The sequence below is a fragment of the Ciconia boyciana genome, chromosome 3 (genome assembly GCF_034638445.1).
Source record: "Ciconia boyciana chromosome 3, ASM3463844v1, whole genome shotgun sequence".
NCBI lineage: Eukaryota > Metazoa > Chordata > Aves > Ciconiiformes > Ciconiidae > Ciconia > Ciconia boyciana.
In genome coordinates, this window is record NC_132936.1 from 35,908,130 (window position 1) to 36,041,040 (window position 132,911).

Consider the following 132,911-nt stretch of genomic DNA (forward strand, 5'->3'; position numbering starts at 1 on the left):
TCATTGCTGCAACAGCACATTGCTGGCTGATGTTCAACTTGACGTCCACCAGGACCCCCCCGTTCTTTTCTGCAAAGCTTTTTTCCAGTTGGGTGGCCCCCAGCGTGTACTGGTGCATGAGTTTGTTCCTCCCCAGGTACAGGACTTTACGCTTCTCCTTGTTGAACTTCATGAGGTTCCTGTCAGCCCATTTCTCCAGCCTATTGAGGTCCCTTTGGATGGCAGCACAACCCTCTGGTGTATCAGCTGCTCCTCCTAGTTTTGTGTCAGCAGCAAACTTGCAGAGAGTACACTCTGCCCCATCATCAAGATCATGACTGAAGGTGTTGAACAGGATTGACCCAGTATTGACCCCTGGGGTACACCACTAGTTATTGGCCTCCAACTAGACTTTGTATCACTGATCACAATTCTTTGGACTCAGCCATTCAGTCAGTTTTCAGTCCACCTCACTGTCTCCTCATCCAGCCTGTACTTCATCAGCTTCTCTATGAGGACCCCATGGGACATAGTATCAAAAGCATTCCTGAAGTCCAGGTAGACAACATCCATTGCTCTCTCTCAATCTACCAAGGCAGTTGTTTCATCATAGAAGGTTGTCAGGCTGGTCAAGCATGACAACTATTTTTTTAATCCAGACTGGCTACTCCCAATCACCTTTGTGTCCTTCATTTGCCTGGAAATGGCTTCCAAGATTAGTTGTTCCATCACCTTCCCAGGGATATAGGTGAGGCTAACTGGCCTGTAGTTCCCTGGGTCCTCCTTCTGGTGCTTCTTGAAGATAGGAGTGACATTGCTTTCCTCCAGTCCTCAGGCACTTCTCCCAATCACCATGATCATTCAAAGATAATCAAGAGTGGTCTCGTAATGACATCAGCCAGCTCTCACAGCACTCATGATCCCATCAAGGCTCATGGACTTATGTATGTTCAGTTTGCTTAAGTATTCCCTGATCTTATCATCTTCCACCAAGGGTGTGTCTTCCTTGCTCCAGACTTTCTCTCTTGTCTCTGGGACCTGGGTTTCCTGAAGTCCAATCTTCCTAGTAAAGACTGAAGCAAAGGTGGTTTTCGGGACCTCATTCTTTTCCATGTCCTGTGTCACCAGGGCCCCTGTGCCATTCAGCAGCAGGCCCACATTTTCCCTGCTCTTTTGCTGCTTATAGAAGTCCTTCTTGCTTTCTTTGATATCCCTAGCCAGATTCAACTCTACGTGGGCTTTGGCTCTCCTCACTGCATCTTTGCATGCTCAGACAGTGTTTCTATATTCCTCCCAGGTTACCTGTCCCTGTTTCTGCCTTCTGTATATTCTCTTTTTATGTCTGAGTTTTGCCAAGAGCTCCTTGTTCATCCATGCAAGCCTCTTGGCATCTTTTCTTGACATCCTGCTCATTGGGATGGATTGTTCCTAAGCTTGGAGGAGGTGATCCTTGAATATCAACCAGCTTTCTTAGGCCCCTCTTCCCCCTACCATCTTATCCCATGGAATTCTTTCAAGCAGATCTCTTGAATAGGTCAAAGTCTGCTTTCCTGAAGTCCAGGGTTGTGAGCTTGCTTTGTACCATCCTCCCTCCTCTCAGGATCCTGAACTCCGCCATCTCACGGTCACTTCAGCCAAGGCTGCCTTCACATGCCAAATGAGCCCTTCCTTGTTTGTAAGTATGAGATCCAGCAAAACATGTCTCCTTGTTGGCTCCTCTATCATTTGGATCAGCAAGTTATCAATATAATCCAGGAACCTCTTGGATTGCTTACACCCTGCTGTGTTGTCCCTCTAGAAGTTACCTCAGTGGTTAAAGTCCCCATGAGGACCAGGGCCTGCAAACATGAGGCTACTTCTAGCTGTCTATAGAAGGCCTCATCCATGTGTTCTTCCCAGTCAGGCAACCTATATCAGACACCTGCTACAATGTCATCCATACTGGCCTACTCCAGCAAAATGTGGAGGTGAGGAGTGGGTGAAACATGATCAATCTGTAATAAGCTGACTGACAGCACCACTAAGATTTGCCTCATTTTTCAGCACCCATGAAGTCATGATTGGATAGGAAGAAACCTATGAAAATTTAAATGTTTTTAAAGTGCAAGAGAAAGCAGACAGAGATATATTGTTGTTGTTTTTCTTTAATTTGTCCTTGTCCAACTACCTATGTTTAATTTAAATATATATGACAGGGACACTTACAGGAATTACAAAACTAATTTCATTTTTATTCATCATTTGTTAAAACAATTAGGTTTTCGTATAACCTAGCTTATATGCTTCTGTTCAGTGGCAGGTATTTTTAGCAGCTGTGCCTTATGTGTGTCCTACCTGCTAGGAGAGATGGATGGATATTTTTAATATGGAAGAGACAATTCTTTTCTCTACTTTCTTTCTCCTTGGAACATTTTCTAGTTTCTACCCTAAAAATAGCCCACAAGATAATTATTCTGCATTTTACTTTTATACAATATTAGTAGCATACTTAGCTGAGAGATTCAAATTCACCCACCCAAAGATGATATTTTCCCAGTCTCATACTTGGTGAAGTTCCACATGGAACGAGGTCCCGTAACCCAAAACAAAAAAGATTACTAGGCACGGGACCCCCACTGTGGAATACTCGCCATGAAGTCTTCTCCTGAAGGGCCTGGTTGGCTAATCAGGGAAGAAAAGTTTTTAGCAAAAGACTTCATACTTTTACGCTTGATTGTCTGCCTTTCTGTAGGCACCTACTGCTTCCCCATGGAAAGCAGTGGGTCACTTATCAGTACGAGTTCATGATCTAAAGTGAACAAGCTTACTGTATCTATGAATGGCAAACTGCAGACCTTCATTGGCTGATCCTATAGGGAACCCATAGGGATTCCCAGGGTGCATTTCAGCTGAGCAGTAGCTGGGTACAACTCTGGTTTTCCTTCTGTTTCCTTCTTCTTCCCCCTGCTCCTGGTAATGCCATCCCACTGTCTCCCTCGAGCTACCACCCTGAACCAATTCCACCATCTCATCTGGTCTTTAGTCTATGCACTTTGGGTGCCAAGGACACTTGCTAACATTTTTTTCTCTGATTTTTCTCTGACACTGTCTTCTATATTCATGTTCACTGAAGCCAGACAACAAATTCTTACATACTAGACATTCTTGAAAACGTGACCATTTCATTTAGATTAAGGCTGCGTAGTCGCTTCAAGGCAGGCACATATAAACCCTACCTGCATTTGAAGATGGGTTGTTACAAGCCACCTCCAACTCAGGAGCTATGTAGATATGCTAGTTTGGCATTGAACTTCAGCAAAAAGTGCATCCTCTCAGCAGATCTTGCTAGCTAGGGCTCAGCACCATTACAGCATGGTTAACCAGCCTCCTTTAAAAAGCTGTTCATATCTGAACCCAGAGTGTAACTAGACTCAGTGCCTAAACAGAAGCTGAACTTTCTGGAAGAAAAACTAGGCTTAACTCAGGTTACTGAGACTTATTGAAAATCTGGTCATAACTCATGAAATTCTATACTGATCGTTTCCAAAGAGTTTATTAAAGGCAAAACCCAATTAGTTTGGAAGGAACTAGTTCTTCCTCCAGTGGAATTTCCACCACACTGCAATGTGGCTTTTCCCACAGTACAATGCACAATGCTACTAATGTTACAGGATAACCATAGTCCAATGTGATGTGCCAAAACACTACATACTAAGAAAGTGAGAAATGTTGGTTGTGAATATTGACTGCAAAAGTTGAATTGATTCAGACTGAATCAATTTCTAAACTGAGCTATAGAAATATGTATAATTCTGCAGCATTTTGTGTAGGTGATGATCCTGGGGAAGGAATAGCAAGAATAAAATCAGATGTAGCAGATAAAGCTGGGTGAACTTTAAACTGGAACAAAATGTCATACACTATTGGTATTACAGTAAGAACTTCCCAGGTGTTATAGCTGGAGCCATTCTTAAAACTGTAAAAGCAAAATAGATAAAATAATTAAATATGTATCACATCAAAACATGACAGTGAATATACATCTTATGAATCACAAAACGCATTTTATCATCATTTCATCAATAACCTCATTCTATTCACTCTGTTTACACAGAATGCAAAACAAGAAAAAAAGTCTTTCTACATGGGAAATAAAAGCTATTTTGATCTTTTGGGGTTCTGAAAGCCCAGTTGACTGGACTTTCTTAATTGACCATATAGTATAGTATCTAAGCATCCCAGGAGCATTCTTTCATACTGAAAAATATTTTAATGAAACTTTTGGTGTTGTAAGTTACCATAAAACCAATGTGCTGTGTTCTGACTTACATACATTTGTGAAGAGTTACAATACATGCAGAAAGTCTGATAAAGACTGTTAACAGGTAATAAAAATAAGGGAGGTGTGCCTTTTCTGAGCACTTCCGCATAAGATCTACACCTTGATCTGAAATGAAACTATCTTTGCATATGCCCATCCAGATACTTTTTCCTCTCTAGCATCTCTAACTTCATATTGAACCCTACCACATTTTATGAGGTCATCTTAGAAGTACTTCTAAGAAGGGATAGATAATATGTTTTTCTCTGAGACATCATGAACTCTTCATTTACTCTAATATGCAAGATGGATCTATCAAAAATGCATAACATTACTATGCAGAAAATGGGAAAAGCTGTTCTTGTGTTACCTAGACATATATGGCTGTAATATTGCTCATTCAGCTTTGAATAAGAGACATAGAATGATTCAGAAATGGAAAGGAGATTTTTTTCATTTAAGGCAGGAATTTAAATTATAAGTTGCAAGTCTGAGTAATGCAGTTAGACTGAAGTTGAGACATATTGCAAATGAACTGAGTCAGTCACACAACTGAATGAATTCTCTCTCATGCAGGACTGTTGAAGAAAACCTTTATTTCAGGAAATCTGTAATATTGCCCCTGAAGCAGCCAGTGCTTGGCTGAAAGATTATTGTCTATGTCTCCATTTAATGTCTTTCCATCTACAGCTAAATTCCAATGAGAATTGCCTAAAATATCTATAAATAACTGGCTGTAGCTCTTATTCATTGTACATTTCTAGTTACTATTTCTATATACCGGTGCATAACGCAGGATATAGCAATCGTTATTCACATTTCTGAACATACTCCCTTTTGAAAAAAAAATCAATCACCTCCTTCTTCAAATGACTGCATTTTTAGAATATGCAGAAATTGTATCTGTATATCTTCTGCCAGAAAGGGATGATGAGTACATTTATTTAAAAGTGTAGGCCTCTTACTTTCTGTTTTTATATTCCTGTAGATCATCAGCTATAATCTTCATCATTTTTTTCCCCAGTAGATCTCAATGAATCACAGTGAATAACATTGCCTTAAATGCGAGCATGAGCCATTTGTGAGCAAAACTGTGGGTTTTCTTAAATTTTACATCTGTTCCATTGTCTACAGTCGAAGTATATGCCTAATACCTTGGTTCTTAATTTATTCCACTTCTCTGTTTTCAGCAGAGGCCTCACTGTCATCTTCATTTAGTGACAACACTAACTCTCTTCAGCAAGACTGTGCTGCACTGACAGTCCTCTTCCAGTGTCAACAGCCATTGTCTCTCACAGCACACCTCCAGCCTTAGGAGGAACAGCCCACATAGTCCTCGAAAGGGACACATTTTGCACAATTGTACCATCCAGCCTGGTGAATGAGTAGCCCCAATGATGACCATTTAAGGATTTCCCAGACTAAATATTGTAAAATACTGTATGAGCAGAAAATAGTATTTTCAGAGACCTGAGGGCAGTGCTAGGCCTGACTGTCCCCGCCAAACCTCCACTGGGGCTTTCCCACCCTGCCTACGTCCCAGGATGCCATTTCAGCCCAGCCTGGGGCCATAAGCCCCTGCCCCAGTGATGCTGCAGCAGGGCCAGTCTCCAGCTGTAAAGACGGTTACCTATGCAGTGATGTCTTGCTGGACAACACAGAGCTCTTGCCCTCTTCCTTGTGCTGGGCAACATGAGACAAGCTTGGTTACTCTAATATGCTGACCTTCCAAGCCAGGAGGTCACTCTTGCATATGCAGATTCCTAAGTTTAGTTTCTTGTATTGCACCAACTGGATAAACTTCTAGAGGCTTCCTAAGGAAAGTGTGCCTTCCCATGACTTTACAGGAAACTGATACTTAGAATGTGTCACTAAAAACCTAAAATTTTAGTTCACAGGCTAAAAGATGAAGTGCTTGATAAAATGGATTAGGTCCCACTGAGGTTTTTTTTCCATTAGCATACCAATTAATGGGGTGAGCTCCCCATTAGTTTACCAGCACAGGTAGCATAACTTGTGCTCTGCATGTGAGGCAAAAGAAGGAGCAGTCAGAAAACAGCCTCTCATAAAACATTTTTTTGCTCAAGAGCAACAATGGTTCTTATGAAAATTAGCAAATTACCTTGATTTCTGGGGTGACTACAAGTAGATGGAGTTTGAATGAGGACACCTACAATGAAGGAGCTCCTTACATCATTCTCTATTGTTGTGGTTTAAGCCCAGCCACCAACTAAGCCCCACACAGCCGCTCGCTCACTCCCGCTACAGTGGGATGGGGGAGAGAATCAGAAGGGTAAAAGTGAGAAAACTCGTGGGTTGAGATAAAGACAGTTTAATAGGGAAAGCAAAAGCCACGCACGCAAGCAAAGCAAAACAAAGAATTCATTCACTGCTTCCCATGGGCAGGCAGGTGTTCAGCCATCTCCAGGAAAGCAGGGCTCCATCACGCGTAATGGTTACTTGGGAAGACAAACGCCATCACTCCAAACGTCACCCACCTTCCTTCTTCTTCCCCCGGTTTTCTATGCTGAGCATGACATCATATGGTATGGAATAGCCCTTTGGTCAGCTGGGGTCAGCTGTCCCAGCTGTGTCCCCTCCCAGCTTCTTGTGCACCCCCAGCCTACTCGCTGGTGGGGTGGGGTGAGAAGCAGAAAAGGCCTTGACTGTGTGTAAGCACTGCTCAGCAGTAACGAAAACATCCCTGTGTTATCAACACTGTTTTCAGCACAAGTCCAAAACATAGCCCCATACTAGCTACTATGGAGAAAATTAACTCTGTCCCAGCCAAAACCAGCACATCTATCAAAGGAAGAACAGCAAGTCATATTTCTCCCTTCTCATTTCCTCCTCATTAAAGAGTAAGCTTTCTTCCACTCTTGAAGGCTAACCTTTCCTCCTAGCCTTCTCTAGGAAAAAATGCAGCCACCAAACTACACTAGATGATGACTGCAATTGGATGTTTCCCTGTGCATTTTCCCATTTGCTCCTTCACATTTAATCCTTGGTTTAGTTCCTTATTCTGAACCTTTCCGGTTCACAGATATATGCCAGTCCAGTAACCCACACCGAGGGAGTGGTTAGAAATTTTTTGGACCAGGGCACTGGGAGTCACAGCTTGTGAATTCTTTCTCCTCTCCGTGATTTCATCTACCTGAGCAAGAAAAAGTTAGGAACTTTCTCCCATTCCAGCTGGAGAAAGAGGTTGTGTTTTAAAGGAATTAAATAGAGACAAAGTTCAGGTAAGATGGATATGGCCTTTAGGAAGTCTCTTTTTCTTGAAATTCCTTATTGTCATGGCTCTCTGATAATGTACTCAGTGCACTGATGATTGATAGCTCAGTGTTTGGGCCCATGCTAATTAACCTCTTGCCTTGAGGAAACTGTTGGGAATCCCGTTAGTGCTTCTTTCCCCTTCATGCATTTTTAATCGCCTCTAATACCTCAGATTCAGGAAGAAATGAGAACAACCTGTGACCCTGTGGTAGTACATAGTACTTGTGCAAGATGGTCTCTCTACCTGGTTTTCTTGTCCTGTGGGTGGGAACTTATATTGGGCCAGCCCTGTTCTGAATCATGGAAACACTTTAATTTTATGCTGCTGTCTAAAGTAAAGCTTTTAGTCTTTGCTATACATTTAAAACTTTTTGTCTTCAAATTTCTGAAAGCTTCACCTATTTCACTAGCAAATTTCTCTGCTTGTTTTTGGGGAAGCAAGTGCTGTAGAGGGAAAAACACATCTTTTAGACATGTCTTTGAGAAATGGGACAGATATATGAAATGTTTGGTGCTGTTTTGACTTCTGTTGCTACTGAAAAGAGATCAGCTAGGGAGACTGAGAAACGTAACCTCAGGATACTACCTTGGAGGATGCACCAGCTGGGATTTTACAGTCTACAGACGTTTTCTGACAGATATACTGTACACAAGGGCATTGCCAAATAGCAACAGAGAGTATTCATGGTATTCTGAGGAACTGCCAAAGAAAACAAGTCTGCAGATTACCCTTTATTTGATGTTATGCTGACATTTCTCACATCAACAGAGTTTCTAGAACTGAAAACTTCAGGATAAACATCTAAGGATGGATACTGGGCCAGGATTCCTTTTTGGCTTTTTAGGGAAAAATCCTAAATACATTTAAATCAGCCAAAATTCAGTAATTATAGAAAAAACCTTGAACTATGAATAAAAAAACCCCTTCCCTTATCTGTAAGTGGGTGTGTATGCACATGACATATTTATATAATTTTTAAGATTGTTTTTCTTTCTATTGCAAACCTTGGTTATGGTTTTGTATCTTTGGTTATTTACCCATAAGGTAAATTAAAATTAAAATTAAAAGCCATTGTAGTTAAAAAAGTATTTTTTTTCACTGTCTTTAAGTGCACAAAAATGTACTTGCTTTGTTTCTTGTAATTACATAGAAGAAATAGATTTGTGTTAAAAACATGTCTTGAACCATCTCACTTGGTAATTGACACCTGTAGGTATATACAAGAAGAAAATAATAAAATCTACCTAGAAGACTTCCTGCTTGTTAATCTATTACAATAGTAATATAAAAGCAGGAAGAGGACTAACAGTTCAAAAAGATACAGGGAGACTTGAAAAGGCCAATAATTATGCAAGTGTCAACAATAAGGAACCCTCAAACTGTTCCTAAAAACCTACTTTACAGTTTTGAATGCAAGACAGGCAATAGCAAAATGCAAGTCACATAGAGTGCATGATCCAGGAATCCTGGGAACTTTGTTAATCATTCTTTCATATAATGCCATCAAAATAAAAAAAAAAAAGTTTTTGGAATATCAGGAAGGCAAAGGGAGTTGAAGACAGCAGAGGGATCCCTCCTTGTAAGACTTCTTTGCCAGGCTAAACAAGCCCAACTCTTGCAATCACCGGGCACTCCAGCCCCCAGGCCACCTTGGTGTTCCTCAGTTGGACTTGCTCCAACATGTCCTGGTCCTTCTTGTCCCCAGGGAGCCCGGAGCTGCACAGGCAGGAGGGCTGAATAGAGGGGAATACCACATAAGCTTCAGGAAGGAAAGGGGGCATGGAAGAAAGGAAGGAAGACACTGCAGGGCATGACATGTTGTCATAACTGATAAAGAGAAAACCTTTACTGTACAGTGTACAGTAATTTTAATTAATTTGCTCTGTTCATTTTCATGAACAGAGCCCAAAGCTGCAAACATTAAATAACGTGTTGCAATTTTCCAGTGGTGGTTGCTATGAGACATAAACAGCAGGCCATTATAACTGATAAACGTCTCATTTGCTTCAGTTTAGCAGCTGTAAAAAGAGTATTACTCAAGGTATTTATCAGGTTTATATACTTCTGCTTATCCTAGACAGGACCACTTTTTTCATTATCAGTACTGGAGTTCTGGTAAATTATAAATGTCTTTATTTTGCTCAGAGACCAATAATTCCGGTGAAGTGTATGGCAGAAGTCTCTGGATAGGTGCCCTCTCTAATGGAAAAAGATACAGCTTTTGTTTTCCCTTTTCTGGTATTTCCTGAGCATCTGAAGCTTTTCTACTTTCATTACAGCTGAAGGAAGAAAATCCGTCTCCTTCAGTATTTTCAACTTAAGAACTTTGCAGGGATAACATGGTATGAAAATGAGAGACAGAAACTATCTTATTTCTTCTCTGTCCTATTTTTATAGTTTTGTTCAATATTTAATATCATACAAATAAACTTGGTAGTAACTCGGAAGATAACTTGAGGCTGGTTAAAGAGGTCAGGTTATTAGAGGCATATTGCGTTCTGAAACTAAGAGATCAACGAGTATCTCAAAATGAGCACCATGTTCCCAAATCTTTAGCAAGTCTTGAAAATCCAGTGAGTAGATTCCATCACTCCAGGGAGGAATAAGTATAGGTTGCACAACAAAAAGGTACAGTGGTCATGAACTAAACCTTCAAGACATCCTGGACTGTCTATACAGGAATGAAAGACAGTGGAAGTCAAACTGGGCACTACACTATTCTGTAGGAACAGTTCAGAATCAAACAGCAGGTTTCAAGGATGAAGAAACTCAGAACAAAGCTGACCCAGAAATGAAACTAAAAGCAGCATCTGGGTGACAGCTCCAAATTGTCTTGCTGTGTTTCCTCATAAAAAAAACCCCAATAATTTATTGCTAAGGGCTTTCTACATCTCCAAGCTTACAGAACAGATTTGTTGAATGAAGGCAAGACTATAATTCAGCCTCGCTAAATTCAGTGGCAAAACGTAGCTGATCTTACAGGAGGCAGGATTTCACTTTGCATTTCAGAATCACTCGCTGAGGTGCAGTTTGTCACAATTAGCTCAACGATCTCATGCATGACACGAAAGAACAAAAACAATGAGATGGAAACATATTAAACAAACAGCACAGGAAAATAACTCAATGAAAATGCAACTGAGCATTTCTTTTCAGAGGCCAATAGTGTATCACCAAAATGCCTGAGTCTATTCTTTTTAACTGAATGTCAGCTAAGAAATGTTCAGATGTGGAGAAGCCTTCAAGAGAATTTCATTTCATTCCCATCTCTTTTTCTAGAGCATGAAAGTGATAGCTGTGCATCTTTTAACTAGCTGTCCAAGGCAAAAGTTCGAGGTCTTCTGCAGAACACAGAAGGAAGAAAAGCCCTTATTCGAAGCTGTGTTCTCTTGATGGCTAGAAGCTGGTCTGATCTTTTTGACTTTGAAGATGAGAAATACAACTACCTTCATATCAGTATGTTCAATGGGGCATCTAAAGTAAAATGACACAAAAGGTATTCATTCTTATATTAAAAAGCTGGCACAAAAATAATTAGTGTTTTCACAGTACAACATCTTCCCAAAATGTTTTCCCATTTGTAACTTTGGTCTGAGTTGCAGTCAAAAAATATCAATACATTATTTCACTTCATAAAGGTAGTGGACAACCTCAAGGATTATGTGAGTCCTTTAAAGTGTTTTCGACAGTGAATTTTCTTTTGGAAACTTGCAAACAAAAATTGTTGCAGTTAAGATCTATATAGCTCTATCAAGGTATCACTAATATATTATTTTTTTATACCAAGAGAGGCCGCCATGGAAACAAAGATCAACTCTTTATGCTGTTGGTTGAAACTCTTCATGTCCAGCAAAATCAGTCACTGACCCTTTATCTTCTTCTTTTATAAGCATCTCCGTGCAGTCAGTGCTAGGGCATTCAAAAAACTATCACAAAACCACAACAGAAGGAAAAATGAAGGGAGGCACTCTTTCAAATAAGGCACTTTACATGCTTTCCTTCACTCCATTTTTGCCTATTATTGTACAGAGATCTCAGCAGTGTTGCATTACCATAACATTTAGCCTTCATAAAACAGTAATGCTGTCCAGGTATTTGTGCAGTTTCTTATCCATGCTATCAGGAATGCAAAGAACTTGCTCTCTGAGCAAATGTTTGCAAGACGGAGAAAGGCTGTCTTCATTAAGGTCCTCTCTGCAATGCTCAGTCCTAAATTCAAACAAGCCCCTTCCCACCTGCTTGTTCGTATCCACAGTTTTTGCCAAAATGAGAGAAAATGCATATACAATTAAAACTGAGCTTTTAAAAAATTTCCCTCTTTAAAACTGCCAGACTATGTAAACTGCTCAGTTGTGCATGAGATATTCAGGAACTTAAACTTGTTTGTATTTGCTTTGCATCGGTATCTCTCCAGGATTTGCTTGGCTCAGCTTTGCAACAGCTTTCCCGGAAGTGTCATCAGTACCCCCCCCAAGAGTCATTCCCCTGAGAATTCCTGGAAATTAGTTGTTCTTCCTTGTTGACCTCCATCAGTAAACACTCGTTTATATGCTGTCCAAACATTTCAAGTATTTTCTCCATATTTTGGATGAGCCAGTGAAAGTCCTTTTTACTTCAAAATGCACTGTCAGAAGTTTGACGCTGTCAAACATTGTGGCACAGGTGAAAGAAGTGTTAACCAGGTTTGGGGATTATAGGGATTTTTTTAGGAAATACAAATGCTTATCAGCACTTATCTCAAGTTCAGAGGTGGTCATGACATACTTTGTAATTCTGTTCCTGTAGGAAGTATACATCCTAGAGCTCGTATCCATCCTGCAGATCTGTGAGCAGAATTTTGTCATTAAAATGTACTGACTACCAATAAGCTTAGGTTTTATTGAATGTTTAAATATTTCAGGCCACCAGATAATCAAATAGCAGCATTTCTATTAACATTGATATTAATAAAGAACACAAAGAATACAAGGCATGGTTGGCAGGCATTGGGTGTATTTGTGAAGAAATAGAAAAATAATTTAAAATATATGCTTTAAATAAGGTAAAACTTTCTGTTTGGAGGACAGAAGGGAATTTTTTTATGAAGATATGGGAATCTGGTTAAACTTGTCCTAGGGACACACTTAATGCCACAAAAAGACAGATGGGAGATCAATGCAAGATGTCATTATTTTTAAATACAATTCAGAGAAACATTTTAATCACTTCAAATTTCTACCAGCGTCTTTTTTTCTGCCAGACACATGCATTTCTTTATTGCACATCAAGCTGCAGGACATGTTTTTGATACTTAACTGTCTGCAATTAGAAGAAAACACAAAGGATCAACGGCTTTGATTCTCCTTTAAATGTTCCTCAGTTCAGCCCGGAATTATTCTCTTACAATCTAAAAGGCATATGGTTTTAATCTGGATTACTCTTTGAAATGCCATTTGTTTGGATTTCATTTCACTGATAACCAGTCAGGCAGTCTATGGAGTTGTTGCTTAATTTCCATTCGTGGACACTAAAATTTGTCATATAGCTTCCAGTGAGGAGTAAAATTCAGTGATCAGGAAGTCAGCCTGCACGTCTAGCTTCACTTCTGTGACAGATGTCTTGCATGATCTTAAGAACTGGCATTCTAGCTTTCCCATTGAAGTCAAAAGGCTTTGCTCCAGGTCCTATGGTGGAAGCCATACTTCTAAGCCATAATTCTAAGCCATATTTCTAAGCCAGACCTTGGTTAAGATACCATGGATAGGAAGGATCACCACCAGTCCACTCTCTCCTCCTCAGTTAGCAAGTGATTCTTCTGGTCCCGTTCAGTTTTGTTGTTCTTTTCCAAATCACCCTGTCACCCTCTCTAGGTAAAGCTACATCACAGCCATCACTGTGATCAAAGCTTGTGCAGGTACAGATGACCTCCTGAGCAGATAGTAGCCAGCTCATGTACGGTCCCAGCAGGATGGAGCTCAGCAAACACCAGACACTCACTTCCTCAAGCAAGCTATTTGCTAATACTGAACTCCTTGCTGCCATGGCGACAATGCTCACAGCCCCTGAAAAATTAAAAGTTTGTGTGGCTTTAGGTACTCACTGCAGTCCAAGTAGTTCCTCACATGGAAAGAGCCTCTCTCTCTCTGCAACAGCCATCCATTGGAAACCCCAAAAAAGACAGCGATTGAAGCTCAGAGCCTCTCTTTTCTTTTCTTCACCAAAAGCCTTGCAGACTGAATTTGTTAAAAGTCTTATTCATACCTCAGACAGAGGAAGCCTCTCCGGCTTTCATCCACCCATCTCTCAAGACCACAGCCCAAATATGTATTTTAAGACTATTCCCATTCTAGCTGATTTTTGGTACCTGGAATTTCCACATGATTGAGTAAATAACACTAATAGAATACACACACCTCAGTCTCACTGTGCCTTTCAAAAAATGAATAGACACATATAAATTTTCAGTAGTTTTATTGAAAAATGCCTCTTTCATTTCAGAAATAAATAATATAAGGCAGTGAAATTCACAATTTGCAGTTAAAATATAAAAGCAGCAATTCTATATCCATAGTCTTGCACACAATTTCCAACTGCTTTTGATAACTAAGAAACATTGTATTCTGAAAAAAAAAATCCATACTAAATATACAACATAAACATGCAATTCCATCTCTGCAGGATTGACTGCAATTTGGCATAAATGTTACTGTGTCTACAAACAAGGAGATTTCAGGCATTCTTAACTGTATCCAGTTGATACAATGATTTCGGATACTTAATGTTTGTGGTGTTTAAAGGAGATGTATAAGAGCGGTATATGCTCTGCAAAGTGTAACTAAGAATAGAAGAAAATGACAATGATATTGGAAGGAGAGGGAAATTTTTGTTTCTTTTTTAACTAGATAATGCAGACCTGTGATCTGACTGAACTGCAAACATGCATTTGAAAAAGAAGAAAAATGTAGAGCTAAAGCAGACAGTCCTTAGAAAATTTGCAGCAGCTCTGTGGTTATTTTTGTTTTGGTTTTTTGGTTTTCTTTTTTTTTATTTATTTGGTTTTACTTTATTTTAATGAAAAGGCAGCACTGGGATAACTGAATGCACATATTAACCTGTACGCAGCCACTATAAGCAAAATTATTTTACAAGCATTTCCAGAGCAATATGAAGTCTCTAGGTACACACATTACTATCCCCACATAAGCAAGATACAAAACAGGGGTGCGTCTGACATGAAAAGACCAGAAAGCTATATTGCAAAAGAAATGATGCACTCTCCCTGTGTGTATCTGCAAATGCAAGTATAGCAAAAACAAGAACCACCAACCAAAAAAACCAAAACAAGACACAGATCTTTTATGGTTTTGTTTTTGCTTTTCTTGACAGCGATCTTTTCCAGCGCATGTGCTCAGGGTATTCTGGTGACTGCATTTCAACTCCATAGTCCTCATACTCGTCCTCTCTCCTTTCTGACTCCATAGGTACTATAAAGGGTTCACCTTCAGGTTGATAGGGTCCACTTTCAGGCACGTATGGTTCTGGTTGAAAATAGTTGTCCGATTGAACATAATAGTTATCGCATGGCTTTGAATCCACAAATACAATGAAAGTTAGTTTGTCTACATAATGTTAGTCCAATCTTATTTCCATATAATAAATATATAAATTAATAGTTCACTGGGGCTATTTCTCAGTTTTGTTCATTAATACTTTTTGGCAGTAAAATAATAAAAAGTTTAAAATTCATTTTGAAAGGCTTTGTATTTATAATACACAAAACATGGCAGAAAGAGTCTTAAATTATGCAAGGGACCAATTATTGTAAAAGAAAAAAAAAGGCAAATCAAATAAAAATATTATTTTACAGCTACTTCAGTAAATCCAAGCACTGGACTTTATTTTAGACTGCATAATTAGTAGAAGACATGGAGCAGGTAAAACGAACAGGGGGGTTTGGCATATACTAATTTACTCTGAGAATGGGAAAGTAAGTGTACACATAACTATCACCAGCGGCAATATACAGTACATGTCATTTTCTCGTGCTGTTCCTCGTAACAAACCGAGTTACAGCTGGTGCTTCAGGAACACCAAAAACTACAGCAAAACAGAAGAAAAATAATTATAAAACTTTGGTATTTATAACTGCAGTTACAGAATCCAACAAGATTACATATAAAAGGCACATGCCCCGATTCAGACATGTTGATAACAAGCAACAGACAGGTAGGTTTCATAAGTTGTCAAAGATGTTATTCTGGCAAATAGCAAGCAGCAGCAGGCTTTTATGCAAAAGCATCACGTAGAGTTGTTAACAGATTTTAGTGGATACGGTCCCATACAAATCATTTACAAGCCACAATTAGTTTACTATTTACATAAGTCATTTCTCATTTACCAGGTTAAATCTGTCTCTTCTAATGGCATTACCTTTGCTGGTTAGTAGTTTTATAAGCCTCTTTCACTGCTGAGGCTTTTGATGGCCTGGGTCTTTTTTCAAAAAAAGAAAGACTGTTTATTTTATTATTAAAATGCAACAGGCTTAATGAATTGACATCACTGTCCTTTATCTCATTCACGAGTTGTGTTAGTAAAAAGAATCTCCCCATTCTATGAGGCCAACATGGTTCAAAAACCATATCCGTGGTGAAATATCCATACAGACTCATTTTCTAATAAGCACGTGCGCAAACATCTCAGAAACAGGATTTTCATGTATTCAAACTGTAAGCAGCACTGGCGACTTAGAAAATGTGTTAGCCGAAACCTGAAACAGGTCAAAGATGATGTTAGTCTTTTAAAAAGTCCATCTGATGTGCAAAAACATACTTTCATCCAACTAAATACATAACAGTTAAGTCATAGGCATATATTTATATATGTATACATAGCTGCTTACTAGAAAGAACACTGCTGAATCACAGGTACAATTTGCTTTCTTTTTCACTTAAATAAGAATTTTGTGTTAGATCTGCACAACCACTTGGCTCTTTAACCAGCAGCACTGAGTCTGCAAGTGTGTACATATATATATATATATCTTTTTTTTTTCTTTTCATGGGTACATGCACAATACACTAACAGCAAACCATATCCAATAGTAGTATCACATACACTAATTTTGAGATGTTGCAATGCATACATATTAATTTGTTAACAATACTGTGGTCCTGCAGGATCCCCATGTTAAAATATACTAGAATCTTTCCAGTCAGAAATTGGTGGCCGCTGTGACCCTTTCTTTTGATTCCAGAAGCAGCCTACTGTTTTGAGCTACATCACAGAGTGGAAGGCTGATATGACCCAGGGCTAATCAGAGACTCCATGGTGTTTAACTTGGTAGAAATTGTAGGACAGTGGTGTTTTTCAGTTGTCTGCACTGTATCACTGAATGGATTTCCTTTGTGGAAAATTTTTATTTCAATTTTGTATCAATTTTGTATAAATAATCCTGACATTGCTCAAAAAGAGACACACGGAAATTGCCAACCACAGCATTCTTTTTATTTTTCAAGAGGAACATGGAGAATTCAACCTTGTTCTGAAGACGATTGGAAGGGGTGGGGATGGAGGGGAAAAAAGAAGAAGAAGAAAATGGTCACTTAAATCCTATGAGCAACATTATTAACTACTAACCATCTATGTTTGAAAAAAAAAGACTAAAATATTTAGTTACTACTTCCTATTTAAAGCGAATCACATATGACATCAAGTAAATCTGCATCAAAGTCCAAATGACTGCTCATATACCTGCACATTACAATGAGGCAGGCCTGCTCATTGCAACCATTTCCTCCTGATTCAGTATGTGCAGGCTAGCTGGACTGTCTCATGTAAAGCAGCTCAATATGAACAGCCACATCTGTGAAGGCTATTTAAGGCAAACTAAGTTGTTCATAACCTACCTGGGAATCCTTGGCCATTGTAAGGGATGCTAGCACACTGGGATGAATCACAATATCCTGGTGGCCCTGGGGGACCTCGAATACCCGCATTTCCAGGACGACCTGGTGGCCCTGGTGGTCCTCGTGATCCCGTAGAGCCTGGTGGACCAGTTCTAGATTCTCCTTGTGGACCTAATTTTAGAATTGAAAGGTTGGGGAGTTGTTTTCTTTAAGAGCCAGCTTGATAAAACAGCTAACATTACTGCTGTCTAGACTACACAGTCTAGGCTATGTCTTTGGTGAGAAAACACTTGCACTTTGTTGCTATATGGAGGTCAACAGAAAGAAAAACAAAAGAAAACTAGAAATGTGACTCATCATTAGTTGCTTCCCTGTGTGTGGCTTACTTAAGGATTTATTTACAGAAACTGATTTAGTAAGGTTTGAGCCAAGTAAGAAACATCAATGAATTCTCTGGTTTATTTCTCCTCTGTGTAAGATATGAAGATCTCAAGGGAAACTACTAGAGTAGACAAGCACACTGGATTTCAATTAAAATATAGGAGTACATTAATTCTGTTACCCTGTAGCCCCAGGATAGATGAGGTAATGTTTTTTTTGGAACTGCTCTTATTATGGTTAGCAGAAAAGTAAAGCTTCAAGTAACTGGGGCTACAATTTGCTGCAAGTATCTTATGGGTCCTGTAATGAAAAACCATGTTTAGCCTCGTAAACTACAAGCAGAAACAAATGATGCAGCTGATTTCTGCCAAGGCATCAGTGAACAAAACTGCCTGATACAAAGAGCAAAACCAATGGTCAAATCATCTGTCTATCACCTGGTAACTCTGCACGTGGGACTATTTTGCAGTCTAGAGACAATTTGTAGTTCTGTAATCACAAGTAAAAAATGGAACTAGATACTGCAAAAGTATCATCTGATAACACTTATGAAAATATCTGCCAAATATTTGGACAATGTATTTTCATGAAATACATTTTCACACAAGCAATAATTCCAGATGAGTAAATTACAAGATAAAGATAAATACCTATTAGCCACATCCAAAAATCTTTCTAAATTGCCCTTTTTTGCAGGGGTTTCCAGTAAACTCTAATACACGTCAAAAACGTGAAGTGGACAGAGTAAAGCATATTCATTCACGATATGTAGCCTGGTTCCCTATGAAGAAATGTTGCCTTTTTCTCCTACTTTTCTGTAATCTGATAAAACAAGAAATATTTACCAGGTGGTCCTGGCAAACCTCGTGGTCCTTGAGATCCAGTCCCTCTTTCGCCTTTCTCTCCAGGCATTCCTACACAATAATAATAAAAAAAAAAGCAGTAAAAACCAAAGTAAAAACCACATCAACAAATATTTCTTCATGCTCTCTGATTGATATTCATATTTAGTTCCCATTATTTAATGTAACAAGGCTGGTCAAACCTTATTTTGTACAGACGTCCAAATGTGCATTTGGGAAAATAATTTGGATATAAATATACTAACCAAAAAATAAAGTAGGATGCAGAAGTAATTTAGTGTGAATAAACTTTCTCAAACATAGATAAGTCTTTGAGATACTTAAAACACCACAGAACCTTATTATTTTAAACTACAAACAGGAAGATATTTTCAAGCTTGCATACTTCTGCTGTAAAGGATGGTTTACACTTTCTCAGAAACAGTTATGATGAAATAAGTTTAAGAAAGAGCAGAATTCAGAACTTCGTTCTTCCTTGATTTTTTTCTAGTGTTTTTTAAAGATTATACTAAAATATATACTAGAAAACATAGCACAGAGTCTATGCTACAGTAGAGTAGCTGGAATAAGCAAAGGCCACAACATAGTACAGTACAGACACTCCATGTCATTGCAGTGATCCAAGGTAGCCACAAAATAGGTTTATCCATACGCTCAAACTCAGTTCAGAGTTGCTTCCCTCTCTGAGAGTACTGCAAAAAGTCAAGGATGTAGACCTAGTTCTTTCAACTCCTACTTTTTATTCTTGGTAATGACTCATTTTCTCTCTTAATCAGGGCTCTGTTTTGCAAAGAGTTGTGTTACTCCAAACAGCCTTTCAAGATGTAGCTGTTTAGTGCCAGAACAGTCCTGAGAACATTTACTTTCCTGGGATATCCTGTGGAAGCTTGAGACAGCAGCCAAAATGTTATACCAACTTGTGTTTCATGAAACATGAGCAAGGGAGAGATGGAGGAAAGCACTGATGTAATTAACCCTGTCCTCCAGAACATCAATGTCCCTCAGGCAATCCAGCTGACCTAACAGGCTACTGCTAGGTGTGGGCTTCCTAGTCCAACATGGTAAAGGGATCAGACTGCTCCTCTGGCAGCCTCTGCACTATGTCCACTGTGAAATATACAGCTGCCTTGGAATTTACTCACCTCTTTCACCGGGTGGTCCTTGGACCCCAGGAGGTCCTGGGAATCCTGGTCTTCCTCCAGGTCCAGGCTCTCCTCTTGTCCCAGCAGCTCCTGGGGGACCGGGTGGTCCTGGTGGCCCTGGCTGGTTACGGTTTGAATAATAATCATTCGGGATTTGATTCAGCATTTGATTGAACCGGCTCATTTGACCTTCAAAATGAAAGAAAAATGGTTCAATAAACCATGTGAAATGAGCTGCACTGTGTGGCAGTAGAGGACTAAAATATAATTTGGAGTCCTTATCCAAATAAATATAATTTTTACTTGCATAGCACAGCGGATTCTGTGCACAGTATTTACCCAACACTCATATGTCTTTTCCTGCTAGCAAAGTACGTGCAGTGAGAATCCCTTTTCTCACCAATTCCTTCCTCCTGTATCTTCAGGAGGAAGGATGTTTAATGTTTATACATGTTTAATAATACATGTTTAATGAGAAAATGCATATTGATTTTTATGACAAACTGTGCTGCTTTTGGTTGGAATAGAGTTAATTTTCTTCATAGTGGCTAGTGTGGGGCTATGTTTTGGATTTGTGCTGAAAACAGTGTTGATAACACAGGGATGTTTTCGTTATTGCTGAGCAGTGCTTACACACAGTCAAGGCCTTTTCTGCTTCTAACCCCACCCCACCAGCGAGTAGGTTGGGGGTGCACAAGAAGTTGGGAGGGGACACAGCTGGGACAGCTGACCCCAACTGACCAAAGGGATATTCCATACCATATGATGTCATGTTCAGCATAGAAAGCTGGGGGAAGAGGAAGGAAGGGGGGACGTTTGGAGTGATGGTGTTTGTCTTCCCAACTAACCGTTAGGCGTGATGGAGCCCTGCTTTCCTGGAGATGGCTGAACACCTGCCTGCCAATGGGAAGCAGTGAATGAATTCCTTGTTTTGCTTTGCTTGCGTGCACGGGTTTTGCTTTACCCACTAAACTGTCTTTATCTCAACCCACAGGTTTTCTCACTTTTACCCTTCTGATTCTCTCCCCCATCCCACTGTAGCGGGAGTGAGCGAGCGGCTGTGTCGAGCTTAGTTGCTGGCTGGGGTTAAACCATGACACAAAGATAAATTTTGGACCAGACTGACAAAAGGAAAGTCACCTTCCTTGTACAGAGTGTTAGACTTGCATGTGTATTTCCAAAGGTCACAGATTAGTTTATGAGCAAACTAGCCATTTGGATCTGGCAAAAATTTAGTGCTACATTTTTTTCCACCAAACCATTGGCATTGGACAGCTATGAGATCACTCAAGCTTTTGGTATGCTCTGTGGCCAATATCCCTCATCGTAAATTTAAAACATTGTTTTCTGTTTTAACAAACAAAGTAGTAAATTACTAGTATGGGAAACAAAGCAAGCAACACTGTTTACCATTTATCAGTTGTTCGCAAACTTGTCTTGCAACTGCTCGCATCATGTTCTGAGAAGCAATGTCACCCTAAATAATAAAAACCAAAACAAGTGTTTTATTAGCAAGTGTCTGTGCTTTTAAAGACATAGTATTTAATTAAAAATCTGAGAAAAACTGACTTTAAAGCAGACTTACTCTGTCACCTTTTTCTCCCTTCATTCCAGGTGTTCCCTAAAATAAATACAGTAAAAATAAAACAGCTGAAGGATTATGCTATTCCACCCTACATAGAGGTTTGAGACATGCAATTTTAGAAAACATTTTGATTCCTTCAAGAACAGGACCAGGTCTGACCTGGTCCTCCTTGAACTTTACATTTCAGAGATGCCAAAGCAGGTGCCAGAAAAGACTGGACAAGCTGTGATCTTTTGTGTATAATCAAACACACTGACAGATGCAGAAGAAAAAGATCTGAAGGAAAAATTCAAACTAGGGCCAAAGAAACTGATGTATTCTGACACTGGGACCACACTGGCAATTTGAAAGTTGAATTTCTAGCATCACATTTCTGTAAATGGTGAATAGTCTTGGGTGAGTAATATATATTACTCTTTAATTTTAAGTTTTAAGCCAACTCATCATTAAAGAAGGTAAGCCAAGAAGAATAACACAAGTCTAGGAAGGGTAGCTGTCTCCTTGAACCCACAAGAAACAGATGCTGTGTTAAGTGAAGAAGCGCTATGCAGAGATTACACATAAGATGGAGACAGATGCCATTAAGTGCTTATTCTATTTATAACAGCTTCCCTGCTAATTCTCAACCATTTCTAGTCTTACAATAGTCTCATAGAAGTCTTAGCTTGAGCTGCTTTATAATTATTGACATTTGCCAACAGCTAACTTTTGTCTAACAGCAATTTCCATTTGCCTTTGAATACTCTAGTGGTTGTTGTGGGGTATTTTTGTTTTCAAGAATGCTATGTAAGAAGCCCACCAGAAGGACTGATTCCAATTTTTATATATGTATGTGTCTATAGCTGGAAAAACATCAGGTATGCTCTAAAGATGTTTTTAAATGCTGAACTGGAGATATGCACGCACAATCTACTCTGCAAACAAAATTTTGTGTGTGCACCTCTCACACAACATTTTGAGATTTTAGCCTTACGTTTGCGTTCCAGTGCTAGCAAAGAAAAGCAACAAGAGAGAGCAAACCATACTTTCCAAAGAAATTGTAATTACAATGCTTGGTGGGATGGATTTTTAAAGATTTTCAAAAATCTTTAGAGATTCTCAGAGATTCTCAAAAGAGATTCTCAAAATACACAAAATAAACATCAGAAGGATGTTTTTAACTTGCTTTGGTCTATTTGACATTATTTTGGCCACAGTAGAAATTGCAGATGCCCATTTAAAATAAGTAGAAAATTAGATTCACATTCATTTGTTTTAGCCACTAGGTCTCCCTTTGAAAAACCTAAAAATCTGCAATGTGTTTTAAAACTATTTGTTTAATTTTGACATCAAAATACAAAAGAAAAAAAGAAAATAAAACTGCATTTACTGCAAGACCTGCTTAGGAAGCCATCATGAATAGCCCTTCCAATGTTCTTGAATACTCACTGTGACAAATGTCACATGTGTACCAAATTCCAGGGCAGTACAAACAAAACTTTGCCCTAAACTATGGCTCCTGAAGTGGCCAGTGTAAGTTTTACAGGTGACTTCAGTGGATGCAGAGCTAGGCCAGAGCTGAGTCCTTCTAAAAATCTATTGGAAATTCACCTGCCAGAATGTGTCCAAAGAGCATATGAGCTTTGTTAGTTAAGCAAAAAGAGGCTAGCATCAGTTCAAATAGATTTTCACTTGTAGCCTAAATTACTGTTTGAACATAAGGCATATTTCAAAGGTGAAAGACCAGTTTGGTCATCTGCTGCTCTGCATGGCTCTCCACACAGTTACACATACGTCCTAAGTATTACTGCTTTTTACATCATAGTATTTCTTTAAGGAGCCTGTTTATCACCACTAACAAAGCAAAGGCTAAGTGTGGGCCGCAGCTGTTTTTTGTAACATTCCCACAGTACAAGCAATTAATTTCAACAACACAAGACAACAAATCATTCCACTGAGGTCACAGTGGATACAATTTGAATGTGGTGGCACATAGACTTCCATCAAGGTTTTGGGCAAACAAATTCCCATGGGGTATGTTGGGGTGTGAACTTAGTATGTTATCCGAGCTTCTCTGCAGCAGTGTTGCATACACCTACCCCATGACATGCCACAGGAAATATGAGGCAGCTCATCCATCAGTGAGTTGAGTAGTTGGCACACGGTACATTTGCATTATGCATAATAGATTGTACATGCAAAATTAATTGTACAGACTCAAATGAAAGATTTAGAATGGCAACACCATAAATGAGCCACTAGAATAAGTTATGCCACCAATGAGACAGTTACTAAAATGTACACAATATACCCATCAAAGTGATGAATATTCTTTCCCTTCTGTCCTGCACTTTCATCTATATCTTTTCTTACTCTGTGAAGTCCACAGGGAAAAGGTCTGTCTTTCAGTTTTAGCTCAGCACAGTCACATGCTGAAACAGATCATGGACTTGTAAATGCCATAACATAAATAAACTGTAACAATTAAAACCATCAGGAAAATAGGACATTTCTATCTGTCATTCTCTAATAATTAACATTGTGGTAAATGCTGATGTACTAAAGCTCTAAAAGAGATGTAATTTGACTCTGAGTTCAACAGACATTAACATCTCAGTTATAAACTATCACATTTATTTGAAATATCCATTGATTAGAATTGCAGGTTTTTCACTTGCACTAGTCTATAACATGAAAATCTGGGGGACAAATATATTAAGAAATTATTTGGTGCTTCTCTTTCTGTTTGAAACTTGGCAATTTTTGCTATTTTCTGAAAGCATATTCATTTGAAATTATCTGCTGAGTACATATTTATGATACCTGCTCATTGTATTCTCATTCTTTCTAAGGCTTTCATAGTACAACATCGTGTTGTTTTGACTGGAAGCAAATCATGCAGTATGTCTTCTTGTTTATTCACTAGGTAAGTGCAAGCATTAGAAATCAGATTTCTGGTCTACTATTCCGGCAATATTCTAATAATTACTTAAAGTGTTCCAATGAATTCACTTGCTAGAGCATTCACACAGCAGAACTATACACAGAAGAGAAAAAAATGAAGCAAACTTAAAATGTTCAAATCCTACATAATGTTTCTGGAAATATTTTTGCTGACAGGTCAAGCAAAGTTCTTCAGGCTGCCTTCAGCCACAGGCCATGTTGGTAAGACAGGAAGGTCCTCTGATAACAAAAGCGCAACATTGCTCAAAAGTATTGCCAACAAAGGTCCCCCAGCTAGAAAAATGCTAGGGCCATTCCTTAATTATAAGTGATACACAGTCAATTTTACAATTCATTGAAATCAAATGAGCCTCATTCTTCAATTTGTGACTTTGCAAAGATACACTGACTCAGCCTTATGATTGGAAATCTATAGGCTATTCCGAACTAACTCTAAAATTTGAAGATTAGAGGCTGACTGGCTATGTTAAGAACAAAGTTCATTTTCCACCTGGATATTTTAGAAATATGATATCCAAAATATAATTACAACTACAATTACTGAGTTGCTATTTGCATCTTCCTCCCACTTGGTTATATTCTTCTTAAATTTCAGTCTATTTTCTTTTAATAGACAAAAATGTGCAATTTTGCCAACTGCTTGCCAGCATTTTGAGAACCAGCAGCTGCTGCTGACATTCTGTTTTGTGGATATCCTGCAATGAGGGAGTCACTTGGGGTCAGTGTGAGGAAAAGCTAGTTTATGCTGCATGTGGGATTTTTCTGAGCTGTGGGATGAAGGCTGGGCTGCAGCAAAGTTCTATGGCTGAAGGAGGACAAAACAAAGGAAGTTTTGCTATTTTTACTTTAAAAGATAATGCACTCAATTGTTTTCCCCAAAAGAATGTTTGCTCCCCACAAGAACCACCAGTTCTCTGTTCCCAAAGCAGCATCTTTTTGAGAATTCATCTAGGATGTCTGCATAGATGGATGCAAGGTCAGTAAACACATGGTAGCAGAGAATGGAAAATGCTCTAAAACTGCATTTAACTCACAACAAATATCTCCCTTATGTGCTCGGGATTAACCTCTAAAGGTTTTCACAGTCTCTTTGGTCCTGGAGGCATCAGTCTAATAGCACCTTGTATATAAAACATGAATGCCTTGCACTATTTCCTGGGGACCTTCTAGACCAACAAAGTCAGACCCTGTTGTCACAGAGTCTCTTTTATAAACAAGACAGCTCTATTTTAAGACGACTTAGTCTGCCTACCCATCCATTACCATTTTCACACACCTGTAAAACAACAGTGCTGGAACTTTTCTTCTCTGATAGTCCAAGATCTTATATTTCCCATTACATTTATTCACAGAAAACATATCAATTTCTTCTTGAGCTAATATCCTCTTTTAGCTTAATGACTCTTTCTTACCCTTGCTGGTTGTTACCCTATGATATATGTATGGACTACTACCAAATTCTCACTCTCTGTTTGACCAGACTGACAGAGGACAGATATTTTAGTCTCCTCTAGGATAGCCAGTGTTCAGTTCTCAATAGATTACTGACTCAGTTGTGTTCTTACTGTCCCTTTTTTGGTCATTTTGTTACTACACTGAAAAAACACCTAAGTTTCTCTTGGAAATACTTATAAACAGATAATAAAGTCAAATTTCCTATTTCCATGAAAATTCAGTTAACACTTCAAGTATCAACTTGTTCTAGTATAAGTACACATTGAGGTAGAGAAATGCTTACAGCCACATTCATGGTGTGGTCTGCCCCAGCTTAGCACATTAGTGGTATTTAACACATCAGGAAAGAGCTCCAATTGACCGCATTCACTGGGAATGTCTTTGCAACACCAAGGCTCCTATAATTTGCATGTAACTGTATATCTTTTGCCTGGGGGGTAATGTTCCTTCTTTTGTAGGGGTCTTTTACCTGACTTGCACTGCATAGTACCAGCAATACAGATTGTTCAGGTAGAAGAAAAAATGGCAGGACCTCGTCGAAAATTATTTACTCTTTGTATTTACCAGAGGCAATGTGAAGCCTCATTATTTTTCTCCGGGACAGGAAGTTACAAATTCAGGCAGGCTTGAACTATGATTCATGACACCACAAGTTGCATTTGGCCATTAGGCTGCACCTTTGGCAATTCTAATGCCGGACACAAAGGAAAGCGTTGAAATTCTATCCACCAGGAGTCTGATAAAACATCTGTGCAAGGTGCAAGCCAGAATTCCTGCTGGGATCTGTTCTAGAAACATAAGAAATGGTAAATATAATGCACAGTGTCCCATTACAAGAAAGTGCAATAACTGGTAAAAAATGTATTTCTAACTGAAAGGAACTCTTAAGATTAGAGTGTAGGAGAACTTACACGTGGTGCTTGGACAGGAGTTGACTGCCTTGTTTTGCAAAAGCACTGAAACTGGGTTTGTAGACAAATTTCCTTCTGTGCACATTATTTACCTGCAGAATATCTTTGCTGCTGAACTGGGTCAGCTATCCAGTGTCTCAGGTGAAGGAAAACTTGGATACACCTGGTAGTTTGAAGCTCACTTGTGAACAAACCACAGCACCTTGTGCCCCAGCTATGTCTATCAAGCATCTGACCTAGCAGGAATATCATGTTAGCAATGTATGTCTAAAGGCAGGAAAGCTTCAACACTTTCCTAAGACACTAAATGTCCTCTACTGCAAGGAGAAATGGGATTTATAGGCTGGCAAATGCAGACTGAATTCAACATGTTTATGAGAAAATGACCCAGCTTCCAGGTGCTTCTGGGAACTTCCACTTCATAAACATCAAGCTGCCCAGCCTACTATATATTCTTCCAAATTATCCAGCTGTCATATACACAATGACATTGAAGCAGGATGGAAAATTCTGGCTGATTGCCAGATGTTAAGGTACAAGTAATGAATGACTTCCCATTTCAATTGCTGTCTCCACTCCTGACTCAAACATAATTTCTCAGAGATCCTATAAATGAATCAGTTCAAATTTCTCCTGAAACTGTTGGTGGGAGGCAGCACCTCCTGCTCTTTCTCCCTATTCAGGATGCACTTTAAAGGTTTGAATAGAACCCACAGAAAACACTCCCAAATAATTTTGAAAGCACATTGTAAAAAACACAAAACATTTGCAAAACAGAAGTGATTATGTAATATTATCAAAGATTGTTCATCTTCAGCAGTGTACCACTTTATTACTACACACACACACATAGACAAATATAAGACTTCCCAGTCGTTTTGCTGACCCAGTTCTTCATGCTTATGCAGTGTAGGAATATATGCCTTGGCACATAATAGCCTATGATCTTTTTAGTGGAAACCAGAGACCACAATTTCCAGCCCCAACTATTAAACTCAGCAAAATGACATACTGTAAAAATAAAATTGTTTGAAAAAAAGGCTTGTGGTCTTACGTCAGCTCCACTGTATTAACCACTGCCATAAGTGCAAGACAAGTATTTAAAGCAAGGAGAAGTCTCATATTCATCAACAGACTGTAATTTTAAATTTGATACTATAAGTGTATCATTATCTTACTGGTGTCCCACGATCTCCTGGCTTCCCTGGTTTTCCACTTGGGCCAGCAACTCCTGGAACTCCCGGAGCACCCTACAGCAGAAAACATGTAAAGTGAATTGTGGAAATCCACAACGGCCTAAGTACTAGTAAGAAATGGGTTATTGTATTGAGTGCAAAGCAATAATGAAAATGGCTTCTATCAGGTTTTTTTTTCCTGTTAGGTACATATCAGGCTTGAAAACTTTCCTCTGGAAAAAATGGTTTGTTTCTTCATGGAAATATGTCCTTTTACATAACACCACCGTTTAACAAGCATTTCTGAATCTAGAGATGCAGAGAGTGTCTATATGTTTTTAGTACCGCTCTTAATGACAGATTCCTAAAGGAATACAAGACCATTTGGCCTTCTAACTTCATATAGGAGGTCTGTTATCCATGTAAAAGTCCACAAAAAGAAGTCCATAAAAGTCATTCTAGTGATACGAGATAAATATGAACAAATAAAAGACCAGTGTTAGGTTAGGTGATAAAAGCTCATCTGCACACCCACAAAGGAGCACAAGAAAGACAATTGTGGGAGAGCGGGGGCAGCCCAAATAATACCCTGCCTAGTGACTCCTGGATATATAAATATACATGGTGTAAATGCTCTGTGCTCTGTGAACGTGTGCCTACTGGAAATACATCTTCTGCCTTGCTACTGGTTGGACCTGGTAACACGGAGCTTCAGCAACTTGCCTATCTAGGGCTGTCTGATCCAGCATGGTATGTTTTTTTCTAACAACCAGTACCTTTTCTAACATGGTCTCACAAAACACAATGAAGTAGCTTTTTAAGCAAAAACTAATCCTCAAATACTCTTGTCAAGAGAAACTTGTATTAACAACGTTTGTTTTCACCAGACTACAAGTAATAAACTGGTTTCAGTAGAACTAGCTATGCATTTAAAGATCATGCCTGAAGAACCAGGTAAACTGGTTCTTCCCCTATTTACACTGGCAGAAATCAGTTTCAAAACTACTCTTGTGAATGTTTGTGAATACATGCTTTACGCAGCTGTCTGCTCACCTTTTACTGAGAGTTTCCCAGATCCACTTAGGATATTAAACAGAGGATACATTTCATATTTGACAGAAACTGAAAATGTCAATGTGGCTCTCTCGGCTCAGGTCTCTTATTTCAGAGTATATCAAAGACAAAATTATATTTACCGCTGGTCCTGGTGGGCCTCTGGGACCTGTGGGACCATCTTTTCCTGTGAAACCCTATTCAAAAACAAAAGCTTGATTAGAGATTAACCTAAGATTGTAGCCTGATTAAAATGGCCTTTAAGATTACATAATTGCAGTACTCCTGATTACTACTAGCATGTATTTTAAAACCCATCCACAATGTAAGTTATAAAAATAGCTATCACGACTAATGCTGGAGAACGCTATGGAACAATGAGCTTCAGCCAATTTAGAAGATGTTCAGCTGCTGTTGATTAGCTGAAGATGGAATGAGTCTCTCTCAACATTTTTAAGAAAAGGAATCATTGTTCTATCCCAGAGGAGCAAGATCTCCCTTTTGCCATTCTCTCACTCACAGATTAGCTAGAAAATCTGAGGTTTCTACTTAAATGAAGAACAATCTGCTTCTCAGATGCTTCCCCTGCAAGAAGAGATGCTGAGAAATCCCATTTCAACAATCTAATATAACATTTACAAATTAACGTTGATGGCCCACTAATGACCCACCAATCCCGTGGTATGTTCTTTGGCAACTGGCTATCACATGGTGGTCTGTTTTCATTTCCGGCTATCAACTCCCACTAAAGGATAACTATAAATGCATATATCAGCTATCAGTTTTGACTGTAAAGGTAAGTAAGTCATTGCGTCAGTCATCTCAAAGGTGATATGCCACTATGAAGATAAAAGAGGTTTGCTTAGTTGACCTGTCCTGGTTTCAGCTGGGACAGTTAATTTCTTCCTAGTAGCTAATACAGTGCTCTGTTTTGGATTTAGTATGAGAATCATGTTGATAACACACTGATGTTTTAGTTGTTGCTAAGCAGTGTTTACACTAGTCAAGGACTTTTCAGCTTCCCATGCTCTGCCAGGTGCACAAGAAGCTGGGAGGGGGCACAGCCAGGACAGCTGACCCCAACTGGCCAAAGGGCTATTCCATACCATATGACATCATGCTCAGTATATAAATTGGGGGGAGTTGGCCAGGGGGTAGCGATCACTACTCGGGGACTGGCTGGGCGTCGGTTAGCAGGTGGTGAGCAGTTGCATCACTTGTTTGTATTTCCCTGGGTTTTGCTCCTCTCTCTCTCTTTTGTTGTTTTCCTTTTCATTACTATTATTATTATTATTATTATAATTGAAAGCTAAACTGAAGCTAAACCACGACATGACCCCAAATTAAAAGAAAGGGATTGCAACAACTCCACAGTGAAATACCTGTGCCCATGCCCTTCATTATGAAGACATTTCAGAATCCCCCATCCAAAGAAAAGTTCTTAGCTCCAGATGGTCAAAGGTTAAGGAGCAAACTTGACCTCCACAGTAAGAATGGCACAGACAGATTCTTTACAGATATGACATCTCCCAGACATTGAGACAAGCAGAGTTTCAAAGGGATCCCCTGCAGCAGCAACAGCGTGTGGAAGAAAGCAGGGCTGAGTACCTCAGCAGAGCCCTGCTCAGTGGACATACTGCTCTATGGGTGCAGGCATCTGAAAACCTAGTCAGGAGGTGAGCAGTGCCATTTTTACAGAAACTATCTGGCTACCCTATGGCTATCTGGGAAAGTTTTCACCCCCAGGTTTTTCCAGTCCTTCCACTTTTACCTCTCTAGGTTGGATACTGATAAAAGGACTCCTTTTGAAAAAGCATTTGAAAACAAAAAGGTATGATAAAGAAGGGTGGGGGGAAACATTACTCAGTCTTTTCAGAAGATAAACTGAGGAAACCTTACCCTTTCGCCTGGAGGTCCCATTGGGCCAGGTGGACCAGGTAAACCTGGGGTTCCCTAGAGGGAAAAGGAATGATAAACTGTATGCATGACAGAACAAACATCACTGCTATGATAATAATCTAATCATGCACACATTTAATATCTAACTGTCTTCAATGTTGTTTTTTGTCATTTACAAAAATAAAACAAACCTTTAGGAGAAACCATTTATTTCATATACACGATACAAGAGTCTTCACCATCACCCTGCTTTTTACTTCCATTACCTCACCAGCCCATAATTCAACTTCAAAAATAGTTTTCAGTACTGTTCCCATAAAACAGATATACCTGGTTTATTGCTTTTACAAGCATGACTTACAGATGTCAGCTAATCCTTTAACGCTCTGTAGTATCAGTACCACTGTTGTAGGAATTGGATATTGAACAGCCTTGTATCATGTTGTCATGTTCTTCCCCCTTTTCTGGCTAATCTCACTGTACACTAAAATATAGCATTGCTTTCTACTGCTCCCTAAATGTTACTCAGGGATATAAGGACTAATAAAACAGGTAAAGGATACAAGGCCCTTGGTTCATGACTGACCTTATCTGATACATGAAACTAAATCTACCAGCATCTCCCATACAGTCTTCATATCCCCAGTAAAATCAAGAACAATATAGTAACCAAGGAATATTAGTTATATCACCACGTGTGCAGCTCAATGACCTTAGATTATTCAAATCTGGCTGATTATCCAAGAAAACCCTTATTTTTTCTCCTCAAAACCTAATCCTAGTTTACAATAGAGAAACCTGCAAGTAAGTGAAATTTAATATTGCTTTCTTCTTTCAGAAAACATACAATTAATGTCCCAAGACCATTTGACTTCCAAAAGTAGAAAGCAATTAGACAACATTGCTGAAGAAAGGTTCAGCAAAGATTCTGCAACCTCTATTTTAGGAAGACATTTAACTGCAGGTGGTCAGAAGTTGAGACACCTTCCTAGGGAGTTATCAGTGTACTTTTCCTAATCCAATGGTCTGTCCCCATGCATTCACAGCTATCCAGATGGACATTTGGCTTGACTCACTACAGCTGTTCTTTCACTCTTGCTGCTTTGAATGGTTTACTATTTCCTACATTTCAAATTCCTAAGTGTAAGATAATTATGTTTCCAAAACTATTGCTTAGGAAGGTATGAGAAGAGCCCATGATTCCTAGTGATGTCAAAGACAGCTGTTCAGCAGCCAACCTGCATCAGGAATAGTGTAAAATGACATTATCTTGTGTAAGTATCAACTTACAGATCGCCCTGGTAGTCCAGGCTGGCCAGCATCACCTTTCATTCCTTGACGACCCTATAATTTTCATAAATTATTGTTAGAGATTCTGAATTACAGAATAGGTCAGGAAAATAACTAATTTGTGTAAACGGACTTGAAATAATTCCTGCAAGATACCTAAATTGAGGAATCCATAAGCTATTTATGTATTATCATTTATGGTTGGACTCAAAGATCTAAAGGTCTTTTCCAACCTAAATGATTCTATGATTCTATGATTATGGAATAAACCAAGATACATATACCTCTTAACTGAAGCAATTCTGATCATCTTACAAACATTTGCAAATGCAGGATGACCAGTTGACATTATATTAAAAACATAGGCAAGCAGACATTTGAAAGGGGCACATATTTTCATAAGGAAGTAACACAGACTTTTCAGTCAGAGGGACAGATCAATATCTTCACAAGCAGGAAAGCAGGGAAGGGTTACATGTTTTCTCTCAACCTCCCTTATCTTTCTCAACTGGTGAATGGAGCTGCCTACATTCAAGAAAGGCAAAAGCTCAGTCTTTTTAAAGTATCACTGTTTTCTTCTAACCCATGGTCTAAAAGGCATTACACACTTCCAGGGCACAAGGTGTAGGAGCATATAAAGAAGCAATGTATTGCCTTTCACAACTTGCTTGCATTCCACATATACTATAGCACTGTAGTATAAATGCACAGTCTAAATTTGATAATGCACTGTAGTATAAATGCACAGTCTAAATTTAGCTAAACATGAGCTAAATTTGACAATACAATATTTATTTTCCACAGTGGCTTGTGTGGTAATCCAGCATTAATAACTGTTGATGACACACAAATAATCAATTTGTAAACATAGCCTGCCAATGTGAATTGCAATTGATATGAAAAATGAAATTATGTATGTGACTCAAAAGTGGCCCTCTAACATTGTTAACTTATGAGAAGTTCCAAGAATTACATTGATTTTATTGGTGCTTTCATTCTTCAAAGGTTTTCAAACAGAATGTGACAAATAAAAGTATTTATTGTATTCCACGTGTAAAAGGAATGTGTTTCGCCTTTCTTGCTGTTTGGCACCTCTAGGCCATCTTGATGAAGTTTTTCCTCCCAGTATATAACAAAAAACTGAAAAGCATCTACACTGGTTAACAAAATCTTTTGACTTTGTCCTTACAAAACAGAAGGTGTACCTAATCTTAAAGCACATTTTGTTTTCCATTTCCCAAACTACATTACAGACTGAGAAGGTAAGCTGGTTTCAAATGCAAAATGAGACTGTGCAATCAGACACCAATTCTATTATTTGTTTTCATAAACCTTGTATTTTAATCAAAGACTTTATACAAAAAGTACCTGATTATATAAAAAATTCAAGCTATTCCTAAACAGGAAACATCAAAATTATATTCGTGCTTTTGGGATGATTACTTATTAAAATATGGCAAAAGGAGTCTTAATACATTCAGAATGTAGACAAAGGGTTACCTATGCTATCTGCTCTAAAAACCCAAATCTGGTGAAATTTCATCAGTGTTAACAGAGTTACTCTGGCTTTGAAGGCATGTACATGAAATCAGAAGTAGCCTCTCACTAAAATATGCATTCTGTTGCCAGGAAAGCCTCCAAAGAACGCAGGGCTATTTTGTATGCCTAGATCTAGGCACCCATTGCCTCTCTGAACTTTCAGCTACTGATTTAAGCTCAGAAAATAGAAGTTGGACATGTAAATCTGTGAGAAAGGCTTCAGAGTAATATTGCATTCTTAGTTTTCCTGTATCACAATTTGATTGTTTTGCGTCCTCGAACTTGAAGGCCTAGCAACTCTACAGAAAAGCTGTAAGAGAAAAAATGGAGTAGCACAATGTACATTACAACGCTTAGACTCTGTCCCTTCACAGACGTCCCATAAGCACACGTAACATTCAGGATAGAAAATGCTATGGTATTGGAAGAGACTCATTTCAGAAAGAGATTTGTTTCATAATACTGCTGCATTGCAGGGAAAAACGAATGTTAGGGCAAAGCTGCCACCCTCTTCCCAAGACCACCACCCCCATGGACAGCTCTGACTCCACACGTAGTGCCACCCACACTCAGAACAGCCACTCACCGGTTCTCCTGGGATTGACAGCCCATTGGGACCCTGCGGACCTGGGGGACCTTGAGGGCCAGGAGGACCTGTTTCGCCACGAGGGCCAGGTGGTCCCTTAAAGCAGAAAATTAAAAGAAGATTGTAAATTACAACCCCTTCTTAGATCTGTAACTGCAAAATCCTTTGTGTTAGACACTTAGCATAAGTCAGAAGCCTGGATATTATTAATCCATTCAATACTTAAGAACAACTGTGGAAAGTTATCCAAATGGCTTATGCTTTCATAAGCCATTCTCTGATTCATGTTGGCGGTCTCAGGCCAATACATGCCTTCTTGCAGTGTTAATTAGAAGTATAGCTGTCTCCCCTGTACAGAAGAAAGGACAACAATGCTGCAGAGTGTGTATTACCACCCTGATGCATGTACTCTAGTTTCCTGATGTGCAGTCAATGCCTTTGAGGCTACATAGGTACATAGGCTGTGTACACATAGTCTCAAATAGGTAGGCTGCACATAAATAACATATAGGCATATTTCCGATTAATTTTTTAATCTCCATTCTTAGCTCAGCATAGAACTAAGCATAAATATTTTAATTCAGGTAAGCATGTGACAACATTATAGACACATTCCACAAAGATACTTACAGATGATCCAGTCAAACCCCTTTCACCTCTGGGACCTTTAGCGCCTGGGCCACCCTAAAATGAATATTTGGAAATAAAATGTATTTCATACAGGGAAAACAAGGGTACATCATACTGGTATGCGCTATGAATCCTCTTTATCAAACTCCTCTGTGAAAGCCCAAAGTTTTGAAGTGTATAGATCACACTGCTAAAAAGAGTACTAGAATAAAACATGCATCAGAAACTCAGGTAAACCACGTCAGCTTCAGCCTTGCCAATTCAGCCTATGAAAAATTATTGTCATTTTTGTCTCTGCCAATATAAACTTCTTTGATTTACATTCATCAAAATCTCTGTGGATAACTCTCTAGTAGACTGCCAGACAACTTAACTGGGCTTCAGATTCCTCATGCAGCATTTTTGAGACCTTCAAAGTAGAAGGACTACTGGGCTGAGTATAACTCCCTTATATTCAAAGCAATTGGTAGGAGCATATCCATTCCATGGATTACTATCTCTCCACATAAAAAAAGAGAGTAACTAATTTATTTCCCCGACAGAGTAAAGAATCCTTCCTTGGGTGAAATCCTGACTCTGTATTTAGGAAAAATATTTGCAAGGTCCATTAAAAATATCTTGTACCTGAAGTACAAGACTGCTGAGATTGGGCCAGATTCTTTCAACCTATCAAACAATGAGGAGCTATTCACAGTGAGCACATTGGAAATATGGGAAAAGGATTATTAAACAAGTAGAGGTGGTAGGAGCTGCCCAACTGTGTTTTAAACTAAGATGAAAGGGGAACAGATTACCATGATGTTATGGACGTGTTGATAGAAACTTTCTCTCTGACTGACCTTTGTTTCACAAAACCACAGATCAATACAAAACTACTTCCATAAATTTAAAAATCAGAAAATCTGTCTATTGCAAATAGTTTCTTACAGCTGGTCCAGGGGGTCCTGGAGGTCCCACGCTGTCTTGAGTACAGGTACAAGCATTTGGAAGAGCTGGGCATTTTGCTTCATCTCTCTGAAAATTCAATCAATCACAACTATTACTGTCCTTTTAAAGAAAAGTACTTGGTGGCAGTATACTTTTCTACAACAATAACAGCAAGATTCTCTATTATCCTGTTTTCAAGTACAAGTGAAACTTACAGCTAAACAGTGGTTTCCAAATGTTTCTACAGGACCTTTCATATTTTGAGCAAATTTTCTCTGCGAGCTATACAAGACACTAACAACAGACACACAGGCAAAATCAAATTCATATGCAATTTCTGTTGTTCTAATGTTTTTATCTATTAGACAATCAGCTTGCACTGACAAAGAATAAACTAGTTAGTTTTTGAATGCCAATCTAAGAATAGATTAAATAACAAAATAATATAGCTATTCCATTCGTAATACCTAGGATCTTAAATATCACTGAAATACAAAATATAACTGACATTTTTTCCACCTTTCCTAAGGGATTCAATTCTAGCACATTACAGTCTTTCCCCTTCAGACACAAAACTTTGAAATGCAGTGTTGTTCACTGGCTGCTCTGACAACTGTGATTTAGTGTTGCCAGTACGAGGTATAATACCAGGCTAATATTGATATTGTTAGATTTGCTATTAATAACAATTTTCTGAATAGCTTCTGGTTCATTTATACTTACCATAGAAGGAAGATCACAGCATCTGTCTCTGCTAGTCCAAACGGGACTGCATACAATGTCAAAATTCTGGATTTCTAACTGTAAAAGACAGGAGGACTCTTGAAAAATACTAGAGATGTTATTTATGAAATCTAGTGGCATTATCATTAAAAATTACTCTCAAACAATTTATTTCTAATGTAGTTAACATCATTCAGACTTTCACTTCTTTTTTTGACACTGACAGAAAAATGATTTAAAAATAATAAAAAATTTAAAACCGAGCCTACATAAGGCTACAAGAATTCAGGCACTGATGCTTGCTCTTGTTCTGGGGCAAAACAAAGTGACTTAAGAAATATTTTGCAATACTTAATTAATAATACCGATGAACTTCTACATTGGCTGAGTGCCTGTGCGCTTCAACATGAAATTTGGCTGAAAAACTTTTGGACCAGCTCTAAAGACTGCAGTCCTTGGATCATATATTAATTCAGATTTATGTATGGACCTTTCCACTGACATTAGTGGGGAAAAGTTCTGCAGAAAAGCTGAAGTGGGGACCTTAGGTAGACTGTACGGTAAGAGCAGTTTCCTCTCTTTTTTTCACCCCAAGAGCTATGATCCTGTAGTTTGATACATACAACCAAAAATTTGGTGGTAAGCACCAAGAACTTTCTTCAGGTGTTTAGGGTTTGCACATATGGGTCAGATTGCAGACCTAAATCTTCTAATATGAAGCCCAGGTAATAGCATTGATTACACTTTAAGTATAGTTAATCTATCAAGATAATTGGTGTGCCCTTCATAGCAGCAGCCACTTTTTCATTATAGCCAGTGGGGATTACTCTGATCACCCAGTACAAGACAGACCATAGGACTTGCCAGAATTAAAACCTGTTCGTTAGAGTATGTCTTTTAGAAAAACAAAACAATCTTCATTTAAAGATTCCCAATGATAGAGAATCCACAGTAAATTATTCCAATGACTAACTACTCTCCCTATTAAAAGAAAAACATTGCTGTTCTTGTTTGAATTTACCTGACTGCAACTTTCAGCTATTAGATTTTTATTCTCGCAATTCTGCTAGAATGAGAAGCTATCAAGACCAAACTTCTCAGTTAAGTATATTGGGTCTTGCAGTACAGACACTTCAAAGCTTAGTGTGCAATACTGGTTTCTTAGCAATCCTTAATCTCTATGTTCCTCAGAAAATTTCAAAGGCTTGCATTAGTGAATAGATTAATGTTTATTGCTTACTGTTGCTGATCTCCGGTCGCCTTTCAGAAGTTTCCCAAGAATTTCATAGCCATCAGTTGTGATGTTTCCAGCCTCCTTAATTGGTTTTTCCAGTATTTCACTGCAGTCAATGTAAATCTTAACATTTGATGAAGTTACAACAATATGGACCTGAAAAAAAGTTTAACATAATACTTAGAAAAGGCACATAGGCATATTTACTTTAATACTTTAACAGTATTTCACTGTTTAGGTAATACTGTTTTAAATTTTCTTCCTAGTAATCCTGCTTTACTTTCAACTGGTGGAAAAATTCAAACTCAAGGAAAGTCTATGACATTAGTAACCTCTTTAAAATGTATTGAAGGTGAATAAGATGAATACACAAGCACAGCTAAGAAGTACTATTTAATATAATAGTTGTACTACAATGATCTATTTTTAAAAGCTTGCCTGAAAATTGCTTTAAGATGGCTTAAAAGTAAAAAATAGAAATAATTTTTGAGAGGAAGTGAATATAAGCTCTTCTTGTCCTCTTCTGATGGCTGGGACCACACAACAGGTTTAGGAGTCTGTGACTGCCCCACTGGCTAATAGTATGTCTGTAGTTCAGAGAGTAGATTGTTTCAGATCCAAAGAGCCAGGGTTCAGTTTCCATAGATGACTCAACCAGAGGTATTAGTTGCATTGAGATACAGGAAGTAAGCAGAGAAGCGTGCCCAGAAAAAGACAAAATAATGGAAGATGCAAGAGAGAAATTTCCATTAGAGAAATTTCCATGAGAGAAATTTTACAAAAATATATGCCAAAATAAGGGGAAACAGGGAAGAGGAAGAGATTAATTACTGGAAATAAGGGAAACTTAGGAGAGAGAAAAGAATGACTGTAACAAAGGGAGAGTAAGTTTACCAGGAGAAGAGAATGAAGGGTTTGGGGAAAACACTGTAAACCTTAAACAGAAGAACAAACAAAACTTAAGCAAAGGGTACGACTCCAAAAATTTATAGTACATATGGTGAATGTGAATTTGTCCTACAGTGAATTTCCTACATATCTATGAAATAAGAAGACATTCAGGAGCCTCCAAGAAAGAAACAAGGGTCTGACATTTTAATAAATCTAATGTGCACTTGATGGAAGAACATCTTAAGGCAACAGAAAGGTGTCAGTGGCTTTATATACCTTACATACTGCATATATTTTATATACAACATTATAACATCTATGTAATTGTTAAAATATCAACACAGTAAGACCAGCAGTAAAGAATCCTTGAAGTATGTATTTATATTTTAAAGCTTTTGTTATCACAGTACATAACCCTTCAGAAACATACTGCTATTTGATGACTGCTTAAAAAAATTGGCATAAAATTGAAACAGAGATTCCCTTAAATATCCTGAGTCAACAAGCGCCAGAACAATCTCCTGAGAATTTGTTCTTTTTTTCCATATTAAATATTTTCCCATGTGGAGTTGTCTACAAGGCATCACCATAGCTTATCTAAAACTCTTTAAACATTATGTGCTTATGCTTTATATAAATGGAATTAAGACTTTTGAAACTGCCCTCATTTTTTGTCATCTGAAATTCAGTTGGCATCACAGTTTAATTCTCAGTGCAGTGTATACAAGTGGTTTTTTAATGAATATTCCCAACATTGTTCATTGACCAAATAAAAACATAGTGGAAAGATAGCTGAGTGTCTCCAAAGTATATTCTGGTATTACATACCAGACTTTCCACAAAATAAAATAAGCACCATGCCAAATCTTTAAATTCATTATCATTTATACATCACATACTCAGTCATTTGATTATATGACTAAATTTTACAGGTTAACTAATGCATCGAACAGTTTAAACTCATCACAGATGTAATTTACTAATTCTGAAAGGTACCTAACGTGCAAGTCCTTCTACTGGAATGTTAAGCATTTGTCACAAATTAAATAAAGCAAATGACATCTGCGTAGCAAATGCATATTACTGCATTTTCATTTGCACACAAAACTTAGGAGAGGTGAATCTACATCAGAATGCTGAATGGGACCATCAATTTGAAAATGTTCAAACAGCAATGACTTCTGAGCATCATCTATCTATCTAAAGAAGTGACCCTAGCAGTCAAAAATAAGCAAGGGTCCCGCAAGTCATTGACTCCACTCACTGCTGATCTAATGCCAGCTCTGAATTCCAGTCTGAATCTCATGGACCAAGCATAAATCTAATTAAAGTATGCATCTAGTGTTTACAGTACATAAAACATCTCTGTATTCAATCCTGCTGCATTTTGTTTTCAACAAAATTTTTGTTTTCAACAAAATGTTAATAAAACATTCTCTTCAATTTCTAACACACCAGCATAAAGCATCAATTCTGACCATTTCCAGTGCCAGAAGGCACTGAGGTTTTAAGAAAGAAAACATACTTTAATCTTTCCCTCTGGACCCCCTCTAAGATAAAGTTGGATGGTGTTCTGATCTACTGCTAAATGAACCACATCAATAAGCTAAGCAAACTATTATCCCATATGTACATCAGCAGAAAGACATATACTCATTATCAAATTTCCTGTGGCTAACTACTGCAAAACTGCAATCTAAAAGGAAGTCTAGCATGGTAAGAATAAGAAAGTAGAAGTCGTCCATCTCTCTAGAACATTCAGTTATAAATTAATGACTGTCTCAGGCAGTCAGGATTTTTCCTATGGGACTTGCCAGATTCAACAGCTTTCACCACAGCTACGCTACGCAAAGTGTTCAAGTATGCCAAAGTAAATGTCCCTGCACAGTTAGGTGTAGTTAACTGTGCTTCCCTGAATGAGCCAGTAAGTCATCGAATGAAAACCACAAAAATGTTTGATATTTTGGAAAACATCTTCTTGCATTCTAAAGATTTGTCATTTCTTTGAAACTGGATGGTAGGAGAAATTGCAAAATTACCTTCTGAAATATGTTAATCTTACTTTCCTTCCTTCATCCAGCTGAAACTACTGCTATCCTTTATTAGGAGCTAATCAACATAGGTGATACATAAGGCTTTCCCAGCACATGAGCATCCCATGATGCTATCATTAACCTGACTCATACAGCAATCTCAGTAATCATCCTGGAGAGAATCCAGAGGAATCAGCTCAGTTACATGGTGAAAAATCCCCAATACAGCTCTTTAAATCAAGGCTACTCCAGTTACTTTAAACACTATCAAAATCGGAACTTTTGATTCCTTTCTGGGAAAAAAAAAAGGGGGAATGACACACTGCACTAAATAACTGATACATTTTTGCATAAGAAATAGTCTCATAAGCAAGAATTCATAGTTCCAGACTTATAAGATAATTTGCAAGTGGCTGTTACTCCTGTACATCGTTTGGCATCTTAGGATTGGTTTCTGTTCATATGTGTGAGTGTATTTAACTATTAAAATAATACAAAATTCTGGATTTTTATTTTCCCTGTAATTGTTTTTCACCAGCAAGTGTAATAAACAGTTATGCATAACTGCTAGTATTGCTGGGGTTGCAGGTTGTTCCCCATTTGCTCTGATAAATGAGCAGAGCTTCACTGTAAGTGCTGTCAGATAATTCTGCTCAGCTCTATCATGTTTAGAGGAACTACAAGGAAAAATATGACTCTGAACGTCAATGAAATTAGCAGCAGACACTGAAAACAGACTGCTGGCAGTACAGTGTGAAGAGAGCTTCACACCACTGACCTAAAGAAGGGAAGTCTCAACTCTGACACTGATATCTAAAATGAGTGTCCTGGTTTCAGCTGGGATAGAGTTGATTTCCTTCCTAGTGGCTGGTGTAGTGCTGTGTTTTGGGTTTTAGTCTGAGAATAATATTGATAACACGCTGATGTTTTGGCTGTTGCTAAGCGGTATTTACACTGGTCAAGGACTTTTTTCAACTCTCCATGCTCTGCCAGGTGCCCAAAAAGCTGGGAGGGGACACAGCCAGGATAGTTGATCCAAACTGACCAAAGAGCTATTCCATACCACATGACATCATGCTCAGTATATAAAGCTGGGGAAGCAGAAGGAAGGGGGAGACATTCGGAGTGATGGCGTTTGTCTTCCCAAGTAACCATTACGCGTGAGGGAGCCCTGCTTTCCTGGAGATGGCTGAACACCTGCCTGCCCATGGGAAGGAGTGAATGAATTCCTTGTTTTGCTTTGCTTGCGTGCGCGGCTTTTGCTTTCCCTATTAAACTGTCTTTATCTCAACCCACGAGTGTTCTCACTTTTACTCTTCTGATTCTCTTCCCCATCCCACCGCGGGGGGCGTGGGGGGGGGAGGGCGGGAGCAAGCAGCTGCGTGGTGCTTAGTTGCCGGCTGGGGCTAAACCACGACAATGAGGCATGCTACGTGCTGTTCTATGTCTTAACAGTACTTCTTGGTGATAAAATGACTCCACTTTTACACCAAAACAGTATCTATCCTAGCCTTTACTGACAGTTTTTCTCACTCCAGTAGATTAATACATTTCCTTAAAATTCAGTTGTCCTACTAAGCTATCAAAAGAAAGGCAGGCAAAAAGCCAAATGCCAAGGACAAAATAGAGGCTGCCTAATGCAGATGTGATCCAAGCCTACTCATAAGTATCAGTTACAAAGTCAATGACATAAACATTTCTTCATATATGCAAAAATAATTAGCCATTACATAAATTATAAAAGAATAATTGGATATAACATAGAAGCAGTTTGGGAAATTATCCTCTGTCAAATTCTGAGGCAACCAATAGCTTTTATAGTACTGTGTAATTTTCATAGTCATCCATGTTTTAAATAGATGAAGTCACAAAATATTACAATGCTGGCACCAGCTATCTTTCCCTGCTTTCAGCCTAGCAGAACTAGGTTGGCAATGTGGCCTCCAGTATCAGCAAGTTGACAGAGGCAACCTCTTTATCAGTATCCTCAGAGGAATGCTAGTAGTGACTAGTCATGCAGGAGAGCGTATCATAAAGAAAACAAATGTTATACTCCAGCCATATTTAGCCATCAGAAGAAATCTAAACTAAACAGAAGGGAGACAAATGAAAACATGAGAATGTGCATTTCAGCTGACCAAAAATGTTGCAATTGCAACTCACGTTCTTGCCCTAAACATTTATACTTTACACAGCAAGAAAACATTTTTTAAATTGTGTTTTAGATATATAAGTAGCCTGAGTCAAAATCTTCCTGATGATTAGATGTAAGGAAGCCCAGCAGGATCAATTTTCATAATTTGGTGCACAAAATTAGAAAAGCAAGCACAAAACTGTCACAGTTGAAGGCAGATGCAGTAACGTGTAAAGATTTCACTAGCCATTTTGACAATTCAAAAAACGTGAGTTTCATTCTAAATCGCAGATAGATGATATGATCTTTTATGGGCTCTCTCTCATTATTGTTACATCCTCAGCTAACGTTACTTTGGAATATTTTAGGCCCAGTGAATTTAAGCCAAAGATGTACCAATACACATTCATATATACAAAATATACACATATACACGTATTATGTTTATTAAACATATGATTCTTATTCAATATGCTATTAACCTTCCAAAACTGGTTCCCTGCCTTTATCTATAAGTCAATAGCTACTTACTTTCCATGGCTATATCCTCCTCTTCTCTGAATGATTTCAAATCATTACACTCCCCCCCCGCAATCTTTTCTCTCCACAACTTCCTTTCCTTTTTTTCTCAGTTTATCTTTTATTCTTCCTCTTTCATGTGCCAGGAATCAGGCTATGATACCTTGTTCAGATATATCCCTCCACTTCCACAATCTTGACAAATTCTTGACAAATCTCTTACATTGGTTCAAAGATGAGCTATAACTTCAGAGATCTTGTTTTACATGATCTGTAAGTCCCTATGTCAACTTACACTACTATACAAAGAGCAGATATAACTGACAGTGACTTCTGCTTGCTTGTCTTTTGTTTCAAAGAACAGCACTCCAGAAAGCAACATTCATAATTTCAATCCTTTACCTTATGGAAGCTTCCATAAAAGATTTTCTTTACTTCGTCACTATCAAAAGTTACAGTTTGAACCTCTCCCCTTGTATCCTTGTTAAAGAATGACAGCACTTTGCTGGCAGCTGCAATAAATGAAAATAATACATTTCATTTCATATGTACTACTGAAACCACCATCCTAAGATACACTTATAGATAAAATGTAGTATACCACTCAATTGGGTAAACAGATTACAGATGGTCTTACTGACCCATAAGTACATAGATGTATTTTCCTTTCGTTTTAGAAGTAATACCAAAGTTGAAACGTAGCTTAGTTGAACTATTCTTAATTGAAAAAAATAATTTATGTACAAAGTAAAAAAAAAAACTCTTAAAACTAAAAATGTATAATCCATTTACCATGTAGGAATGCTTTGAGTTTGGAAATATTTGGGAATAATGCATGCAAAGTAATGTAACATCTAAATTCTCTATGCAATAAGCATAATCATCCTTACGATCAAGCACAACTCCAACTTGTGGTTTGTAATCTCTGTCTGCAATCTGCCAAATTGCAAAAGGCTCACTGGGGGATTCAGGCAGAAGACGGAATAACAGAATGATAGTGTACGCCTGTGGCAATCCCTCTGGATGAATCTCCCTGTTAAGACAATATGAAGGTATTTTTTTCACATGGAAACACATGAGGAAAATAAGATCTTCGTAATTTGCTTTTTTCCAAAGAGAAGACATGAGAGTAACAGGGAAACCACAGTGTTTAATGGAACTGAGTGTTTTAACTGCTCTCTCAAATAGAAAAGAACTTTGTGATAAAAAACACTATGTGATTTGTTAAGATGAACTCACAGCCTGTCTTCAACTGATCCAGGCACCATGGTTAGGGAGGAAGCCAGAATATGACCAAGAACTCTTGGAGATGTATTCTTGTAGCAAGATTCTGTAAAAACTACATGTATTTTAAATTCCTTGATGATAAGTACAGAAAAAAAGAACTGCAGCTTTATTCTTTTTTCATCTGCCCCATTTTAGACGGGCAACAGAAAACAGCACTTAATTATTGCTGCCCTTCAGGCACAGATACAATGAAGGAGATATTTAATGTATTCTCTGCCATTGGTGATGTATTTGGGCTCCACCTCATTCATCAGTGGCTGAGGTTTAGGTTTGTGATGTTCAGACTGTTACATATTAAAAAAGCAGAAAGCCAAAAGTAAATAAAATCATGCATTAAATGGTCTCCAGCATTTTCTGAAGGGGAAGGGAGGGAATGCAGGAAGGGAACTCTAAGAAAGGAGGTAGCTTCTGTTTCTCCTTAACCATTATAATGGAACTGAGAAGGGGATTTGACCTCATGAACATAAACATAGAAACCTTAAATTGAAGAGAGGAGCTGCTCTGTATTTTAGGCAAAGCTTATGTACCCATACAATTATGGACACTCTGCAATAATAGCCATATCACTAAGTCAACAACACCACACAGCACAGTGCAAGAATGAAAATATTAAAGTAGATATAGCAACACTATTTATAACTCAGATACCAAGTTATCTCAGATATGGAAACAACCATGCCACCAGGACCAGGATACTTTTATTGCTTTGCTGACTCAGTCTAAAGTAAGTTTTATTTTCTGGCTTCTCATGAAAAATAAGTGCCCAGAATACTCTGGCAAGTCTATTCCACCTCTTACAGCAGACAACAGAATATGTATCACAACATTCTAAAAAAAATGAAATAAGTATGAATTCTGTCTTTTTATCGTCTTTTTATCATCTTATCCTGCTAAATGCAAGGTTTATCTTAATGTAAGAGAGTTGCAAAACTGGGATTATCTGTACTTCCCTAGATCGTAAAAATCCAGGCTGTCAGAGACCTATTACCCCCATAGATATAATGGCATGTCAATGATCTCAAAAAGTCCTCAAGTCCTCCACTTTTAAAGTTGTGAACTGAAAAGGCTGGCAAAAAAATTTTTTGGTGAAAAAATATTAGAAAGAATGACCATATATTACCCCTCCATAACCAAGCTCTGAGACCACAGGCCCTTGAAAACTCCATGCCGTTTGCCAAATACAGCAACTCGAGGAGAAACTACCCTAAGTCAATGGCGTCAATGTGCTGCCTACTGCAGTATGAATGACACCCCTGCAAAAAGTGGTGCTTATCCCTCCATATTGAAGCCATTTCCCTCTGGCAACACGGAGCTTGTTGTATTAAGGAGGCTGATGTTCAACTGCCTAAGGACAAACTGGGGATTATATGCAGCTCGAATGGTTAAGAAGCATAATCTCAAAAAAAGAACAATAAACAACTGGATTAATAGTGAACAGACCACAATGGAAGAAACAGACTAGTATTTAATGAGAACAATGATAGATGTTCTTTGGAGTATATTTCTTGGAGTTCAGTAAAAAGAACATCAAATAAATGCATCTTCCATAAGACACTAATGCTGTCATCTATAAACTCTATTAATCCTTCCTCACCTGCTTGCCCTAAATACGAGTCTTTCAGGTTTACTTACCTTATTGGCTGGCTGACAAAGGCATTTTTGTGGAGTCTATATGCTACATAGCTTGGGAAAGAGCCTGATTCCAGTGATACGCCTTGTACAGAAGCAAAATGCTTCTCTGTTAGATTATATGATTCCAGCATCTTGAAACCTTTAAATCCAGAGAGAAAATAAAAAATAAAAACATTGTAGAGCTGTAAAAGACAGAAATGAACCTATGCCAAAATATTAGACAGTTACTTACCAGGTGAAGTGTATCCCTCCAAGTAAATAAGAGGACAAGCTAAAAGACATGAAACAACACATAATTCAAAACTATAAAACCTAACAGGATATGAACATGTATGTACTTCAGAAAGTTTTATTACCAAAAAGTCTGTGCTATTATTAATTATCAGCCAATTTTTGTTACATTTGTCATACTGTGTTCTGCTCTGTGGTAGATGTACTGTTAAAATTTTTACTCGTTACTTTTAGTAGGATATTTCTACCGTGGTAAATTGTATGGAATAACAAATGAACCCCCCAAATATTTTAAGACTCTAATTCATAAGAAGAAAGGAGCACAATGACAAAGTCTTTCCATGAATATTTAAGGCATGAGTCAGGCTGCATAACAGCTGTCAGATTCACAAGGAAAAACTGCAGATTTATATGGTTCCTCAGGAGCCAGTGGATGAGGCACTTAGGGAGTACACAGTTGCACATGACAGGCCTGAGAATTTATCATTTTTGCCATAGAAGGATTTCACTTGAGTAAACATCTGAACTTTATTTAAATAATTTTAAAACGGCATCACACACTATAGCTGAACCTCTTTAGCACCCCTAGACTAGTGGTAAATAAGAGACCTGTTGTGTCCCCCAGTTCATATTAGGCATCATTCTACTTCCTCTTAAAGAGCAGTAGTTCTCACTGGCTGTTACTCTCTTTTTGTTATACCAGTACTTTTGAAATGTGAGACAAGATTACATAAAATGTAATACCATACCTACTTCAGAATTTTAAAAAAGTAACTTTCTCCTTTAAACTATGTCCAGTTATTATGAAACCTAACTTTTATGAACTCTTCTTTTGATGTAACTTAAATGGGATGGCAACTGTAGCAGTATATAAGCAAATGTGTTAACTTGGGAAAAGGGAAAATGATGTCTTCTACTCACTTGAGGTAGCTGTCTCACACACAAAGGTGACGAGGTTATCTTGAATCTTTTCAAAGGCGTCAAAGTCATCAACAATAAATACATGACGCTCACTGGGCTTGCTGGCAATCTTGGCCAGCTCATTGTAATCTACATCAGCCACACCAACCACAAAGACACTGAAGCCTGTAAAAATAACGCTTGTTACTTGAAAAGTAATAAACATACGTTACCATTTTTCAGGTCAATATTTCACAAACCATCTCTATCATTTATTTCTCAGGTTGTACCTAGTCTTTTATCTGGCCTTCATTATGAGCATACATTCTGGACGTCCCTTCACCCTATCAAAGCTCAGGAGGGATTAAACTGATTTTTGCATCTTTCTTTCAAAACTTTCTCCTCCTTCCTTTATTGATTTTTGTTGGGCATTATCCAACTTCACACAGCCTTGGCTACATATTCCTTTCACTCTTTCATACAAAATGTACAATCCGTTCAACTCTACAGTATCTTAAATCTGTTCTGTTTCCAAAATCTCTGTGCACACTATTAGTTATCCAGTTCTCTATCTGTTGCCATCTCCTGCATTTCATGCTTCTCAGTTTCCCTTTCACTTTCTTAGGGTGTTATTCATCTCATCAGTTTTTACTTTCCAAGTTAGCAACAAGTCTAAACTAGTTGTCTAGTCTGCCTCTATAACCAACGGACAGACATGGGCAGATTCAGAATGCAATTCATCTAAAACGTTAAGTTCAAGATAGAAGAAGCTATGGTCGGTAGGTGCCTATCTGTTGCTCTCTTCACTAGCCATAAAAGGACCCTACATGACAACCTTAGAGTAGACATTTAGTTGTTAGATGGCTTAAGTCAAATGAGAAGGACCCAGACCTTAGAATTTAATCATATCACTAGGTGTAAAGGCAAAATCTCCTTCTTTGTCAGGGTGATTTTCCTCTTCAAATCCTTAAATTAGCATCTCCTTGCCTTTTATGTCAAGTTTTTGTTTCCTGCTATCTTCTAGCCTTTACAGAATTCTGTCTCTGACTCATTTCTTCCTTTCCCTTCTTCCACCTAAGCCTCCATGTGATAATTTGACCTCTCTTTGCCACACCAGAAAACAAGGAAGAAGAAAAAGTCACTGTACAGTTCAGCACTATATAGAAAAAAAATCTCCCACAAAATTTCATTGACAAGAAACTGCACAGACATTGGAAAAGCTGGTTGGAGGCTGAAAGCAGAATTCACATTTATTGCAAATGATAAAGTTATCCTTATTTAAATTTTTAATTTTTCAAAAAGAAATGGGGGGATGATTATTCCTCTGTAGCCAATTCTGGTGAAGCTTTGGCTGAAATACTCTGTCCAGCTTTGACACGACATTTAAGATGCAAAGAATCCAAAGAAGTACAGAGGAGAGCAAAAGTGATAAGAGGTTTGGAAAACATGATCAACAGGAGGTTGAAGGAAATGCGTTTGTTTAGTCTAGAAAAGAGAAGACAGAAAGAGGAAATGACAACAGGCTTCAAATATGAAGGCCTGTTACAGTGGACAGTGATCAATTGCTTTCCTGGTTAACTAGGGAAATGAAAAGAAGACAATAGTATCATTAGCCTGAAGAAACACTTAGGTGAAATGTGAGGCAAAGCTTTCCAACTATGAGGGTAGTTAAGCACTGAAGCAGATTATCCAGGGAGACTGTAGAGATTTTTATTAATAGGTTAGCCAAAGATCTTTAGAAACCATCTAGACAGAGCTGATTCCTTCAGACCACAGAGGCAGAGAAGATGATCACTTGCGGTTTACATGCCAGTGATTTCTGTAAGGAAGTACAACATCTCCTTACTCAGGAAACAGGACTCCAGGTGGTTCATGCACTGAAATGCAAAACTGCTGAGTTCAGGGACAGAAATAGACTCTTAGACTCACAGAAGCCCCATTCAGCAAATCTGAAGAGGAAGTGCAATGCTTCTCAGCTCAAAAGGCAATGAAGGAGTCAGTTCAGACCCAGCTCCAGCATGAGCAGTTACTTTAACTGGAGATCCACTGGTTTATACTGGATGAAACATAAAGCTCAAAAAGTCAGGTCCATTACATCAAAAGCACTAGAATGGAATACACTTTACAATGATCCCTGGGGTCCACACAGCAAGGAGAGAAAGAAGTAACCAAAAGTCACGTCTATGAAATGATATACATGAGGAATTACTTGAAAGTCTTGGGAAGCCACATCCTTCCCTAGAGAGAAGGCTAGAGAAAGAAAAAGGAAGTCTGGCCCAGAGAGTCTAAATTCTTTAAATAGTTTTGAGTTTTTCCCAAACACTCAGAATAAGTTTCTGAGTCCATAAATTATAAGTAAAGGATTCCTAGATAATTGAAGCACCATTTATAATTGCATTGCTGAACACATAAGGAAATGAAACAGCTAGGTACTGTGAATCGCTTACCAGAGTGCTGTATGACCGTTGCTGCTTTCCTCACCTCATCCTGAGACCGACCATCTGTGACAACAACAAGTACCTTGGGAACACCTCGCCTCATGCCACTCTCCCAAGTCAAAACCTTTTCTTTGATAAATGTTAGAGCTTTGCCTGTGAAGGGCACAATGAACAAGGAGTCAGCCATATCATCCACAGAAGAAATCCCTTACTTTACTTTGAAAGGGCAACAGCCACACAACTAAAACAAAAGAACATAGATACCTAATTCTTCAGCCATGCATATTAGGATAATGAGGCAGTTTCTGAAAACATTTGATCTTAAAGAAATAAAATTATTGCTCAGAATTACCTGTCCTTGTGTTTCCTCCTCTGTACTGAATATTTTGAAGAGCTCCCAGGGCCTGGGCCTTGTCATCAAACGTATTCAGTTTAAATTCAGATTTTGCCTCATCACTATACTGCACAAATGAAACCTGAAATGGAATATATCACAGTGTTCAGTCTCATACCTCCACGTTCAGACCAACTCTCTCCACTGAAATATGTATTGTGGTATATTATTAAGCATTAAATAATTGAAAAATCTTTTTCATGTATGTATGATTATGCACATACATACATATTTACAAACACAGATATCATCACAGCAATGTACACACAACACTTTTTCTTTCTTTCTCTTTCATGTATGAAATGTGATGTGACCTTAAATACATATGACCTTAAATACTATTACTATGATGCAGTATACATAGTACCTATTCTCTTCTGAGCAGATGTACAGTATCTAAAAACCCTCTTCCAGGTTTTCTAGGAAATACAAAAAGAGCTTGGCAATAGAATGTCAATAAAGTTGGATATATACAAAATTGTGTACTCTTTTGCCTTAAATACTGGAATACAATCACTGAATGTTTATTCAGAAATCATCTTTAAATTTAAATATTGTATATGTATATATTTAATTTTGCTCCCTTTACATACTCTGTAAAATTGCAATATTATATACTAATTTGATATACTCATTTGATGCTGAATAGACATGTCTCTGTATGTACATATTCACATTTTTTGAAGTAAATTCCCCTTTTTAAATTATTAATATCCAATTCAAAACCTGAGCTTGTTGCAACTATCTCAACAGGTATGTGGCTTAAATATTTTATTAAACATTAGCAGTTATATGTCTCTGTCACCTATATCAGGCCTTCTCTGTCTCTAGACCAGGGACTCATAGTAATTCACAGGAAAAAAATATTAACAAACAAACAAACAAACAAATGGAAAGGAAAACTACCCAGTATAGATTAGAGCTAGGAAGTATAAAGAATGTCTGAGACAAAGTATGAGGGGTACCTTTTCCTTTAAAATATATCTAAAGAGTTAAAGATAGGGAATCAAAGACCTAAAAATATGCCTAGAAGATGAAAGGCAGTTCATGAGCAATGTAAGTAGTTTTTATAGTTACTGGGGAAAATCACTCTTCCACAAAAAAACCACCTTCAGCTTTCTAACTGAGGAAGATGCATTGCACCTGCAGGTCATTGCAATGCTCCAGAAATACCTTGTTTGAAACTCTCTCATGTCTCATGTTATTCACTTCATCTAGTGAAAGAGAAATGGTTATGGGAACCTAGGCAGTGACCTCATCCAGCTTCCCATAAGCAGAAGAAAACCAGTAATGGTGCAAGACTTAGAGTAAGCCTAACAGGAAATGTCTCTGACATAACCATGATCAGCCCAGAAATCCTGAAAGTCTATTCCTCATTAGCTATTACTGTTCAGTCCTTAAAGATGCATTAATTCATTAAGAGGACTAGCTTTTTACCTTTTCATTCTTTCACTACGCCCACTGTGGAGTGGACCCATGTTATCTATCTTTAGGATGGGATGAAGAGACCTCCAGAAGTGCCTGTCTCGAAGGGATTCTGCCTACTTGCTTACTGCAGTGGGATTCTAGGCAGCTCAACCAGACAAGGGAAGCCAGCTGGACTCTTTACATGCACAAGACTCCTTTCTTGCACTGAGAAATTAAAACATAACCCTCACTCGACAGTCAGACTGTCCCCAAAACAGGTTTCTGATATGACACAGAAAAAACCTAGTGTGTAACAACTAGGCAGTGTGCCAGCTGTTGATGCTCTATACAAAGAAACAAAAATATAAAATTAACCATACATTGACCATATGTCACCCCAGCTTCTCTGCCTGGAGGATTCCCACACACTGCAACTTTTGTCTTTCAGAATAGTAACCTCTCAGGATAGACTGGATTCCCTTTGTATTTACAAAATGCCCAATATATTTCATAAATAATTATTAATGTACACATGTACACTTGCATTGTACAACAATCTAATACAACAAAATGACAGCATTCTGAAAGAAAGGAAAAATCAGATGTAACTTTAGTAATTCAGCTTCATCGTCAGTTTGCCTCCAAAATGTACCCAACGGAAATAACAAACCTACCTGGATTCCAGCAGGATTAATCAAGTCAAAGGCTCCTACTGTATTAAAAACAAATTTCACTACTTTGTTGAAGTTATCGTCACCAATACTCCAGGAAGCATCGGTCAAGAATACTATGTCTGCTTTGGCACCTCTGCATACTGAAAGACCAAGAAAAGGAACACTTAAAACACATCCTTCATATCACTGTTAAATAAAGAGCATTACTTCAAAATTTGAAAATTCAAGATGACAAATATTCAGCAAACTTCTATTACCACGCAGTCAACCTGGCAGATGGCTTATGCTCAATACAAAAGCACTTATTAAAAATTTTCAAAGAAAAGTGCAAGAAATTAGGAAGAGTTCAGTAATCAAATGCAAATGTTTTAAATGACATTTCTTTTCTGAACAGCTACCATAAAACATAAGTTGTCTGCTGAGGGCCAGGCTCACAGACTTGCTGCAGAGCTATAGAATATTATCATTTTTTCAGCAAATGTATGCACCTTGCTGTCCTAAACCAGGAAATTTTGGAGTCCAGTAAAGCTCAACAGCAAATGGATGGCATTAGGAAACTGGTCTCAAACTTCATTTCCCTAAAACACTGTGCTAGTTTTAAATCTATTTAAACTTATGAAAAATAGAATTAAACCCTGAAGCAGTGCAATGACTATACTGAATATTGACTATCAAATATTCAATATAATCAAATGACTATACTGATTTATTCAAAAATACTGAATAAATCTACAAATAAACATACCATCCCGAGCTGGAGGAATTGTGGGAGGTGGCGGAGGTGTAGGTGGTGGAGTTGGTGCTTCTGTAGGTTTGAGAACTGAAATAAAATAATATATTTTTTTCTCTATATAAATTATTTCATTCAAGGAAAAACTCTAGATTATATATTATATACACTGAAAGATTAAAATCTTTTCTCACTAACGTAAACAATGTATAATCGGCAAGGAAAAATTTATTGTGTTACAAGAGTAATGAGATTATAGCTGCTGTTAAATCAAAGGTACATGATTTCATTATAACAGAAATGTTTTTACAAAAGTAACACTGCACTCTGATATGGCATCCAAATTTTTCATCCAAGTGCTAGGAAACACTTGGTTTGAAGAGCATATTAATTTTTCTTTTCCTCATAAAATCCAGTTGACATTACACTGAGAGGAAGAAGAAAAAAGATCACTTAAAAGATATATTGAAAGCCATCTAGGAGCAAGACAAATTCTATAGCTGAAACAAGACAAGTTCTATAGCTAAAACTTAAGGTTCACAGTATCTATTACCTACCTGTACGCTCCCTCATAGAGACTGGAGGTCCCTCAAGGTTAGGGGTCTGAACAAAGACAGTAGCATTGTATTCTGTGTCTGGTGAGAGACCAGTAAAACAATGGCTTGTTTCTGATCCACGTACTGTGATTTCCTGCCCTCTGGAACCTGTCAAAACAAAGCCCAATGGAAAGAAAGTTAGAACCCACTATTTCCCTTTTATTAGGTTTGCAAATAAGTGTAGAAATTAGAGTCCTCTTGTGAGGAGGTTGGAGTGGATGGGACAGCAGTCTTATTCTTGTCCCATGAAAGCTTTTCTAGACCAAGATTATGTGGTGATTATGCACCCTGGAGCATACTGAAGAGTAACTAACTACATTCCAGTGTCCATGTGAAATCCAGGTAACTAGCAGATTCCCACTAAAGAATGTTAACCTGACAATAAGCAGCACTCCCTCTTTGCAGCTTTTTCACCACTCTAAAACACCAGGTTATGTTCAGAGCTTTAAAGCTCAACCAGATGCATCATGGCTTCTGGTGGGGAGGCTTGCCACCATCCCAAATAAGTGGTGCTGTCACTGATTAAGACAATTATGTTTCCAGAAAAGGCAAAAAATAAAATGCACTTACCATCAGCTGGGTTTAGCTTCAGTCTGTAGGAAGTTGCTGACCGATGAGCTGACCATCGGATACAGAAAGTATCCCAACCCACTTTGTAACTTGTTAGGTCAGTGACATTCAAGTATACTATAAACAGAGAAAGAGATAAATTGCTCTCTGGAAAACAGTATGTAATGGATGTTAAATGAAGCACATCAAAATTAAAATTATATTAGTAGTGCTGGTCCAGAACTTGATTTTTTTAAAATACTCACAGAAGGAAAGAGCAGTTCTAGTCAAATCTTTTCATTTTCTGTTATGCCCTAGAGATCCCAGCCTAGCTATTTACAAAGGCCCAAAGTCTGATACCCTTCCCGTATTGGGTAATAGCCTGTTTTATGAGTTTTCACATGAAGTAGGTTGAGTTCTTTATAAAATAAGAAACTTCCAAAAATCAGAATCTGACTCACATATATGGCAGTATGAAAAGAATGTGCTGAGTCAACAAAACTCAGGCTGCTTGATTTATCTTAACTGAAGAAATTTTTGGAAGTTTCTTAGCTGAGGCCATCAACAAAAACATCTCCTTCCAAAAAGCTGAAGTTTCAATCACTGGACGTTCCTGTGAGATAAAGGCAGAGTAGCAAAAAGCCTAGAGCTGCTTAGCATGGTTAGATTCTGTACTACCCTGGAGACAGTTAAAGATTGACTCCAACTAAAACTGAATAAAATTTTAGGAAGCAGACTAGAAAATTTTATATAATCAAATAATTACTTAAAACTGTATTTCCATTACTGTTCCCAAGCTTAGTGTTTTTAAGATTTACATCACGGGCAGATGATAAGTATTCTCCATGAGAGGACATTCAGACTTTCTAACAACCAGCCTTAAAAATCGTCTCTTAATCAATATTATCTCAGATCAGCATATGTATCTAGCATAACTACAACAAAATTATTTTCACTTACATGTAGTGCCTTGATCTGTCAAAGGTATGCTCATTCCAGAATCATACTGGGCATAAACATTCACATCATAAGTAGTACTGGGAGACAGATTATGCAAGGTGTAGGAAGTCACTTCTCCCACAAAAACCTCCATGGGCTCATTTGAACCTTGAATAGAAAGGAAGCATTAAGAAAGTAGAGAGAGAGAAAGATTCATGATTAGGTGAGCTACAAAACTACCCACTGTCTTTTACGTGTCATCAGTTGTTAATCTTGTTTCTTCGAAAACAAAACATACTAATTTCTTAAATTTTAGCATATTGGGCTGTTGCAAACAGAACATACACATAGCTTTACAAGCTATTGTGCAATGTTTGTGTTTAATTCAACTTATAGAAAGGTATGTAGGTTCTGAAGGTCATTAGTACCTAAATACCTGTCCAATACTCATCTCACATACACCAGTTCATATCCTCAGAAGGACAAAGAGGTATTAAAGAGAGGAAAACCAAGGCTGGTCCAGGACTTTATCTAGTCACTGTATTAAATTTTAACTGTACAATTCAGTCTCTGTAATTGAATGTATGAAACACTGTATTTGATAGTTTGTGCTTCTTATAAAATACTGATAATAAGACTTAACTTCCATCAAAATCAGTAAAAAAAAGGAAATAAATAAATCCTTTAACACAAACATATCACAATATATATGATTTCTATTCTGATCTCCCATTAGCCACTCACTGTTCTGAAAGTTGTATACTCAGAATGAACAGGTTTTCTTACCCACAGGTTTGTACACAATTTTATAGCCAAGAACAGGGGATGGTGAAGGATCCCAGGAAACTCTGAATCGTGTATACCATTCATCAGTTATATACATATTTTGAGGAGGAAGCAGGCCAACTAAAAAGAAAGAAAAACATTCTAATTAGACTAGTGACTGGTTTTCAACATCTAGAAACTTACATTGTAACTCTGTCAGGTAATAATCATATCAAAGACATAATTAACATAATGAAACCTTAACAGTGTTGGAGTGCTCAAGGAATATGTGCCTTAAATTTAAAAAAGAATATACAATATTAAAACTCATTACCAGTTCTGCCATTTCCAGTCAGCTGTCCACCATCTCCATCTTCGTACACAGCCACAACAGTAATTTTATATGGCGTATCTGATTGCAGTGGTTGTAGTATCACATTATTTCTTATCCCAGGAACTGTTGTCTAGAACACAAAAGAAACAGAGGTAAACAAACTGACAGTCCTGTAATTGATCAATAATGACAGTAACTAGAACTAAAAATTTGTTTTGACATTTGGCGCACTTCTTTTATGTCCACTGTAGATAAAGTCATTCAGGATATCTTAAGGGTTATAGCCTATAAACAATTATTAATATTTGTTATTTTAAATTATAAAACACTGTGGGCAGCACAAAAAGATAAATCAAATTGACTCTTCAGTCCCTACCCTCACATCAGACTGAGATGTTGCAGTTCCTTACCAAGATTTCAGTACTGTTCCCTCACAGAAAGGAAAAAGTCATGATGATGTGTTTGGAGACAGAATAAGAGAGGAAAAAGCTCCTAAAACAGGGATGGAAGTCAAAGTCATTCATATTACTTATTAGTTTCATTTCTACCTTTTCATAATCCTCATTTTAGGATATTGTTTTCTTGGCAGAAACAACAGTTAGTCTGAGAAGGAAGCTCTAAATATTTTGATATGTAAAAACGTGCCTGTTTATGCATCCCTTAATCTCCTCAACTTCCTGGTGCAGCCATGCACTATTGGTCCCTTCTAATGAAAAGGTAGGTATAATCCAAAAAGTGACACTGCTCCATAAAATGGCCATTAAGCACTGAAACTACAGAAAGTAACTTGAGGTATCTATTTCAAAAGCACGTGCCAGTCAACATTTTCTATTATTACTTGATAAAAATTTTCAGTTGTTTGAGACTTGCTATTTTTATGAAATGTCCAATATTTCCTGCAAAGAAGATATGTGTGTCGAAAAATATGTGTGTCGAAAAATATGTGTGTTGAAAAATATGTGTGTCCTGATTAACAGGTGCAGTAGGGAATTTTCAACCACTGAATTTTCAGCATGCCCTATACAATAATATATAAGTAGTAATAGCATTTAAATAGCAGTCTATACATGTTACATCTTGGCTGGTGGCAGGCAGCAGGAATTCTGCCATTGACCTCTATAGGATCTGAGTTTGGCTTTCCTATAAACACTCAGAGAATTTTATAAGCATCAGATTAACTTGTGCTATCATTAAACTGCAGGAAATTAAACACAAACACTTACAATTCATACTGAACCTTACAAAAGCAAGTTAGATGCTGAATCAAAGTTACCATTGCTTTCTTATTAAACTCTGCCAACTCTCTTCAATTTATAAAATGCAGACTTATGTTTATTCTGTATCTTAGCACACTGACTTCATAATGAATAGAGTATGAAGTAATAGCTGGCTATTCACTGTAGCACAATGTTTGAACTAAATGTCAGGAAGCAGGTTCTGCTCAGAACCTTCAAATGTGTTACTCACATATTTAACATTATTTTACAAGTTGGTTCATTAAACTGTATATGTTCTGTGACTTTGTGGAAATAAAAAAAAAAAATAATAAAAAAAAACCCCACTATTTCATACAAACCATGGCTTCTCAGCATTGACAACAATGACCAAAGAACCCATAGAGCATGCAAAGTGTACTACATGTAAAACAGGTGTCTTTGTTTTTCTGTAACCTAAAGAGTCAACTGAGAACATCTCAGTGCTTACTAAGAAATTACAGAACTTACATATTCATCGATAGGATCTCCCACAGTGGGTGAATAAATGATTCTGTACTGCTGGACTGGCCCATCAGCATGGTCCCATTGTACAGAAAGGCTGTTTGTGGTCTCATCGAACACTCTCACATTCCTTGGACCACTGCGAGGCACTAAAGAAAGAAAATACAGAAGGCTATAAGGAGCATGATTCTTCCAGTTCAGTGTCGCTCTCACTGATTCAAATGCTGCCCTGAAGCCAAAGCTAAGGGCCCTCCCTGAAACCTTGAATAAACGTATGGAGGTAGATTTAGTCAATGATAATACAGCAGTGCCTGAAGGTCTTAAATAGGAATAGGGCCTTAACTGGGGGAACTGGAACAGTATAGAAGGGAAAGAATATCAGAGGGATGTGCAAAGTGAGCATCTACATACATTCTGCTTCTCAGACTCTTGCAGACAAGTATAACTATAGCCTGTCACATCTGCAAGTTTTAGATTAATATGGGGATTTAACAGAGAAAGCATAGAAGCAGCAAAAGAGAGGTGACCTATTATTGCCATAGACAGTTTCTTTACACATTATTTCTAGAATGAATTTTAAAGAAGCCAAGTGTAAGCCAACCAAGATTCCACAAGCTAAGTTATAACAAGGAGGTTTTGGTCTTTAGGCATCTCCAGCAAAAACCAAACATCTGGGGAGGCTGACATACACAATTATCATGTAGAACACAGAACATGAAGCACATTTTTTTTCTGTTGACAGCAAATTCTATCCATCTTAATGTGTTGGGTTTTTTTCCAAAAGACAAATTGCTATTTATCTGTAATCATATTCTAAAGAACAGCTTTTAAACTCTTAAACATTCAAATTAGGCTTATTTCACAAGTGAAAATTACTTTGGTGATTATGCATGTACCACAACTGCCAGACAACACAGCAAAAGCTGCCTTCCATGTAGGCCTATAATTGCTTCAGCCATAACTCACATGCATTGATCTCAGAGTTGCACCAAATGGCCTACACTATTTGTTATTGTAAGCAATTTTATAAATTCTTCACACACCAATTTTGACATATATTTCACGAAGCAAGTACTGACTGCATCTTACATGTTCTTCCCTGTGCTTGGCTTGGATTTCCTTCTCCATCTGCATACAGAGCTATAACATTTATTGAGTAAGCAGTGTCAGGAGTCAAGCGCTCCAGCATCACATCACGAGTGTTGCCTGGTACCACAATCTAAAACAGAAACAAAAGGCACCTATATAAAAAAAGCTTCAGTTTATACCAGGTCTTGTTAGAATGAACAATTTTAATGAAATATAGAAAAATTGGGAACATGATCATGCTGCACATTTTCCAAGAAAAATAATACAAGTTTAAAATAACCATATAATATTGATAAAATTTCAAGAGCATGTGCAAAAAAAAAGGCAAATACATAAGGAGCTCTCATTCTGCAAATGGAATTGTTATTTTTTACATTTTACATAAAAATAGTTCAGAAAAAAAGAAGAAACATTCGGGAACAGAAACCAAAAATATAAATTCTGTCACGGCTTACTGACATATAAAGGACATTTTCTAACAGGTACTAATAGACAGGTTCCCACTCATGTGTGAAGTAATATGTAGTTTTACTTTACAGATGCAAATGAGTCATTAAAAATTCTTACACTTCCTTACATAAAAACATATTAATCTGTACATGTACAATATGGGTGTACATTTTGTGTGAGCACCTTCACAGGCTTAGCTGTAAAACTGCACCTATTTCTACACAAATCCAAGAACTCTTATTTCACATCTGGAGGGCAAATTTTTACCCCTATCCAGACTTCACTGCTCACCAAGACCTACTTAAACACTAATGATTTGGGGTAAGCAGATGGTTTAGTGGTAAAATCACATAAACTTGGCATCTGGTTTCATAATTAAACATTTCCTAATAAATATTTGTTGTTTCCTTCTCTCTTTTTCAAAAAAAAAAAAAAAAAAAGGGGCAGGGGTGGTATTTTAACTCATCTTTACCTGCAATATGATAAAGGATACTCAATCCTCAATATTCAGTTTTAAATGGGAGAGTCTTATTTCTTATTTCTTTTATTTCACCAAATTAAGCATTTATTTACAATGGACTAAGTTCCTGTAGATACAGTGTTTGCATCAGAGACACTCCTGGGCAGAAGTTGGCCTGATTTTATTATTATTGTTCCACACTCATTGAAGGAAGCAATATCCTCCACACACTTTTAAGGAATAGTATTAAAACTAAATTACTTACAGATTCTGATGGCCTCGGGCCAGACAGTGGAGAGTAATTAATTCTATATTGCTGTACTGGACCTGGAGCAGGTTCCCATCGGACATTCATGCTGTTTGGTGTGGGATTGTAAACTTGAATGTTTCTTGGTGTTCCTCTCTCCACTAGATCAAGGATAATTTAAATTTTTACAAACTTGCTTACGTAAGTTCTACTTGAATTTACAACGGTGCTCAAAGGAAGCTGAAAAGTGCATCAGCCCAAGATAAACACATTAGTTACCCCAAAATCTACAAATCTAAGAATCTCAGTGATTAGCCTTTACAAACATCCCTGCCAGGGGGCAAAGTACATATGTTTATGCTGCAAATTGAAGGTATGATCATAACACTTTGTTACCCTACTGTTGATCAGACAGGTATGAAAAGTAGCCACAAACTACACATTTTAGCTCATGTGGACATTAGGAGCTCAAACTCCCTGGAAAATTTGAAGTACATGGTATGGACGTTAGCATGGATTAACACCAATATTTGCCATTTGTTCACCAATATTGCTACTGGCACTACAATTAAAATTTTACTATTGTGTGAAAGTAAACAGTGAGTTCGCTGCACAATATTAGAGCTGAGCTTGCCTGAGATAAGTGGACTAAAAGCCTCCACCCAAATAAGCAAAGAAAACAGAATAAGTTACAGAGCTGCAACCATAACCGAGCAGGTAAACAGAAGTTCTTACACTTATGTTTTAGCTTTGGGGAAAATAAACTTCCACATTTGGTGTAAAATCAATTTCTAATGATCTGAGCCACTCACACAAAAAATCCTAGCATTTTCTTGAAAAGGACTGTTTTACTTACAAGTTCTTCCGGTGTCAGAGACACGTCCACCATCCCCCTCTGGGAAAACTGGAACCACAGTTACGGTGTAAGGTGTGTTGGGTTCAAGAGTCCTCAGGATGACATAGTTTGTGTTTCCTGGTACTGTGGTCTACAAATTTAAAAAGAAAGGTAGGGGCATGACATTTACATAAATATGCAAAAAGTTTAAGCTTTTTTTGTATCGCACTTACTCCTCCACCACATCTTATTTCTAGACTGGGTGTGATAAAAACTTTATAAAAGGTGAAGCTTGAAGTAACAGGGTTCATGGTATCTTCTGGAATTGCCTTTCAAGAAGATTCTGTCTTGGACTTAACAAAAATGTTTAAGTCCTATGCTCTCCTATACAATCCCTTACAGCTATCTTCACTTTTGGGTCCAGAACCTGGTCTACTTAGTAACAGGAGCAGAATCTGCAGTGGTCTCTTTAGTAACTAGTATTTAGCAGCTTAGAGGCATTGAAAGGTCACTTTCTGAATTAAAAAAAAAAAACATTACATAACACTACAATATGCTAATGACAAGAAGTAATGAGCAGCTCATGTTACAAAGTCAAACCCCACAGCATTTAAGAATATTTATCATCAGTAGAACTCTAGATGCTATTGAAACAGTGGCAATTCATGTAGTCCTCATTTCACAGGCACATCAAATTGCACAGTTGTGGAAAAAGAAACACAAGTGGGAAAGAATAATATTTTCCCAGCCTGCAACAAGGGTTCCCATTTTCAAGATTGTTTTAGCTCTTTAGCAATTAAGTAATTTTAGGCAATTAGAATAAGACACCTATGTGGATTTTTCTGCTTTCACAAATAGCATCCCAGCTGACTGCCTACAGTCACATGACTTCTTAGCAGTAAAAACATCTAGAAATGAGGTCTGCTGACTTTATAGCCTTTTGTACACCCTGAAGTCAGCTTTATATTCACACATACTGCCTTAAGAATAAACAAACAAAGAATTGTGTGTGGTATTAAATCCCTGTGCTAAGAACTAATCATTGAAGATCTACTATATAAAATCAAACATCTGTAATACATATGGGAGTAACTGACTTTCATGGAGGTGCTCTGCATTTTCTCAAAGGTTACTATGAACAGAAAAAAAGCTAGTGCATAGGCAAACAAGACCCACTTCACTCAACAGTATTTCTCTCACTAGCACCATGAGCTGCAATTTATCTGAGACAGTTAGTGAGATCCACACAAAGTATTTACCATTTCTTCTGCACCTCCAGCTGTAGGTCCATAAAACACTTTATACTGGCGAGGACTTCCTTCTGCATGATCCCATCGAACGTTCAGAGTACTGGTGGTTGGGTCATAAACTAGCAAGTTCTTCACAGTAGTGAGAGGTTCTGAAACAGATCAATGAGCTGTCAGAAATGTGGAGCCACATTCTCTCACCCGTGCTGTCAGATCATGCCTATCTAATGTATCATTAGGAAATTTAAAAAAACAACAGCTGTAATAGTTCATGTTAACTGTTATTTGTCTTCATTAATCAGAACACAACAGCCCTACCCAACAGCATAAGGAATGCTAAATATAGTAAGACAAATTTCCTTCTGGACACTATTTTAGAGTTATACGGTGAGTTCATTAGGATTGTTTTCCTCATTCATCACCAAACACATTGCTATGTCTGACTTTCCATTGCAGGCTCAAAAGTAAACTAAGTACAAATGAATTAATAAATTTATAGTTAAATAATTAATTAATTTTTAAAAGTGAATTGGTTTTTATGCCTCAAATGTCTGTGGTAGCAAATCACTCAGTGCTTTCAATAGCAGGATCTAAACAATGCTATCAGCATAAAATGGTAGAGTCTAAAAATGTACACTGTAAAGGTCAGCCTCTGAACTGAAAGTGCTGACAGGAAAATAGTACGCTTATACTTATGAGTGTATTTACTTAACAGCACACATATAAGAGTCACATGCCTTCAGATGCTTTAAGCTGTTTACTAAATTGTGGCATAAGACAATTAAACAGATTAAAATGAGGAAGAAGTTCCGTAGTAGCATTAGGGTTTCTCTCAGCCTTAAAAGCTGTGCATCCAGTCTAAGGTAGTGGTCCAGGGTTTCTCTACAGCCAGTAGGCTGACAGGCCTTCTTACTTTAGATACTTGAAACCCATCAAAGGACAAATGACAAATACAGATGGGATGGATTTCACCACAGGAAATTTTTCTCAGCTAATTCAAAAAGCAATATTGTTTCACACCTAAGAAGATGAACTCAAGAAGTTACTTACTGGTTCTGCCTCGTCCTGTCATTCGTCCCCCTTCACCATCTGCATACATTGATGACACAGTAATAGTATATGGTGTGTCAGGCTGCAGCTTCTGTATCACCACACTGTTCTGCCGCCCTCCAACCATAGTCTGCAGTAAAACAAAAGAAAAAGGATTAAAATCCCTTTTATAGTCCCCCTTTTATGCTTACTGTTATAGTGAAGAATGTAAACATCTGATGCAGAGTAGAAAACGCTATGATATATCATATGCTGCAATGCTCTTGTGACTGACACTGACAGTAGACATTGAAAAATAATAATATTTAGTACATATTCATCTTATCAAGTTTAGACAGAGTCCAATGACACAACACCAGTATTCTTTAAGACCTCCAAACTTGCATATAACCACAATTATATATCAACTGCGAGTTCTGTGCCAGCACAGAGCTGCTTCTCCACGTTGCCTCTGACTATATCATATTGAAATCAATGAGAGTCTTTTATTCATTTTGAGAGACTTTGAATTGGGCTCTTTATGCTCCACTCTCAGGTAGAATGCAAGCATGGAATAAATGACAACACTCTGTAGAACTCTAATGTAGATTTGATACAATATCAACATTATCTCTCCTTGATTTCAAAAACTTTACAGCATGATACTTCAGCTTCTAAAACATCTTTGTTAAGAGTCTAAAATCATGATATAACTTTCATTTCAATTTTTCTTTTACATGTAATCCTGTGATCATAATCTCCACCAAGGAAAAGATTTACAGTGCACTGAGAATAATACTTAGATCTTCAGCATTTGTGAATCATGAGCTTTTTTGTTTTTAATTGTGTGAAATTACACTTGCTCAAGGGCATCCTTTGTACTTTTAAGACTATCTGCACATTTTCAAAGACTATTCAGCTAATGCATTTGTCATAACGCTTAAAAGCTTCTAATGATGAAGAACTGATAATGAGAAATCATTTATACATCTCCATATTTCATAGAAGTAAATTATTTTAATTTACAAGGAAACTTTTTATTTGTACTCAAGTGTACAAAGCTCAGTGCAAAGCATAAATGCTTTTAGCATCCCATCATGGCTTCCTCCATATTTTAGTATCTATTTGCTTGACCCTAAATGACCATGATTGTCTCTGGAGTTTGGTGTGCAGTTTTTGCAGAGTTGTCTTCAAACCACCTGTGCTCTTTCTTGGTGCTGAGGCCATTAAATGTCAGACAGAGCAATAAAAAACTTCTAGAAATTCTATTTTAAATATTTCAGTGGGGACACTGCTATTGTCTACCCAGCAACTGCAGTTTAATCAAATAGCACAGTAACAAAAAAAGCAGACAAGGAATTACTGTCACATGACTGAGAATTATTTGCAGAAGAACATTAAAATGCCATGAACAGAGCATGAGTGTTCTGTGTGCTCTCCTCAAAAAGAGGTGTCTTCTCCGACTGCTGCTGCTGGACTCTATCTAGTTGTGAATAATTAAGTCTATTCTTTGCACAAATTTCAACAGAATGCCCTTTTTTTTTTTTAATTCCAGTACCAGCAATTAATTACAGATATCGATTAGCCTTACTGCTGTTCCTTATTCTTCTAGTGATTTCTCACTAAACTTGCATTCAACTAGTCAATTCATACAACAGTTAATTACCTCAACTCAAATGCATCTTGTTCAGAAGAGAGTAAAAATGGGTGAGTAAGTATCCAACTGATTCTAAAGTAAACATTCCTAGATACGCTTCTGAACATGTGTGATCTCCAGTTACAGGAACAAGCTAAATGAGTGTGGTTTTCATCTGAGACTGTTCCTCTGAGTCATTTGGCAGTAATCACAACAGCCTCCCACTGCAGAATAGGGCATATTTAAGTAGCACACATTTCTGATAAACAGGCTGACTGAATTACTATTCCCAGGCTGTGTTGCATAGGCCACCAGTAGTCAACACAGCTCTTGCTGACAGCACAGGGAAAGTTGGCTAATCATAAGGTACCGGCTCTCTCTATCATTACAGCTGCTCAAACATATTAAGAGACACTAAAATACCTTAAACACTTCCCTAGCATAGGTTTCACATGGATTCTTTTTTGCAGTTGCCGCTTCAGGGTGGTTATTCTGTCCCTAGTGTAGTAAGAGACAGTCTCAGCTGTCCATAGTATGTTCCACAGCAAAGTCCCTGTGATAGTACATGTACCACACTATGAAAACAATGGAAGTAGTCATGGCAGTTCATATTATTGATTGTTGTGATAACTATATATCTGTGACTTGTAGTGTCATGTGCTGATTGACTTGTTCCTCAACAGATTTTAACTTTATTCTAGTTATATATAGAGATTATGTGATTTTCAAGAAAACAGGTTGTATCCAAAATTATTTTTGCTCCATAAAAAGCATTCTATCTTGGATTTCAAAGGGGAGAAAGAAAAAGGTGGGAATATATACTTATTCACTATAAATATAAATCTTCATCTAAAAGGTGATTAATATGTACACTGTTGTGCTTTGAAAATAAATTATTCTAATGGATTACTTTGCACAACCATAATTTAAGGTTGAATAACTATAGCACTTCAAAATTAGTTACCGACTGTTCAGGGCCATCCCCACTGATAGGCTGGTAAATGATCTTGTATCTCTGCACTCGACCACTGGCAGGATCCCACTTCACAGTCAAACTGTGTGAAGTTGCATTGTACACCTGAAGGTTTCGTGGGCCACTCTTTGGGGCTGAGAAAATGTAATAAAGAAAAGAATAAATATGTAATTCAAGCAAAAAGCAGGGACAAACACTTCATTCATACTTTTACGGTTGCATGAATGCCTGACCAAGAGCAGAACGTATTAAGTAAAAGACAACATAAACTGTAATGTTTGTAAAATAATAAACATGTGGTAATCTAGTGTTTAGTATTCTTCAAAATACACAATAATATTTATTAAATGATCTCAGCTTTTTAATGTCAACATTTCTCACAGTTTAGAAAAAGATAGCTATGAGTTTTCTTTAACAATACCATACCTGGAAATTCAGATTCTTACCTTGTGTGGTGATAGGTACCAAGGGTACTAGAAAAAAGTAGAAAGAGTTTTCAGAATTTTTGTATGTGTATGCCTTCTGATTTAATAACTATAAATAACAATATGCAGAAACCCTTTATTTACTTACGTGTTTGTTCACTGCCAATGAGGTCATCACTTTCTGATTCATCAGGATAGATGGCAGTAACTGAGACATCATATAATGTATCTGGATTCAAATTTTCAAAGACCACACTATTCTCATCCCCATTTAAGATAGTCTTGTGGAGAAATTAAAAAAAAGTAAAAAGAAAAAATAAATAAAAACAAAACAAACAAACCAAAACAAACCGAGAGTGGGATATAACTGAGTCACTTTTTACACAGTAACATCACTGCAAGTGGCTGTAACTGTGTTCTACACCTTCTCACTGAATTTCCATTGAGCACAACAAGAGGGTTTGCAAGTTATAGGCCATTTATTAATTACATTTCTGATTTTTAAAATATACCCTCTGAGAGACTGCCCACAAAATCTTATGGTGACTATCTGTTCTTACCTCCTGTTTTTCCGATCTTCCATAAGGTCCCCAGGTTATTCTATATAGAGAGACATCTGGAGCTCCATGATCCCAAGTTCCTCTGAAACTATTCGTGGTTACATCTGTGATTCTGAGATTAACTGGTGCTGGCACAGGCTCTATTATGAGAAAATGAAAAGTATTCCACAAAATGTAACTACAAAATAAATACAGTTAAACCAAGGAATTACTCAGACAAAGAATTTAGAAGATTATGTAGAAGATTCATCTCTCAGTTACCATGCTTCTAATGACTACAATAAAATGCTGTAGTATAACCCAGCCTAACTACACTAAGCAAATCGTCCTTCATAAGGTCACATCACCAGGTCATCACCAGATAGAACAGACGTACCTCTACTGACCTCAGTAGAGGTCAAAATTCACATGCCTACTCACAACAACTAAAGTCCTAGCTCTTACATTTTGGAGTTAGAAGGAGTGATTATGAACTCCCACACGCAAGAGGTCAAGCTCTTGCATGAGTTTCTCCCAGATCTTAAAATTCTTTATATAAGCCAAATAAGTCATGACTGAATTACACCACTGATTTAGAAAGAATTCACAGAGGTTAACTGTTCGTTAAGGAGGCAAAATATTGTAGCCACTGGAAAGAAATGAGTAGGTAGGTAAAACCAGAGAATTAAACTAAAAATAATTTCTTTGGTAGAGCTTTCCTCTTTTTCCTTACACACACATTCACACAAAACCACAGCTATAGAAGAAAGGCTAGCACAAAAGCAAGCAAAAAAATCTCACAAACATTTTTAAATATGCCAGGCTACAAAATGAAAAATTCAGAAGAAAAAAAAGAGAGAGAGCACATGCATGCTTTTTCTCTTTTTTTTCACATCAGAATGAGGGGCAGTGATAAGGTAACATTGTTCATTTCTATTCTAGCTCTTCTGGTTAGCTGTCTTCTTAAATCATGAGCCTAGATCACGATGAGGGCTTCCCTGATACCAGCTTTCTCCTTTCAGTCTGTCACCTCTCTTGTATGGAGATCAGCTCTTACCATTTGTGCAACACTATTTCCTTGCCTCTATTTGTTGAGATTACTCAAACGTTGCCTTTATGATTCTCTAAAAGTACAGGCTGGTTTAGCATTCCATGATACAAAAACTCTCCTGGATCAGAAGCAAGATCATGTCTCTCTAATCCTCTAGCATATGCCCCAGTTTCCTATTCACTTTCCTAGATTCCTGCATAGACTTGCTAAACCTTTCCTCTGCCCTCATATTTTCTTACTAATTCTACCCCTACACTCCTCCTTGAGCCTCTAAACACAAATAATTTTTCTTCAGTTGCTGGTATGTCGCCTCTCTGCAGACTGCAGGCTCAGTGTTTACTGCAGTTAAAATACTGAACTAATTTGAGATTCCCAGGGATTATTATATTGCAAAAATGCTACAAATGCAAGTAAAATATTTCTCAGATAGCTTAAATTACAGTTCCACCTAAACTCAGTAATATATTGCAACACACACAACTTAAATAGAACATAAGGCAAAAATATCCACAAGAAGGGTTATTAGGAAAACTTACGAGTGACAGCTTCTCCATTTATCGGTAGGGATTCCCCTTCATCATATACAGCAACAACTTTTACATTATACGTTGTTTGGGAGGAAAGGTCAGAGAGAGTAGTGCTGGTTTTGAGTCTGTCCATTTCCACCTAAGAATAAAAATAGTGACTCAAGAATTGTAAATTGCTCTATTTCTGACTCTGCATTTGATTAAATGGCAGAAATTCCTGTACTGAAAAACAGAAAAGTATTCCGCACTGAATTTTGCCCTTTACTCCTAAATTTACACCTGAATATTGAGTCTACTAACTCTCTTGCAAAGGATATTGTCTCAGACACTAGTACAACTTGTGGATCTTTCACTGCTTCATTCTTTTGGAAACGCAGATGCAGACTGCATCTCCAGGAAATTCTCATTCCCTTACAAAAACACATTTAATCCTCTAAGAGCTGATTCATGCCTAGCAGTGCAATTATGGAAAGCTTGCACATAACTCAAAGACATCTCTAACAATGTTCACACATGTTCTGACAGTGGGCAAAGGGGCTAACATACCTTTATTCCACAATCCTCTCCTCCTAATTGTCAACTGTTCTTAGAGCTTGGCAAGATACCACTTAGGCAGAAAATAGAAATGGCTATTTATCAAAGCACAGGAAAATTCCCCAGTCAGTTTGAGGATTTTCCCTCTCTGGAGGAGGAGGAAGAGGGGAATACACAAAGAAATCTATCTTGTGCTTATTCATTTTCCAAGAAATCAGTACCCTTTCCTGACTGCAATCACCATGAACTGATATTCTTTATTGTCAATGGTGGCTTATAATAGTGCTTTTACTATTACTTTAGTAACCTAGCCCCCCAAAATAAAACTGTCTTCTAGTACTTTCAAAAATGTTCCTGTCACTTACCTCCTTTACATCAGCTTCATCAGCTATTTTGTATCTTAGGATGTATTTTCGAACTTTCCCTGGGGCAGGATCCCAAAGGACATTCATGCTGCTGTGAGTAACATCCTGAATTGTTAAGCTTCTGGGTCCAGGCAAAGGTACTGTAAAAATAGTGACAGTAGTAAGTGAAAAAGCTATTCGCAGCAGAGGAAGGAATTCCTTCTGTCTCTCACAGAAGGAATTAAATTCTTTTAATGCATTTCACTGAAATGGAGGCAATAACTTTCTGGGAAGTTCATCGTTCTGGCCATTAGACGAGACAGCTTAGGAGCATATTGTCCCAGCAATGAGCAAAATAGCTATAAACTACGGTAGCTTCACCTTTGTAAATTATGAGCACAATACTTTTAGAAGTATCAGTGCTTAAGATCACAACAGCCACTTTTCATGTACAGTTAAGGGTTTAACATTTTTTAAGAACATACGAATAACCATACTGCATGCATCTAGCCCAGAAACATGCCTCTGCCAGTAGGAAATGTGTATGGAAAGATGTTTAAGGAAAGGTATAAAAAAGGAAGCCATGTTTAGATCAATTTTTTTCTTGATATGGCATGTTTCCTTAGCATTTTCTACACTCAAGAGAATGTCTGAATTGGGGAACAAGGTTCCTAAGTTAATGCAAGCAAAATTGAGACCTTTTGAAAACACTAAAACCTCAAGATTGTCAAGCCAGCTTCCTTCATTATTCAAGGAAAAACCTTTTTTGTTCCTTTTTTAATAGTTGGTCCCTTTTCATTGAAATTGCCTTGAAGATCTTTTGGAAATGTATGAGTGTTAGAAAATGCATAAAACATGGAAAAGTTGGTCTTCTAAACAAAACAGAATATATAAAAACTGTTGCATTAAATAAAATTAAAATTAAATATTGGTGAAGCAATAACAAAGCAAAAATCAATATGTCCATACATGTCACTTCCTGGGTGGTGAGTGGGTCACTGGTGATATCACCAAACGATACATAAGCTGTTAAAGTGTACTCAGTATTGGGGATGAGATCTACCAGCTGCACCTCATTCACTGATGGTCCAACACGCATCTGCACATGAAAAATAACACACCATGTTTAAAAACTGAAGAAAGCAATGGCAGAAAAGCAAGCAATGATTTAACTTCAAGGGAATTTTGTTTGTGAGATTCATAGTATATTTACAGCTTCCTGACTGATGTCATTGTATACAATATCCCCGTAAGTTCACTGCACTTCAAGAAGTACATGCCAGTCTCTTTTGACTATTATGATAGATCAAGAAAATCTACTAGCTTTTCTTAATTTATTTTTGGTAGACAATAGGAAATGAAGACAAATTCTCTCACCTCTTTCTCTGTGGTTGGGACTGTGGCATTCACAGGTTCATATGTTAACAAATAACCAGTAGCTCCATTGAGAGGCTCCCATCTCACTCGCATGGAAGTTGATCCAATGTCATAAACATTCAAGTTTCTCACTGAAGAGATTGGCACTGTCAAATAAAAAAATATATATTAATTTATTTCCTTCACCTTCTTCACCTTTCATATTCACATCACAGGTAGTACCACTGAGAATATTGCACATGGGTATTAGGGTACATTATGGGTAGTAGAAAGGTGATCTGCAAGTAGTGGTATTTTAAGTGGTGCTTAGTTTAAGAATGAGGTAATGGTCATCACATTTTGAATGTGCTACGGATTTGTTATACACACAGCTAAAACTATCTTACAAGTCTGCACTGGAACACTTGAATATTCTGAAAAGCAACATTAACTCACATGAATGCTCTAATATGAAACAGCATGACTGGTTTGGGATCCGTACTTGTAAAAGGATTTTTTGTACTTTCTTCTTGTTTTTTATATTTCTCAAATTATTAAATAAACATCAAAAATTACCACAAACTTCATAAAAAATCATGTACATACTTTAAGGGTTCATGACAAGCCTAATACAAAACAATCAAAGAAGTGAAATGAACACCTAACATTCAATATTCTTAAAGAGGCAGGAAAGTCACCCTATGTTGCATTCAGCATAAATATACCTAAAATCATGGAGACAGCTAATAGTAGAAACATGGCTAAGTTATGTCTCATAGAAGTGACGTAATTATGTTGAACTGCCTTTTTGTTAATCTTATAAAATTAGAATGAATTTCTATAGTATTCTGGCTGCTAGTAGCAGGAATTAATTATCTAGCATAAAAATGAAGGAGTACACATTTGTACATGATCAGATTTCAGGAATTTATAAACTCTGTCTTGCAATTCATGTCTGTTGCTTTAGTCTTGGACAGCCGTGCTTTATGAGCCTGGAAAGAAGATGGAACAAACATTTTTTACTACACTGCAGTTTCACTTTGATAAAGTTTTCCAGCCAAGACCTGAACAACGAGTGTAACACAACACAATTTGGTCATTCAAATTAAAAAATTTGTTTCCTCTAAGAAGAAAGCCCATAGTGCTAAAAGTTCTACCGGACAGTTCCCCAGATGCCAAACTGGCTGTTAACAGATTATTCAAGTTCCATTCCTAACTTACAAGTTGTTTCACTGCCGATTAGAGGTTCACTGCTTTCATCTTCTACCACAGAAAACACGTTAACAACATACTCTGTTTCAGGTTTCAGATCTTTCAGAACTGTCGTTGTTTCCATCCTACTTACATAAAACTACATAAAAGAGAAGCAATGTTAACAACTGTACAACAAATGCATTTGTAATCTTATCTCCAAGAAGAAAAATCATCCCTTGTGAAACTCTTCAGAAATCAATGGTATGGAACTAAAAATAAGCATGGTCTTAATCTTCTATGTATTTTGTCTGACAGCATACCATTATTTTTGCAAAGCAAGCCGTAGGGAAACCTCAGACAGACACTTGTTTCCAATAGAGCTGGATACATCTAGCAGCACTCACTGTGCATCCTGCTTTCACACATGGTTTACACTTTTATATTACTCAGCAACATAGAGAAAGTGCTAGGGATATATGTTATCACTTTGGAAAAAGTTCTAAACACCTAGGATAATCTAGATGGTTACAGCACATGGCATTAGCAACACCTTGCAGAACAGAAATGCCAGCAAGCAGTCAAGCTGTAAAGTCAGTGAGCACTGAAATGACAGCTCCAACCTTAATCAAAGGCCAAATCCTGAGGTCATGATTTACTATGACTAAACTGTCCATGAGTCAAATCTGAGTTAAGATTTAAAAGCCATATTCAGAGATGGGAAGTTCAGAGTTAGGTACACAGAAGCGCCTAACTTCATTCTCTTAAATACTATTCTGTCTGGTTGAAGAGAGTTCTGAGCAATTCAGATTGCCTAGAATCAAGGGTTGCCGGCTACTGGATCTCTGTGTAGAGAAGTAATAACCACAAGATGAGTCTGATTGTGTGCATTAAACAGTTTGGAGGATATGCTTAGGCACAGATTCAAAGTACCATTATACAATGTTAATCTAAGCACTATCTCACAACCTGTATCACCCACTGTCTTTTTTTCTATTAACAAGAAAATGTACTAAAAGGACAGTGAGCCTACCCAGGCTCAGAAAATTTCTACTACAGACTTATTTAAACCAATATATGACAGTGGAATATGAACAGAAAGGAATTACTAGAAATATCAGTCAACTGTTTTTAAGAAATAAGTTTTACTCCTGGATTCATGATTTTAAAACAACCAAAGTCATCTTTATGCTCCTACTTTTTGTAATTTTGTGTATCATTTACCGAGGCATGATATTCTTGACCTTGGGAGCCTTTTTTCATTCACTGTTATACCATACACAGCACAAACTTCAGAATGACATTACTGTGATGTGGAAGTCCAAGGTTATTATGGACAATGTCAGAAATGAACATACAGTACTAACCTGTTGAGGGCTACCTCCAGAGGTAGGGTAATATTCAACTCTGTATCTATCAACACTCTCAGGAGGTGGACTCCATCTCAGTCTGAAAGAACGAGGTGTCACTTCCGAAATAACTAGGTTAGAAGGAGGTGGCAAATCACCTACAAGTGGAAGCAAATTCAAGAATTATTAATTTATCTTATATCATCAGGAATAAAAACACAAGACAAAAAAAATTGCTTAGGATTAAAAAAACACTTTAGGTACTTGCTTATGTATCTGTTTCCTCAGGAATTCTTAAAACACCTGTGTGAAGAGATAGCTTACCATCACACCCTCAAGACCCAACAAGTTCCCTATCATTCTTACTCTACCTTCAACACCAGTGTTTCACTGGAGAACCATCAGCTAACATTACTGTTTTTCAATGCCAGGCTTCACTTTTGCGCTGTCAGACATTAATACTTGAGCAGGGCTGCTGAAATTTTCCTTATTGGATGAGTATCATCAAAGAACCTGCCACAATGAGCAAAAAGGTGACACACTGAGCAACATACTTCCTGATTCTGGGAGAAAAGAAGGCACATCCAGCCATGTCATGCTGTGTTAGGTATAACACAGTCATTGTTGAAAGGAAAGGAAGAACCCCTGCAGGGTAGTCCAGGTGGTCTGCACAATTCCTTACACCAGCAGCTGAAAAAACAGCCCAGGGCTACACAGTGTTCCCAGTAAGTAATAAAAAGGAATTTGCAGTGCCAGCACGTAAATGGAAAAAGGATGAATTAGACTGAAAATGTTATGTACCTGGACCTTTCACACTGTTGCACAGATTCGTGGTTACATCATCAACAATGCTAGCCAGGAAGGAGAAATCTGCAACATTGTAAGCATGGATGTCATCTGGATCCGTTGCAATCTGCTTCAATTCATTTTCATCTGCATTTTTAATACCTTACAGAGAAGGCATGAAAACAAAACTTGTTAGAAATGACAGCCATGAAACACAATGCCGTGAACTTAAGTCCCTAAACACATTCTCTGAATACCCTTTTAGGTACTTATGTATGTTACCACTTCCTTGTGCATTTAGCAGACGGGCAGGAGGGGTTTGGCGCAGACCACCTCTTCATATAATACTTACCAATTGCATAAAGTTCCACTCCCTCATCTCTGAGTCTTCTTGAAGGGGTGACTACATCATCTTGTGATTTGCCATCAGTGATGAGAACACCAATTTTGCGAGCTCTGGGCCTTAAGCCTGCATCTTGTTTGAAGTTGTTTTTCAAGATGAAATCCAAGGCCATTCCTAGCATGATACAAAGAAAGTAACCATCACTATAAACTATTTCCACACAGTGGTCATGGCAAAGGAGAGTATTTCATCCTAGTGATTTAACTCTAACAACATCATTCCACATTTTACTTCCTTCTAGAAGCACTCAGAATCTAGTTGCAGCCCATCATCTAGACTTACCAGCAACTGACACTATTTCAGCCCTTTCAAAGTCTCTAATCTCTTATCTTTATGCATCACTCTCCTACCTGATCTCCTCTAACCTCCCTTCTGGGTCCATGCCTTGACTTCATCCCAACCCTGACATGGAACTGCCTTTTCTTTTTCTCATATGCTCAACAGCAACCCAAGCTCTTCATCACTCAAGCTCTCCTTCATCGCTTTTCTCCAGATTTCCACTGAGTTTATACATCTACATGCTATGCCTTTTCCCTTCCAAACATACTGAATTGAACTGTAAGGCCCTTTCATCATGGACAAATTTGAGCTCACTGAACAATACTGGGGTCAGCTACTACAATTATTTTTATTGGAGCTTAAGGAAAATCCTGGCAGTGTGACATACCTGTTAGAGTATTGCCTCCTTTGTATGGTAAGTTGGCTACCGCCTCTAACAAAGCCTGTTTGGTCCGGTAAGCGTTGAGATTCCATTCTGTTCTGGGATCGCCACTATATTGTGCAAGACCTGGAAAAAGGGCCGTCATTACTCAGTTATTATGTGGTTGTGTAGCAGTTACACCTCATTTTTCCTCCAACATATGAGGACTTACCAATCTGTACTTTGTCAGGACCAATATCAAAAACTTCAACAATACGGGCGATGAAGTTCCTGATAGTTTTGAAATTTGGCCGCCCAATACTCCATGAGCCGTCCACCAGCAGCACGATATCAGCTTCTGCTCTGGTTCTACATTCTAAACCTGCCGTGTCAACCAGAAAAATATAACCTAAGCATGATAGTTTTCAACCAGAAAAATATAGCCTTAGCATGATAGCTTTCTTTCCCCATCCTTTTATATGACATATGTCATGAGTTAGCTTCCAAAATAGCTCTAGTTTTATTCACTGGCACTCTGTCAAGTATGACCTATTTGTGAACGTTATTCACACTAGTCACTGGTTCCATGGCAAAAGCTGTATAAATTTCTTCATGTATGTTTCCTTTTATAAACAAGCCTTCACAAATGTCAAGGCCAGTGCTCTTCTCTATTGTCATGTCATTATCCGTTTTGATCTTTAAAGATGGTTAATAACTTTATTTCAGAGGTTTTGTAAAAGACTACTAAGCTAACCACTGACATGGCAGTGAGCATTATCAGATTATCCAGATTTACAGTATTTTAGTCTGTCATGGTTGCCTAAACTACTGCTTAATTTTCAACTATGTAATAGTAGAATTAATAGCATATATTACAATCACTTTCAAATAAATAGCATTTCTGAATTTTCAGGGGAAAAAGACATAGTAATACAGGTGGTATAGAAGTTTGCACATCCAGGAAAGAAAGAACACAATTTAAAGAAGATACACAAACATAAACATAGGTCAAGAGATAGAGAGGGAACAAGAACAAACATTTATATAAAGCTGCAATGTTCTGAAAAGGTAGGAAGTTATTTCAGACATCTTCAGTTTACAAATTACAGAATAAAATACGCGTCATATTGTTTTCATCACAAGGAAAATCACAAAATATTTGTACAAAACAGACAGACACAATGATTTTATCCGCAGCCATTTGAAAAAAAAAAAAATCCTTGCTCTCTCTCTTTTCCTGTAGATTGTGTTACCAGCTGCAAATTTTCTGGCTTCCTGCCATCAGAGCTTCTGGTCTTTATATGGAAGAAATCCCATTGAGAAAAATCAGCCACACTCATCACAGTTGAAAGATATTGTGATTTCATATATGTTCCACATAATTGATCCAACACTGTAGACTCATGAATATAACTATTCCATGTACCTGGGGGTTAAAAGCATGATCCTCTTCTGCATAGAAAATATAGATCTAGTCTTTAGTCAGGACAATAAAATCAGTTGGGAGTAGGGTTTAAGTAAAACCATGTTAGTTCAAAAAATTGCATGCATAACTTTAATGTGGAAGTTATAGTTAGCTTCATGTACAATATAAATGTTAAACTATTTTGACTTTCATTTTTCTTCCAACTACCATAGTTCCCCACATGGAAAATTCTAGCAAAGGCACCAGACCTAGAGAGATTTTTTTTCCCCTATTAATAAATAATGTACTATTACATTTACAGTCCCAGATATAAAATTCATTTTTCACATTAACCATTACTCAAATCCATGCATTAGTAAAACTAATTAGCTTAAGGAATATAACACTGAAGACAGAAATGACAGCTGCCACAACTAAAAATCCCAAACCACTCTTGGTGCAATTATTTTTCTGCCAGACTTATTACAGCTTTATTCTAATATCACTGATGGCCTGTTCTGTAGTTTTTCCCAGTTTTACCCTCTTGTATCAGACAGAGTAGGGCAGCAATTAATTGAGAAGTTTCTAAAAATGTTGTGAATAAAGTTACATGAGGTGAGTATTTTTTACACAGCCCAGTGTGGAAACAGGGCATCAAAGAGGTTAAGCGAAAAGAATATAGAGTCAACTGTCAGAAACTTTTTTTCTTTATTTAACTCTGAAAGGCCTTTGCAATCAGGTTCTTTCTCCTCACCAAATCCTCTCTGATGGTCATGCAAGCCTTGAAATGGCAGAGGAGAAAAATCTTTACTTCTACATGTATACTTTGCTATTAAGAAGCAAAGACCTGCTTCTTTATGCTTTCCATGAAGGAGGACTGAGCCTTGAAACTCTCTTCATCCAATATTAATTTAGTATGGTGGGCACAACTATTAGCATGCAGCAGCCCATTTACCACACCAAGGGAGCTGCTATCATAACATCCATAGAAACTTTGACTGGAAGGTTTAGCTACACAGGAAGAAACTCTCAAACAGATACTGGACAGCACTCAGCAATGGCATTTCTGAACTAAGTCTCCTCCTTTTACAGTAAAAAAAAAAAGAATAAATAATGGTTATGTTGCATATAAACTTAAATAATACACAATAACACTGGGACATTCTCAACTATCAGATCTTTGTTCATTATATTATCTTAGTCTTAAAAGGAAAAGTTACCATATAAGGAAAAGCAAAGGGCTAAAGCTCTGCTTAAAATTCTTTGTCCTACTCCTGTGAACACCCCTGTAGACAAGACATGATCTCTGTTCAAGAATTTGACCTTATGTGATTTAACACAGATGTGGATGGCTTGAAAATGCAATGCAGATGGCTTTGAGTAATCAGCAAAACATGGGTTGCCTGACTTATCATCTTGTAAGATCATCTAAAGGGTACAGAGAACTAAAATCATGAACTGGGGCATACTTAGTGGTCATTTCAGACCGGAGGTTATGTCATCAGGATAGGAAGTATACTGAATCCTGTAAATAAATATTTATGTGCATTAGAAAAATGACAAGGAAACGCTGGTAAACTTTTGGTTGTTTTTTATCCAAAAGCCAAGGCTGCCTTTTCTTCAATTCAGTCATGTTTACCTCTAGATAAAAATGGCTCCGAAGTAGTATCTGAAAGGGTGGTCATCTCTTGTCCAACCAGGGGGCTGCTCTCTCCTCCTTCAAACATTCCAAAAACATTTACCTTATAGGTAGTTCCTGCCCTGCAATAGTTAAACAAATGTACTGTAACTAAAGTCACTTGGCTAGCTTAATGTTGGCACTTCACTTATGAAATCCTCATAGAAAAAATCCCCCATGGAAAAGAAGGTGCTAAAACATGAAGCCCAAAGACTAGTTCTACCACAAGACAGTGAAGTTTTGACAATTTAAAAGCCGATTCTAGATTCTATACTTCAATTTATAGCCTTCTTCATTCAAGTAATTTAAGACTAATAAAGACTAATATAATTAATTAATTATCCTATTTTTAATATATTTAGAATATTTGCATAACAGATTTTGACATGATCTGAAGCCTACTTTATAAATCCAGGCCTCTGAGAAAATAAACCAAGAACTAAACTAGGCTTTTTTTAACATGAGGTAAGGAACTTTTGGGAGGAAACTTTAGAAATCTCAGATTTCTCCAGTGCCTCATTAGCTTTCTCATATGTGAAATGGAGAACACAGCCTCTGCCCACTTCTTTGCCTCCTTCAGTTCCTGTGAGAACACCACAAGTGATGTGAATAATCTCAGAAAGAGCCCTGCCAGGTGCCTTTCAGAGGCTGCATAGCAAGATCCTCATAGCTTATTGACAAAATTACTTTCTTACTTACAGTAGATTTTGCCAGGCATTTCAATCCAAGATCATGATTAAACAAAACCCTAAGCTAAAGTTATTTAAAAAAAAAAGAAAAAGACATTAATTATTATCCATACCTAAGCTCCTCCAACACCACTGTGCTATCGTACGGCCCCACTATTAATTCTCCAAGACTCCCGTCATCTTCAGTAGGGTGGAAAGTTACTTTGTACCCCTTCACTCGCCCTGGGGCTGGCTCCCAGGTTACTCGGAAACTTGACATAGTTGAATCAGAAGTTCTCAGATTTCGAGGTGGCTTAAAGGGAGAGGCTGCAAGGATGGAAAACAAGGATTTAAATCAGGTCTGATTACAGAAAAACATCAACAAGTATGCTTTTATGTAAAAATCTATATGCAAATCCAGTATTAGTGGAAGCCCTAAACTCTTTGTGCCTTTCCTTTGACATAAAGACAAGTATCAAGAGGTGAAAGGTGAGATTCACTGCACCTAATTTTAGCTATCTAACCAATAGGTATGTGGGCTAAGTTTGTTATCAAGGCTCCTTCTACAGTCAACGGACTGAAGGATAGATAGCAATTCATCTCATCTATCTTAAACATTCACCTGATCTCACAATAAATGTTGACAATAGGTGGACTAACCACTGTCAGTCTTTCTCTCTATTAATTAAAGACTAGCCCTTTCCCTTTTAAATGGCAACAAGTAGGTGAGCCATATAGACCAAAAGAGAGAAATGGAAGCAGCTTCCTCTCAAACCAGCACTGAAAAAATCAGAATTTACTGCAGGTAAAAGTCACACCCAGCCAGTACTCAGCCACCAATATCACTTCTCAAGCTGCTTCCTCAGACCTCTGGGTCTCACAGGTCAGAGCATGGAGAGGGTGGAAGCAAGGACCCTTTTGTAGAAAAGGTCCTGCCAACAGTCCTCTCCCTTTACATGGTTAGGGCCTGGCAGCTCAAGCAACTTCACCAACCACAGGTGTGGCAGTGTGTCAAAAAAACATTCTTCAGAGGAGTGCCAGCCAAATAGCTTGAGATTTTTAGGTCAAGAGCAACTTCCTCTGAAGACTAATGGCTACCCAGTGCAGGTCACTCCTCACAGACAGACAGAGTGGTTAACAAGCCTACGGCTAGCTTCCGAATCACTTTTGCTTTTGTGTAAATCTAAAGTGCAGTTGTAGAAAATACTGCAGCCGTGTAATCTCAAAGTTGCAAAACTGAGAATTAGAGTAAACAGAAAGTCACCACTATAGCTTTGGAGTGAAAAGATGGAGGAAAAAAAAAAAGAGTTTGTCTTATCCCGGTGCCTAAGCAATTGTCTAACTATAGCTGAAAGATCATAAATATCCTCAGATAGTGAATTCTGCTGAGAAACAGTAGATACACTCTCACTCACAAGGAAAAATACAGCCTCTCTGTCTCATCTCCCATAATACTCTTCCCTGAATTATCATGACAGCTTTAACTAACAAGATCACTCAGGCTCCACTTGCTTCCAAAGAGTGATTACCACAATTATTTACACTGAAAGTACAGAGGCGTATCTCTATCAAGATGAACAGGTCAAAAATCAAAAGCATCTGGATGATCTGAATTTATCTCAGTATAATTTTCAAGATTGGAAAACTAGGTGTTGGTCAAGAGCTGATCAAGTTTTCATGACTCCTCCACATTAACCACATTTTCATTTAAAAATAAATCTTCCTTCGGTAACTGAGGTGCCAATATCGCCACTGTTAGGAGACTTGTTTCTGACTTCCTGTCATCACTCAATATGACATATGTTCAGAGAACAGAGAATGGCATGAAGTATTTACAGTGTACCTCAGTGAATGGCACTTATCCCACATGGGCAGAAACATCTTGAAAAAAATTCGCTTTTAATAATGGCTATCTATGGAAGCAGAAAACTGACTCTAAATCTGATCTGGATAGCAAGAGAATGTTTCCTTACAAAATGAAATACCAGCATTAGATACATACTAAAGGAAGAGTAGAATATAAGTTTTGCTTTTAACACAAAAATCCCCTCACCACGACTTAATAAATATTTTAGAGTTTCCATTTCTGAGAGAGAAGACAGCTTGTTGAAAAGACCATGGTCTCTGAGGTCAGGCTTCCACTGATGACTCTTCAAAATCATCTACTCCCCCTTTTTATTACCTCTGGTTTTCCACAGAAAATATAGTGACCAAAGAAGACAAATCTAAGTAACAGGATGCTGGGTAGCTATTTAATCAATACCCAGGACCAAAAGGCAAATTATGAAACAACTGACAATACTTGATTAAGTAGTCTGTTGATACACTGTCTTCCTCACAAAACACCTTGTTTTAACTTCTGATGATAGTGTTTCAAAATAATTCCAGTATTTTCAACTAGATTTTACAACATATTTACACCATCAATATCAACAGCAAAAAGCTGTGCTCAGGCTATGCCATAGTGAAGTTTCCAAGAAATCAAATTCTCTTCTCAACCTCTAACATTCTCTTCAATTTGCCTGTTAATTCATGATCTTGGCAGATTCCACCATACTTTTCCATGTACCATGAGTATTAATTTTAAGCACAAAACTTTAATTATCAATTCCTGTACAAGCTTGTGATACATACCTGTTGTACCTTCTGCTTTTCTTGACTTTCCTTGTCCAAAATCATAAATTGGAACAACACTGAGGTCATATGTAGTTCGCGGCTTAAGTCGTTTTAACACTATGCTTGTAGCAGGAGCATTTACTCTTCCAAACATCTGTCTTCCTCCACTGCGTGGTCGGTAGTACACACGATAAGACAAGACTTTCCCAGGTGAAGGCTGCCATGTAACTCTCATTGTATTTTCTGTCTCGTTGTCTACTGTCACAGTCCCGGCATTTGGTGACACTTTTCAGTGTAAAAATACGGATAAATGTTTACTTTGTCACATAAAGATATGTTCAAATGCATGCCTACAAAATGCATTCTGCTGTATTAAAAAAAAAAAATTGCCCTCTTTAAAATTACAGTATTTGATTGTGGGGAAGACACAGGGGAATCTCACAGACCATTGTTAAATTATTTTTTAATTGTAAAGGACTACACAAACATATGTGTGCTTTCCACTACAGAGAAAAAAAGAGGGAAGTATAAATTACATGACAACACAGCATAATTGGGAGTTTTATTTAGGCACACTTCTCAGTAATCTGTTAAGTAATGGATTCAGCACTCTCAAATGAAAGTTATAAATTATAAAGCCATTGGGTTTTTATGAACACAATGTCCTATAGACTTAAGATTTTCTAAGTTTCAAGTTTACAGATCTGATAAGGTACTGGTAAATACCTAAACAGCTGGGTGTTGGGCTCCATACAAACTACCCTGCAAATAGTGGTGAGTGACTTTCCAAATGCTTGGAAAATCACTCACCACTATTTGCAGGGTAGTATATGTGCTGAAATAAGCACATGGACTAATATAGCATTTTCTCTACAAATTGCAGCACTCGCCTTCTAAGAGATATTTTCCAGACTGTACAAATGTTACAAATGATCTGAAGTGAACTGAAAGGTATGTAATGCTGGCTGTCAGCCGGAATAAGCCATCTAGGTTTTGGCAAAACAGAACCTTCTTGGCATGCCAGAATCGGTCAGTATTTCATCACATGGTAAGGTAGGCTTTGCAGGCTACAGTATCCTCTCCCAGTCCTAGGAACAGAGAATTTCTAATTCTGTTTGCAGCAGAAAGATGCAATGTTAGTTAGTCTCAGGTCTGGGTCTATCGATAGGCCTGACAGCAAGTTCCCTCAGGCAGCACATTGAGAGAAACAACAAATGATATGGCTAAGCTGCCTACTTAACCTGGAAAAGGTTGGACAGCTAATGCTGCTGTTCTTGAAGAAAGAAGGAAGATGTGGGACAGCAGTCTGTTTTGACTCTGGGGAGTCAGCTCTTCCCAATGGCAGCAATCACTACTCTTGCAAGACCTTAAGAGCAACTATACTGGGTCAAGGACAAAGGTTAATGTAGTTCAGCAGCCTGCCTCCAACAGTAGTCAAAACAGATGCTTAGGAAAAAGTACAAGAACGTGTAAACACACATGATGCTTGCCCAGAGCACTCCCTCAGGCTTCATTTTCACGTGGCCCCTTTAGGCAAACAACAGAAACATCAAGGTTGATCCAGGGCATCCCTGCATTCATTCTGTCTCCTCTACTTGCCAGTTCTTGCTATACAACAGCAAGTTATCCCTGGCCTCTCAGTGTTTTTTACTTTGCCTACACTGCAGGAGAGGCTTGAGCCTGATTTGACTAATAGTACATAATGTTTATCAAATAAGAAAAAAGAAGAGCCTCAGGAAAGGTAAATAACAAACATCAAAATCCCTCAGTGAGCCTCAGTTTCAGGACTGTGAAGACTGGAAAGGGCAATAGCTTGGAAAGGAAATTCATTGATTCTCTGGGAATTTACCCCACCTTTCCTCCTTACTCTGTCCATAACACTTCTTCACCTGATTTCCAGCAGTCACACCAAACCTATGAAAGGCTGGCTTCAGAGTAATTTGCAGACAAAATCACATCTTAAAGTGGAAGCAATTCTTGCTGAATCCAAACCTACATGACGTAGAAGAGATTTTCCTTTTTTTTAATGGTCAAACAAAAAGCCAGAATTGACTGATCTGATGTGGCATTTTGGTTTGGGGGGACTTTTCAGAAAAAAAAGGTGAAGAAAAATAAGGTCCACTTTCTTTAAAATATGATAATTTCATCAAGAACAGAATGTTACAAATGGTAGTAATGTTGTACTACACTCACCATCAGTAAAAGCCTCTCCTTCTACGGGGTCTCCCTCTCCACTGCTGTAGGTTGCATATACGGAAATCCTGTATTTAGTCTCTGGCTCCAAGCCTTCTAGCACAGCATCCACTGTATTTCCAGGGACTCTCTTCTCTCCCATCGTATCATCATAAAGTGATTTCCATACTATCCTATAATCATTAACTGCTCCTGGAGCTGGTGTCCATGATAACCCCACTGTAGTGTCCGTTATGTCTGTGGTAACCAAATTACGTGGTGAACCACGTTCTGTAAGAAAGAAAACAGCAAATTGTCTCTAAAATACAAATAGCAAAAGTTAGCAAAGTACAAATGGAAAAGTAAAATTATCATAAGAGCAAAATCAAACTTTTCCCATCCATATTAGTTTCAATAACACACATTTGTAGTTCCAAGAGAAAATTGATGGATTTTTCAACAAAACACTTAAAGCTAACTTTAGATTATGAATGATCCGGTCCCTTACCATGCAAGATACTTAGCAGTTATTCTTTAGAATATGCAAAATAAAAATGGCATTAATCAAAGACTTGGAATGAAGCCAATGCTTAAATGTGTTGCAGCTCATTTAGGTAGGTTTTAACTCTCGAGTAAATAATTTTATTTCATTCATTCATCTTCACCCTGATGTGTGTAACATTTTTCTGGGGGAGACTTTTACCTGAGTGAAACAGTCTTTTATCTGACAACCTTATCTTCTTATTTAATAGTACTATTCTTATCTTCCAGACTACCACTTACCAGATCTATCAGCTATTTCTTTTTATGTTTACAACTGATTTGCAGTGTGTTTACTTCATGGCGCAATTACAGTAGAAAACAGTCTCCCACCTTTTCACTTGTAAGACTTGTACCTCTTTCCTCCCCATAGTTTGTTCCAGCCAGCTTGGAACAAAGGAAACAGCTCATTGGTCTGTGAAATCCAGTTGTCAGCTGGATGCATGAGTCTCACCTAACACACCAGCATAACTCCACTGCTTAAAAATGGAGCTAGTTGGTCTAAAGTGGTGCAGTGAAAGGAGTGCCTCTGTTTAATGTTCAACATACGTTTATAACATATGTTCAATTTTCCTATTGCAGTGGCTGGCTTTTGAAGGCAGGAAAGGAGCGCTGACTGGTGGGTTTAATGCAATCGCCTCACTGTAGCAAAATCTGCAAAAGGGATCTACAAAAGCAGATTCACATACACACAGAAGCCCTCGGTTCTTTGGTGTGTATTCTCTGTGGCCTACAGGACATTCCTGAGAGACTGCTTAGCAGGAGGACTTAAACACTTGACGTGGCCCCATGGCATCACAGTTAAGTTTTACCTGCAGTGATAAAAATATATCCCTATATTATACCACAACAACCACAGGACCAGAGTCAAAATTCTTTGAACACAGAAAAATTCAGTACCTATCCAATTTCCACTGCTTAAGCTCATTGCGAGAACAGACCTCACTGTTTTCAGAAGCCTGAAGCAGTTTCAGTCCAAGACTGAGCAACAAGTTGCTCAAAGTCATATACTGTGTTTTCACTTTTCATATTCATTTGTCTTTCACTTCCACCACAAATCTGAAACATTTCCAAACATAATCCCACAGGAGCAAACAGAACTACCTGTAGAAAGGCTTCATTTTGGAACTATCTCATTGCCAGCACAACTTCATTAAAACTGAGCCAATGAATCCCACTTGGCTAAATGATGAATGGAAATTAATATCAACCTATCTGAAAACAATGCTTACAGTATAATAAATGTTCATCAGCTATACAGATTACAGAATCAGAGGGTACCACTCCAATCACAAAGCTGACTCTCAAGTATAGCCAGTAGAGCATGTAATAGAATTCCTTTGTGTTGTGGGGGTTTTCTGATTTTAATTCACAGTCTTGAGACATCTCATCATGTTCTTCTGGAGGCAATTCTTTTTCCATCCTAACTCTGCATCAGTTCTTACAATTTTACTCTTCAAACTAATTTTTAGCCTCACAATATAAATCACCACAATTCATGGCACCTTCTCTTCAAAAAAAGGTTAGGATACAGAGGTTTTGGAAAAGTTCACTTGTTTATCATTTCACAACAATAGCAGTTGCATATAGTGAAAAAGTTACATTGAAAAGGCCTGATTCAGCTCATGCTTCATGCAGTCTCACTGAAATCAGTGACTGCATTAAATGAAAGCCAGGGCAGAATCTAAAGTCCAAAGACCAATTTTCCTGGAAGCCTGAAAAAAAGATTTGCCTTCAAAAGCAAATTACACCAATTTTTCTGTCTGCTCTTAAGCTTCTACTCCCAAATCTTGGCTTTTTCATACAATAAAAAAAGTATTAAGGCAATCCAAATGGAAAAAATACGGAAAACCTAACTTGATAGAATGCACAGATGTCTCACAATAAAAACCTCTCTTTCCATATTTTAATGTAATATAAATATACAAGTCACTTTATTTTGGCTACTTTAAAGCATGGCTCTGCCACAACATGATTTCAGTATTAAAGTATCTGCTACCACAGCACAATTTTTTGCAAGTCTACTCTTGGACACTACAGCTAATGATATATGTTGGAAATACTGCAAAAATAACTGCATATTTAAAACCGTTATTGATTAAGTCATTATTGAGGTTATTAAATAACAGAGGAAAATAATTTGTTTGGAATGAACTGTAATGAACACCAGTTACTGTAATGTGTTGGTTCTGAAAGAAATATCCTTTGGAACTAAATGTCTTTTTTATAAGGCAAGGTAAGAGAGGGAAAAGGGACTGGGATTCCTACCAAACCACTAGAACTAAATGGAAAATTTTTACTTCAAATAGTTGGAAACTGCTGACAAGACAACTTACCTACTAAAGGAAATTAGACTTTTTATATGTTACACTGCAACCGAGAACATTTCTTTAACATAACACACTAACTTGATTTGCACCTCATGTGTGAGGTGGAAGTTCACTGACGGCTTTTTTCTGCTTCACTGGATCTCCCACAAGTGTTTCTGTATTAGGGGAGCAGCTGTGTTTAAGATGCAGTCCAAGTAAGTCTTAAATTATTAGGATTCCTTCAAGTATTATCTAAGCTGCTACACTCAGAGTCAAGAAACATATTTATGCTCCACAATAACACTGGCATAATGTAGTGACTAGCAAACATACAATTAGACCTATCAGATTTTTTTCCCTTGAATTAAAACAAAATACCTAGTTACCTTGCTTACATTTCACAAAAAAAAAATCTACAACTGTAACACCTAAGCAGTCATTCTGTTGTTTGGTCCATGTGTTCAGAAATGCTTGCTGTACACCTGCTTCTTGCCTGCTTGTTTAAACAGGATGGATAAGGAATGTGGAAAGACAATGCACACTGTAAGAAAGAAAAGTGCTGGCTGGCTGGCTCACAAGTACTTAACAGTCAAAAGACTCCTGCTTTTTCCTGACTTGAAATGGAAGTTAAAGTCCGCCCATCACTTCATACATCCCCCAAGTCATCAGTAAGTGAGGAAGCAGTTGGTTCTTGAAAATTATCCCCTAACAGGCATTAAGTCCTATGATGCTCTGGAGCACTAAACCAGCTGGTGTAAGCACAGCTGTAAGCCATGGTGAGTACGTACACAGTAAAACAAAGTGCTTGCATGGACAGGTCAAACCCATGCCTGGGTGAGCAAGACCGTCACCAGTTTCAGGCTATCAGGTTCTCTTCAGAGCTGCAGTCTACCTACAGTCCCTTGTACATCGCTACCATCACTCAGTGCAGACACACTCTCAAAAATTAACTTGGTAACTTTCAGTAAGGTGCTTTTACATCCAGTTCTGGACTTCTGCAATGTCCAGTTTCCATATTATGTTTTTCCACTATAGTATGCCAGAGACACAATATAGTATTAAAGCAGTTTCCCTGTGTCCACTTGGCTCACTTCCATAGCTCTACAGCAATTACTGTTGTTGTGGAACACAAGACTGTGAATCAGCTAAAATTAAAATGTTGACATTCAGAAAAATCAAATGGCCTTATTCAAATGGCCTTTCCCCTCAGAAACATTCACATAACTCCAGCTGATTTCAGTGGGAGTTGTACATGCAGTTTGGGCCCAAAGTTTAAAAAATTTTCTGTATATGCTCTTAAAACCAGCTTTCAAAATCAACCTGCAGCAGTAAATTTCATGCAGAGCCATGTTTCATTTAAGTTAAACATGGGATTGATCTAAGCCAGCATCCTAAAAGGTCAGAATCAACTAAATAAATGAGCCTTCTCTTGCAGAGGCATATACCAACATTTTATGGCCTGAGTCCTGCCTTGTTTATGATAGCATACCTCAGGAGTATCCTATTAAGTCAGCAGGCTAGGTCACCGCAGCCAAGGATCCAAGTGCGCACATCAGATGAGATGGCAGCAGAATCACTTTAAGGTTTTACTCTAATGGTCAAACTCTCCTCAGCATTGGAGGAGGCACTCACTTTGGTCAGCTGACATCCTTGCCTCCAAGCCACAAAGTAGTTGGTTATTCCTGGGAGTACCAGCCCTCAGGCACGTAGAGAGGGGATGTGGACATGGTGCAGGGGAGAGCCAAGGACTTGCTACACAAAAAGAATGCTCACTTGACTCTGTTAGAGCACATTTCTTGCTCTTCTGCTACTGGGAATGCAGAAAAGTAAGAAGATGCAAATCAGGAGAGTTCTGACCCAAAAGAGAGGGACTTTGGCCAGAGCACTCCTGAGTTCCTGCTCTAGGATAAAGCCAAAAGGAATTCAAACTCAGTCCCTTTAATATTTTATCTATTTTTTCCAACAGTTAATCAGTTAACACTACTCTCAACTGTCTAGAAATATCTTTTTATTATTCATTGAACCTTCCCCTGTGTTAATTTTTTCTGATATATATTTCATTTCCTGTATAAAATTAAGATAATTTTTCACAGATTATCAAAAGTCAATTTCAAATGTCGGACTCAAAAATCTTGGAATGTATAATTTTAAAAATGCATGAAACAGCAATAAATCTCCTGAGGACACTGAGTCCTTGTTTCTGTCAGGACGGAAGCAGCACTACGCAGTCTGAACATTACATAAAGTCCCTGTGATATTCTAAAAACCTCATTGTAAGAAAATGTCACTTTAATTTGTACTACTCTGCCTGTAGGAGGTCATTCATTTCTAAAGCATTCTTATGTTACTATAGAAACAGCAAAAAGAAATAATTTATTTACCAAAGAACTACTATCCATTTTCTGACCAAAAAAAGAGCCCCCCCTAAAAAAATCCCCAAACCTAAGTTCTAAGAAATGTATACCCCAGAAAATACCTTAAAACTGAAAAGTGACTCAGTCATGACAACTTTTTTTAATATATCACTTTAGTACAGTCCAATTCTCACAGCACAAATAGCTACCCATCAATTGGGATGGCAGGATTGGGCCCTATATCACTGAAACATAAAGATTCTCTTTCTAAAGGGGAAGAGACTATGACATAATTTTCTCTCAAATTTATCTCCTGAATATAATATCTCCTACAGCTCTTGTTTATCTCCTACACCTCTTGTTTATTCTAAAATGTACAAAGGTAAGAAATAAAATGAGTTGACATCTCTGCTAACATAGACTAGCAGTCTCATTTCAAAAGAACTATGTCTATTTACAACAACAGTGTTTCTAGCCTAGGAACTTCACTGATATAAGTGGAAATGCTTTTAAATTTCTCAGTGCAAGCAAGATGGGAATGAATCTTTTTCTGAAAAAAGGGCTTTTTTTCTACATTTCTCTGAAATTTGTATTTAAAAGTGTAATGACTCCCCTGCTTAGAGTCAGTAACTGAAATATTCTTAAAGCTGTTCTGAAAAATATATAACTGCCAGCAAAAGGACAGTCATAAAATAGATCTGCAGCTTTCAAACTTTTCAGACATTCATTGGGATTAAACATTTCTGTGTACATTGCTTAATCTAGCAATGAATTTGTTTCTCTTTAAAACAACTGCAAATTATGAAAGTTAATCTATTTAGCAGCTAATGTACAGTATGTTCTTTTCATCTGACAGCATGCCTTTCGGCAGAAAACCAAATTCTTGCCAGACTTACAACCACTTCTCTTATTAAAAAACAGATTAGAAAAACAGTAGCTCTCACAAACTGCTCTCTGTCTGTTGCATTGACACTCACCACCCTCACCATGTTTATCATTGTGTTTTATTTCTAGTGTATGATGATTTGGGTAAGCTCATATGATCCCCAAAAAAAATTGAAAGCCAAATGGTTTATTTGGAGTGTTTGGGGATAAGAGGGAGACTTTTCCCTAAGGAATTCCTGTGGGTGTTTCTTGCTTGTTCTTCAGTCTGTATTATGTATCATCAAATATAACCATCAGCGCTAATTTGTTTAGTTCCCCCAGTTGTCACAAGCCTTGTTCCACCACAGAGCAAATGGCAGCCTGCACTGATTTAATTTACTTTAGCAGTTTCAGTGACTTTGTATGAGCTGAGTGGAATCACAGCCAACAAAATGTGTCTGAGAAAAATTTTTCCATGGCATCTTTATAGAAAGGCTCCAACCAAAGCTGCCTAGTGATGGATCACCATGCACTTTTGAAAGTGAGAGGATAAAAGCAAAGAGTTTTCTACAGAACATATTTTGCATGTACAGTTATGTTTAATGCAGTATGAAATATAAAGCTCCAGAACTTTCACCTCTGGATGGTACTTCATAACTGCAGACAAAATCAGCCAGTGACTGAAAGAGGCTGCATAAACGGTCAGAGCACTATAAATTTCCTAAAATCTGGATTACTGAAGAAGGAAAGCACACTCCTTCAACAGAGGGGCAAAAACATTGTATCCCTTTTCCCACTCCACAAACACAAAAAAGAAATAAACCTATTCTCTGTGAATAACAATCGCCTGTATGGTATGGAACAGCACCTTCAGAAATTAGTAATTTTCTGATTACTCATTTGCTAAACTCTCTATACCATGTTGTCTGTGAACAGTTCATAAAATTCTGATCCTCTGGCATCTGTTTATCTTTGGGCTGGACCAGATAGCTATGCAAACAGTTTATAGAAGAGATTATCTACAGTTACTTGGGGGAATATTTGTCCTCTCTGTTTTATGTGGAGAAACAATAAGAGCAAGCATATACTTAGCAAAAAGAAAAGCAAAAGGAGAAGCAGAGATTACCCAGCTGGTAAATGATATCAAGTACACAGTATGAGCATGTGGATTGATTTTCCTGAGTATCCTGAAACAAGCCACTTCAAAACACTGAAAAACTTCCATGCAGAGCAAAGCAGAGGAAGAGGAGGAACTTCCAAGAGCAATTTGTAACTGCTCCAAAATACTTTGGAGATAACATACATAACTGAAGAACCTTCAGCGAATGCCTGCGCAGACATGTTCTTGCAAATCATGTCAGAGCAGTCTAAAAATTGTCAGTTTTCTCTCTCTGCTGAAGGCTACCCTTGCAACTGAGATACAGTAACTGCCCATGTGAGTTCTCCTACTACATGCAGAGCAAAATAAATCATTACTGAAGGCAGTAAGAATGTTTGTCTACACCCTTAGTCACAGGGGACCATTTAATGACTCAGTAAAATTCCATAAACATCTCAGAGCTTGGATTTTTCATTTCCTGCCACTTGACTATACAATAGCTGGAGAAGCTACTGTATCCAGCTCCTCTTTTGTCACTTTCCTATTAGTGCTGAAATGTTCACTACATCCAAACTGATTTCTCTTATCAATACCGTAAACTAACAACTGTCCCAGTTTGAAAGACAATCTCAAGCCTAGCTCTTGATATGATGATGAACTGAAGTGGCCAGCAACTATGGCATCACTGACTGAATAGGTTTGGTGAGAATTCATATGGTGAAGACATCAAGTAAGCCCCACTAGGATTCCTGATACAGGAAAATACTTAAGTGCTCAGTACTTCAGTGCTGTTGGCAATGAAAAACACACACCTCACTATTTTGTTTCTCAGACACTGTGGCTCACGGAAAAACTAACTGAAATACTAAACACTTGTTATGCTTCCTTTCACAGCTTTTTTGTCATTACTGTTGATAAGTTTATTTCTCCAGGAGTTGAGATCTGTCCCATTCCCAGTCTCAGACAAGTTATTTCAGCTAATAGTTAGTCAAGTATTCCCTTCACTAACTTTTCAGCCGAGTCCAACCATGTTTATTTTAGCTTCACAGACAGCATGACTTCTTTTTTCAAGTAAAATTCTATACTAAGCTTTGAAGTTTGAATGTTATCTTTCAGTTCCAAAGTTGCAACCTTTTTATTCCTAATTGTTTTTCCTCAAAGGTTTTGCCTTTTTATCCTTCATTGAGGTAAGACAGTACCATACAGTGAAATATTGTCTTATATGTACTTCAACAGATACTCTGAGAACCTTTCATACCATTAGTCAGAGAGTCTTTTAAAATATCTATGGACCATGTCCAAAGAGTTTTGGCATAATTCAAGTATTTTTATTACCCCATGAAACTGCAGATATGCTGATTACTGAAATACATGGTGGATGTTCCATGAGGAAACATCATGATTTAGGCCTTTGCTGTCATGCAAACAGAAATTTGTATTCTATTCTTTACCTTTGATCACCCACTAATGGCTGACATCTGTATATGCTCTTACTAACATTTTATCTAAATGAGAAAAATTTAATAGACAGCTTTAATACGAAGAGTAATGTTTTCTGGAGTGCACTCTGATAGGATTTTCATATCCAGCTGACTCTTCAAAGGTTATGCACATTTCAGTCACAAAGCTATACCTGTCAAAATGGTAAAAGTAATTTTTAATTTGGTTTTCTCCCAGGTGAGGAACTGAATAAAAAGTAATTGAGTTAAGTGACAGGATACTCATTTATTCAAATTTATCCCAAGACAAAATCTGTCACAGAATTTTTTACGTAAGTTTTTAATTCAGTTGCTTACAGTAAAACCTCTTACAGGAATGCTTCTGTGTCCTTTTAAGTGCAACATCCATTTTAAACTCAATTTGCTTGCATATAAACCCATTCCTGAGCTATAGTCAACTATCCTTTTAAATTCTTTGACTCTCTAACCAATTTTCAGAATGTTTTTCTTCTTATTGACAATTTATCACTGCAGAAAGTCCAAATCAGAATCAGAGCCCTCCTGGGGGAGGGAGCACTGAAAGGACAAGACAGTCTCTACCTGAGACTGAATTCTGGTTTTCTGGTGACTCTGTCTTTTCAGTTCTGCTGTGTTTCATTCGTTCTCTCTGTTTAGAATGTGTTTTAACTGGAGCTCTAGGCAATGCTTTAAAAGACTTTTCTATTGCTCAAGTTTTATGATAGGGTAGAAAGCCAAGCTTATTTTATTAATTTGAAACACACTTGATCTCTCCAGAGCTCCATGTTAATAAAGGGTCTCTCACGGGTTTACTACAAAGATAATCAATGAAAACCTTTTCACCAAATGTAAACAGTTAATTTGGTCAATGCTTCACTAAAATTTGAGGTATCTCCCTATAGAAGTGGACAATTCAGTCTGTTTCACAGAGAGACAGAGGCCTCTCAAGATTCGCAAAGGAAGACCGAGGCGTTCCTCTCTCCACTGACAGCACAGAGAAAAAAGCAGGGATGTCAGGCTCCTCTGCTCACTTGGGATCCAGTCTGCTCTTGTTCTGAGAATGAAATTTGCATTCCTGGATGTACAGTGGCTCAGGTTCAACGGAAAGAGTAAAGGAGACTCTTGCCCAGCAAACACTATAGCCTTGTGAACATGCTGGGATATGAAGATGTGAATTCAAACTCTCTCAGACTGAATAAGGCCTACATCTCCACGCTCCCTCTTCCCCCAAAAAAGTGTTAGACCTAGTAGAATACCATACAAAACAAAATGGCAGCACTGCCACCAACAGGGAAGTTCATTAAGTCCTGATCACCTTTTGCTTTTCTGGAGGATATGGGCAGAATCCAGCTACCCGTTCTCCTTTACCTGGATCTCAGCAGTGTTCTGGGCAGGAGACAGGTTATTTTCTCCTACAAAAGGAGCATTTTGGATCTTGCATGGGTAGTGAAAATGGGGGACTTAGGGAACTTTCAGCATGAATTGCAAGGCGCCTGATTCTCTGGCGGTTGCATCCTGTCTCGGTGTAAGTAGGTGGATATAGTTGCCATCACAGAAACATGGTGGGATGACTCCCACAACGGGAGAGCTGCAATGAATGGCTATAAACTCTTCAGAAGGGATAGGCAAGGAAGGAGAGGCAGTGGGTTAGCCCTGTATGTTAGGGGGTGTTTTGATTGTCTAGAGCTTAATGAAGGTGATGATAGGGCTGGGTGTTCATGGGGGAAGGCCAACAAAGCAGATATCTTGATGGGAGTCTGTTATAGACCACCCAACCAGGATGCAGAGGCAGACGAAATATTCTATAAGCAGCTGGGAGAAGTCTCACAATTCCTAGCCCTTGTTCTCGTAGGGGACTTCAATTTACCAGATGTCTGCTGGAAATACAATACAGCAGAGAGGAAACAGTCTAGCAGGTTCCTGGAGTGTGTGGAAGATAACTTCCTGACACAGCTGGTGAGTGAGCCAACTAGGAAAGGCACCCCGCTGGACCTGTTGTTTGTGAACAGAGAAGGACTTGTGGGTGATGTGACGGTTGGAGGCTGTCTTGGGCATAGCAATCAAGAAATGATAGAGATTTTGATTCTTGGAGAAGTAAGGAGGAGGGTCAGCAGAACTGCTCCCTTGGGCTTCCAGAGGGCAGACTTTGGCCTGTTTAGGAGCCTGGTTGACAGAGTCCCTTGGGAGGCAGTCCTGAAGGGCAAAGGAGTCCAGGGAGGCTGGACATTCTTCAAGAAGGAAATCTGAAAGGCACAGGAGCAGGCCGTCCTTCCGCAAGTGATGAAAGATGAGCCGGCGGGGAAGAAGACCAGCCTGGCTGAACAGAGAGCTCTGGCTGGAACTCAGGGAAAAAAAGGAGAGTTTATGACCTTTGGAAGAAGGGGCAGGCAACTCAGGAGGACTACAAGGATGTCATGAGGTTCTGCAGGGAGGAAATTAGAAGGCCCAAAGCCCAACTAGAACTTAATCTGGCTACTGCCATAAAAGACAATTTTAAAAGTTTCTATAAATATATTAGCAACAAAAGGAGGGCTAAGGAGAATCTCCATCCTTTATTGGATGTGGGAGGAAACATAGTGACAAAGGATGAGGAGAAGGCTGAGGTACTTAACGCCTTCCTTGCCTCAGTCTTTAATGGTAAGACCAGTTGTTCTTGGGGTACCCAGCCCCCTGAGCTGGAAGACAGGGAGCAGAATGAACCCCCCATAATCCAAGGGGAAATGGTTAGCGACCTGCTACACCACTTAGACACACACCAGTATGTCTAAGGACGGGATCCACCCAAGGGTACTGAGGGAGCTGGCAGAAGTGCTCACCAAGCCACTTCCAATCCTTTATCAGCAGTCCTGGCTAACTGGGGAGGTCCCAGTTGACTGGAGGTTAGCAAATGTGACGCCCATCTACAAGAAGGGCCAGAAGGAGGATCCAGGGAACTACAGGTCTGTCAGTCTGACGTCGGTGCCGGGGAAGGTTATGGAGCAGATCATCTTGAGAACCATCATGTAGCACGTGCAGGACAAGCAGGTGATCAGGCCCAGTCAGCATGGGTTTATGAAAGGCAGGTCCTGCTTGACTAACTTGATCTCCTTCTATGACAAGATGACCTGCTTAGTGGATGAGCGAAAGGCTGTGGATGTTGTCTATCTAGACTTTAGTAAAGCCTTTGACACAGTTTCCCACAGCATTCTCCTGAAGTAACTGGCTGCTCATGGCTTGGACAGGTGTACTCTTCGCTGGGTAAAAAGCTGGCTGGATGGCCGGGCCCAAAGAGTGGTGGTGAATGGAGTTAAATCCAGTTGGTGGCCGGTCACAAGTGGTGTTCCCCAGGGGTCAGTACTGGGGCCAGTTCTGTTTAATATCTTTATCAATGATCTGGACAAGGGGATGGAGTGCACCCTCAGTAAGTTTGCAGATGACACCAAGTTGGGCAGGAGCATTCATCTGCTTGAGGGTAGGAAGGCTCTGCAGAGGGATCTGGACAGGCTGGATCAATGGGCCAAGGCCAATTGTATGAGATTCAACAAGGCTGAATGCTGGGTCCTGCACTTGGCTCACAACAACCCCATGCAACGCTACAGGCTTGGGGAAGAGTGGCTGGAAAGCTGCCTGGCGGAAAAGGACCTGGGGCTGTTGGTCGATAGCCAGCTGAATATGAGCTGGCAGTGTGCCCAGGTGGCCAAGAAAGCCAATAGCATCCTGGCTTGTATGAGAAATAGTGTGGCCAGCAGGACTAGGGAAATGATTGTCCCCCTGTTCTCGGCACTGGTGAGGCCGCACCTTGACTACTGTGTTCAGTTTTGGGCCCCTCACTACAAGAAAGACAGTGAGGTGCTGGAGCACGTCCAAAGAAGAGCAACGAAGCTGGTGGAGGGTCTAGAGAGCAAGTCTTATGAGGAGTGGCTGAGGGGTTGTTTAGCCTGGAGAAAAGGAGGCTGAGGGGAGACCTTAGCGCTCTCTACAACTACCTCAAAGGAGGTTGTAGCGAGGTGGGGGTTGGTCTCTTCTCCCAAGTAACAAGCCATAAGACAAGAGGAAATGGCCTCAAGTTGTGCCAGGAGAGGTTTGATTGGATATTAGGCAAAATTTCTTCACCAAAAGGGTTGTCAAGCATTGGAACATGCTGGCTGCCCAGGGAAGTGGCTGAGTAACCATCCCTAGAGGTACTTAAAAGACATGTAGATGTGGTGCTTAGGGACATGGTTTAGTGGTGGACTTGGCAGTGTTAGGTTAACAGTTGGACTTGATGATCTTAAAGGTCTTTTCCAACCTAAACGATTCTATGATTCTATGATTGGATCATTGTCTGAGACTTAGGAAGTGGGGCGGGCAGGGGTCTGGTGCCTAGCACTCAGTTGCTCCTTCTATAGTCAATGGACAGAGAAATGTTCCTTTGAAGGAAAAATGAGATCTCAGATTAACTACCTGCTTTCTGGAAGTATCTACCTCAATCACAGAAGAATCCTAGAGAGTCCATGCTGCAAACTGCAGTGTTCAAATAAGTGCCTAAATTTTAGTGGGATGAATTCAGTGCATTGGTGAATCATTGGAACTTTTTTTTTTTACAGTTTTCTATTTAAACTAGGTTTTCTGGTTTGTTTCCTAACATGTCATAAACAAACTGATGGAGAAACTGAGAGCCAAGTATATCCCTACTATAACTCTATTAGCATCAATGGACGAGTTTTAATTCCACATAATTAATCTGTAAGATGTTTTCAAGTGCCATGCCTACACAGCTGCAGTGCCAGATGTTAGCAATACATACCTGGCCAGCACAGAGCATAGTCACACTTCCTTTCATGGCCTAGGAGGCAGCTTTCCCTATCCTCTGACAATTAACAGATGACACTGAGAATGCTCACAGAGAAGAAGTCTGGGAAATTCTCCACTCAAAGGCAGAGCAAGAGCAGCCTCCCCTCCTTATAAGAAAGTCTTTGGCTCCGACTTACACTTTTGCCAGCATTCTGTTAATGCTCAGCTCCAGATTCTTACTCCTGTTAGTTCAAAGCAGGATATGATTCATTATTCCTATGCCTAGACTAGGTGTTGCTTCTGTAATGCAAAAATGGTCCCTGAACACCTTTCAGTCTCAGTACAGTAGAAACCCTGCAAATTTTCAAACGGATGAGATACTTTAACCCCGTTAATTAATCCTGTTACATTAAGAACAATCTGCCACTAAAACTGCTCAGAAGTTGAGAGTTATAAGACCAAATATTTCACTGAGATTGGTGTGGAAGTACAGTCAGTTTTGGTTGGTCCTTCTGGCAATACCTTTTTCAGGACGGTTAGACTAGATGATCTTAGAGGTCTTTTCCAACCTTAATGATTCTATGATTCAAGAGACCCAGAGTCCCCTCCACAACCAGTGATTTGACCCCACTGTTTTCCCTGATGGACAGTAGGTTTGGAAAATCCCTGTGAAGTAGGAGAATGTCTTTATGCCTATTTTTCATTCACATATTTACTTCTACAGGCAACTCAGGAATCCAGTACACTTTAAGACACCTTAAACATCAATCAATAAATGAATGACTGTACAGAAAAAATAAATAATTACCTTCAAGTGTTTCTCCCTCTCCAGAAAGGGCCTCTCCTGCTCCAGAGGCATACAAGGCAGACACAGTCAATGCATACCTAGTGGCTTGGTCTAAACCTTTCAGCACTTTAGAGGTAGTGTCACCTTTCACAGTCACTTCCTTAGTTTCACCTCCTGCGACTGGAGTGTATGTTATAAAGTACTGCTGCACTTTGCCAGGAGCAGCACTCCAAGACAGCTTCATTGTTGATGTTGTAGCATCAGAAACTCTCAAATTTCTTGGATTTCCTCGGACTGCACATGTCAAAAGATGTTGAAAACAAGTTGAAGCAAGCTTCATTTCTTGGTTTATTTTTTAGGTTACCACAACATAGGACTTAATGCTGAGAGAATAATTCCTGAATAGCCTGTCCTAACACTGCTACAGTATAACTTTACTGTAACAGAATTGTACAATTCCATCCCCACCCTCCTTAGGCAAAAATGCCCAATAAAGTCTTTTTGCTCCTATTTTTTTCTATTAAAACCACAGCCTCAATCCTGGAACATTTATACATACTAGCACCTGAATATATGCTCAACTTCAACACACCAAGATCCACGTTGAAGTCACTGTCTGCAGAATCAAGTCAAAGATCACCAGTGAAATGTGAAATTAACACATTATGGTTTCCTACAGAGTTCTTTTTGATGATAGTTTTTCTGGTTTCTAATATTTAAAATCTCAGTGAAGTTTCACCAGTGACCAGGACATTCGTAATGTCTCTGTACTCTTTGGATTTTGTTTAGTAAGACATGATACCTGTTAAAGGATCATGCATTTTCATACAAGTTCAGGCTACAGTGATAACTTTGGTAAATTAAATGTTTAATTCATTCCTTGCTAGCCATTCAGAACAAAGTGCGAACAAGGTCTGAATTTGCTGAAAAGAAATATAATTTATATCATTGACAATACGAAGAATTATTAGGACAATTAATTAAACATACTAGTAGATTCGTCACCCAAGTTACCTTGCCATATTAGGTGTTGCAGGTTCAATATACTATATTTATTTTAAAATGAAACATTATGATTTTGATAAATTATATTGTCTTAAATTACCTCTCAACTAGGCTTGAGCAATTTTATAATTCCCTGTTCATCTCGGATAATACATATGGCAAATATGGGTTATTCTCTTTTCAGTATGAATATGTCAGCATGCAGGGAGTTCTTCTCAAGCTTACTACATTCACATCATTGATCATGTACCTTCATCAGTTTTTGCATATCCATTCAGCGAATTTCCAGGCCCAGACTGATACTCAGGAATAACAGAGACTTCATATCTTGTATCTTGGATCAAGTTCTGCAGAGTAGTTGATCTATCATTTGCTGAGACAGTCACTTGTCTCCTTTCTCCTCCAGAAAGTGGTCTATATACAAGCCTGTACCGTAGGACATTTCCTGGAGCTGGAGTCCAGCCAACTACAAAGCTATCAGTAGTTTCATCTGTTATCCTCAAGTTTCGAGGAGCACCTTTAACTACAAAAAAATATACACATATAATTTGTAAATATTTGCTTTTAATCAAGCAGTATCTGAAGTGAAACCATTCCAACCATTCTGTTAGCTCATCCATTTTAACAAAACAACAGCTTATATTGCCCTCCCATTGTTTTAAGGTACACAAACCATAAGTCTTTTCTGAAAATCTAGGGCCAGAGTTACAATCAGCAGTGTAACAAAGTTGTCCCCAAAAGTACATTAATCCCAGTTTATACAACTGCTTCTGAAACTTAAGACAGTCTGACTGCGTTTAGTGGTAACAGTAGAACTGAACTGTGCAAGGAATGTTTGGGTATAGTGGGGAAATTTCTTAACACAACAGATCACACAGGTTTCTTTGCTGTGGCCATTTGCTTCTGCACTGCCTCCATTTACAGATAGTTGTCAGATACACCTGACTACACACAGGCAGCTCTCCTATTTTAAAGAAACAATGAAGGTAAATGCAACAGGAAAAAAAAATCACCAAAACAATTCTATTTCTTTAAGTTAAATTTTTACAACAAAAAATATATTCATTGCAATATGAGTTGCATCTAATGTTTAAAAAAGGCTTCTGAATTAAGTCTCAAACTCAGAGACAAGAAATAGCCTGTTATCCCAGAAATTAAGGAAAAACTGTGGTGAATCATTTAACCTAGCCTGTTCCTTGACAAAAGACATAGCAGCTCAGGTCACTTCATATGAACTCAGTGGGCACACCAAAGAAGGACTTGACTCTTCCAACAAACATTAAGATCTACTGTACTGCAAGTTGCCTAGCAGCATGTAGCATAGTCTTTTAGGCAAAAAAAAGTTTCGTTTTTTATTGTTTATTAACTAAAGCATAATTCAACTGGAATGTTATAGGCCAAAAGCATTGTTCTTCAGTGTTAAACTACAGATCTGTTAAGAGTGGATCAATTAATAATCCTAGCTCTAAAGAAACAAACTTGTTTCCTACTAATCAGAAACACAATACTCAATTTCAAATTCTTTAAAAGCCTGAAACCAAAGTTAGTTGCCAAGAAAGCTGTCTAGCCCAAATTGTTAGCTAGATCTGCATGGAGAGCTGCTGATGTTTACATGATTGCAGAAGAACTCTGTCTTCTCAGACATGTTGGGATTTCATCAGATCAAGATACTGACAATTATTTAAGGCCGTATCAGTTACAACATGGGAACATCAATTATTTTTATTAAAGTTATTCCTTCTCCTTTCCCTTACAATCACAAGCTACATATTCTATCAGCCAAGAGTTTGTTTTCCTAAAGGAAAGTTATGTGTGGCCAAAACATTCTGACTGGTACAGTCATGGAAATATGCACACCAACAGTGAAACCTGTATCTTCCAAACTTAACATCCAAACTAAGCTATTTTATAAATGTGTATTTCTATCAGTCCTAAGAGGAAAGAGCAATTAACAAATTTCCATGTTGTTTCTTTTGCTCCCTTGGAACCATTTACGTCACCAAAGGTCACAAATGACAGCATGGAATAATGAAAAAGAGTGGATCAATATTTTAAAAAGCATGATTTAGACTAGACTGAGTATTCAACTCCTGGAATAGAAAATCAAATTTACTGTCATCCATCTCCTTTAAATCAGTGGAAATGCATCGTGGCAACTCTATAAAGAAAAAGTGTAGCTACCATGCTTAAATTTACAGCCATTGATCACATAAACTCATATTAACATCAGTGGAAGTTTTGAATCAGTAAGAGTTACTGGATCAGACCCATGAAGTTCTGATGAGAAACAGCTGACCAAAAACACAGGCCCCTTTAAGCCTATGGTATATAAAACAGAATTTCTATTAATGTAAGTTAGATGTAGACACAATAAATTACATAGGTACATGCTTGACTTTAAATGTATTAAAGTCAGCATGTATTCCAGCATCAGTTATAATTATTGAATAGAATAGAATAGTTCAATTGGAAGGGACATACAATGATCATCTAGTCCAACTTAAGTGTATATTAAGATACACACATGCCAATGAATTTACTATTGACAACACAACACTTCATTTGAAAATAGGCCACTGCAGAGAAAGACAGCATCCATTCAAGTTTCAGGGAAAATAAAATCCAATCTTAACAATTTAATGTTGGCCTATTGTTAGAATTTTATATCTTTACTAAATGCACCGAGAGACAATAATGGTTATTCTCATCCTGCTCCTCAGCCTTAGCTGGCTCTTCCACATACACCCATTTCTCTCAATTAAGCTAATTCTTATTTTAACATATGGCTCTTTTGTGTCTGAGAATAATGGGAAGCCTACCTTCTAAAGTGGTTTCCTCTCCATCCAAGGGAGGGCCATCACCATCTTCATATTCAGAAATCACACTGACTGCGTAAGTAGTTTCAGGTAGCAAGTTGGTGAGAACTGAGCTAGTACTTGAAGCTGGTACTGAAACAATGAATTCATCTCCACCGACTGCTACTTTATATTTAATGAGATAGGACAAAACCTCAGATCCAGCTGGAGACCAGCTCACTCTGAAACTGTCAGATGTTACATCAGAAAAGACCATATTCTTTGCAGGTACGTAAGCTGTATGGAAATAAAAACGCACAGATGAGGCATACTTGCTAGAATATTTTTTAACACAAAATCTCTAAAATAAATGAAAAATGTCTCTCAATAACTTGATTTATTCTAATTGAACAGATATTTTGTTGCACATGCAACAGTATTTGTTTTCTATACTTGCTTATAGCTGTCAAATTTCATGAAGATCGTATCTACGTTGTCTCAAATCATATGACAATGAGTAAAAGCACCAATTCAGTGATTTCTAGATCAAATTAGAACAGTCCATCTAAAAAAATGTACTTATGAAAACTCAAGTTAGAATCTGATAATCAAGTTGGGTTCCCTCTTTCATATGTCCCATGAACAGCAATAACATTATGCCCTCAATGGGAACTAAGAATCCTTGGTTTTTTGCAGATCTAGATTAGAAATAGGACAAAATAAATCCTAGTATTTTTTCAGGAATGGAGTCAAAGGGGAAACAAGGAACTTGACATGAGGCACAAACACAAACCTGACATCCTGGGCTTGTTTTGGTTGGCCTAGTCAGCCTAACAGTGGGGATGTTAAGACTGCTTGAGCCCTCTAAAACAAAGGCTGCTTTGCTGGTTTGTTCCTCAAAGCTATCCTGAAACAAAAGGCTTATTTTTAAAGAGAGTGGGGTTTTCAATACTGGGGACTATTCAATGTTAGTGTTCTACTAAACATAGGTAGGGACACTGAGGGTGCAACTAATCATAAGTAACTTTAACTGACCAAAAGTTGGTCATTTAGAAATCTTTTAAATATTAAACATTATCCAAGCTCGCCCAATTTGGATGCATGTGAAGACTTTCATGTGCTACTTCATTTTAGTCTTTACAGTTGGATTGAGATTAATACCACCTAGCATCTACTGTCTCAAATTGTCTTGTCTAAGCCCATTTCAGAGGGCCATTCATTTTACCCTAAAAATTTATCAAATCACCCTCTGGAGGTGTCAGCATTGCTCCACTGCCTTTGAAATTCTAAAAGACAAGCTTAAACTAGCTACCTCATTTTGGACAGCGAAAGAAGAAAGGCCCTAATAAGTAACTGTTTTACTCAAGACATTGAGTGTAAGAGTAGAGCACATCCACTAGGTTATTCCAGATAGACACACACTTTAATAACTTTCTAGGTACCTAGGAGGGGAGGGAAAAAAAGTATTTCTCCAAGAATTTTTTCATCTCCATTTGTCCATTAATTTCACCCATTGCTTTTAATACATTTGAAAATGAGAACCAAATCCCCAGTTATTAAAAATATCATTTGTATATGGACAATTTCATCAGTATGAATTCTTTAGGTAACTACAAGCACAAAACATTGGTTCAGATCTTTTTTCATTGCATTTTCTATGTTTCTCTAAGTAATAGCAGTTACTTACATTTTTTCCTTATAGCAGCCAGTTCCTGCTCAATCCGTAGGCAGACAGACTGTGTAAGTTCAAATGATATTCTTTGAAAAGCATCAAAATCTTCCACTGTGTAAACGTGGGTTTCAGCAGGAGGTGATGCAATTGCTTCTAACTCCGTACGCACTGCGTCTTTCACACCAACTGCAAATATTTCTACATCTGCATCCCTCAGCTTTATTGCAGGTTCTTTAAAAGCATCTGATGATTTTCCATCAGTAATAAGAATCATGACTCTTGGCACATTTGGTCTTGATCCTTTGCTGGTAACAAATACTTTCTCCCTGACGTATGTCATCGCTTTGCCTGTGTTGGTAGATCCACCTCTGTAGGGGAAGGTGTTAATAGCATGAATTATGTCTTCCACTCTGTTGTATCTGTTCAAAGAAAACTCCATATGGGGATCTCTGCTGTACTGGACAAGACTTATCTGCACTTTTCGAGGTGATATCTCAAAGCTTTTAACTAACACTTCCAAAAAGGCTCTTACTTTAACAAAATTGGCAATACCAATGCTGTAGGAACCATCCACTAAAAACACAACATCCGCTTTTACATCCACACCACGTGAGCATTCTGTAAAGAAAAAGAATTACCACTATAAACAGATATTCAATAGCCACAGCATTACAATTGCATCTGCAGTTTGTGTATCATACCCTGTTGCTTATAAAGGAAATAAACCATTCTAAGCTGTTTCTCATAAATAATAAAGGTATGATATTAAAAAAAGCATCAGAGGTTTAAACAACAAAAAGCTACCATGTGAAAATAACATAGTAGCTCCTAACTCACCCACTTGAACTTTTACTTGTTGTGTTTTTTCCATTATCGTTATTGGCTCACTGGGGGTCAGTCCTTTCATTGCATAAACATTGATTTGATACTCTGTGTCTGGAGAGAGATCTTTAACATTCAGAGCAGTAGTCTGAGGTCCCACGCTCAGTACATGTTGTTTTCCACCAGCTATCATTGGAATGAACTGCAGCCGATAGCCAGTTATTTGGCTTGTGGATGGATCCCAGGTGATCCTAACAGATTTTGAGGAGATCTGCGTGGCCACCAGATTTGAAGGAGGCTCCACCACTGAAAGAAATCAAATGCAAACCCCAAATTTTTAATTACAATTATAACATATTTTCTAGCACATTTTTATTTCTGGAATAAATGTAGTCATCGTTGCTTAATCTTTACTAAAAATCACCTTTTTTTTTTAGCATAAATAAATAGAAGTGAATTACAGGACAGTCCAAATGGGGCATCAGAGAGAGGGTAGAAATATGAACAACGCATTTGTGGTCCCCTGAGTGTAGTAGAAGTTCCAGGAGAAATGCTGCCTTGCTTTAACACTGTTTCAAACAGAAGTGAAAGCTACACCCACAGAAACACAGTAGAGAGTGTGAAAAAATGCAGACCTGAGCAGAACACTATGACAGTGGAGTCATCTCTGCTGCCATTTTGGTCAAAGAATAACTAGTTACTTAGAACCTTACAGGGCCAGAAAGCTGCAATGATACAGCTTGACGTCTGTGTTTTCTCAGTGTTCTCCAGTTTTCATTCCTTGGTCCTTAACTTATTACATATTCTGCCCCTTCACCAAGCAGTTTTTTTCCCTTTAGTACATTTTTCCATAGAAGTGACGACTGTGTCCAAATTGACTGTATGAGACTCTGATAACTGCACATCATTGTGTTACCCTTGAAACTATGGAATAATGGAGCTATTCCAAATCTAATCCATCACATGTTCTGTTCTCCTGCATTTAAATGCAGAAAGCTGAGCCCTTCTTTTCCACACTTGCTAAATGAGACAACAGATCAAACTCCAGAAGTAAAGCAAAGGAAGCAGGGATAGCTCCTTAAATATGCATCAGAATAAACTGAAGTCAATAAATACATTTATATAAAGTATCTCACCTTCTTCTCCACTAACCAGTTCACCTAGTTGTTCATCAACACCAGAGCACACTTGCAAGATAATTTCATTCTGTATATCCACAATTCCATCAAAATTAGCCACATTGAATACATGCTTCAGTGAAGGCTGAGATGCAATTAGCTTGAGTTCCTTTGCATCTGCTGCTTTGATTCCTAGAAGTTGCAATAGACAGGACTGTGTTGAGTGGCCATAAAATACAGACACCTGTGAATGCATTCATAAAGTATCAGAACATCCTGGGGTAAAGCTGAGTTTAATTCAGTTCTGTCTTCTGTCATTATCAATAATCAAACTACAAAATAATAGTTAATGCAATGAGGTGACATACTTCATTTTCAACCTGAGAAAATAATACGGTGTCTTCAATAAGGCCAAGGTTGAAACTATGCTTGTCAGTCATCTTAAACTCCATGTAGGAGCTACAGAATTACTAACAAATTAACACAAATGGTATCTTCTGCTCTGGAGGGTGCAAATGACCCATTTCAAGGCATACCCATGGAAACAGTGGCATACATACATAGCAAAACATAGCAAAATTCTTGAAACACAGAATCTGTAAAACATATAACTTTTTTAGGAATGTTAATCTCTCAATCATTAGAAAAACTCAACGTACCCAAAGAAAAAACTTCAACTCCTATGTTGCGAAGCTCTCTTGCAGGAATTTCTACTTCATCTTGAGCTTTTCCATCCGTAATGACAATTGCTACTTTGGGAAAGCCTTTTCTTGCTCCAGCAGACTCAGTGAAGGTGTTTTGAACCAGGTAATCAATAGCCTCTCCTAAAAACAACACCATAAGTTGTGTTTTATTAGGCTTGAATGAACTAGGATTTAAAACAAATTTGAATTATAAAATGAAATGCTGAATAAACACATATGTGGGAAATCTGTACCTGTCATTGTGTTGCCACCTTTGTAAGGTATCCTTTTAATTGCATCAATAAGATCACTTCTTCTGAAATACTGATTTAAATTGAACTCTGTTCTTGTATCTGAACTGTACTGAACAACTCCAACTCTCGTCTTTTCTTCCCCAATGTCAAAAGCTGATACAAGGGCAACCATGAAGTCCAGAATATATTTGAAGTTATTTCTCCCTACACTCCATGAACCATCTACCAGGAAAACTAAATCTGTCATTGCACTTATGGAGCATCCTGGAACACACACACAAAAAAATCTCTGTTAGCAAATGATCAATTGCATTCTTACAAATCAGTGAGAAATGTCTGACAGAAACTTAGTAGGTAAAAGCCAAAACAAACAGATATTTAATAGATCGATATTCTTATCTGGAATATCTTACGTGGGGAAGCATTTTTCACGTAAGTGAACACCCATATGAGCCTTCTAGCTGCCATTACCAATAGAGATCTGTCACCTAGTTACTCAGTTTTGAGACACCTATCATGCTATTCCACAAGATCTGTTATGACACAGCAGATGAAAACTCACATATAAAACTTTTTGCAACAATTTGATGTTCTGGGAATGTTTCATGTTGTTACCAGTTCTGCTTTGCATCTTTATCTCCCCATAATAGCTGTACAGGTTCTTCTGCAATGCCTTGTATCCACAGCACAATGTCTTTTGTTAATAGGACCAAGACACTCATGGACTTGCTCAGATTAGTTGCATGAAATTCCTAGTTTCAGTACCAACTTTGCACCTTGTCCTGGTTTCAGCTGGGATAGAGTTAATTTTCTTCCTAGTAGCTGGTATAGTGCTGTGTTTTGGATTTAGTATGAGAATAATGTTGATAACATGCTGATGTTTTAGTTGTTGCTAAGTGGTTTTTACACTAGTCAAGGACTTTTCAGCTTCCCATGCTCTGCCAGGTGCACAAGAAGCTGGGAGGGAGCACAGCCAGGACAGCTGACCCAAACTGGCCAAAGGGCTATTCCATACCATATGACATCATGCTCAGTATATAAGCTGGGGGGAGTTGGCCGGGGAGCAGCAATCACTGCTCAGGGACTGGCTGGGCATCAGTCAGCAGGTGGTGAGCAATTGCATTGTGCATCAATTCTTTTGTACATTCTATTATTATTATTATTATTATTATTATATTCTTCCTTTGCTGTCCTATTAAACTGTCTTTATCTCAACCCACAGGTTTAACTTTTTTTTTTCCCGAATGTCTGCCTCATCCCAATAGGGTGGGGGAGTGGGGGACCGAGCCGCTGTGTGGTACTTAGTTGCCGACTGTGGTTAAACCACAACACACCTTATTCTTTCAATGTGGCTATAAATTCCTTTCATCCCAGTCCCTTCCCAAGTTTTCTTAACTGGACAATTTTACAAGTTAACTTTATTGCTAGGTAACACAGGAACACAGTTTAACTTTATGGGGCCCTAGAGCCAGATGTCACATCTCTAAAATGTCAGATAAGTTGAAAGACAAAACACCTTACTTTGTAATTGAGCCTCAACCTTCTTTTCCTCTGGTATCCCCGGACCACCTGTCTGAACTGCACAGAATACAACATAGAGAGAATTAATGGAGGAAATCAGGTTAAATTTATTAACATCAAAGAAAAGCATGTAGGGAATTAGAAACACAAATCTGACAAGTCTCAGAACATGAAAACATAAATTCAAGTTATGAATACATCACCTGTACTTACAGATTTGAGAACATAGCATTCAGGGCAAGACAAAATACAGAAAATGCAAATAATTAAGAATGCTCTGTATTTGTACATCTTGTACAGCAATTTCCTGAAAGTAACTGCAACATCCATGGATGAAATACCAATATTACCCCTTTCTAACACATAGGGGAACTCATCATAAGTAATTTTCCTGTGGTTGTTTGGGAAGCCTGAGACATGCAACAAAATGTGTCATAGAAGATAGTCTGCTGTGCTTAACATTTTTATTTAATTAGATTTATTTTATGCTTTATTTAATTATTAAATATAAATTATAAAAATTAAAATTCCATATTTTATTATGCATATAGACATATTGTGTCACATTTTATTGTTTGAGGAAGGTAGTTTGCTTTTTTGTTTCCCCACACACAGGAAGTTGGTCAGATTAATTTGCTACTGAGGTCAATGAGAGTCTTCCCCTTGACTTCAGCAGATGCAGTTTATAGGAATGAGGTTTAGCTCAAAAGAACCAGTGGCCTCCTGCAAAGAATTCTATAGGGGTTGGCAGACACGATATATCCGTGTTAGTCTCCTCTTATCTCTTGCAAATTATCTCTGCTTCTACTAGGAATTATGGTTAATGGAAAAAGGCTGTTCAGACAGCTACATCTGATCAGAATTTAGGTATGTGGCAATTTCGCTGAGGAACTGGAACAAAGCCAAGTTTTGTGAATGACCACTGTTATCTTACTTGGTTTTCTAATTGTATTACAGGTACTTACTTGTCAGTTGGCCAAAAACAGGTAGACTCTCCTCTCTTTCATCATATGAAGCTATTGATACAACATACTCTATATCAGGTATGAGATCTGATAAGATAGTTTGGGTAGTGCTAGGTGAAAGGGTAAATTCTTTAGTAGGCCCATCTGCAATAAATATATAAAACAGTTAATGCAGCCTTTAAATCCAGTAATATCAATGACAATTTAATCATAAACAAAAAGAAGAAAATGCAACAGAGAACAATCTAAAATCCATTGATAATTTTAGAACAATACACTTTCTTTTTTCCTGAAGCATGAATTTGGAAACATGAAACTTCAAACTAACCTGTTTTCAATAGTGAACAAAATTACTGAAGTGTTTAATAAGTTCCAGGAAATTTGAAACTTAAAATGCACATACAAAATGTACTATCATCTAACAAATCATGGTCCGGTTCTGATTCAATATCACTTTTACACTGATTATTTCTCAAAGTGGAAGAGAATAATGGGTGTCTTAAACAGCCATTATCAGGCAGTTGTACGACATCACTGCATCAGTACCTGACACATGCAATGTTTCCCCTCGGAGAAGTACTTGAATGAAGTGCAATACAATTCCTTAACTTTAAGGTAAAAGCATAGAAGAGGAGCAGAGTGATGATTCTACCTTCTTTTTGCTCCTTGCAAAGGAAAGGCATCCAAAACTTGTTACTTGCAGTCCCCAAAGGGTAAACATTACGGCAAGAAAAACTAACTTGGAACAATCACTCTTGCTTCCTGCATGCCCTTTGCTACTACCAAGTCTTGATCACAAACTTCAGAAAGATGTTAATAGCTACTCTCATACCTAAGTTAGACATAAGCGAAAATAAACCCAAGTTTTCCAAAACTGTAATGACATAACAAAAATTTTACAGAACTCACCATTTGTTGGAACCACAGTTATCCTGTAACCCACTATTGCATCTGGTGGCCTTTTCCATGACATTTGAACATTATGTTCATCTATAATTGTAAAATTCAAGTCTGATGGTGGATTAACTGCAAAAGATTTATACCGGGTGGATGTTTAAAAGTTTGAACAAGCTTTGGCAAGTGAATAAATAAAATAATGTTGAGCAAAGCTTACTAAAATTGTCTTTGCATAAATTTGTTTCCAACAAATATAAAGATATGTTGTTGGAAAGAGTAAAATAAAAGCTGACAAAATATGACAAAACATCAAAGAGTATACGCATTACAGAGGACAGCACAGAACATATGTTTCTTGAGTTGCCAAGACATTCAAGAATGGCCAGCAAAATCAAGCACAATAGAAAACACGTTTGGATACATGTACAATGAGTTCACAGATAATCACCACATATGCAAACATTTCACATAACAATTAAAGGAAATTTTTTTACATGCTGGGTGCAATCCGTACAAGCATGCCAAATCACAACCTGCTTACAATATCATGAGATCATTTAGGACATTGAGAACCCAGTACTCTTCTTAATTAGACATCAAAGAATTGATCAGCTTTTTAATATAGTCTCTGCATGGTCATATTTCTTATCAATTTCACTGAATCTAGAAACTTGGCAGAGAAAAAATATTTTAAAGAATACAGGAAAAGATTGGACACTTAATGTTCAGTAATACAATTTCTGTTAGGGTCTAGGTATGAATATACATGTAAAATGTATATCAGTAGTAATAATATACTGATGTGTCGTTTTATTTCAAAATATGGAGAGCTCCACCCCTTTGTTCCTAGAAGCCACTAAAATGACATAACTTTGCATATGGCTGCAGAGGATTCAGGAACTAAGGGGATAATAAATGGGGTTAGTAATGGTTGCAATTTGCTGAAATATTTGAGCTGATGTGAAAGTTCACAAAAATAAGATTCTACCTGTTTACACCAGATTGCTGTACAATTTCAAAGGTGTAAACTATTGTTTTCATGTTCCCTTTGCAGCAGGTGTACCCATACTAGTAGCGGCATTTTAACATAAAATGCCAGTATGGTTCCAAACAACACAATGGTTAATTATGAAAAGACAACATCAAAATCTATTTATGGACATTTATTTTACAGAATTTATAGAAAACAGCAAAGAAGGCACCAGTGATCTGAACAAATGACTGCAAATAAAACTTGTAGGAGCTGATGACAGAAGTAACTGAACAGTACAGAAAGAAATAGTTTACATACGCTATTTTGCAGCATCATGCATATGTAAATGAAATGTTGATTATTATTTTTTTAGCTTCCCACGATGGACAAAAGCCTCCATGTACAAGGTTTATTACACAAAGACGTTTCATAAATATTTTATAATGATATTCTCTTTGTAAAATTGTCATGCTTATTCATGCAGTATTTTACTGACTCACTGTCAGTGCATGGTAGGTGTATTATATATTATTGTTTAAATAGTTCTACAAAGTAAGATTAGATTCAGCCATACTTTCCTTAACTACTGTGAGACTGTTTTGCAGGCATTTTTAATAGACAGATCTTCTCTGTTTCATGGAAGATCTCCGTCATATGTCAGATTTTGTTTTGGATTTGAATGTAATTTAAAGAGCAGATAAAGAAATAAATGCTAGAATGTATACTTATGAAAGACACTGTCCAATTGCAATAAGTAATACTGAGCTCAAAAAAACTGGTAACCAATTGTGTAGGCATTTTTTTCCCTTTAATTTACTGTAATTTCCAACCATAGGATAATATGGCTTTGTAATACTGTGATACAATAGATACACTAGTGCTGAAGTAAATGTTATTTTTCCTATTGTCCATACACAGGCAGTGAGATTAGACCATTAACCTGCATGCACAGTTTATTCATCATTTGGTTTATGAGTATCACAATGCTAGAGACAGCAAGGTAGTTACTTAGTATCAAAATCATGCAACACATGTTAATAGTAAAATACATTTAGGTGATAAGAATATCATTATAAAATATGGTTTCAGTAGCAATGGCTCAGGACAAATTTAATGCAAAGGCAGAGACAACTGACCTGAGCATGCTTTTAAAAAAAATTCAGTACATGGAAAAAATAGCGCCACCAACCTTGCAAGTAAATTGGCATGTTGCAGCAGAGACTTTAGGCTTTAACTGCTGAAGGACAGCAGCAGCCCAACTTGTTGATATCCAAATGACCGGATTCCAGATAAACTGAAAAAACTGACTGTGAGGAAAAGTCTTTAACATTTTAAAGGATTTTAATCCATTTTATGAAAATTCAGATGTGGATCTTGGCAGGTACAAGAATAGTACATCAATACATAAGTGATGTATCCGTTCGTCCAGGTGTTCACAGCCTTTTAGAACAATGGTGTTGCAGGGGACCTCAGAAAGTCCCCTCGTCCATCCCACAGCCAAGACATGATCAGCCACCCCATGTCATTCCTGACATGTTTGCTCAGATCATTCTCAAAGACCTCCACTGTTGGCAAGACTGCCAGCTTCCCACGGAAATTACTCCAATGCTTCACGCCCTTTATCATCATAAAGTTATTCCCGACACCTAACCCCAGTCTTCATTGCTGCAGTTTAAATCCATTCATTCTCAACCTATGGCTGGCTTATTAAACCAAAGCACTGAATGGTTTTCCCATTGAAATCCAAAAAGGAACCTTGCCTGAGTGAAAAAAAGCCACTTTGGATCCAGTGTCATCAAAAAGTCTTCTGGATGGCCTGTGAGCTTTTGATACTCAAACAGAACCTCCATGGACCTTCACGTGGGTCAGATTTCACCCATGTGAAACCAGCTGCAGGATGAAGATCAAACCATGGTCATATGGTGGAGAGCAGTAAGTCGATCTGAAGTACAGCAGAATGTTTAGATGATAAAAACCTTATTGCAATAATCAAAGAGGACAACTGTTACTCCACCTTATTAAAATTCTTCTTCCAGTAGGGAATTCACCAATGGAAAAATAATACATCTGCAATATGGAACCAGACCAGACTTCTAGGAATAAAATGCCCCTGGTTGTGGTGGGAGTTTGTCCCATTACAGGGACAAACCTTAAAACTCCACTCTACAAAGGCTTACATGTGATCGCAGCTTTACTCAAGCAAACAGTCTTGATGTCGAGCTACTTGCATAAGTGAAGTTGCGCATATGCTTACAGTGTAGTGACAGTGCTGATCAGTCTGATCCTGTGTCAATCAAAATCCAGGCTAAACCCCTCACTGACTTGTCAAGGTACAGGATCATGATCGTAACATGTGATGGTATTATAGTATTGCCTTAATACAGTGATTCCACTGTTGATGTACAGAAATGTATGGCTCCCCTACAGGTTTCCAGGGTAGTAAAAAAATATCTTACTCTATGACAATAATGTTTACACAGTGTTAATTTCCACCACTCTTAGAACTATGATATGATAATTTCCTCAATCAGATATCGTATTTTATGCACCACAAAAGAAAAAAAACCAGACATAATATACTTAATCCATTGCCACTCCTTGTGTTATATACATGTATAATAACAGTATATTTTCTGAAACAAAAAATATAGAGCAAGGCATCTTTCTCATGCTATGTATGTCTTATACTAGCTTGTATTACTTAACAGGTAACGCAAACCTAATACACAAAAGTCTACAGCTTTTTACAGATAATACCATGTGACTGGTAGAGGATCCCAATGAGTATCTTAACAAGACAGAAGTAAAATATAATCAGAAGATCAAGCAATTTAAATCTAGAACCAGACTTAAAAGTGCTATAACTTGGAAGTAGCTGCCATCCACAATCCCTATGTGAAACAAAATCTGTAATTTCATCACTGGAAAAAACTCACTATAATTAGCATTCCACTATGATTTCCTCATTCCTTTCCTGTGCCTTTGAAAATCCCTCTGTATTAGGAAACGCAACACACTACACAAGCCATGACATCATCACAGCATTACCTTGAGATTATAACTAACAGATTATTTGCATACTAATCTACTTGGCTTAACTATGACTAAAATAATGAAAAAAATTCTTATCTAGTGAAAGGATATAGACTTCCTCCTGGCTCTTTGTGATCACAGATGGAAAAAATAGTGTGACAGAAAGAAATCTTGACACAAGGACAGGAAGGGAACGCACTGGAGTTCTGCAGTGCTGAACTAAAAAGGCAAGAAAAAACTTAGAGCATGAAATATAGCATTACGCACAAGAAGTTTAAGTTGAGAAAGAGATGTCAGAAGGATTGCAAAATAAAACAAGAAGAATTTCACTATAAAATAAAAGAGCAAAAATGCTAAGCATGGAAACAGATTTTCTTCCTTGTCCAGGGTAAACAACTTCCCCAGTGAAATGCCATGAATGCATTTAGACTATATGTTGGTTTTACCCCCTCTACTGCTATAGTGAATGTCCAACTAGAAACCCCTGCATTGCTGTATGCATCTCTGTAGAAAGGCTGTAACACTATTACTGCAGCTCACTGCCTTGCCAACAGCAGCAGAGCACGGCTCTCACGAAGGACTCGCAGAGCAGCTGTGATGCTGATGAAGAACCAGTTTCATCCTGGAAGATTTAAGAATCTATGAACAGCAGTATCGGATAAACACCAGATCTACTCCCAGGGGAGACTGAAAAATGAAATCGGAAGGAAGGCAGAAAAATAGAACTAAGCTTTTCCTTCCCTCTGCTTTTACTCATCTTCCCGCCGCATATCAACAATCTTCACCACATCAAAATGGCCCTCTTCCTTATCCTCCTCTCACTTTTTCATCCCACCAAGTGTCTACCCACACCTCAGGGAAAGAAAATTCAAACTGCATCTCTTGTGAACACCACAGGGACAGCCAAAGGAACAAAACAAAAAAACAGACAGGACTGACTGGTGGAGGGAGAGCTTTGCCACAGTGTGATTTGAAAGTTGGAAAAATAGACTAAAGGACAAACGTCCACAGAAGAAAGTCAGTTCAGCAGACAGAATTTAAGTTGTAACGATACCAGAACTAAAGTAAATAAGATCCAACATCCAATTTACAAGATTATGCAAAACTGAAGCACAAAATTAAAACAGTACAGGAGGATGACCAGTATAGCGCAAACAAAAAAACACTCTGCAAAAAGCTCTACAAAAGCAGTTCCAACCAGAGCAAGTCCTAAGGTACTCCTAGCTTTGAACTTCCATTTTCAGCACCACTATTTCACGCTACACTTTCTACTCAAGACACTTTTCTGCTCTTACTTCAAAATTCTGGAGCTAGGAGAAGTTTCTCTTAGAAATGTGATTCCTGTAAACTAGGTATTTTATTTAATACACATTTCTGTATGCAGAGTAATGTAAGTCCTGTCCAGGAGCACTCTACAACTCACAAGATCAGGCTTTGTCCACTCTTTTGCTTAGAAATGGCGCATCCTTCAACATGAGATCTAAACAAGCTTGGCCAACTTGTCTGGCAATGCATCTAGTTTCGCTGTTATAAAATAACTGTGTGCTTCTCCAAATATATTTTTGTAGCTTTCTTTAACAGTACTCAAGCTATGACTGGTTTTGTCCACACTATAGCTAAATAAAACACCTTCGCTTACATTTTGAAACAACCTACTCCATACATGTAATCAGTGGTGCAGGACAACAGCAACATTACTCCAGCTCCGAGTGAGCTCCCTCCTAAGATGGGGAAGAACGCACAAACACATCCACTCCCTTCTGCCATCAAAACTGTACACTTTCTCTGCTTTCTCTGGCATGGCAGTCCTGCATTTCAAATGCAACTCTGAAATGACTTCAAATGACCTTTTTTGGTTCCTCAGCCAACAACAACGCAGCACGAGAGGGAGGCAGAAGGCTGATTCTCTCCTAGGGTGACCAGATGTTGTACTACTGGCAGAAATGTCATCCTTTTCCAGAAAGCCAGTCTACTTTACATCTGCATGCCCCAAGCAAGCACTGCTGCAAGGGGGGACAAATGCCTCAGAGTCATCTCTGACATGCTGTGCTTTTAGTAGCCATCAGCCAAGGCGACCAGGTCCAGACACAGGAGCTTGCAGCAGGCCACCATCAGAGAATTTGTTTCCGTTCAATACAGAAAGAGAAGTAGGGGAAAATAACTGAATGATCAGACGCTGGCTTCTGTTTTTTTCCAGTAAATCCGGGGGAGTTCACATCCATTGGCTCGGTTCACCCTACGATGGAGTCAGGTCCCAGAGGTCAGATCAAGTCATTTCAGTGCAGGACGTTTAGCATCTCTATTTCCCCTGGCAGCCACTGCTGGCAGAAATACTGTTACTACCACCAAAGCCACAGAGCTCGCACAGAGGGTGACAGGGGAGGTTGCCCCTGCACTTGCTGCTAATCTGCCAGGGAGGCCATTTTGAGCCTCACTGTGGTGAGTACAGCGTCCACGATGTGTCTCCCCAGGTCTTCATCCCTGCAGCTGGAGGCAAGACACTGCCACAGGCTGACAGGGACCTCAACCTCCAGCAAGATTGGGCTGGGGCCCTGCAAGGAGGAGGAGGAGGAGAAGAAAGGCCTCTTTGGGGGTGACGGCGCCACATGCATGCCAGAGCCTTCCGGCCCCGGCCACCACAGCAAGGCCTGGCCCAGGCCCAGCCACCCTTCAGCGGTGCCCAGGATGGAGGCGGCGGCATCTTCCCGGGGGTGTCCCCCAGGTCAGACCCGCCATGGAGGTTGAAGCGTCCCCAAGGGAGGGTCTGGCCGCCCCAGGGCTCGGCCGGGGGTCGCCCCGCCGAGCAGGGGAGGCCAGTGTGCCGGCAGGCCGGCGGGGCGGAGGCGAGGGGTCCAGCCCGGACAAAACACACAGGCGCAGAGAGCCAGACTCTGTTGGAGCATTTTATTTCAAAGCTGTGGGTTGTCGGGTGGTGGGTTTTCGTTTCCTCTCTCAACATAACTAAACGAGACTCTACAGCACAAAGCCCAGCCATTCTTGGTCCGTCAGCAGGGCAGCGCCACAGGCCCCGGCCATGCGGGGCTGCCCGCCGGCGGCAGCAGTGGCAGCGGGCTCCTCGGGGCGCTGCGCCCGGCTGGCCCGCATCCTGTCTGTGGGTGGTGTGGACAGCACACCAGAGAGACAGAGAGAGGGAGCTACGGTCCGGCTGACTAGCCGGGAGAAACAGAGCACAGAAGGAGCTGGGCAAGGAAGGAGAGGTGTTTCTCTGAAGGAGAGAAAGAGAGAAGGTGAAGTAGTTACACTCAAAAACAGAGAGGGAGAGAGCCGGTAGCTCAAGGCTGGTTGGGAGGTTTGCTGGTCAGCAGGGCACTGGGGGCAAGGGGGCAGGGAGGGGAAGGTTACCTTCAGCCTCGATGGAGGAGAGGAGGGCGGCTGCACACAGAGCAGCGACTGCCGAGCACAGCGCTGTCTTCATTTCTGCCCTTTCAGATCACAACAACATGAATGAATCTGCAGTGATGGGGGGGGGGGGGGGGGAAGGAAAAAGGAGAAGGAAATGATACGCGTGGATTAGAGGACTGCGTGGGTGTATTCATGAAACATAAAAAAGACAAACCGTGGATTTCACTTTGTTCCCTTATCCCCAGCCCCCACCCACGGGACCAGGTTGAAACCTCTAGACTTGAAAGCCATCCAAGACGATGACAGATCTGCATGACTAACTGGAGAGTCTCGTCTCACAATAATGTGGCTTTTGTTGCTGAACCCTTTCCAATCACGGTAAGCACATGCAGCTTTAACCTAGTTGGGGTTAATTTGATCAGGGAAGCACAGTGAAGATCCGTGCCTCCGCATGGGCAGGAGCCAGGAGGGAGCTCCATGACTTCATCGCTAAGTGTGATGATAGCTAATTCAGAGGTCATTCCTGCCTTGGATCAACTAAATGTCTCTTTCAGCTGGGGATTTTATTCGGCTCTTTTTTCATAACTGTTGAAGCGCTTAGTTAGCTGTGTTTTAGTGGTCTCAAGGCAGTTTGGAAACTGTAATAAAACTTTTTTTGAGGGGTTCTGCCTACGAATGTGCTATTCTTCCTTTCTAGAAGGTCTGAAATAGATTATACAGAAGTGTGTGTAACACACAACTGAAACCTGACACGTCTGTCTAGCCATGATGTTTCAACATCTGATAATTCATTTACACGTCCTGAGAGAAAACAGATTTAAGAAACACTATAAAAAGCAAGCAGGCAAAAGAGTCTCGCAATCACTGCAGGTTGTCTAGCAAAATAGATGGGATTAGGCCAAGTTAGTGGTTCCTAGCTGCAAGCAGCTATACCTTCATAACTATATGCTCTAGGTAATGTCAAATCACTCCCAATTACTCCAGCAAAACTTCCAAATTATTTCCTTGTCTAAGTAAAGGCTAATATGAATAGTCCTCTTCGCATATGCATGTAAGTGTTTCTAAAGTTTGGGGGTTTCTATCTCGGGAAGTAGGGGAGGGGTAATTTGTTTTAATAAAGTCATAAATGCATCATATATCATAATTAGGCTGGAGGAAAGAGAATTCCAAAAGCAATTAGGCAACAGATTTTATCGGGAAGGTGACAAGAGCAAAACAAAAGAAAAATACATAAATCATTAGTCCGCAGAAACAGCTGAAGGGGAAAATAATATTCTTCTGCCATCTAGAGAACAAACCAGCAAGGCACATTTAGTGGGTAGACGCTACGGAGATCCAGGAATTTCCCAGTTACTGACACTGAACTTAACAGGCTTCTGCCGGGCAGCTGTATATAGTTGCCTTAGCCAAATGCCTTTACTGCGCATAAAAATACCAAGAGCTCAAAGGAAAACTAAGCAATGGTTTCAGTCCAATGGTACCTCCAGCGGGTAAACACTACAGTAATATTGACCGTAACAACTCCCTGACACTAACACAAGAAAGACCAAGGTTAGCATTAAATTGTCCCGAGAGCTCCAAAATCGTATCACTGCTCTGCGTGGGAAACGGCTGTCCCTGAGCACATCTACTGCAGTCTGCAGCAAGTTTAAGGATCGCCTAAACTCAATGTAACCGGACTTTTGTCCCAGAAATCTTGTGTGAGCTTGGAGTGCCATCTTTTGATCCTTTTGAAGAGCAACAGAAATTAATCATCTCACAAAGGCATCTAGGAGTTCCCTACTGCTGCAGGTCTACCATTCCTGATATACATTTTTCTTTCATGAAACAAAACGTCTCAGCCAAAGCCTTCGTTTGCCCACCTAGAAACACAAACGCTTGGTTTCCTTCTCACAAACTTAGGTGTGTGAAAGCAAGCCTGGAGGTGGCAGAGACAGGGACACAAGCAGGGACACAAGCAGACTTTGTGTCAGGACTAAAGGTTTTCTCATTGATCCTTAGACACCACTTTAAAAAAAACGGGCTTTCACCACTGCCAGTCCAATCTCACACTAATTCAACCTACAAAAGCTTAGCCAAAGCATTTCCAAACTGCGCAGAGCACGACATTTACCACTTTCAAGAATAAAAAAGAACCTAAACGAAAAAAAAAACCCACAGGAAAAACGCACTACCTATCAAAGGCATCGAAAACTGGAAACGGGAGAAAGCATCACCGGCAGCTGCATGCACAAGGGAGGGAAGCGAGAGCTCCTGCCAAAGCCGCAGCGGTAGCGCGCCTGCAGGCGCGCTGGGCGCTGACACCGCGCTCCGCCTGGAGCCTCCGGCCGGAGCGACTGCGGCCGGGCCACCGCCACCTCCACCGCCGCCTCCCCCTGCATCTCTGCCCGGGCACCCGCCCACCGGCAGCGCCCGGGGCCGGCAGCCCGCCGGGCTCCCCCGTACCTTCCCCGGGGCCTGAGCGCCAACAGCCCCCCGGGACGCTCCGCTCTGCGCCTCACGCCTGCAAGCCGGCTCCGACGTGCCCAAGGCGCGCACACAGCCACACGCACACACCCCCTCTTTCCCCCTTCCAGTGTCAGCCCCCAGCCCAGCGCTGTTAATCTCAGCCTAAAGTGCATCGGCAGGGGCTGCGTGCGTGGTGCGTACGGACAGGCAACGGGGGCCGGCCGAGGGGAGGGCAGGGGATCCCCGCTCCTGCGCGGGCACAGACCTTCAGGGGCGGCTGCAAGGTGTCGGGGTGGGTGACGGGGCAGCTCCTCCGGCGGTGACTCCGGCGGTGCCTGCAGCGACAGCCGCAGCCGTCGGACCTGGATAAGGGGAGGAGGAGAAAGGATGAAGCTCCGGGGGCACCTGGTGGAGGGAGCAGCAAGCAGCAGCAGCGGCGAAGGAGGAGCAGAAGCAGCGGCAATAGCTGAGCGCAGAGGAGGCGCCTCGATTACTGTAGCTCCCGATGCGAGGGGTCCGTCTGGGAAGACTTGCCTTCTCCAAGTGGGAAGAGCCTCTTCTCAATCTGCTACTTAATAGAGGGCTGTTCCCAACTCTCAATTTACCCTCGTAAGCGGTTACGAAACTGCAGGGAAGGTGGACTGCTGCCACCGGGTGATATATGCGCTGCTCTGCTCCAGCAAGGAAGGGGATCCACTTCTGGAAACTGGCGCATACCTCCGCGCATTCCTGCGGCATGAGGCGGGCGGCCGCCGCGGCAGCGCGCCCGGGGGCAGGGGCCCGGCCCGCCGCCCCCTCCCTCCCCTCGGATTCCCAAACGGGGGGGGACACGGCAGGGCAGTGGAAAAACTGAGTCCCCGGGCACGGCTTCGAGGGACGGCGGCGCGGAGGGTGTCCCCGCGCGGGAGTTTATGCGCAGTGCCCATCCCCCCCCCCCCCCCCCGCCGCTGAGGGCCCGCTCGCCCTCCCGGGGCCGGGGCTGGTCCCCGGGACAGCCTTGCGGAGAAGCGCCGGCAGCCCCGGTGCCGCGGCCGGGAGCCTCGGGGGCAAAGAGAATATAGTCATTCTAACACAGTTCAGGTGTCTCTGACTTCCACCCTGTGTAGCCTACATATATTAAACCACCTTCCTCGCCACATCGGTGTTTTGCTTCGAGCACAAAGCGCCGCCGGTGCCGGGTGCCTCCTGCAGCAGGGCTCCGCGGGCAGAGGGGACGGGGCGCACGGCCCTCACTGCCTCCTCCCTCAGACCCTGCGGGCAAACCCGCGGCCGTGGCCCCTGTCCGAAACCGGGTGCCTTCAAAAGAAACTGCACCTCCCAAAATCGGGCAGCCCGCTGGGCGAGAGGCTCCGCGAGGGTCTCCCGTCCCTTGCTCCCGGGAGCCTGCCCGTGGCACCCGGCGTGTCCCAGCGCGCCGTGCCAGAGGGGGACACGGCGGGACACGGGGCCCCTTCCCTGGCCGGGGTAAGCAGGGGCTGCCGCCGGCTCCGCGCCGCAGCAAGGTCTGCTCCCGCACCCGTGGGGAACGGCAGCCCCGGTAACGCTCTCGGAAGAGGCTCCTCCGGGACCCCTTCGGGCTAAAATACGGGATGTCACCGTCTCCGCGGAGCGCGTTGCTTCCCGCCTCGGAGCGGGTCCGCAACCTCGGGAAGCGGAAAGGGAGCAGAGGTCAGCGCGGAGCGGGGACAAACGGGGAGAGCGAAAAGCTCCGGGTGCCTCGCAGCGCGGCCCCCGCTCGCCTCCGTCCCCCAGCGCCGCCCGCGCCGCGCCGCGCCCCGCCCGACCGGAGCGGAGCGGGGCCATTCGCGGTGCGGGGGCGCCCCCCGGCGGCGGCGGCGGGCAGGGGCGGGCGCGGAGCGGGGCCGGGGCCGGGGCCGGGGCGGGGGCCGGGGCCGGGGCCCGGGAGGCCATCGCGCCGCGAAGGGTCCCGCGGGGCGCCCCGGGGTCGCTGCTGTTGGAAAGCAACTTAGAACGGGAGGGGACAAGAAGGACAACAAAAGACTGGGGAGAGGGAGAGAGGGGGTAAACCCTCAGCGCGGCGTTTAGGATCCCCTGTTTGGAGGGGTCTGTGACATACTGTCCCCGTGTCAGCCCTTTGCACAGGCGTGAATTTCAGAGCAATCAGAACGAGTTCCAGCCAGGGTGGAAGTGCCTGATAGTGGAGATTGATAGTTTACCGGGGGACGGCTCATGGGCACTTCTCCGCAGGACTGGGAGATCAAGGACATGTCGACGGGAGGACTTGTCTCTCCTGAGCCGAACCGGGTTGTCTTCATTTCTGTAACAGTCCAGTTATCTGCATGAGAACCCAAACGCTGAAAAGAAAGTGATAACCAGAAGACATGCACTGACATTTCCAGACACTTTGGAAGCAAGTCAGCTACTCTTAGGGACACGCCACAGCTTCAGCTGTCTGGTATTGATAAAATGCACTTTCCAAAAGCAACGTCTCCTCCGCTGATAAACTTTCAAATACTCTTGACCTATTAACCCCCTTGCCCAGCTGTTGAGTTGGATTTTCTCTTTTGGCATTTTGGCATGAGGAATTAAATTTCTTCCTATCCAGATCTGATATGTAAAAGCAATATTTCTAAGAAATAATGCTTTTTGAAAATTTTAATTTAATTTCCCGAGTGAACACACCAAGAACACCAGTGTAAATGTGGTGTGAACAATAGTTTCAGAAGAATGGATATCAGGGATTACAATGAAATATCCTTCCACAGGAAGAGAATCAGTGCAAATGAGGTATTTTTATTACTTATGCACTGAGATGGTTTTTTTTACAATGTGCTGAGGATTCTTTCATCATAGGATAACTGAGATTTTATGTTAATAGTTAAAATAAATTAATGCAAATAATGAGGATGGAAGAAAATATGTATTATTCTATTTAAAAGTTAAATCACTCAGAACAATTATTTTAAAATATTTAAATAATTTGGTACTAAATCTACAACTGGATTTGCATGAGTGGAGGCTTTCAAATCAATGGCTCTCTTAGGGGTGCAAGAATCTCATAGACTCTTTCCCTCATAGACCTAGGTGCTGCTGAGGGGACTATCTCCTATTCCTCTCAGCGGACCAGCTTTGCTTAATTTCTTGGTTGAAATAAGACTCAGAGCTGGCAAGAGCAAATAATTCATCAACTCCAAGGGCAGCAGGATTTCATTCTTATCTTTAACTCTTTGTTCTAACCATTCTAACCATGTTCCTCCTAAGATCTTTTACATGTAAAATACACCAACAAATTGCATTTAGAGTGCGCGCTTCCATACATCACAGTAATTAAATGGGTTGGTTTTAATCACTCTGTTGCTATGTACATTCATAGTCTGAGTACATAATATGTGATGCAGAAGGCATTTCTGAAATGCAGAAACATTTACTAACACTCTCCTGTCTGCTTGTTTCTTAGACAAGTGTTAAACACATTAAGAACATGCACTCCAGCTCTGCAATGTTCTTTGCTATCTAAGCTGAATAAATTGAAACAATGACAAATTTAAATACAAAATCAAGATTCAAATTAATATTTATGCTTTTAATAGTATTGCCCATTTCTGGTGTATGTATGTGATAGTAATATTGCAGGTAAGCAATAATTTGTTAGAAATTTTGAACTGGTTTTGGGTCTAGAGTAATTCAAGATACTTCGTGCTTCTGGCACCTTTTTTTTGTTTCCTCAGGCTGCATTGCCAGGGCAGAATAAAACAGGACGTTCTGCATTTCAGCACTGTAAACCTTGAATATCATTTTCCATGTGGATATCACACTAGATTTGGCCTCTGTGGCTTCCTGACAGTTGCATCTGCTTTACATATGAATATGGTAAATGCCTTATTCATATGTGTATATATATTTGTGTATATGCTTTACACAGAGGAAGAATCAAAAAGTGTCAGCTCTTTGAACATTAAACAATGGATAGATTCAGCATTAAATGTTGTTATACAGGCAAAACTGTGCTGCTACCAGTGACTTACCTACATTTACCCAGGAACTACTTTGCTGGTCGGTCTATCACTGCATCTATCACTGCAGTGTATCTGAATTAGACGTTGTCCTAGTACAGTTATTTAGGAAGCCCATTCATTCCTTACAGCACAAAGGAAGACCTTTCCAGTGTATTTTTTATTCCCTATTAATCAGTCTTTATTAATAAACTAATCAGTTTGTATTCCCTATTAATAAAGCTAACATTGCACAGTATTATATCTGCATCCATAAAATGCAGAAGGACAAAGTACAGCAAACCACTTCCTCCAGGCCTTGCCTTCTCTGAGAGATTTCCAGTTAATGGTATGAGAAGAACTCAGTCTGCTGTTTATTTATTTGGATAATTTCATTTCAGAGCTGGTATTCAGAGAGCAGTACTAGTCTGACCTCTCATAATGAGGAATGGCTTCTTATATTAGCAGTGTTCAGAGAGGACTGGTTCTATCTGAAATCTACTCATTTAGTGGAACAACTATGAAAGCAGCATCCCTGGAGAGTGTTACAGCCATGAAATAATTATCTGCCTCACCAGGTATGTTTTCCTTAGGAACTATTTATTTCTTTAATTTCTCTAACTGATTTTTCCCATCATGTAATGCTCTGAAAGTCAGAAATGGTTGTGGCTCCAAATAAGTAGAACTGGAAAACTAAATAAATCATTCAAAAGCAGAGGTATAAATAGAAAGGAACTGGCCTTTTAATGCAATTTGGGAGTCTTACAAAAGCCAGCTAATTTGTAGGTAGTCATTTTTAAAAAATATCAGATCTTTAATACTAAAATTGGAAAAAATTAGATGCAACGATCTTAGAGTTCCTTCCGTATATATACACAAACACGCTTTATATTAAAACATTCCTAAAATAAGTTGCTTTGTTTCAAAGAAGCTGGTTCGTTATTTCACAACAGAATCCTGATCTATTCAGGAAGCATTCCCCAATGAAGCCAGTACAAATCTTGCTTGATTAAAGAGGGCAAGAAAAGAAATTAGCTGAGGACAGTGACCCTGTATATTTGTCAGGTATCACATTATATCTTAATGCAACCGTTCCTGTCACAGCAATGGACTACCCACAGAGACATGTGGATGCAGGTCTAAGCATTCCTCTTCATGGCTGAGGGGTGCCCAGTGAAAGAACGATGATCCCCTGAGGAAACACACCATTTTAAAAAATCAAAACACTTTTAAAAATCACTAGCCACTAGCTGCTACTTGCAGAACATTATAATACAGTGTTCTCTGAGTACCTAATTAGATTCAACATATGATGAAAGGTTGATAGCCATGGGTTCCCCTACATTTGGTAACCCCTCAACTATTTCAGTGTAATTACTCCCTACAAAGAAGCACACAATATTAATCGGCAACAAAGTCTGAAATAGTGCAGTGCCAAGCTCTGAATAGGAACATTTTGCCAAGTCTTCTTAGTACTTCTATATCAAAAAATATCTATATATTGTGACAGCAGGGTCTGTGTAGGTGGTAGGTGGGCTTATGGAGAAGTTAAGCTTGTGCCTGAATGGACAAGGTATTTAAAAGTACTAAAAGTTCAAGCTGCGTTAGCTAATGAGTGACCTGATCCCATTGTTGCAGACAGTGGAATAATTAATGATAATGGGGGAATTTTAAGACCGAATACCTTGTCATTAGGTCAGCTGCTGATGCTGTCCTCTCCCCCACAGGCACAAAAGGCATTGAGTATGGAGGGATACTGCAATTCCTCTGACTGAGGAGCAAGTCGGAGGGAAGCTGTCGAGGGGGAATACTCAGCTGCTGCTGCACTCTCTCCCGATACGCATCTTTCCAAGAAGGTTTAGAGGATGTAAAGGTCAGCCCCAAACTTCCTGTCAGTTCTGCAGGACAAACATTCAAAAGCTTAAACACTCGAACAAGTAAATCTGATACCACTGCACAGAACCATAGTAAATGAGGCTGGAAAATATCCTGAAAGGCCATTTAGTTCATCTCCTGTTATTTAAAGTACGCCAGGGCTTCAAAGAGAAATCCTCCATACCATACTTAGTACTAACAGCATACTTTGGGGAGCTGTTTCCTAGTGGCTGACAATAGATAATAAGTTGTTTTAGGTGAGTTGCGTGTTGTCCATAGTTGGACTATGAGCACAGCAGTCAGAAATAAGTTGGATCGACAGAGTAAAAGTCTACTCTGAAGTGAAAGGAAAAATGATTTAGGAAAAAAAAAACCCTACACCAGAGAAGCCTGTATCTTTAGATGATTCCACAAAAATAGTCTCAGTTCACTATGAAAAATTAATTGTTTGCCTAACTGGCATCTCTGCAAACTCTCAGCCCGAGATCAAAAAACCAGAACTGGGAGATTCCTTCCTGCATGTGACTGCCAGAGGTACAGACCACACCAGTCTTGCTAAAAACCCTTTTGCTGTTACAGTATGTCTGCATTTGACAGTCATGTAATTTTTTGACCATTTCTAAACTTTAGGGGAGATGGACTCCATGGTCATCATCATGCCTGCTCCCCCCTCCCCCTACCTTCTCTATCTCAGTGCCTTGATATCCAGACTGGCAGGTTGTGGCATTCACCACAGCTCTTTCGACTCCAAAAGAAAGAGCACAAGAGGCAAAACTTGGGCCAGGACATGCCCAGGGAATACACCAGGCCCAAGAAGCTGGATAGCCCAGGTTATATATACTTCCATGAGACCTATGGGGCTCTCATCTGCATGTCACCTATCACAGGTGTTGATGGATACATGGCAGTTTTCAAGTTTTGTGGAAAAAAAGAGTCAGGCAAGAACTTAGCTCTCAGGCATTAAAAGCACTGCCTAGGTATCACCCATCAGGACATTTATGAACTCCACATGAACTAACTTTAAAAAAGAAAATAGGTTCTTTTGTACAAGCTGTAATTGACTAGTGACTAAAGGAGAAAATACACAGAGCGAAACAATGCAGATTTAAATCAGCATTACTTAATGCAGCCTTGTGGCTGCTGCTTCCCAATATGTTGAATGCTGACAGTTCCAAATACCAGAACATAAGATTTATTTGGATTATAAATAGATGTTGCCCTGTGCTTCAGTATCAGAAGCACTCTGTTGTGTAAACAGAAAACTATTGGGGTTTTTGTTTCTACTTTTAAAGGTTACTTGAAAGCTCCTACCCACTCTTTGTTGACAGCCTTTTTCACCTGTTGGAGTTCAGTGTCTCTCTCCTGTATCAACACCTCTACAGCCTGCAAAGAGGCTTCACAGGAAGCTCTTAAAATGTCTCCTCTCATATGCCCTTTCCTCTGCTCTCTTGGATGCTTTCCAGCTGGCCTTGCTACTCCATTAGTTTTCAGCCACCCCAGTTTATTGAACATGCCTTGGTTTTGGCATTGTCCTCATTTCTGTTATAATGTATTCTTCTCTGGAGGAATGTGTTTGCTGCTAGCTCCAGTGTCTCTTATTTGTTTGGGGTTTTTTTTTTTAAAAAAGGTATTAAAAAAAAAAATCTGCTTAGGATTTTTAAACAAATAGTTTTTTTAGCACAAATTACACTCTTGAACACCACCCACGTTCTTTCCATCCTTTGCTATTACATTTTCTAGAGTGTAAATGTTCAGCTGGTAAATCTGACCTCTTGTTCCTTCACCCTCTGCCCAGTGCCCTTTGCAATGTATTTAGGTGATGTGCTGCTTAAGGCACATCACAACATGGGGCTTTACTATGTCATGATCTGCTTCTCCAGTTAACAACAGCAGCAGCTGCAAGATGAGGTCCTTTTCTTTATGCTAGGAGTAGCTGTTGGGACCTTATTTTCTAATAAAAAACACAGAATCTGCTTCTCTAACCTCCAGAGAAGCCGAGAAGGCAGGCAGGGGTTGTGCTCCTTGACACATGCCCCACCATTGCAGCTTTGCTGCTTGAGAACATTGGCTGTGCACATTGCTCTGTCCTGCATGGTCACCTCAGGCGGCATTTGGCTCTGGGTTAAGATACATTTAGGTGCCTGCATGTGAGCCCAGCATCTAAACTTCTGCAATGGCTGATGAAGATCAAGTTAATGAACTCAGCGGTGCTTGAGCAATTTGGCCACCTGCTGTCCATGGGGCTTGGCTCAGCTGCTTTCATGTTGGGCTTTAGAGCCATTTGAGTGCCCCGCAGTATCTGAGACCTCTTGTGGGGCTGCCAGCTACAGCCCAGGACCCATACATGCTGGCACATTGGAAACTTGTACTAGACCACTTAGGAGGCAGAGGTGACCCCCCAGTGCTGTTTTGGGTACCACAGGCATCCTGCTAGGCCCCCGCTGCTATAACACAAGTGTGTGAGTCTCCTGCAGGTCCTCTGTTGTATCTGCCAGCCCCAAGCAAATGCCCCAAATAGAGCCTGAGATGGTGCTAGACACCCAAGTTTAGGCAACTGGATTGAGCACTTTTACTTTTCATCTCTAGTATTTTTGCCAGCCAAGTCTTCTGCTGGTGCCAAGCTTTGTAGTCTGTTCATGTAAATACCTCTTTCCTGGGGACCAGAATGAGACCAGCAAATGTGCCTGATGTTGATCAAAAGATGTTTAGATGGTAGTGATTTCCAGTCTTTACCCATCTGCTTTTGGATCTCAGACCCGAACAGAGAGGCAAAGATTGTGACAGAGGTTCCTGCCTAACTCTGTAAAATACATCATATGCAGCTTTTACTGCCTAGCCATACAGTTGATGTCTCTCCTGCACCACTCCCAAGTTTTGTGACTTCCTTTCAGAAACTGCATTTACACCCCATAATTAGTTAAGCTGGAGTAACCAAAAGTTGTGATTCCCCTTTTCTTTTCCCAGAAATCTGGCTTTACATATGAGTACTATTTCCAGAAATAATAAAATGCTTTCTTGTTGTTGTAAGATTTTTTCTATTTTATTATTTTAATAGAAGAGAATTTCTTGGTATTGCTCTTCTAAAAAATCAGGCTATTTATGTAAATGTCTGAGTATGGATTTAGGAGACTAAGTTTAGGCATTTATTTCTGAAAATCTCAGCCAAAGGGAGAAGGTGTACTAACCTCCCGGTGCACTGTGCTCCAGCTCTGTGTCACAGTGGTCCCAGTGCAATGCTCCACACATAGCACATATTAGCACACCCCACTATATTTAGCAAAATGTGCCCTACTGCTCCTAAGAGATGACTGAATAAACCTTGATAACAAAGTTGGCCTGTCTCCTTTGGGACTTGTAACTTCCCACTGAGCAATAGAGATCATTAAAGTGTTTTAAATATATAATTCCCTTTTGCATAGTGCTATGATAGATAAGATTGCATGTGTGTGTCAGCCTTTCCATTATAAACTTCAGGTCCCAGGGCATTAGTCATCCAGAGTAGGTGCTCATGTTGAGATGAAACAATGTGGAACCATTTTAATATTAAATAAACATATATAACTCAATTAGTTAAAGAACATATTCATAGCTTAAAGGTCCTGATGGAATCACAAGCTCCTCCTTGCACCCCTGCAGGAACAGAAGCTGCTCACGGTTATTTGGAACAAACTGTCTCAACAGGTGAGACAAGCTCTAGCAGCACCGAATCTCCCTCTCTCTCTTTTATTCCAAAAAGCATCTCTGAGTATCTATGCATAATGTTACGGTCACATTGACAAGAATGATACCTGGAGATTTGCGTAGAAACTCTTAGAGGAATCTTCATTTGGGAGTAAGAACATTTTGGGCAGATCACATACTTCAGGTCCTGCACAGCCCAGTTTTCTTGGTTAAAAGGGAAAACTTCTGTGGAAAATGAAAGACAGCCATCTACAAGTACTTAAATTTTTTGCTGCTGTTTCAGGTATTGTTAAAACTGGACAAACAAACGCATGTCTCTTTTGGCCCTGAGAAGTCCTCTACAAAAATTTTAACCCAAAGAAATAAAGAGACAGTTCAAGTTGTTTCTGGATCCTTGTTGCAGCTGAAACACTTTTGGATTAGCACATATAAAGTATCTAAATTGAAAACCTTACCATTCTTTCCAAGGAAAACATTCTGGTGCTGTTCCTGGTGAAATCACAGGGAACTGCATCTTTAGGTGAACTTCACAGACAGCTTCAAGAAGAGAGTTATTCCTCAATACACCTCTCATGGTAAGGATACTATTTCATTAGACTGACATATCACAAGACACTCCTCTCTTACTTTACATCTCCATTAGCAGTCAAATGTGTGTTGCTCATAGAGGAAAGAGAGCCCCTATGCTGCAATGTGGTTTTAAAGCAATACCATGACCTTGTTCATTTCGTACTTACTTTGTAACAATTCTATTTAGGAAGCCTTAATTTAGGTACTTCTAAACCTCCCAGCCTCCTGTGGTCTTTCCTATTGTAGCTCTTTCCATGTTCTGGTATACAATAAAGCTTAAATATTACTGGCTCTTAGCTGATCATCCCTTTCCAATTTATTTCCATGCCCACCAAACAGCATCTTGCCTTTTCTGCAGCCAGCAAAGACCCAACAAGATAGTTTCACCAATAAAAATACCAAAGCTGGTAACATAACAATAAAACAATAAAATGCTGGGGAGGGAGAGGAAAGCTAATTACATGTACCGCATAAACCAGACAGCAGAGAGGAAAGATCCTTACATTTCAGAAAGTTCAGATTGGTGTATTGGGAACTCAAAGAAAGAAACACATTAGCAAAGGACAAATTCATCCCTCTTTGGCAGTTTTCTCTAGGACATAGCAGGCTATATGCAATGGGAGTGAATATTTTGTGAGCTGAGTTAACTGTATACAGAGAGGGGTATTCCCCGAGGAGCTAAAACCAGGACTGCCTGACTGGGGACTCAGTGGGATAACATCCTTCTCTCAAGTCCCCACAAGTGAATTTGGCTTGTCACAACATTTATAAACAGGAATCCCAGCCAACTACCTTTTTTTGCAAGGATGTATCTTTTTGAGAAAATAGATACAAGTGTGCTTTAGCCTTACATGTGTTTCGGGGAAGCCTGTGATCAGGTAGTCTAATAGAAAACCTGTGAATAATTAGATCAACTCTTGAGAAATATTGAGACAAGACCAAAACACATAACACAGACTATGCACTGCCCACCAAGTTTGAAGACTTGAATACTCGCATTCAGAAAAAGTACGGTACAGCCAAGAGATTCTCCTCAGATTGTGTTTCTGGACAAGCCATTATTTTTACAGCAGAATTGACTGAGTACTGAAAAAATAAGTGGAAAGGCTCAGGCAAGTTAGACTAGAGAAGGTGGTGTTATTAAAAGGAACATCTTTAAAAAAATAATCGCACAAGCATGCACATGAAAAGATATGTTGGTTCTGACTTACTCATCACCTAAATACCTTATTTAGGGTCAAGTCAGATTGATCAGATTGATTTTGTCTTTGAAAGTCTGATTCACTCTAGCAACTATGAAGGTCAGCCTCCAGCTCTTTGATGTGTAACAGTATTGGGAAAGAATGGGAGAGTAAGGAAGGACAGCTTTATATGAAAGATGCCAACAAAAATTTATCATGCTTTCTCATAGTTCAGAGCAGTGATAGCCAAGGTGAACAACATTAGAAAAGTGGTATTTTTACTCTGGGATCTGCAAAAAGAAAAAAAGTACAGATAAGATCATACACTTCGAGATCTCTCTGGTGTTTTCTTTTTACTTCTGAGAGTTTCTGAACTTTTATCATGGTGTCTTTTAGGAAGCCAATGCTGTGATATTGTGTATTATTAGTCCTCAGTGTGTGTCAGGCTAATTGGATCTATACATATATTCAGCAGCCAAGAAAATGTATCCCAGGGCACAGTTCTAAGAGTAGATAGTTCTGAGGCACCTTCCCAGTGGAGAAAGTAAAATATGGTCTGTATAGCTGGAGTCTCAGAAAGGATTGTGTAACCTAGAACTGCAATACTGAGGATTTAATTTTCATCTGTTTGATCTGTCTGATTATTGTTTGGATAGTCATTTCTCTTACAGTAGCATGAACAATTTTTTTTTATTCTGCCAAAGCTGGCACACTACTAAGCTTTCTTTGTTAGCTTTAAAACCATATAAGTTTAAAAGCTTATATAATGAAAAATAGGGTGGCAAGGGAGGTGGAAGAGATGGAGTACTCATTGCCTATCTAGCAGAAAATGTCTCCCATATTTTTGGGGTGACATTTAGAACAATCCAGCTCAGTGGAAGCCAGAACAGTGTTTCCATGTCCTCAGCTCCAGGAGGTTTTCCCATCCTTTAAAGCAAAATATAAAAAAATCATAGCTAACATTTCTAATAACAGTAGCTGAAAAATAAATTTTACATGAACCTGAAATAGAAAATAAAGTTTACAAGAAATCTCTTTTGGGGAAAGACACCATGTGTAGTGCCTAAACAAAAATCAAAAGTAGGACTGCAGTAAGGTAGCAATATTGTACATCAGTATAATACGTAACTCCAGAAAATATTGATTTAAGGATGGTAATTAAGCACTACAGTAATAGAATCAGACAAGAAAAGCACACAATTTGAGTGTGTTAACCACTAGCAGTCCATGACTTCATATTATCGACCATTTTATTCTTTAAAATTTATCATTTTTTCACATTAGCAAGGAGTAATAGCTGTTGCTTATTTTATTTTCTTCTACTCATAAAATACCCATAGGGAGATTGAAGGTAAGATCTTCAGATACTTCCAAACACTGTCCGTTAATTTTAGCCCTAGAGAAGATGCATAGCTCTCTTTTTGCATTTTCCTAGAGAAAGGCAGTATAGGCAGTATAGGCACCTAGTTTACACCTTCTGGCAGCTTGTGATGTGGACATGCCTGCAACAAATTACACATATTGACTGAACAGTAGATGGGAATTTCCCTGTTAGCTTTGTAGTGCAGTCCCAGAAAACGGTGCTGAACAGCTGACCCTGGGTCTTGTTCGGTTTCATCCTCCTACTGCTCCTGCAGCAGAAAAAATCCCGAAGCGCTGACAGACCCACGGCTTGCGCACGCCGCCCCGTGAGCGCTCGGCAGCAGCACAGCGTGGCCCCGGCAATGTCAACCGCTCTCCCGCTGCCTCCAGCTGCAGACTCCAAGGACACATCTTGGGGTTACTAGATCCACCTCTGCCAGAACAATTTTTTGTCATTTACTATTTATTTAAATAACATTTCAAGGCTCTGTCTATAACTGCTGATCATTTTGTAGTATGAAGATTTTTTTCCCAGCTTGCATTTACCCCACATGCCCTCCCACCAGAGCTGCTGCCTGCAGCACAGCTCACAAGCTGCTGCCATTCCTGAGACAGCAGACTCTGAGATGCGGTTGATTGCGAGAACAAGAACAGCTGCACATTCTGCTTCAGCTGCACACAGAAACACAGATTTACCACCTAGCTCATCACAGGATTTTTATAATTTAGACTATTTAAACAATTGCACTTCTTTCAATATTCTTTGTAATTCCTGCGGGTGGGAAAGGATGTGGGCTTTTTAAAGATTTTGATCTTTCCTTATGCTGCCTTCCAGATGCCCACCAGTTGGTCCACGTCCTCGTAGTAACCCTAGGCACATGGTAGCAGCAGAAGCCTTACCGGTGTCGCAAAGAGCAGACTGATTCCTTCACATGCTGTGAAGTGTAGTTCCCTGTGCTGTGAGGTTTCTCTTCCTTGTTG

At 39.0% G+C, this 132,911-nt stretch overlaps 1 protein-coding gene across 8 annotated transcripts; it reads right to left on the bottom strand.

The window, feature by feature from the left end:
- Positions 1 to 13,989: 13,989 nt before the first annotated feature.
- On the bottom strand, positions 13,990 to 119,998 carry COL12A1 (collagen type XII alpha 1 chain). 8 transcript variants are annotated; one of them, XM_072855302.1, is made up of 67 exons: positions 119,843 to 119,998; positions 119,574 to 119,670; positions 116,861 to 116,968; positions 109,504 to 109,620; positions 108,595 to 108,738; positions 107,630 to 107,686; positions 106,109 to 106,372; positions 105,831 to 105,995; positions 105,190 to 105,363; positions 104,069 to 104,359; positions 103,247 to 103,849; positions 101,584 to 101,856; positions 99,015 to 99,287; positions 97,781 to 98,053; positions 83,619 to 83,888; positions 81,444 to 81,710; positions 78,944 to 79,136; positions 78,103 to 78,224; positions 75,291 to 75,440; positions 75,086 to 75,205; positions 74,368 to 74,532; positions 74,031 to 74,177; positions 73,248 to 73,387; positions 71,911 to 72,040; positions 70,711 to 70,856; positions 70,303 to 70,432; positions 69,355 to 69,494; positions 68,465 to 68,594; positions 66,899 to 67,038; positions 66,487 to 66,619; positions 66,360 to 66,386; positions 65,905 to 66,047; positions 63,326 to 63,455; positions 62,288 to 62,427; positions 61,050 to 61,179; positions 60,212 to 60,354; positions 59,037 to 59,166; positions 57,954 to 58,096; positions 56,230 to 56,359; positions 55,917 to 56,036; positions 55,152 to 55,298; positions 54,213 to 54,329; positions 53,604 to 53,750; positions 53,062 to 53,136; positions 52,317 to 52,456; positions 50,194 to 50,317; positions 49,851 to 49,994; positions 47,425 to 47,589; positions 46,505 to 46,543; positions 46,273 to 46,411; positions 44,244 to 44,386; positions 43,756 to 43,865; positions 37,783 to 37,932; positions 36,543 to 36,620; positions 35,820 to 35,906; positions 34,893 to 34,946; positions 34,263 to 34,358; positions 32,138 to 32,191; positions 30,848 to 30,901; positions 29,092 to 29,145; positions 27,899 to 27,970; positions 21,412 to 21,447; positions 21,237 to 21,303; positions 19,827 to 20,015; positions 18,667 to 18,735; positions 17,441 to 17,611; positions 13,990 to 15,073 (listed from the first exon to the last, which is right to left on the bottom strand). In XM_072855302.1, exons 3-67 carry the CDS (start codon positions 116,931 to 116,933, stop codon positions 14,892 to 14,894), a joined length of 9,369 nt encoding a protein of 3,122 aa, XP_072711403.1. In that variant the 5' UTR covers positions 116,934 to 116,968; positions 119,574 to 119,670; positions 119,843 to 119,998; the 3' UTR covers positions 13,990 to 14,891. The 8 variants fall into 8 exon arrangements, with proteins under 8 accessions (XP_072711403.1, XP_072711404.1, XP_072711405.1 ...); XM_072855303.1 differs by having other exon boundaries at positions 119,803 to 119,880; XM_072855304.1 differs by lacking the exon at positions 119,574 to 119,670 and having other exon boundaries at positions 119,714 to 119,942.
- Between the last annotated feature and the right edge of the window lie 12,913 nt (positions 119,999 to 132,911).

Excerpts from the sequence above, each read along its gene's own strand:
- COL12A1 (XM_072855302.1), bottom strand. The coding sequence starts at position 116,933 with ATGAAGACAGCGCTGTGCTCGGCAGTCGCTGCTCTGTGTGCAGCCGCC. Across the intron at positions 60,355-61,049 it reads CTCTGACACCGGAAGAACTT|TGGAGAGAGGAACACCAAGA; the intron begins GTAAGTAAAACA and ends TCCTTGATCTAG. Across the intron at positions 46,412-46,504 it reads GGAGGGATACACTTCACCTG|GTTTCAAGATGCTGGAATCA; the intron begins GTAAGTAACTGT and ends CTGGATTTAAAG.